Source organism: Pipistrellus hanaki, assembly GCF_964339955.1.
Source record: "Pipistrellus hanaki genome assembly, chromosome: 15".
Taxonomy (NCBI): domain Eukaryota; kingdom Metazoa; phylum Chordata; class Mammalia; order Chiroptera; family Vespertilionidae; genus Pipistrellus; species Pipistrellus hanaki.
Genome location: NC_140517.1, coordinates 27101135 through 27215132, shown reverse-complemented (window position 1 = coordinate 27215132; position 113998 = coordinate 27101135). Strand labels below are relative to the sequence as shown.

Genomic DNA, 113998 nt, shown 5'->3' with positions numbered 1-113998 from the left:
GTACTTGTTCAAATCTCCATTTGAACCATGTTCTTTGAAATACCTGGTCTTTATTTCGATTTCATAAAATTCAGTTGCAAAAGTGGACTCACGAGTCCAAATTGTCCTAAATAGATTTAAGTTTCCAATAACTGGATAGGGCGTTTAAAGTTAATTAGAAGTAAATGCAAGTACAAGTCCAGTGCCCAGCGGCCCTTCTTCCCCAAGAGACCAGACAGTAGCCAAAGACTAATCATGGAATTCAGGCTTTCAGGGATCCCCTAATCTTGTCACCTATGGTCTTGGCTTAAAATGCAAAGTCTGTAGGCAGCTTTCACCTTCAATGAAGGCATTTGGGTCTCAGCCAGGATGGATGTGCAGAGCAGGTCTATGTGTCTGCGGAGACTGCAAGCTCAATGGACAACCGAGGTCCCTTCCACCTGGGGGCGCCCGCGGTTAGGCGGCGGGTCACACGGGAAAGACGGTGCCAGGTTCCTGGAGCCACAGGAAGGGACCCTGGGCGACTTGAAAAAGACTGGGGACCCAGCCCAGTCCGAACAGGAACCCAACAGGCTGTAGGCGCGGGCCTGGCGCAGTCAATCACGAGGTGGCGCAGGTGGGAGGGGCTGGGAGGAGCTTAGAGCCTGGGGCGGGGCCCTGAGGGGCGGGGCCAGCATTGTTCACGCGGCGATTACCGGGGGGCGGGGCGGGGCTGAGCGTCCGGAAGGGCGTGCCGGAGGGAGGGCGTGGCTGGAGGCGGCTCCGGGGAGTTCCGACCCCACAGACAGACGATAGGTTGGCCTTGGCGGCGCAGCCTCCCGGGGTCGCCGGAGTAACTCTGGATCCCTGCAGCCCGAGGGTCCCGCTGGGCCGGCCAGTCTGCAGGCACCTCCTGTCCTGACACCTGTGGTGCTCCGACGCGTTGAGTGCACCCGGAGGTGGCCCCTCCTTTGGAAGATGTCCTCCCTGCTTATAAGAACCCACGAACTGCAAGAACCACCTAAGAACCAATGCACAGGCAGGGCCTGAAACCGAGGGCCATGTCCCAGAGGAAGGCCGGAACCACCCTAGTGTTCGCCAAACCAAGCACTAGGTTCTTTTTTACTTTATTGTGTGATTTCAGAGAGGAATAGAGAGGGAGAAACATCAATGATGAGAGAGCATCATTGATTGGCTGCCTCTTGCACGCCCCCCACTGGAGATGGAGCGGAATTGGTTCATAGGTCCATGCTCAACCACTGAGTCACGCCAGCTGGGCAGCGCTAGGTTCTTAACTACACCTGTAGGGGAGGGGGGCATCTGCCCTTCTGAAGGCAGCCCTCACTGACTATTGCCATGGCCCATGGACTACTCTTGAGACCTGTACGTAACCCTAGTTTAATGACTGTGAAGGCCCTGCCACCAGACACTCAATGTGTCCTGCATCCTACCAGCTCATGGCCTGGCAGAGGGGAGGTCACTTCAGTGGTCAGGAGCCCATCGTACATCTGGCAGTGTTCAGTGGGCTCCTAGCATGTGGCAGAGCCTGGTGTGTCTGAGCACAGGAGAAACAAGGCCAGACTCCAGAACTCTGGAAGTTGAAGGGCCAGCATACTTGTGTGGCTGGGGAAGAACAAGAACGGTCACCAGACCACAGAGAGGTTTGAACTTCCTCTTAAGACGGATGGGGCAGCGAGGAGGGCAGGTGCATGGGAGGAATTCTTTGCGTGCTGGTTGCTAATCGCTGGGGGGGGGGGGTGAGAGTGGCTGTGAAACGCCCCTGTGCTCCGTGAGCCCACAGAGCACCTGGGTGCTGGGTGCACCGAGGGAAGGATGCGGGCGATGACCTCTGCAGATAACACCGCTCAGCTGTGGTCCTGCAGCTTGAGGCTTCTGTTGGTCCTGCACTGGGGAGGCCTGGGTGGTTTTCTTTCGTAAGAGGACCAGGGCACTTTCTCAGTAAACCTCATCTGGACGGGTAGGTCCCACGGCCACAATGCTGACTTTGTAAGGGAGTCTCTCAGCTTGCAGGCACTTGTTACTTCGTTGCATAGATTACCCCAAGTTTCCCCATGGCGCTGCCACAAATAGAGACTAGCTGGGGCTGAGGCCAGAGAGTTAGGTCGGGAGGCTCAGAGGAAACACAGAGGAGCTCCTAGTGAGTGAGTGGTCAGCGGGTGGAAGTGCAGCCCTCGTGTGGGGGTGGGGCCTGCCCCAGCCTCAGACCACCTGCTGTTGGGACTGCTCTGGAAATCACACAGGTGTGTGTTCTTGGTGGGGGACTCTCTTCACCAGAGAGCAGAGCCGCAGGCAATCTCTAGGGCGGCACTGCAGGGGGCTACGGGAGCCAGGCCGGCTGAGAGAGCCAGTGGAAGATGTGTCTGAACGTGAAGTTGATGCCTCAGTTGCACATACCCCCCCCCCCCTTTTGAAGTTCAGTAAGTCACATTTAAGGGCTGTCCAGACGAGAAAGAAGAGTTTATCCACTGGATTCCATGGATCAAAGGTCAGCTTTGCTCCCCTTCTGTATTGTACATGTGTGGGCACAGTCAGGGTCGAGGGTCACAGACTCCGGACAGAAGGTGGGGCAGGAGGGTGCATGGAGGTGCCCCCTCAGGGTAGGGACTTGTGTGACTTTGTCTGTTGCCACATTGAGCGGGTTGCTTGGCGGCTGCTGTCAGTGGTCAGCCCTCCTCAAAGGCATCTGATACAGCCCCTAACCTCCCCCCAATTCTGGACACGTGGGCGGCCCTTCTGTTGCAGGTGCTTTGCTGGCCCTGGAGATGCAGCTCACCTGAGGCAGAGCCCCAGGAAGCCCCGGTCTCATGGCTGCAGGTCACCTCACCCTGACAGGTCAGGGCTGCTGCAGTGAGGTCACCACGTGGGTTCAGAAGGGCTAGTAGAGGAGAGCCTTCTGAGGTGTCCCAGAAGAATGAGGAGGAGTTTACTGGGTGTGTGTGTGTGTGGGGGGGGTGACAGAGTGGGTTCCCTGGGGGATCCCAGCCACCCTGTGTGGTTGGCACAGGTGCAGGAGTGATGAAGCAACATGGCTGGTGGCCTCAGCACTGGAACGGGACGCCAACACCCTGTGGGAAGACCGTGAGGAGAGGAGTGAGGTGGTTAGGTTCCTGGTGCCTGATGCTCAGGGCTTCCTGTCCCCCACCTCTGCCCTAGTTAGAGCCGCTGGGCCAGGAAGTCACTCTTCTACCTGCTCTTTCTCAGCCCGAGAGCAAGCAGGTGACTTCATCAGCAGGACTCCCTCCAGGGACCAGTGGTCACTTGGCCAGTGGTGTTAGAGAACAGCCGTGGAACTAAAGGGCCAGGACAGGCACTGGGAACCTGGGAAGGGCTTGGGCTGGAGGGTGCAAAGTCCTTCTGTTAAAACCTCCATCAGGGCCCAGCCAGTGTGGCTCAATGGTTGAGCATCAACCTGTGAACCAGGAGGTCATGGTTTGATTCCTGGTCAGGGTACATGCCCGGAGTAGAGGGCTCAAGCTCCAGTGGGGGGTGTGCAGGAGCCGCCAATCTCATTATTGATGTTTCTATCTCTCTCTCCTTCTGTGAAAGCAATAAAAATATTTAAAAAAGGAAAAACTCCATCAGGGAGCTTCCTGCACAAGAAGATGATGTACTCTCAAGCTGACCCAGCCAGTCCAATCCCAGGAGGTGGGCAGGGAGAGGACCAGGTCCAGGGGCATTTCTTTCTCAGCTCTGACCAGTTGTCCCCAGTTTGAGGGCGGCTGAGTCGGTCAGCAAGGCCAGAGGAGGCCAGCTAGCACCCAGGGAAGGCTGGAGAATGGGCAGGCTTTGGTAGGCAGCCTTTGAACCCCCAGCCTCAACCCAATGATGCCTGCCTTGTCCTAGGGAAAGCATGGTAGCTGAGGCTGCTCTGCCGAGGGTGGGTTTTCCATGGGGTATTCCATAGGGTGTTGCTAGGAGCAGTGAGATTTCAGAGTCTCCCACCAGGACCAGAATGAAGAAGAGCATCAGAAATTGAGCCAGCCTCCAGTGTAGCAGGATAAAAATTAACACTCAGAAATAGATGTTGCTGAAACCGGTTTGGCTCAATGGTAGAGTGTTGGTCTGTGGACAGAAGGGTCCCAGGTTCAATTCCGGTCAAGGGCATGTACATTGGTTGCGGGCACATCCCTGGTGGGGGGTGTGCAGGAGGCAGCTGATCGATGTTTCTCTCTCATCGACGTTTCTAGCTCTCTATCTCTCTTCCTTCCTCTCTGTAAAAAATCAATAAAATATATTAAAAAAAAGAAATAGATGTCATTTTTATACACCATTGATGAATTCTCAGAAAGAGAAACTACCAGGGGTCCTCAAACTTTTTAAAGTGGGGGCCAGATCACGGTCCCTCAGAGAGCTGGAGGGCCGGACTATATGAACTACTAATTCCTACTGTAACACCTCGGCTGCGCTCACTGCCCAAAAAACCTGGCGGGCTGGATCAGACTCCTCTGTGGGCCGCATGTGGCCCGCGGGCCGTAGTTTGAAGACCCCTGAACTAAACCAATAATCCATTTACTATTACAACAAAAAAATTAAGATACTGAGAAATAAACTGAACTATGGAAGTAAAAGACTTCTACTCAGAAAACTACAGGACATTGAAAAAAAGAGACAGAGAAAGATTTAACTAGTAAGCCAGTAGAGAAATACACCCTGTTCATGGATTGGTAGAATTAACATCATTAAAATGTCCATGCTACCCAAAGAAATCTACAGATGCAATGCAAACCCTATTAAAATACCAACAGCAGCCTAGCCAGCATGGCTCAATGGTTGAGCACTGATTTATGAATTAAGAGATCACAGTTCAATTCCCAGTGAGGGCACTAGGGACATGGCAGGAGGCAGCCAATCGATTATTCTCTCTCATCATTGATATTTCTATATCTTTCCCTTTCCCTTCCTCTCTGAAATAATAATAATAAAATATACCCACAGCATATTTCACAGATCTAGAACAAATACCCCAAAAATTTATATGGAACCAAAATTGCTCCAAATAGCCGAAGCAATCTTGAGAAAGAACAAAGTTGGAGGAATCACAATACTAGATACCAAGCTATGCTACAAAGCCACTGTAATCAAAACAGCCTGGTACTGGCACAAGAATAGGCATATGATTCATAACAGAGAACCCAGAAATTGACCCAAGACATTTCACTCAATTATTTGACAAAGGAGGTAAGAGCATACAATGGAGTAAAGACAATCACTTCAATAAATGGTATTGGGAAAACTGGACAGATATATGCAAAAAATGAAACTAGACCACCAACCTACATCATACACAAAAACAAACTCAAAATGGATAAAATACTTAAAAATATAAGTGATGAAACCATAAAAACCCTATAAGAATCCATAAGCAATAAAATCTCAGACATCTCTTATAGCAATCTGTTTACGGATACATCTCCTAGGGCAAGGGCAACTAAGGATAAGATAAACAAATGGGACTATGTCAAACTAAAAAGCTTCTGCACAGCAAAAACAAAACAAAACAAAACAAAACAAACAACAAAAACAAAACAAACAAAAAAAATCAACAGAAATGAGAGCACACTATATGGGAGAACATATTTGGCAATGATACATCTGATAAAGGGTTAATATTCCAAATATATATATAATATTCAAAATATACAACTTAACAAAAGGAAGACAATCCCATTAAAAAATGGGCAAAGGACCTAAATAGACACTTCTCCAAAGGAGATATATACTGTAGATGACCAAGAGACATATGAAAAAATGCCCAAAGTCACTAATCATCAGAGAGATGAAATTAAAACAATAATGAGGTATCACCTCATACCTGTCAGAATGGCTATCATCAACAAATCAACAAATGACAAGTGTCAGGATTTGGAGAAAAGGGAACCCTTCCTTGCACTGCTGGTGGAAATGCAGACTGGTGCAGCCACTGTGCAAAACAGTATGGAGTTTCCTCAAAAAATTAAATATGGAACTGCCAATTGACCCAGTGATTCCACTTCTAGGAATATATCCTAAGAAACCCAAAACACCTATTAGAAAGAATGTATGCACACCTATGCTCATAGCAGCACAATTTACAATAGCTAAGATCTGGAAACAGCCCCAGTGCCCATCAGTAGATGAGTGGATAAAAAAGCTGTGGTACATTTACATCCTGGCATACTATGTAGCACTAAAAAAAAGAATCTCTTATCCTTTGAGACAGCATAAAGGGACCTGGAGAGTATCATGCTAAGTGAAATAAGCCAGTCAGAGAAAGACAAGTATCATATGATCTCATATGTGAAATCTAATAAACAAAATAAACTGATGAACAAAATAGATCCAGAGACATGGAAGCATGAAATAGACTGTTGAATCAGAAGGAAGGTGAAGGAGGGTGGGTGGGTGGGAAGAGATCAACCAAAGAACTTGTATTCATATACACATAACCCATGGACACAGACAATAGGGTGGTGAAGGTCTGGGGTGGAGGATGGGGTGGGCTAGAAGGAGTCAATGGTAGAAAAGAGGGGATATATGTAATACTTTTAATAATAAAGATTTACCTAATAAGAGTAACATGCTAATTGACCGTACCTTCATGACACCCACCAGCCAATTAGGAGTGAGTATGCAAATTAAACCAAGAAAGATGGTGGGTTAATTTGCATACACAAGTGCGCAACTGGGTTAGGGTGGGATGCAGGCGTTCTGCACCATCCCAGCTGCTCCAGACATCTGGGCAGCATGGGAAGGCAGAAAGGCAGCTCCTGCCATAGTGAAGGCAGTGCCAGTAGCCAGGGGAAGGAAGGCCCATTCTTTTTCTTCTTTTTTTTTAAATATATTTTTATTGATTTTTTTAATCAATCTTTATTGTTCATATTATTACAAAAGTTCCTCATTTTCCCCCCCTCCACCAGGTTCCCACTCCACCCTCTGCCCTTTCCCCACCCCCCATTGTCCTCATCCATAGGTGCACAGTTTATGTTCAGTCTCTTCCCACATCCACCACTCCCCTTTTTCCCTGAGAATTGTCAGTCCACTCACCTCCCATATCTCTGATTCTATTATAATCAACAGTTAATATTGTTCATCAGGTTTTTTAATTTCCTTGGTGTTTTTTTTTTTTAATTAATAAACTTTTATATTTTTAAGAATAAATTTTAAAATCTAATAATTTTAAACCTTGTTTTTTCTGCCCTGGGAACTGAGAAGCAAACTTGTTTACATGTAAATTTGCCCTTGGGCTATCAAATGTAGCCATTCAAATGTAGATGAACACATTGTTTAAAGATAGCTGCTGGCTGGAGTTGGATTACCTGTTCTGGGTGGGAAGGGCATGTCCCCCCCTTTCTCCATTAAAATTAAGGTGTTGCTTTAAAACCTCTTTTTGGCAAGAGACCTTAAACTTTCAGAACTTTAAATTTTTCAGGTAGTAAATCAATTACTTAGCATTTTCTCAAATCAATAATACCTCCACATTCCCAAGGATACTCTTCAAACAAAAGACACATCCAAATAGATCAACCAACCTCATCCAGACCCCACATAAGGCACTCACAGATCAACACCCCAGTGCTACAACAACTCAACACATCCAGATCTAAGCCTTCATCACTTGATTCAGCAGACCCTCAAGTTCCCCCAAAAGTTTCCAGCCATGTCTAAGAAGCAGCCCTGGGGCATGGGCAGGCGAGGAGTGAGCTGTTTTGGGCCCGGCTGCTCCGGGCCTGGCCGCTGCTGCTCCAAGCCCGGATGCTCCGAGCCTGGCCGCTGCTGCTCCAAGCCCGGCCGCTCAGAGCCTGGCCACTCCCAGCTTGGCTGTTCTGGGCCTGGCTGCTCCCAACCCAGCTGCTCCAGTCCTGGCTGCTATGGGCCTGGCTGCTCCCGGCCTGGAAGGCCCATTCTTACACGAATCTTCATGCATCGGGCCTCTAGTTTAAAAATAAAATAAATTGGGCCAGCCTCTCTGCTGTTGAGAAATATTCTTCTTCCCACCTACCTGCTAAGCACGTAGCTCGATATGGTAGAGTCGACCCTGGAAGAAATTAATCCTTTGCACAGCACGGACCTTGCTGTTGTAGGGCCTCGCAGCCTGAGCCCTCTCTCCCACATCCCCGGGATCTGGTAGGTTGGCAGGTTGGCTATAGACTGTCCTTGAGCCAGGCACTTCTCTTCTCCAAACGCAGTTTCTTCATGTGACAAACATCCTTCAGTCTTGTTTGTTTTCTGTAAAACTACTGGTGCACTTTGGCCCTGACCCCCAGACCCTAATGGAAGATGGGGTGATGGCCTATCTCATTCTCAAGTCTTTTCACGTCTGGCCTGGGCCCTGGCCTTGGGGAGGAGCAGAGCCCCGCCCACCCTGAGGAGGGCTGAGCGGGAGGGATTCCCACTCTTGCCAGTCAAGGAATCTTTCCAGGCTTCCACTCAGCGTTAACCTGTTTCCCCTCTTCCTGCATTCCCTGCTTTGTGCAGGTTCTGAGGATGGACATTTTTTCAGCCCTGCCCGCAAACCCCAAAACCGCCAGAATGGTGGACATGATCCCATGGCACGGGAAGCCCAAGGTCTGCTTCAGGCCACTCTCTCAGCCCACCTGGCCTTTGCTCTTTGCTGCTCCATGCCCGCCTCTCATCCTTGCCCCATCCCCAGGGCCGCTGGGGACAGCTGTCCCCCTGAGCCTTCTCAGGCAGAGCCGGGGAGGCCCAGATGCTGGTGTGGGTCAGGTATGGAGGGCTGGGCAGAGCCCGGTCTTAGTGTATGTGTCCCCTCTCTGATGCCCCTCACGGGTGCCAGGCGGCACAGGACACAGTCGGGTTTATCGCTGCAGATCCAGACAGAGTCTGTTGGTCAGATTTGGGTTGTCAGCCTCCACTTGATGTTGGCCTTGTCCCTTCCTTTATCCCATCCAGCTGGACTTCAGTTTTACTGCCAAGATGGGGGTAGGGCCGCCGCTGACATAGTTTTACTGTGGAAGATGCCAGTTATTCACCCGGCCACCTTCCACACGTCCTCAGCGGGAAGGGCTTGATTCCTGGTCTCCATTTGTAAAATGGCATGTTTCTGTGCGGTTGGTCCCACCTTCTAACCCTCCAACTCAAATGGCCCGTGAGGCCAGCAGGTGGGTTCCTGGAGCAGAGCCAGGTCCTCTGAGCAGACAGAGCTGGAGACGGGGCCTTTGAGCAGCAAGGAAGCAGGTCAACAGGCCACCTCCAAGGGGACAGTCACTCAGACCAGCTCTGTGCCCATGTAGGATGTGCCCCGTAGGGAAACCTTGGCCCCTCTGGCAAATGGGAACAGGGTTGTTCGAGTTCTCCACTGGACTCATGCCTGTTCTTTGTTTCTAGGAAAAGGGGCCAAGGTAACTCAAAGGGAATGTACTCGGGGAAACAAAAGCGGCAGTAAGTATGTTCCCATTGTGTAACCACCACCACCATTTCCTGAACCTTCTCATCATCCCAAACAGAAACTCTGTCCCGTGAATTAGTAACTCTCCAATCCCTGCTCCCCCAACCCCTGGTAACCTCTCATTGCCTTTCTGTTCCTATAAAATTTCCTCTTTTAGATATTTTAAAGTGGAATTACATAATACTTGTCTGTTTGTGACTATTGTCTTTTGCTGAGCCTTGTGATTAAAAAAAATTTTTTTTATTGATTTGAGGAGAGAGACGAGAGACAACAGACATTATCTGGCTGCCTTCTGAATAAGCCTTGACCTTAAGGATCAAACCCAATGCCTGGGTATGTGCCCTGACCAGGAATCGAACCCGCAACCTTCTGATGTACGAGACATTCCACCAACTGAGCCACACTGGCCAGGGCTGAGTATCATTATTTTTAAGGTTCATTCATGTTGTCATGTGTATCACCTTCATTTCTTTTTATGGCTGAATAATATTTCATTGAGTGGATGATACTTTTATTGATTTCAGAGAGGAAAAGAGAGAGTTAGAGAGGCAGAAACATCAATGATGAGAGAGAACCATTGATAGGCTGCTTCAGGCTCGCCCCCTACTGAGGATAGAGCCTGCAACCTAGGCATGTGCCCTTAGCCGCAATTGACCTGGGACCCTTAAGCCTGCAGGCTGATGCTCTAGCGGCTGAGCCAAACTGGCTAGGGCTGGACTACATTTTGTTTATCCATTCATCTGTTAATAGGTTGTTTCCACTTAAAATTAAATTTAAGTATAGAGGTATATGTACAAAAATAATAATTTAATTTAAAAAATTAAAAAATAGCCGAAACCGGTTTGGCTCAGTGGTAGAGCGTCGGTCTGCGGACTGAAAGGTCCCAGGTTCGATTCCGGTCAGAGGCATGTACATTGGTTGCAGGCACATCCCCAGTAGGGGGTGTGCAAGAGGCAGCTGGTTGATGTTTCTCTCTCATCGACGTTTCTAGCTCTCTATCTCTCTCCCTTCCTTTCTGTAAAAAATCAATAAACTATATATAAAAAATTAAAAAATAAATTTAAGTATAGACAAGTACTGACTATATTATCCTTGGGGACAAAGTTAAACCTGGGTGATAACGTCCCTGTGATGATACCCTTGCCATGGCCCTTTCTCGCTCTCTCTATGGAACCTGACCACTCTCGCTCTCCAAAACTAAATACCTATTTTAATCAACAGCAACAGTGTGGGGACCCCGGAGCTGTGCGTGGTGGGAGAAAAATGGCTTTGGAGTCAGGAAAGCTACCCTCAAGGTCTGGCTTCTCCTTTATAAAATGATTCCCCCCTCCCCTCTAATCCCCTCTTTTGTGTTCTCTTCTGCAAAGGATTAGAGCACAAGTTACTGCCCGGCCGGCGAGGCTCTGTGGTTGAGCACTGACCTATGAACCAGGAGATCACAGTTCGATTCCTGGTCAGATCGATGCCTGTATTACCGGCTTGATCCCCAGTGTGGGACATGCAGGAAGTAGCCGATCAATGATTCTCTCTCATCACTGATGTTTCTGTCTCTCTCTCTGTCTCCTTGCCTCTCTGGAAAAAAACAAAACACACAAGTTACTGACCCCCACCAGGGCTGCAGGGCAGGCAGTGCTCCCTGCTGCTCCCTGCCTGGCAAGTGGGCAGGTTGGGAAGCTCTTTTCTGAGAATCCATCTCTGCTGTGCTTATTTTATTTATTTTTTTTTCTTTATTGATTTCAGAGAGGAAGGGAGAAGGAGAGAGAGATAGAAACTTCAATAATGAAAGAGAATCATTGATCAGCTGCCTCTTGCACACCCCGCACTGGGGACCAAACCTGGAGTCAAAGAACCAGGCATGTGCCGACCAGGAGTCGAACTGTGACCTCCTGGTTCATGATTGATTTGAGGAGCCACGCCGGCTGGGCTGCTGTGCTCATTTTAAATTTATGTTGTGACTTGGAGATATGTGCACATAGCAAAAAATCAAAATAGCCCCAAAGAGTGTTTCACCCACCGTTATGTGTCCCTCCCACCCAGGGAGCACAGAGCCAGCCCCCGGTCCTGTAAGCCCTCCCAGAGATACAGTGTCCGGCAGGCATGGTGTTACTCTGCTGCTGGTTTCCAGTTGTAACATTGTGTCTTAGAGATGAACACTCCCCGTTGTAATACTGTCTCAGAGATTGTTCCATGTGGATGCACAGAGAATTGCATAGTTCTCTGCAACCCATGGGCACTACTCCATCTCAGGCTACACTATAATTTCTTTATCTTCCCAGTCTTTTACTACTCACAATCCTTGGACACCTACCTGTGTTCTGTTCCTTTGTGGGCACACCTGCAGGGCAAGTTCTGAGGTTCCCCCTTTCTTTGGAGCAGCTATGCTGGAGCCTGAGGGCAGGAAGTTCTGTGAGCCTGGCGCCCAGAACTGCTGCGATAGGTCTGGGGACTCTGGACCTGCCCCTCTGGGCCTGCCTCCCTCCTCCTCCTCCCTGTGTCCTCCTGCTCCCCCACACCCCCTTCCCAGACCGTGCTCTTGGGAAAGGGTCTAAAACCTTACATTCTAGGCTGTAGAAGGACTTAGCTTAACGGAGTGGTTTTTAAACTTGCACTTAACCCTTTTGTGTAAACAAGATTGTCTTATATTCCTTCAAGGCCCTGTGCTGGTGGGCATCAGTGTCCTGAGAGGGAGCCTCCCAGCCGCCCCCATGATCGCCAAGGGCAGGCCAGACAATGGAGGGTTAGAGGTCATCTTAGTCCCGATGCAGTGTCTGTTCTGTCTCTTCCCACTGTTGGCATTCTGCAAGCCTTTTTCTTTATTCCTGACCTCCTCTCCCCATCCCCAGCTTAAGAATGATAATGGGGGGTAACCCAGGGGACTGATGGTGACCCCTTACCAGGAACATGTTGTTTACGCCTACTCTGACATGGTCTCCCCTTAAATCTTCACAACTCCAAAGCCGGGACCACCGCCCTGTTCCTGGGGGACAGAGGGGGCTGGTCTTCTGGTCATCTTTGTTGATGGTGATGTTACTCGGAGACCCTGGCCCCAACCCTGCCCAGGGTAGTCAGCTCCAGACCTTTCCTTGAGGGTGGAACGGGCACATTTGCAGGGTGTGTGTGTGTGTGTGCATGTGTGTGTGTGGGGGTGGTCCTGGACTCTCAAACAGCTGAACCCTTGTCCTCCTTTGTACTCTGACCTTGAAGAGAAACCCCGAGACTACAAGTCTCAGAGCGTTAGGAAAAGTCCAGGGTCAGACATGGCTCCAGCCGGGAACTGAGACAGGAAGAAGCAGAAGAGGTGGAGAAAGCCAGTCAGCATTAAACTCCTGACTTCAAGAAGGTCCTCGTTTTAGGCTCTTTAAGAGTTGGTCCTGTGTTCTGGCTGGCCTGGGTCGGTCAGTGCTGGCTGCGGGCGTTCCCTGTCCCCACCACACCCCCTAGCCTAGTTTCTCCCTCAGGCTGCCAAGTTGGGAGCCTGGGCAGAGTGCAGCCATACCCCCAGAGCTCTGCCTGGACACCGTGGGGCCCTTCCTGCTTCTTCCTTCCCCGCCAGCGTAGGGTGGCAAACGCCAAACAGGGGTGGCCTGGGTGACACGCTCAGCGCACCCTGGCCGCAGACGCTGGCCTGGCCACCCTAGGGGACAACAGGCCTCGGCGGCTGGTCGATCTGTTATCACTGCCGCCTCTTGCTTCGCTGGGGCGGCCTGGAAGTTCACAGCCGGTGCTCCCACCGCCGGTGCCAGTCCTCGGGGCCCGGGCTCCAACCGGCACACGGTCCCCAGGGGGCGCTGCGCGCTCAGGTCGATGGCAGCAAAGGAAAAGTCGCTCCGGCCGCGCGGGGCGCCGTTGCGCGTGGGGTGTTGCCCAGGAAGCCAGGTACCAGGGAGCCTTTCCTTGGCGCTCAGGCCGGGTCTGCGGGAGAGAAGCGCCCCCGACCGCCCCCACGGGCACAGCGCGGCGGCGCCGAGGCTGAGGAGCGAGGGTCTCGGCCGCGGTGGGCAGTCCCAGCCCAGAGGCCGGCGGGTGGTGCGGGCGCGGGGGGCAGGCGGGGAGCCGGGGGCGCCGGGCCGTCGAGGAGGCGGGCGCGCCGCGGAGGGCGGGCGGGAGGCGGGGAGGGAGGGCGGGCGGGCGGGGGCAGAGCTTATAAAGGCCCGCGGGCGGCGAGGGAGGGCGGGAGGCACCGTCCGGCCCTGCTGAGCCGCCGCGGAGAGCCGCGTGGTGCGCTCGCCGCCGGGCAGGGCTGTCCCGGGAGCGGACGCGGGCCCCGGACCGAGGAGGAGTGCGCGGAGGCGCCCGGGTCCCTGCCGCCCAGCCCGGGGTCCCGGCCGCGAGGCGCGGCACGCGAGGCGGCCCCCTTGGGCACCATGGCGCGCCGAGCCCGGACGCCCCGCGCCGCCGCCCCTTAGCGCCGCGGCGCCCAGCGACCCGGGCCCGGCGCGGCCCCGGGCATGGAGCCGCACGTGCTCGGCGCCGCGCTGTACTGGCTGCTGCTGCCCCTGGCGCTCCTGGCCGGTGAGTGGGGCCGCGCGCTGAGCGGGCGGGCGGAGCGCTCTCCGTCCCCAGCCCGGGGCGGCGGGAGGCTGTGCGCGGGGCGGAGAGTCCCCCGGACGCGCGGCCTCGGCGCCCGCATTCCAGAGGCATGAGCGCGCCGGAGGCCGGGCGGCGGGGCCGCCTCGTTGGGGCCGTCGGGGCGCCGGGCTGGCAGGGTGGCAGCGGGTGAGAGGTTGCCACGGGGCAGGCCCGCGAGCGCTGGAGAGTGCGGGTGGTCCCCACGCCCGGGCGTCAGGGAGCTCCCCCCCCCGGGGGGGGGGGCGGGATTGTTGCTCCGGTGGGACTAGCTGGAGAGCTTGTGTGTGTGTGTGGGGGGGGGGGGGGGGCATAAATCTCTATTTCATGTTAAAAAAAAAAAAAAGCCCACGCAAACTTGCATCATGACTTCCTGGCCAATGTGGGAGAAGGCGGGCTTCCTGCCTGGAGCTGTTTAATCTGGAGCCTCCGGAGCAGAACTAACGTCTGTGCCCTGGGTGCGGCCCCCCACTCGGCCCTGCCAGTCCCCGCGCCCCGCTGGCCGCCCGCAGGGGAGGTTAGGCCCGGGCTGTGGAAAAAGTAGCTCGGAACCTCCCTGCCCTGCGTTTCTGGGGGCCCTGGCTCACTCTGCGCTCTCTCTAGTGCGGCCCTGGGATAGGGGGTTTCGGGGCGGGGGGGGGGCGGGGAGAGGAGGAACAGCCCCAGGAGGCTCTGGCCTTGGTATCAGAGCACAGGGTCCCCTACCCTGGCATTAGTGCCCCTCTTCCGGAACGCTCATCCTGTGCTTCTCCGGGCTGTAAGGCCTTGCCTTCTGCCCCCCTGCCCCCCTGTGTCCTGGGCACAGTGCCCAGAGGCTCATTCCATCCTTCACACTGCTTCACACGTGGGCTGTCTCTCTCCTGGGTGTGAGCTGGAGAGCACTCTGATTAAATTAGTTGACGGAACCGTGGGAAGGTCTGCGTTGGGTGCAAACGACTGTCTGTTGGGTGGAAATATGTGAAGCCATGGTGGAGGGGTGTTTCTGTTCTGGAAGCCTTTCCAGAGCCCCCTAACTCCCTCCAGCTAGGCCTCTGCCAACTCGGTTCTAGGTAAGTGCAGGCTCCCGGGGGGCCAGGGGTGTGGGGGATCCACCGCCGCCTGCACTGGGCTCCTAGACAGACCGTGTTTGATCTGCAGCAGAGAAAGGTGGTGAGACGTGGGGAATTTTTCAAGACAGGAACCCATAAATCATGGAGGTGGGAGGGGAGGGTTTGAGTCCTCCCCTGTGTGTCCAGGACGGCACCGGGTGTGCCTGGGAGAGTCGGGGTCAGCGGCTGTGCACTGTGGCTCTCCGGAGGGCACAGACAGGCAGGACAGACGCAGCTCCAGGTCGGCTTAGGAGCTGGTGTCGGGAGGAGTCGGGGGCCAGGTAAGCTTCTCAAAGGTGCAGGCTCACCCCCTGCCCACGCACACCTGTATCCTCCCGGGCCCAGCCCCTGGAGAGGAGAGAATCAGATGCTCAGACCTGCAGGGGTGGGGGGTGCCTCCTGAAGGGCATGTGTCCCCTCGGGGGGAGTCTCCCTGCACAGGGGCGCAGACTGCCCCTGGAGTGGCCAGGTAGTAAATATTTTCACATTGTGAAATCTTCGGATATTTTCCCAACTATTAAAAAATGTAAAAACCACTCTCCTAGCTGCGGGCTGTGCCAAAACAAGTGGTGGAGCCAGGTTCGGCCCAGGGCCCGGAGCTTGTTGACAAGGATCAGGCAGGGGTCCTGGCGGCGGCTCCTGAGGCCGCGCGGAGCGTCCTCTTGTCCCTGCCCTGGCGGTGGCACCGGGCAGCGTTTCCACCTGGGTCACAGTGGCGTCACCTGGGGAGCGGGATGACTAGGTCTTTATGCTTGTTGCTCAGTTTTGCTATAAACCTAACCGCCCCCAAAATAAAGTCTATTCGTTTTTAAAAAGGCCCAGGCCACACCCCACACCGCTTCTGTGCCTGGCTGGGGGGCTTGGGCTTCAGTATTTTTCTTAAGCTCTGAGGGAGGGTGATGTCAAGCCAGCCTGGCGGGTGATACCTGAGACTCTCTGTCCAGGGCGTGGGCAGCTCCCGTCCCTGGGGGCCGGCCGGCTGTCCTGCTGGTATCCAGGCCGGGCTGCCCGGCTGGCGGTGGAATGTGTGCTCGGTTACCTCCCGAGCTGCTCCTCTCTGACAAGCTCTGGCAATGGCTGTTTCTACAGCTTTGGAAGTGAGAGGTGGGTGCTAGGTAAGGCCCTCAGAGGATGTTAGTCAGACTTGTGCTGGCTCAGGCAGTAGTCATGGGGAGAGTTTGAATCATACTGGGGTGCCCCTCGCCTCCATGTGGTGCAGGGTTACTGCCCGAGTCCCCCGTGAAGGGTGGAGGCCTCAGCAGCTCACCTCTTGTCCCCGGAGCCACGGACGTTCAGGACCCAATGCTGGAAGCTTCTGGAGAGATGTCAGGCAGGACATGTGTGATTCCCATAGAACAGGCCACACCTCCTGACTTGACCTTACAGGAGAAACAGAAAGGGAGCAGGAACCTGGTAGCAGAAAGGGAGGCGGTGAGAAGGCAGCCATTGAATCACTGACTACGTGAAAGTGGAAATGCAGTGTATGGCTTCTGCCTGCAGGATGGGGCCTCCCTCGGGCCTCGAAGGCACGCCCACCACACACTGCACCAGATTGATTGTCACTGAGAAGTGTTACCATTTAGAATGGGACACTTCCTCCTTTTCATGGTGTCACCAGCACTGCCCCCACACCCCTGTGAGGAGGGCAGCACATGGTCCTTTCTCTTGGCAATGAGAAAATAGAGGCCTGGGCTTGGATTCTTGTTAGCTGCCTGGCATGGGAATTCATTTGCCCTGTAACCCCCAGGGTGGTTGGCGGGGTGTGTGTGTGTGGAGAGGAAGAAACCGTGCTTGGCTTTCAGAGCAGCTCAGATCCCAGGTCTGTCCCACCCAGAGGCCATGCTCTGCGGTGCCACCGGGAAGGAAAGCACCCGGACTGAGGGCCGTGGAGCTGGGGCAGGGCCTGCTTTCCCCTGGGGGAGAGCCACAGCCTGGTGCTGCCCCAGGAGGACTGAGTTCACAGGGCTGCGGGGTGTGTGTGTGTGTTTGGGGAAGGCGCCAGGGTCTGCCGGGAGCCGAGGATGGGTCACTTGTGGTCATCTGCACCCCTCATGCTGCTGGCAGCCAGGGCATGGCGAGCCAGGCCCCGCCAGGAAGGGTCCCACAGAGGAAGTATTGTCTCTGAGGTGGGAGGGGCGCCCAGGCTCAGGTCTGGCCCCTCAGCTGCTTCCTGGGCGGTGTCTCCTGTGCTGACTGGGCACCGAATTCGCTTTCGGGCTCAGAGATGGAGAAGGAGGACAGGCCTTGACTCCCTCTGCTCTGAGCACAGCCACGGGGTTGCTTTCTGTGGTGGCTGAGGATGGGCCAGCCCTCCCCAGGGCTGGTGTAGCCTCCTCTTACGGGAGGCCATCTTGAACCACGCTGATTCAGAAAAACACTTTTCCTTAGAATTTGACAAAATGTTGGGGGTTTTTGTTACCTGTTTTAGAAATATATACGGTCAGTTTTTAAATGTCCATTTCCCCCTTCTGGTTGCCAATGTAATTTGGTCCTTCCTGGTGCTGAGGACCAAGCATTCTGGAAGCCGCTGGTAAGGCAGCACATGCCTGCCGGGCAGTGAACCTTGTGGGGTGCCTGTCTCACGCTTTCCCTGGAGGGGTGCCGTGTGGCTGGCGGCTCTGCCTCCAGCTTCCTGTCCCCTCACCCTGAGTCCCCTGGAGGGGCAGGCCCACTGCTCTACACTCCTGACCTTTGAACTCCTGTGACTGTAGCCTGTTTTCTGGGTGCGGAACCTGGGTGCTGGGAAGTTATTCCACTCACCAAAGATCGCACAGGTAGGAAGTGAGGAGGCTGGGGGTGACATCTTTTCTTTCCTGGAGCAGGTGAGTCCCATGCCTGTGGGCAGGATATCACCTGTGGGAGGCCCGGGGGTGGAAGGGCCTGGGGGGGACAGAGAGGGGAGGGAATGGAAGGGGCAGCGAAGGAGACTGGGCAAATCGGGGAGGCTCAGCTGACTTTATTGGAGGGGGTTGTGGGCCACAGAAGCCTCTGTCTTGCTCTGAACTTGCCAGGCCCTTATCCCTCTCTCTGTGTCTCAGTTTCCTCACCTGTAAGCAACACAGTAAAAGCTTGAAGGCAAAAAAACAAAACAAACAAACAAAAAAAAACTTGAAGGCCACTGGCAGGCTTCTGGTCTCTTGGTATCGGGGCTCTGGATGTGAGCAGAGGCAGGGCAGCCCCCATGCACGGTCCTGTGGTCAGCAGCTGGGTGGGGCCTCCAGGGAGCAGAATGGAAGGAGTTGCCCACCACTGGGGTCCACGCACACAGGGCTGCCCAGCCGGCAGCGGGCAGGTCCCAGGAAGGGGCGGTGAGCTGTCTTGGCGGGCCCTGGGCGTCCATAGCCCGGCGCTCAGCCAACACGCATTACGCCAACCCGGCGGATTCCTGTGAGCTCGCAGAGGACCTTTCCCTGAGTTTTTCTCAGTTCCATTCATGCGTTCTCATCCAGGTCTCGAGGGACTGAGCTCTGGGCAGGAGCCAGGGTGAGTTCTGGTTCAGGGCCAGTGATGGTGGCCGTGGGAGGGGCGGGGAGGCATCCTTCTCCGTTCCTAACCAGGCTGCAGTTTCCTGGGCTGCGAAGGTCTGGGGTCCCCCAGCTCCTGGGGCTTGGGTTCTGTAAGTGCCTTGCTGGGTTATTCATGCAGTAGCGTGCTGAGCCAGATGGGCAAGAAGCTCAGTGCAACAATAAGCCACACAAGGTGCAGTCCCCCACTAATGCCGCATAAGACAGGGCCCCCACATAGTGCCATACCTAACAAGGTGCAAGCTGGTAGGGGGCTGGCAGGGCAGGGGAGAGGTGAGCACCAGGCAAGGCCAGTCTGCTGGAGGGAGAAAAGCCAGGCGGGATGGCAACCCCAGGGACCCAGCCAGGGCCGCGCCCCCAGGTCAGACGCTCAGTCTCTGGAAGGAGCCAAGTGGGTGGCCTGGTGGAGGGGGTGCTGTGGGGGTGCCTTTTTCTCTAAGCTCAGATCCTCTGGTGGTGGCCAGGTGGAGGTGGGGCAGGGGAAGAGCTGGCTAAGCAGTGGACAGTGAGGGCCAGACTTGATCCCCTCCCCCCAGTTTTGAGTTTTTAAAATTCTGTTTTAATGACATAAGCAATGTATACATACTTTTAATAAAATAGTGAAATTTTAAATCAGATAAAATGAAATTCCTTTTTTAACCCTGTAGGCCTGTTTCTCCCACACCTGCTCTTAGAAGGAGACTGGCCGGTGGACGGGGGGCCCTGCAGGACCCATGGTCCTGGCGTGTCGGCTCTTGGTCACACAAACACTGCCTGTGTGCTGCCGGCAGCCGGGACTCGGCGCCCCTCAGTGCTGCCCAGGCGAGTGCGGTGGTCACTGTGCCCCCATCGTGGCAGCTGAGTTGCCCCCAGGACTTTGGGATCACAGCAGTGCTGCCCCCTGTTGCTCCTGTGTGTTTCTCGGGGGTGGAAATGGGGCCGGGAGCTTCCCGCTTAGGTGAACAGCCACAGGCTGGGACTGGGCAGCCTGGTCCGTCCTGGGGCTGGCTGCCCATCGGGGGGAGGTGAGAGGCAGCTGGGAGCAAAATGGAGCAGCGTCCGGGCCCAGACCAGCGCCTGGGTGACGCCAGGGCACCCTCAGGCCGACGTGCGTGGCCTCCTGCGTGCCTGCAGCTGTCCGGGGGCCTTTGCTCTGTGGGGTGGGTCCACTTTTTGGTGTGTTTTAATAACATAATTATAGGGAGTATTTTTAGGTTCCCTCTAACGGCCAGCTGTTTACCCGGCTTCTCTCTGTGCACTGTTTGCTCCGTAAGTATATATAGCCGAGGCCACTTCTCCTTCCTTGGGTTCAGGCTAAAGAGGGACCGTGGCCACCTCAGCCACTTCTTGTGGTTTCGGTTGCCAGCGAATGGGTGGCTGAGATGGGCCCAAGAGCCAGCCGGCAGGCGAGGGCTCGGGGGCCATGCCTCCCTCCCAGGTCCATGAGCCGCCAGGTGGGGAGGAGCTGGGAGCTGAGGCTGCGGCGGGACGTGCCTCCTCAGGCCCCTTCTAGGCTGCTCCCAGCTCAGCTCAGGTCCAGTACTGTCCCGGTGTGCCTGCTGGACCTGTCCCTCCCCACACTCTCCCTGCCCCACATCCCTGCCTGTGAAGGCCTTCCTGTGGATCTGGGGGAAACAAAAGATTACAACTACCACATAAACAGATTCCTTGTGGCTGAGGAGGAACCAGAGGCTCGTGATTGTGGCCAGGACCAGAGGGCAGAGCGAGAGAGGGCCAGGCGAGGGCTCCCTGGCAGGGGCCTCTGAGGAGGAGTCCCACTGGTCTCAGACCTGGGTCTCAGTCTCACCTTGTGAAACCACCAGCACCTGTGACCTGTGGGCTGGGACTGCCATCACCCCAGCTCCTCCTCGGAGCGGGCCCGGCTCTGCCTGTGTGTGGCTGGCTGCGCTCTCCCTTCTCCTTCCTCACTGGCTTTCTGTTCGTGGTGAAAGCACCATTGGAACAGCACGTCGGTATGACAACCTGAAGCTCGTTTTCCTAAGGGAAATGAAATCATCCATTCACTGCTCCTAACTAAGCTGTTTGCCTCCTTTCCTTCCTGAGCCGGGATAACAAGGCCCCCCGCAACCAACGCTCCTGAGCACCAGGCCCCGTGCCTGTCTCCCGCCTGGCGTGGCCAGTGCTCTTGTGCCGTCTCACAAAGGAGCAGCCTCCCAGACTGCCCGCAGGCGTGAGTGTGCCCTGGCAACTACCGTCTGGCACAGCGTGGACCCGGCGTGCTAGTCCCGCAGCTCCCGGCCCCATGAACTCCCGCCCTCCACCTCCGTCTGCCATGTGACCAGCCCGTGCCTGGCCTCGCTTGGTCTCCTAACCCCGTGGCGTGGTCTGGCCTCTCCTCCAGCAGACTGGCCACTTGGCACAAACCTCTGCACCATTTTTCTAACTTGGCGTGCCCTCCTCCCCCTACCGGCTCTGCAACCTCCATTAACGTCCTCTGCCACTGCACCCCAGGCTGGGGCACACCTGCAGCCCCGGCCCTCCCTGCCCCAGGCTTCCCGCGCTGCATCCAGAACCGTCCCAGATGGCCTTCCCGAGACATCTGAGCAGCAGTTCCTCCACATAAAGCCCTGAGAACTGCCCGCCTTGAAAACCCTGCTCCTCAGCCTGGCACAGGGCCCTCGATCTGTCTTCATTCAGAGTGAGCCCCGACGTTCCTGCCTGCTGCTGGAATCGGCGCTCTGTGGTTAGCGAGCGTCTCCCGTCCTCACAGGCGGGAGGCAGTGGCCTCATCTCGTGGATGAGCCCATGGGGGTGACGTCGGGGAGGTGGGTGGTAGTTGGCACCAGGTCTGCCTGCCCCCAGAGCCAGGTTCTTGCCGTTGACACTCCTGTTGCTCAGGAGCTCTGGGCCTAGTGCCTGTTGGGTGACTCCCAGTTCCTTCCTCCAGCTGTGCCTCACCCCTCACAGACACCCAGCTTCTGTCTTGCCCTCCAACAAAATGCTGGATTTGTGTTTGCCCTGAGGCCCTGCCGGCTGTTCCCTTTGCCATCATCTTCCTGTGGCTGCCCCTCCTCCCTTCCAGACACCTTTTTAAAAAATATATTTTATTGATTTTTTTTTTTTTTTTTTACAGAGAGGAAGGGAGAGGAATAGAGAGTTAGAAACATCGATGAGAGAACCATCGATCAGCTGCCTCCTGCACACATCCCCTCCCTCTAACTCCCCCCCCCCCACCTCCCCTACTGCGGATGTGCCCGCAACCAAGGTACATGCCCTTGACCGGAATTGAACCTGGGACCCTTCAGTCCGAAGGCCGACGCTCTATCCACTGAGCCAAACTGGTTTTGGTTCAGACACCTTTGCACACTGGCAAATGTGTTTGGAGAAGCTGCTTTAAGCTTTGGGGGTCCTGACAGCCCCCAGTGGGAGGCAGCTCTTAGTCCATGCGTATGTTTTTAGCCGAGATAAGTGCCTGTGTTGTGAGGTTTGACGGTTATGTACGCACATGGGCACATCTGCTCCAAGAGCCCTCATGCCCTCTTCCGGTCTCCCCCACGATTCTCTGGCTTCCTGCATCCTCGGTCAGTTTTGCTGTATTTGGGGTCCATGTGCTTCTGTGTCTGGTGCCTGCGCTCGTGCAGAGCTTCTGTGGTTGGTCCAGGATGGCAGTGGTGCCTTTGTTCCTCTGTTGTACCTGCCATTTGCTTACCTGTTCTCCCGTTCTGGGCTGGAGATTGTGAGCGAGGTGGCTAGTCATGTGTCTCTCTCTATGGACACAACCGAATCTCGCTCACTCCTACACGCCTGGGCGTGGGGTTGCGGAGTTCTCCAGGTTACATGGCTTCCGCTCCCGTGCGCGGGAAGGGTTCCAGGGCTCACGCCCTCGCCAGAACCTGGGGGTGTGCCTCTGGTTTTAGCTGCTTGTGGGCGTGAGGTGGTATCTTCAATCTGCATCACCCTGATGTTAATCACCTTTGATATCTTTCGTGACGAGTCTCAAAGTCTTTTACTCACTTTTAAAAATTTGTTGTTTTGCCTTTTAATTTCTGACTCTTGGGAGGTTTTTTTTTTTTAATATTTTTTATTGATTTCAGAGAGGAAGGGAGAGGGAGAAACAGAAACATCAACAACGAGTGAATCATTATTCAGCTGCCTCCCATACGCCCCCTACTGGGGATCAAGTCCGCAACCCAGGCATGTGCCCTTGACCGGAACTGAACCCAGAACCCTTCAGTCCACAGGCCGATGCTCTGTCCACTGAGCCAAACCCGCTAAGGCAGGAGCTCTTATGGGCTCTAGGTTTGAGGCCTTTATCAGCTATATGCACTGGAAATATAGGATGGGGCAAAAGTAGGATTACAGTTGCAAATACACAGAACACAGTTTATTGTATTATTTATTAATTACTGTATTATTTTCTATATAAACCTGTGTTTTCCTCACCTGTGGCTTACCAACTCCAGTCATTTTCTGAATGCCGTCTGTTTAATAGCAGGTGTTTTAATTGGAAGCCCATTAGCTTGTGACATGTTCTGGTTAGATGGCCAGCTTCCCCTGCCAGAGCATCGGAGGGAGCTGTGGCCAGGTGCCGGCACGGGGCCTCGGTTAGTGCTTCCTGGCTGGTGGGCTTGCGCTTATTCTGGGCTGGTCCCCTCCCTAGCTTCCTGCCTTTGCCTGTGCCCTCTCTTTGCTCCCCCCTTCCCCTCACCTCTCAGGTCCTCTCCCAGGGCCCTTGTCCTGCTGCTGTGGGACCACCCTCGCTCACCCACCCTTGTCCCAGGTGTCCAGACGTGGCTGGGACTCTTGTCTGTTGTCTTCAGCATGGCCTCCCCTGGCCACCTGTTGGGTGAAGTGGGTTCCTTTCAGCCTCTGCAAAGTGATGGTCTGGGCCTCCAGGCCCCCATGCCCTGTGGTTCCCAGGGACTCGTGGCCATCTTTGTGTGCTCCCTGCTTTTCCTTCTGACTGTTCCCACTCAGGAAAAAAAAAACTCCAAGCCCTGATTGATTTGGCTCACTGGATAGAGCATTGGCCTGCAGACTGAAGGGTCCCAGGTTCGATTCCGGTCAAGGGCAGGTACCTTGGTTGCGGGCACATCCCCAGTAGGAGGTGTGCAGGAGGCAGCTGATCGATGTTTCTCTCTCATCGATGTTTCTAACTCTCTATCCCTCTCTCTTCCTCTCTGTAAAAAATAAATAAATAAAATAAAATAAAATAAAATAAAGGAAAAACAGATTTAAAAGAAAGAAAGAAAGAAACTCCGAGTCCAAGGGTAGCAGTTCCAGGGCCTGCAGACACTATGCCAGGTGCTTGGTGAGGGCAGCTCCCTCTGGCTCTGTCTGGTTTGATCCTTCAGGGAGCCATGTGCAGCCTGAAAGGCTCCTGCATCTTCGCAGCAGATGAGCTGCCATGTGAGTTCTTGGGGCTGTCCTTGTTCAGGCGCCACCCCCTCCCCGGGGTCAGCACTGCGTCTCCTGCTTCTTTTTCTGCCCTCCCAGGACGCAGGGGCACCCATTTCTTCCCAGAGACCAGGGCCTTGAGGTCCTGCCGGCCCTCCTTGGGCACGCTCGTGTCCTTGCTGATGTTATTACAGCATTGCCAGCCGGTTCTGAGGTCCTGCAGGGGGAAGGGGACATAAGGCAGAGCCTGGGATAGGCTCATTGCTCTCTGGTGTTCAAACCAGCCCCACCGGCTGCTGAGCCCTGCCCGGGACACTTCCTATCTCCCTGAAGGAGCTGTGTCCCAGACCTTATCAGTGAGTGCAGCCCTTCCCAGCCCGGAGAGGGGCCAGGCTGGGCCCTAATCTCCGAAGATCAGGAGCAGGGACTTGTCAGTACAATGAGGGATGTGGGGGACCTGCTGGAGGTGTGGGGGGACCAGGGACAGTGCTTGAGGTCTCCTATGGGCCCAGGGTGGAGCTACGGGGACCCTCGGGCAGCAGCCCCATTTTCTTTTATTGATTTTGTACAGAGAGGAAGGGAGAGTGATAGTCAGAAACATCGATGAGAGAGAAACATCGATCAGCTGCCTCCTGCACACCTCCTACTGGGGATGTGCCCACAACTAAGGTACATGCCCTTGACCGAATTGAACCTGGGACCCTTCAGTCCGCAGGCCAGCGCTCTACCACTGAGCCAAACCGGTTAGGGCAGCAGCCCCATTTTCCCAGGAGCTGTCTGGTTTGTAATCTGGCACCTGAGTTTATTTGTCTGAGAGTTTGGCAACAGCCTCTTCTGCCTCATTTTCCTCATTCTGGCAAATGGGCACATAGGTGACCTCATGAGAATGAGAGTAGCACAGAAGCAAAGTATAGAGGGTTGTCTGGCCTGAAGGTCACTCTGCGTGGGGTCCCGGATCTGGAGGGAGCCTCTGGTGCCCTCTGCCTGAGAAAGCCAAGGGCCACCGGGCTCTCTTCCTCCCGTGGAGGGGGTACCTACCTGTTACCCCCCTGCCCTTAGCGTCTGGGGACCTCCTGGTCGCTTTGTATCCCCTGGGTTGCAGGTGGAGACACTCAGTTGGGGGCAGAGAAGTGGGGCCCTGTCTCAATCCTTCCAGATGGAGGTCAGGCTTTCACAGAATAAACTAATCCTAGGCCTTCGGGAGACCACACACGAGGGAGCCTGTTCCACTCCAGACTGGCCACCGCCTGACCTCTGTCCACTCACCCCTTTTCTCAGAGCAAAGCCCCTCTTCTCCCTCCCTGTCTCCTCCCTTGCCCCCAAACGGGGTGGGTGATCCTTGCGACCGCGGTTCCCTGTTTGGGTGTCCGCTCTTAGCTCTCCACTGGTGGACCAACGTGCTGCCCCACTCTTGTCCCCTCCTCCTCCTCCTCCTCAGGTCCCTGTGCTGGAGAGCAAGGAATGAAAACTGGAAGCCAGGGGGATGGGCCAACCGGGAGGAGACCCTGACCTTGAGGACCGGGGAAGGAGGCAGACGGAGGAGTGATTAACTGCTGAAGCTTCTGGGCTGGACAGGCTGCATCACATTCCAGAGCCTGAGAGGCATTTCGAGGCATCCCCGGGGCCGGGGCCTGTGCATGCGGCTGTCTTCCAGAGGCCGTGTCTTCCTTCGGGAGGCGTTGCCCGCTGTCTGAGGGGGAGGCCCTGTGCGGGAGGGCTGAGGGCTTTGGGGATGAAGGGCCCCTGTGGGGGGACAGTGCTTCTGGAAACATCCGCCCAGGGCAGTCTCGGGAGCTTGGCCTCTGCACAGGGTGACTTTAAGGACGTGGTCCGGAGCTGCCGAAGTCAGCCCTCAGAGGAGGAGGGGGTGGCAGGGCCCTGGAGCCTTTTTGTGGGGAATACCTGGAGCTGTGCTTACCCCTGCTCCCTGGGGCAAGGGGCCTGGGGGTGTGAGCCAGCCTCCAAGGGACTCAGGTCCTAGCATCTGTTTATAGGTTGGTTACTGGTAACTTGAGGCTGGTCTCCTCATTGTACGGTGTTCTTAGCGGCAGCTCCTGCCAGGGGCCGAGTGGTAGAAACCCAGGCAGCTGCCTTAGGCGCTGGGCAATAGGCTGTCCATGGCTTCCTCCTTTGCCACCGTGCAGAGGGCCCAGATTCCTGCTGCTATACCCAGCGCTCAGCACAGGCGAGAGGTTTCAGCCGTGGACACGGAGATGCTGACCTCGGATCCCAGGTTTCTCTCTCAAATCAATAAAAACATATCCTCAGGTGAGGGTTTAAAAAAAATTTTAAGGTCATCTCTAATAATCTATTATAGGCAAGGCCCCTAATTTAAATTCTCCTAAGTAGTTAAGGGGAGGCAGAAGTTTCTTTTGCCTTTTACTCAGAATAATCCATGTACCACAGAGGCACATCTTGGGGCTCATTCTGAACCCCTACAATGGTCACTCCAGAATATGGCCATATTGGGATTTAGGCTTGAGTTTATATGGTCTGTATGCCCAGCAGCTGGCAGTGAGAGTCTCTGAACCACTGGTTTCAGAGGCCTCAGGGGTGGTGAGAGCCCCCGGAGCAGAGGCCGTGGGATGGGAAGCCCCAGCCAAGCTTCTCACCTCTTTTCCCTCCCACCTGACTCAGCTCCGATTCCTCCCTCTCTCTCTCTGTCTCTCTCTGTCTGTCTCTGTCTCTCTGTCTCCTGCTGCTGGGTGCCCTGGGGCAATCACTCAGCCTCCTTGGGCCTTGACCGTTCACCTGTAAAAGTGGAATAGAACCACCTGCCGTACTGTAGGCAGTCCTTTCGGAGCAGAGCCGGGGCACAGCCTGCTCCGCCAGCCGCCAGCACCAACAGCCGCCCATCCATCCGGGTCTTTCTGAGCCACTTGTTCCCGTGTCCGCTTGTAAGACGAGCGCCTGCTCTGCTTGTCCTCGGGCCCGGGGCACAACCTGCCAGTGCACGGGGAGAGGGACCTTGCGAAGTCCACCTGAGTGGGAGGCGGGGCTGGTGCCGTCTCTCCCACACCCTCATGGCCTTTGCTGAAAATTTGATGACTAGCCTCTTAGTCACCCTCCTCGCAGGGCCAGCAAGGCTGCGTCCCACGTCATCACGAAGGCTGGCCAAGATGCAGTTGCACGCCATGCCCGGTTACCAAGGAGCTTTTCACTGCAGCCCCGGGCACGGTGGTGGCCTCACCGGTGAAGAAGCTGATGCGTGGAGTTGTTGAGAGGCTTGGTGACGACCAGCCGCCAAAGCAGAGGCTGGGGTGATGGCTCTCAGCGGCAGGCCCGTGGAGGCTGCTGGTTCTGGCTGAGTCATGGGCTGCTGGGTGCTCCCACAGGACAGTGGGGAAGGCACTGAGGCCGACTTTGTGGGCTGCTGGCAGAGGGTCCTCCCCAGCCCGGCAGGAAGAGAGTGGCTCAGGCAGGCTCCCTCCGGCCTGCAGCCTGGAGCCCTGGCTAGGGGTGGTGGGTGCCTGTGCGATGGCCTCCTCTCCTGGTTCCTTAGTGCTGGCAGCTGGGGAGCATTTGTCCTGCCCTCCCTGAGGAGGGACACCTGGCTCCACACCCTGGGGACCATCACCAGCTTCTACTAGGAAGCTTCAGGGTAGAGGACAAGGCCTCACCAGGCAGCTCCCTGCTCCCAGCACAGGGTTGGGCATTGGCTGACAGAAAGAACAAGTCCCTGGTTGAGTGCCTGAGGGCAAGCCCTCCCTTGGCTTCCCACCCCTCAGCCATGAAGTCCTCCTGTGGCCTCGTGGGAAGCCGCTGAGTCAGCTGTGCTGTAGGGATGAAGGCCTCAGCTTAACGCGGGAAGCAAGTTCCAAGTCCCCAGCTGGAAAGGACCTGAGCCAGAAATCCACTGCGGGGTCCATAGGGCTGGCCGGAGCAGGGCGGGTGTGTGGTTGGGGTGTGTGGTTGGTATCAGGGCACAGGACCAGGGACTCCTCACGGGGAATGAGTGTCAGGCTGTGCCTGTGGGCTGACTGTGCCTGCAGGTTCCCACTCGGGCTCCACGGGGCCCGCTCGGATCGAGACTGTGAGGGTGGAATGGGCCAGTTTGGCCAGGGGGCCGGTGTCAGTGAGCATGCCTTCATGAAGGTGGGGGTGTCCCTGGCCTCAAGAATCTCTCCAAGTGAGAGGGACAACGGGGGAGGCGTTGGGAGCTGGTTCCTGCAGGGCCCCTAGGCGCCTAGTGAATGCAGGCGAAGCCAGGCCTTCCTGGCTCCGGTCTTGGGCTCACCTGGCCCTTTTGTTCTCTGCCCCTCACTGGTCTCCCACCATCGGCGGCAGCAGCTGGAAGAGGTACCCAAGAACCACGGTCCTTGTGTTAGTAGGGATCCTGGGGAACACAGTGCAGCCAGGCCGGGGCAGGGGCCAGCCCGCTGCCGCGTTTCGCCTCTGTCCTCTTGTTGACTGGAGTCTGCCAGTTCCCTAAGGCTTGTCTCTGACCCGCAGGAGCAGGAGGGCCCGGAAGGGTATCTGTGGTGCAGTGGCGAGAAGGTGGGCGGGAGGCCTGACTCCAGGGCTCCTGGGTTTGAGCAGGGGGCTGTTTCTGAGCCTAGCCTTTAGCTGCCAGGATCGGGCACAGGCCCCCCCCAGGTGGGGGACAGAAAGCATCTTCATGCTCATGAGGAAAACGGCACCGATGCTGTGGCAATGAGAATCGGCTCTAATACCATCTGTGTGCCCGGCCTGCAGGGCACCGGAGGGGGACAGGGTAGCTCCCTGTATCACTGGTGAGGAAACGGCTCCGAGAAGTCAGACAGCTCTGAAGTGGGCCATGCCATTAGCCAAGGCCGTTCTGACTCCCAAGTCCTCGTCCTGTGCCACTAGGCCACCAGGTCCAGAGGCAGGCCCTCTGACTTGTGCCATCACGGGCAGCAGCCTGGAGGTGACAGGCTGCTCGGGAGCAGGGTCCAGCTGAGATGGGGGTGTGGGTGAGAGCCGGCCCGATGCTTGATGCTGGGAAGGGACCATCGATCGCTGACCTCCCTGGGGTGGAGCTCTGAGCCCTGAGTGGGATCGGCAGGAGAGGGCAGCTGGCTCTGCCATTCTGGGCCACGGGAGCCCTCCCACCTCTTGGGTCCCCTTCGTCCGGGCCTCCTGGGACCCCGAGGATGCACTGCTGTTGGGAATTAGATTAGTTTTCCATAAAAACAGGATGTGGTGGGTGAGATAGCTGTGCCGGTCTTTTTTCTCACTCCTCTTTTTCCAGGAACTGAACGTATAGCTTTAGCCAGGGCTGCCCTGTCCCCGCCCGCTGCCTCTCCCAGGGTTCAGGGAACGTCGCTCTCTGCTCTTAAGTGGCTGCTTAATCAGCTTCTCCTCTCATCTGGGAGCTTATTCCATCATCAGGAGCCAGCATGCCGATGGTGGTTTTGTCTCCGGGCTGGGCTGGTGTGGAGGAGGGGCGGCAGTGAGATGGTCACTGTGCCGGCGGAGGGACAGGGTGCTGGCCCCGCCTGGAAGTCTGTGATACTGGACTGAACCGTGGGTGGGTGATGGGCTGTGGGAGCGAGCAGGCACCTCAGCCCCTCCCCGCAAAGGATGCCCCCAAGACAACACAGAACTTCAGGGGTTTGTGGGTCTGGCTTTGCAAGCCTCAGCCTGGAGGGCCCATTGACTTAAGGAGGTGATAGAGAGCCAGGCAGGGTAGTGGACGTGCCTGGCCGTGCACACGGGGAGAGCCTTGTGGCCTCTTTAGAAAAGAGTCCAGGTGTTGGGAAGTCTTGGGCATGACTGGGGAGGCTGGTGGGGGGTGGGGAGCTGTGGTAGGGAGTGTGGGTTTTGTCCTGCCAGCGATGGGAGCTGTAGAATCCCCTGGCTCCCTCCTTGCTCTGAGTCCTGTGAAGGGGACTGCCCCGCCGTTAGGGACCCAGCCCAGAGGGAGCTGGTCCAGCCTGGCTCTCTCTCACTGGCTGTGTGGGCTAGGCCTGTGACCTGCGGGACCTTCCCTCCCTAAGCTCAGCCCTCATGAGCAGACAGCAGTGGGGCCTCCCTCCTCCCCGGGCTCCTCCTGCAGGTGTGGGGCCAGCCCCTTGCCTAAGCCGAGAGCTGATGGCACTGTGCTTTCGGGGATATGAGAGAGATGTGGGAGGGGGGCGTGGTTTCCCGAAAAGCCAGCTTCCCCGTCAGCCACTTCTCAACAGGCCCCAGCTTCGTGCCTCTGGAAGTTCCAAACTTGCTTTAAGAGGGTAAAATCCCCAAGGCCTGCTCATGCAGAAGGGCAGAGCCCCCCCCCCCCCCCCCCCCCCCCCCCCCCGCTCTCATCCTGAGCTGCCCAGACCTCTGCCCCGCTCGGCAGGACTTGGTTAGGCAGCCGGCTGGGGCCTCTGCGTTCTGGTCTCCCAGGAATTGGGAGCGGCCAAGACCAGCGAGGTTGGCACCTCCTTGGTGGCACAGGGCCTGGCTCAGGTCACACATACATTTATTGAGGCCCAGGGGGGGCATGCCCCTTGGAAATGACCCCGGATGGAATGGCAGAGCTCAGAAGTGGCTCTGTCCTGGGAGGACATCCCAAAATGCATGAGTGTTTCCTAGAGGAGGGAGAGGAGCTGTAGGGAGATGAGCAAGGGAGCGTCAGCACAACCAGTAAAGTTTCATTTGGTAAAATGCCCATTGGGGGAGAACTGTGGGAGACAGGTGGTACCAGGAGGAATGGGACTGGATGTTTGTTACTTGCTGTGATTTTCTGCATCTAAAAACCATCTTGAAAATGAAGATAAAGGAACGGAAAGTGCATGTTATATGAGCGGGTCAGCGACCTGTCTTGGAAAAGGGGAAACGGAGGCCCATTTCTGTCCTGACAGAGTCCAGGGTTCAAGCCTGGGGAGGCCACCAGCCATCTTGCCAGGCCTTCGCCGGCCGTGTCCTTGGATGCTCAGAGCGGTGTGGGCTGGGTCCCTGTTCCCGGGGCTGGTTTCCTGGGGGTGGGGCCAGGCTGGTTGTTATGAGCGGACTGTGTTGATTTTTCCTTTGGTCTCTTCATGAGCTTGTTGAATTAGCAGGGAATATGTGGGGCCCCAGGCACCCTGTCCACCCCATCCCCGAAGCCACACAGCTGTCCAGAGCAGCCACCTGGGCCTGGACTTCAGAGATAAGGAGGGCCAGCCTGGAGTTCACAATGCAGAACCTCAGAATCTGCTGAATAATCAGGGTTCTCCAGAAAAAAAGAACCAAGAGGACACAGATATGACCTCTTAAACAAGGGACGTACACACACACACACATTTATTTATGTCTGTACATATATATATACACACACGAGGCAGGAGATTTATTTTAAGGAATTGGCTCACACAGCTTCAGGGCCGGCAAGCCTGACATTTGCAGGGCAGCCAGCAGGCTGGAAATTCAGGCAAGAGTTGATGTTGCAATCTTGAGTCCAAATTCTGCAAGGCAGCCTCCTGGAGAATTCCTTTTTCCCCGGGGGGCCCCAGTCTTCGTTTCTAAGGCTTTCATCTGATCGCCTGTGACCTACCCACCTTTGGAGGGTCATCTACTTTACCCAGAGTCGACCGATTTAAACATTAGTCCCAACTAAAACATACCTTCACAGTAAACACAGGCTGCTGTTTGACTAAACTGGGCGCCCGAGTTGACGTATACAATGAGCCACCACACCCAAGCTGCTCCGTTACAAAAGTGCCCAGCCTGCTCCTCTAAGGAAACACAGACTATGAGCTGATTTGCCTGTGATACCTCTGGTCACACCTCCAAGCCTTCTGGCAAGTTCCCTGACCCCACGCCCTCGTCCAGAATGGGGATGGCATATCCGGTTCTCCAAGGACACCCAGGTGTCACCTGTCATCTGGTCCATTCTGGGGAAGCCATGGCACAGGGCGGGCAGGCGGAGTCTCCTGCTCAAATATGCACAGGTGATGATAGCCCCCCCTCCCAGACCCACCCACCCAGCGCCCTCCTCCCTGGGGAGGTCAGGGTTGTAAAGGGGCCTGTGCTCCCTCCTTCCCTTCTTGGCCAGGCTGCTCTCAGGAGCCAGTGACCCCACCCCCATCTGCCAACAAGAAGTGGCCAGGTGGCATTCCTCCCCGGGTATTAGTAAGGGCTTTAGAGAGCAGAGCCTGCCTTACCAGACAGGCCCAAGGACTTGGGGTGCTGGGGGCTTACTGAGCCACAGGGCGGGGCTCTGAGTCAGCACCCTGATCCCGTGTCCTGAGCTGAGGAGGAGACGTGGGCACCAGTTCTGCCTGGGCTGGATCCCTCCTTTGGGGTGGTGGCCACTGGAAGGCTTAAGCAGCCCAGAAGCTCTTCGGAAGCCCCCGCTGCCTCTGGGCCTGGCTGCTGCGGGCATGTCTCCACTTGGGGGAGAGGCAGGGCTTGTAAGGAGGCCGCAGAGGCCAACGGAACAATCTATGTGGCAAACAGATTGTGCTGGAGAATCATGGTGCGTGTTCCTTCTGAGCTGGAAGAATTACACACCCGTGTCCTTCCAGCTCCCGAGGTGGTCTTCCAGAGGGCCGGTTCTCTGTCTGTAGGGCACACCCACGCTCCCTTGGAGGGGTGTTACCACAGTGATGGCAGGGCCACCCCCTCAGGTCCGGTGAGCCTGAGAATCTGCCCTGCCACCAAATCCCCAGATGATGCCAATGGTGTGGGAATCCCACTTTGAGGACCATAGCTGCATGAAATGGGTTGTGCTAAATTTTGTCACGGTAGAGAACTTGGGAAAACGTGGCCTATTGACGGAGGGGAGTTTGGGAGGGGCCAGACTCAGTGATGGAGACCCAGACGTTATGATGGCCTCAGCACGTCGCACCTCATGACCTGTCCCCTGCCTTTCTCCGAGTCTGCGGACAGCTCCCAGCGCATTTCCACGTTAGGGCCTTTGCACTGGATGCTCCGTGGATTTCCCGGCTCAGGCCCCATCTCTGCATTACTGGGTTTAGGACCACACCTGACACATGAAGTGCTGGTCCCCGGGTGTTTGATATTTGGGCAACTGTGTACCCTCACCCTAACTTGAAGCTTGCTTAGCCCTGCCATGTGGGCCAGCTCACTGTCACGGCTGTGGGTGCCACCCTCTCATCCTCTGTCCTCCACGTCGGGGAGTGAGGTGGCTGCCCTTGTCCCAGGCCCATAGTGGCTCTGGGTGGGGTTGTTGTCAAGGGCTGAGGAAGCCCTCTCTGGTGGTCAGTGCTGGGTGGGTTGTCTGGCTGGCTGGCAGGGTCTGGGTGGCTCAGGCCGTGGCCTTGGGAGAGGTGTGCAGCTTGGATGAGAGGCCTGTGTCCTGGTTCAGGGAAGTCCTCCGGGCAGCGCGGCCTCATCATGCCCATCATTTCCTGTGGCGCCGATGGCACCGCCTCTGTAGGAAGCCCCATGCTATGGAATGGGGCCATCTTGGCGGGAACCCCCACACTGTGGGAGGGGGCCTCCTCTGTAGGAACCCTGTCATATCGGTTGACCTGGAATTTGGGAGTAGGGCTGGGTATGGGAGTGGCTCCGGGTCATGGAGCATCTTTGTTTACTCAGAGCCTCGCGCTAATCAGTGTGGTCCAGAGGCCTCTGGACTCGTGGGGTCAGACAGATAGTGTGAGGGGACTGTCCAGACTGCCTCCTCCGTACATTCCAGAAAGCAGGGTGGGGGCTGCACCCTCTTCGGTTTTACAGGGAACTCGCTCTTGAATCCAGCATGCCCCCTCCCCTCATATGTGCTTCTCAAGAGAGCCCCCAACTAGCCCTCCATCAGCACACACATGTCTCTCATCAGATCCTCACAGTCACCTGGGGAGGCAGGGCCGGAAATGCTGATGAGAGAAGGGTTGTGGAGGAGAAGCAGCCACTGGCCTGGGGCCTGCGGCCATCTCTGCCCGAGGCCAGCTCTGTTCGTGGCTGGCTCTGCTCGAGGCTAGCCTTAGGCCTTCCCCGGGCTTGGCCTCTGGCCCAGAGGAGCCATTTTGCCCACCCACCCCACCTAGCCGGGGGCTGGGACCTTATGGACCCCAGGCGGACCTGAATCATAACCGGAGGCCTCACCTGGCCCCACCCCGGACAGCTGTCCTGTCACCACGCCGTTCCTGGGAGGCAGCCTCTGTGACAAGGCCTCCTGGGGACTCTGGCAGATGGTGCAGGAGGCGCCCCCCGCCTGCACAGAGCTAACCTCAGGGTCTGGAGATACAGTTCAGACCCTGAAGATACAGGAGCTCCTTTTCTTAAGGCTGGAGGGGGCCTGCCGGGCCCTGAGGAGTCTTGGTGGCAGACATTTGGGAGGCCAGTGACCTGAGGATCAGGCTCAGGCCCTGAATAGGGCCCGCCCACTTGGAGTGGTGGAGGGCACCAGCTTCTCATCTCCCTCGGGTGGCAGGAGGGCTCCCTGTGCTAGTGACTGGCCTTGGGGACCTCATTATGTAGGCTGACTGTGTCACTGGTCAATGTGACCCTCCTCCCCTCTTCCCCTCCTCCCCTCCTCCGTATAAGCCCCAGCTGTTCCCGTTCCAGTCCACAGCCCAAGCAGGGGCGGGGCACCACACATCAGGGCCCCGTGTCCATAAACTACTCCCTTCCTGGGCACCGGGCCCTCCGCCTGTTTACCTGTGTCCGGGCAGAGATGGCCGGGCAGATAAGAGCCGGTCTCCAGCCCCGGGAGGGAGGCGGGGTCTCTGCTCAGAGATCCCTCCCCGTGGAATGTGGCCCCACCCCTGCCCTGGAATCCATCCGCCTGCGGCCGGGCAGCCAGTGCCCACCCTTCAGGGGAACGGAGCGCACAGCGCATTTCTGCTCCCAGCAATGGGCAGCGGTGGTGGTCATCACGGGGACCGCCACCGGCCGTCAGGAGGGTCCTAGGAGAGGATCTCGGGTCGCACAGGCAGGGAAGGGGGCTCCCGGCGTGCTGGGGAGGGGGTCTGAGCAGCCTTGAGGAGCACAGAGCACCCTCCTTGTTCCCCGGAGTGCCGTCTGCCTGCCATGGGGGAGTGGGAGACGCCTCCACTTGTGGACACTTTGGGGTTGGGAGGCCTGTAAACAACCAGGGAGGCCTGTAAACGGTTAGGGAGGCCTGTAAACAGGGAGGTCTGTAAACAGTTATTCAGGCTTGTAAACAGCGAGGCCGCCTGTGCCCCCGAGGAGCAGCTCCTATCAGCACACGTCACCCCAGCCTGGGCTCCCTCAGGCAGGGCAGCGCTGGTTGAGAACTAGGTAGAGCTCAGGTGTTCAAGTCCCCCTTGCTCCACCTGCTGCAGCTCTGGGAGCCCTCTCCTCACAGCCTCAGCCTGCTCCTCTGTGAAATGGGCACAGTGATATGGGCCCAGGCTCGTGTGGGAGTCTCCAAGGTGATGCCTGCGGAGTTGTTGCTGGTGAGCTGTCAGGACCCCCAAGACTTGGTTTTCCCCCCTCCCCCCTTTTGGGGCCCCTTGGCACCTGTCCTGCGAAGGGTTGGCCTCATGATGTCTACTTGGCCCCTGGGCAGGTGGTCATCCCTCCTATCGCCCATGCTGTCTCTTCGTCCCTGGCACCGCCCCCTGCCTGCAGCTGCCCCGCCCTCACTGACCGCCCGGGCCGCGTGTGGCTGGAAAGGCGTGCTGCAGGTGCTCTCCGTCCCTGCGGGATTGAGCTGAGGACGGTGGTGGGCACCTGTGGCTGCCTCATTCCTCTTTTGGGGTTCCTCTGTGGCCCCCCAGGTCCTGGGCACTCCGCATGGCTTCACAGAGCTGGTGCAGGGAGGGCACCCGGCCACCCTCACCCTGGGTTTTATGCCTGGGTCAGGTGAGCCATAAAACCAAGTGTCCCCGACACCATATGCTCATTAACCCGGACACCGTGCTAGTTAAACCCGAGCCATGGCGCCCAGGCTTCGTGGCCCGGCTCCAAGTAGGTAACACAATGTCCCTTGGGTGCTCAGGGCCCCTCCCCCCCTTTCCTCTGCCCTGTCCCTTCCCCCCCGAAGTCGGCTCCTTCGTCCTTCTCCTCTTTAGACAGACAGACCCCTTTTCTGCCATGAAATTAAAGTCTCTCTGGTGAAACAAAGGGAGTTCTGTGGAGGTCTGAGTTTTTAGAGCTTTGTAAACTGAAGTGCTGAAGGGATGTCTGTGCCACGCTCTGAAGAGGGTGTGCGCTAGACACTTCCCTTGCTCCTCCCGGCTCTCCTGTCCTGCGGAGCTAGGCTGGGCAGGGTGGTGGGATGTCCCCGTGACTGTGCATCCTGCTATGGGAGTGAAGCCCCCAAGGATACCGCTGTGTGGCCAGCGCTGGGGTTACCAAGGGGACAGGGAGAAGGGAGGGCAGGGCCCGCCCCTCACGAATGTGGGCTTGGGCGGGGAAGTGTTGCGAAGTGGGTCACAGAGGGTGATTTGAAGGGCGATGGCTGAAGTGCCAGGTGTTTCAGGGAGACGGGTAGGCTTTGCTCGGGCTGTGGGCAGAGTGGGGAGGGAGGGTCTGTGCTGGCCAGGCCCCCTTAGCTCCCCTTCCCACCCTCCATAGTCTGTGTGCCCAGAGCTCTGAGATGCCAGGCCTCACTGCCCATGCTGGCCCCAACCAGTTCTTCTCCCCAAGGGTAAGGGATGCCTGACTGCCCTGGGGCCCAGGCCAACCTTGCCAGCTTTCCTCTTCCAGAAAGGTGGGGTTGACCTAAGCCCTGGGTCACGGCTTGGTCTAGGTCTGGGTTCAGGTTTTGTACCCTGCCTCGAGGGCATGGCTGGTGTGACCACCTGGTTGCTGTGGCCGCCACTGTGGGAATATAAGGCCCAGTTGCCTGGGCAGCTCCACGGGAGGGCAGCGGACAGTAGGCACTGCCCAATGCCCCCTCTGCCACATCTGTCTACCCTTTCCTCTACCTGCCCCATCTGCCTGCTGGCAGAAGCTAGCAGGGAAGTGCTTATGGGTTTGTCCTTCAAGCCAAATAAGACAGAGGGAGCACTCAGGAGATGCAGCAGGCTGGGGGAGGGGCTGGTACCCGGACCCTGGTCCCTAGCAGCTGCCCTTGCCTGACAGCTGTCACCTGGGGACTCGAGGCCTCCCAGCCTTGGGGCCGTGCTTTGCCTCCGAGGAGCCTCGCCTGGCTGGTGGCCGAAGGCAGGCCTGCAAGGTGGCTGCCTGGTCAGGAAAGCTCGGGTCCAACCCTGCTGCTGCCACGTCCCTCTGCAGACACAGGTGGCTCATGTCCTCCCCAGCCTCGGGCCCCTTCTCTGAAAGGGGAGCCAGGGCTGTGTGACCCAACCCCCTTCTGTGGTATATCTCCTCCAGTCTTCTCCTCTCCCCACCCCCTCCATCCCCTTGGTAATGACTGCACTAACGCATGAGAATGTTCTTGTAAAAATGGAAACCTCACAAGTAGGGCCAAGGGTCCCTCTGCACAGGTGGACACTGACGTCAGCTTGGTGTTGATCTTTCTGGGCCTTTTTATAGGCCCACACACACAAATACGGTCTGTTTTCCTTTCGGTCTCACACGGGAAGCACCGTAGTGTGTGTAGACGGGTGACTGTGGCTTGGGCGTCCAGCAGTGTCTTAGAAACGGGCCCACGTTAGTTCTCCCTGCTACGTACCAGGCACTCCCAGCAACAGCCCGAGGGGCGAGCGCTATGGTCCCTCCCATGTGGCAGCTGAGGGAACTGCTGCACTGAGTCCCATCTCCTGCAGAGCTTGGTGGGCCCGCCGGATCAGACTCTAGCATAGGGGTGTCGAACTCAATCAGAGAAGGGGCCAAAATCTAAAATCCAGCCTAAATCGCGGGCCGAATGGTTTACTGAACAGTCATAAACTGACAATGTCATAAACTGACAGCGGAGTGCAGTGATGACAGCGCGGTGCGGGCCACATTGCAAGGCCTGGCGGGCTGGATTTGGCAGTTCCGCAGATGGGGAAACCGAGGCCCAGAGGAAGGCAGGGATGTTTTCTGGTTCCCGGCCCAAGCTGTGTCCCACTGAGCCACCTCCTCACAGACTTTCCTCCTGACTCCTTAGCCCTTGGCCATCAGCCCTTCTCTCTACTCGACCCAGCAGGCCAGCTCAGGCCCTTGGGCCTCACCTCAGCAGGAGTGCAGTGGGAAAGCAGGAAGTGGCCGTGTGACAGGCAGCAGCCCTGGGACTCCTCCCCCTGCCCTCCTTGACTCCCTGTCCTCCCTGTGCTGAGCCCTGGCTGCCTCTGGGAGGGCCTGGCCCCCCAGCTGAGTGGGAGGGTGGGCAGCTATGCCCTGGTCCAGCTGTGCCCCAGTTTCTTGCATCTGGCCTGCTAGCTGGGTCCCTGCTCACCAGCTGCCCCCTTAGACCTGCCCGTGCTGGACCAACCTCTTTACCTGCATGTGGGCCAGTTTGGCAGCCCCTGCACCCTGGCCTGGGATGACCCTTATCCTGGTGCCTTCTGTACTGGGGCTCCGAGACCCATGCCATTTCCAGGGCAGTGTCAGCCACGCCCTGGGACTCCCTTGGTTTCTTCACCTGCAAAGTGGAGAGAGCAATAGTGCTGCTCAGGTGCACGGGGACAGTGACAGTGATGGCCTCGGTGTGTTTGCACCCCCAGCTGCCCGTCCCGCCTCACCGCCTCTCCACCTTTCCCTGGGACATCGCAGCTCCGGCATCTCTTCCGCAGCACTGGCCGGCCTGTGGGCCAGGCAGCCTTGTGGTCTGTTTCCTGAAGCCGTCTTGCAAGGGTTGCTAAAATGCCCATCTCAGAGCATCTCTGCTAAGACACTGAGCAGCCATTGTGAGGTGCCTGCCCAGCGCCACCGTGGCCCTCCATGCTGCGTGGTTACCCCACTTATAGGTAGGAAACCGAGGTTCGGAGCAGGCAGCCCTCTCACGGGGAAGATCCAGGTGGATTCCAGGGCTGGCGGTCTCTTCTCCCCTGAGGCACAGGCCAGACTCTGGGGGACTGTCCCTGGAGCTGCATTTGACCTGGGGGTCTCGGGTGTCAGACATCCCCTTGTCAGGCCCCTTTCTCCCTTCTGGCCATGGCCATGGTGTCCAGCCCTCCCAAAGAAATGTCCTGGCTGAGAGGTCCCGGATATCTGAGACTTTCACTAGCCCACCCACCTTCCCATCCCGACCTGGCATCAGCTGAGACTAGGGGACCATCAGTCCCCTCTCCAGACCTCCGTTTCCTCACCTACAGGAGAGGATCAGCTGTGCTGGGAGAGGGCTTGGGAGGGGTTAAGCGTGTGCTGGTGCGGGTAAGGGAGTCCTTTCCTGCCAGCATGGCTTTCTCTCTCCTCCCATTTCTATCCTATTGTTCCTGGCTCAGGAAAAGGCATATTTTCCCCATGAGGTCACCATCCTGGCCACTGGCAGCTCCTGAAAGGGAGGTGGGAGCTGTCTGGGCAGGGCAGGCCCTGTCCCCCTTATCTGACGTCGCTGGTCCCCAGGTCCTCCCCAGCCAAGCTCTTCTTTCTCTGTTAGAGTCTGGGGCTGACCAAAACCTCTTCCAGCCTTCCCTTAGTCTTAGCCTGGCTTCAAGGTCGAGAGCAATGCCACCTCCCCCAGGCAGCCTCCTCAGCATGCAGTCACCTGGAGGCCATGTTCATGGCTCTTAGAAGAGCAATCTCAGTGGACAGACACGGTGCGGTCTGCAGGCCCTCGATGTGGAGCAGGATTCGGGACCTGTAACTGGCTGCACCACCCAAGAGAGGCCCTTCCTCTGAGACCTGTTTCCTCATGTGAACAATAGGGCAGTTGGAGAGTTGGCCCAGGTTCTGCGGTTGAGGCCAGTTTGTCTCTGCTCCCATGCTGGCCTGAGGTCACTCTTGCTTTGCTGGCTGGCCTCTCTCCCTGCCCCAGTCCCTTCTGACTGGGGGAGGGTGGCAGGATGGGAACCTAAGTCAGCCCCTACTCTTAGCCGCTGCCCCACCCCCCAGCCTAGTCTGCTGGGGCTGGAGCCAGCCACCCGGCTTCTTCAGCTCTTGTCCGGTAAACCAGTGTCTGGGGCTGTCTGGGCGCCACCCGCCTGCCCTGTGCCGGCTTCCTGGCTAGGCTTATGGCAGAAGATGGAGTCAGGAAGACTAGCCAGGGCCGACCCACCTCACAGCCTGCTTCTGGGGGAGCTGGGCTTGGGCGGGCTGCGCTCCGAGACATCCCAGGGCCTCCAGGAGGGCCGGAGCCCGGTTTTCTCATCTGTGTGGGCGGAGACACGCACCTCAGGCACGCATTGCCTTTCTGTCTGTCTGACTGCCCCGGGGGCTTTGGCAGTGTCTTCCGAGGGGCAGTCAGCTGTGTGGTGAGGGAGTGATGAATGGAAGAATGAATGACTCTGTGGGGGCCATTGTTACCCACTCCAGGGCAGGCCCAATGCTAGGCCTGCGTGGATCCCTCCCGGGGTGGGGGCAGCAGCCCACACACCCTACATGGGGCTGACGTGCAGTCTGTTCCAAAGTGCTTCCTACATACTCTGGCCCCGCTCCCTCTGAGTCTTCGTCTCTCATTTCCCAATTTTGGCAAACAGAGCGCCTCAGAGAGTCTCTTCTTCCTGTTCAGCCTGGGAGTGGGGGACAGGATGGGGAGGCCTGGTCACGGCTCCACTGGCAGCAGCAGACTGGGCTCGGGCCAGCCCCTGCCACTCGGGCTCTGGTTTCTGAAATCCTTCACTGATTTTAGGGGCTATTTGTTTATTTTGGTAAAATACACATAACACAAAACTTATGATCTTAACCATTTTCAAATGTACGATTCAGTGGCATTAAGTACGCTCTCAGGCCCTAGGCGTTTTTGCTTAGCGGATAGTGTCGGCCTGCAGATTGAAGGATCCCAGGTTCAATTCCTGTCATGGGTACATGCCCAGGTCGTGGGCTCAATCCCCATGGGGAGCATGCAGGAGGCAGTCGATCAGTGATTTTCTGTCATCATTGATGTTTCTATCTCTCTCTCTCCCCATCTCCCTTCCTCTCTAAAATCAATTATCCTATCTAATAAAGAGGGAATATGCTAATTGACCATCACTCCATCACAAAGGTGGCTGCACCCACAGCTGAGGCCAAGTTCCCATAAGGAGCCTTAACGAGCAATCAGCAGGGACCTGAGGCTACACCCTCCCCTGCACCTGTGGGGCTTGACCTGTTAAAGCAGAACTTTCTGGCAGGGCTTGACAGGGGACTTCAGGCCATGCCCCTCACCCCGGCACCAGGCCAGGGGTCCTGAGACTGCACCCCCTGCCCAGTAGGACTTGATGGGCCCTCAGGCCACACCCCTTGCCCCAGCACCGGGCCAGGGGACCTGAGGCTGCGCTCCCCCCACCTAGCGGGCCTTGACAGGGGATCTCAGGCTGTGTCCCCCACCTGGTGGGGCTTGATGGAGGACCTCAAGGCATGCCCCCTGCCCTGGTCTGGGCTGGGGGACCTCAGGCCATGTCCCCCTGTCCTGGGGCCAGACCAAGGTACCTAAGGCTATGCCCCCTGTGAGGCAGGGCTTGACAAGGGTGGGACTGGCGGGGTCTGGATCTCGCCCAATGGGGGGTCCTGGCTGGGTTTGGGTCTCATGTGATTTTGAGATGCATATGGATGGGTGGGTACTTGACTCTGGTGAGCCTCAAACTCTGACAGGAGGAAGGTTTTCATATACATTTTACTAATTTTCTTTCATCTCTGATAGTTTTATTATAGAGAAAGGAAAATAGTAATATTAAAATTATTTTCTCTAATTAATCCATACTACTATATATATATATATATATATATATATATATATATATATATATATATACACATACATACATACACACACACTAGTGACCTGGTGCACAAAATTCATGCACATTAAAAGAGGATTAAATAATACAGTATATGCTAGAGGCCCAATGCACGAAATTCATGCAAGGGTCTCGGTCCTCACAGCCCCAGCTTTGTCCGGAAGGTTGTGCAGAAGGTCGTTTGGCCATCTGGTCTAATTAGCATGTTACACTTTTATTATTATAGATACACACACACATTTAAGTGTGCTCTCAGCATTGCACCACCGTGCCCACCACCCACCCACAGGACTTTGTCATCAGCCTGAACTGGAACTCTGCACCGGTTAAACACTAACGGATCCCCCCGCCCAGCCGCGGGCTCTCTTACAGAGCCCGGAGTCTGCAGGATAGTGGCGGTGAGGACCTGCCCCTCCTCCTCAGAGCTGTCTCCTGCCCCCGCCATGGGCTTTTGGTGCCATCCTTGGTGCATGTATACTTGCTCCGTGTCTGGCGTGTCTGGCGGATCAGAACATGAGTGCCCGAGGGCAGGGCCTGCAGACGAGGTTCTCAGAGGAAGTCACTCTGACCGATGGGTGGGTAGGTGGATGAAAGGCGAGGTGAACGGCTGGGTGGGTGGATGTCACCTGGCCGGAGAGGCTCTGCCAGGCAGGTGCAGAGGGCGGCAGAGGGGTGGGTGCCCGCTCGGGGACAGGCCTGGGCCGGCACTGCGGTGGGGACAGAGGCAGCGCTCCGGGGCCTGAGAGTGCAGCTCTGGAAACACACAGGGACTCTAGGCGCCTTTTCCATAAGTGCATTTCCCTTCCGACTCCTGGGCCAGATCAGATCGATTTTTTAAAAATGAAAATATAATTATTGAAAAGCTTTAGATTTAGAGTTCAGCTGATCACTGTAGCTAGTGTGCATAATGGAAGGAGGAGGCGTCTTAACTTTGGGGACAGCTCCCCAGGGCCCGGGAGCAGGCTGCAGCCCAGAGAGGACGGCGGGCCACCCGGAGCTCATGACCACGGCGCTGCCCGGGCGGTTCTGAGTGTCCACGTTGCTGGGGTGACAGAAGGGGCTGAGTCAGGGGGTAGGTAGGAGGGAACTAAAGCCCTGCCTCGGCCCCTCACCTCTGTGACTCAGTTTCACCCTCCTGACGACGCTCCGGGCAGGTAGTTTTAACCCCATGGCATAGCTGCCCTCAGGGGCTGAGAGCTTGGGGTTCTGTGTTCTTCAAGGAGGAGTTCCTCCTTGGTCCCTGCCTCTGCAGTGAGCCCACCGAGGAAGTCCAGCTCCGGCCTGTCCCAGCGGCATGGTCCCCAGGAACCAAACCTCACTAGCACAGGCGGGGGAGCCATCCTCCCCAGCTGGTGACCGGCAGCACATGGTGCCCCCTCTGCAGCAGCTCTGCCCTCGGCCTGGCTCAGGTGCCCTTGTCTCTGGAAGACCCTGGGAAGGTCACGGTGACCAGGGCAGCTGGAGGCTGTGGAGCAGGCGAGGCCAGGGTCATACCCCCAGGGGACCCCCATGCTTGGAAGGTATGGGTGGGGCACAAAGGCCTGTTACCCCGGTCCATTCTGTTCCCGGAGAGACGGCCTGGCCCTGTCATCTCCCCCGGTGGGGAGGAGAGTCAGGTCCCTCTGCTCAGGCACAGACGTCGGGGCCATGGGGCTGTGCTGAGAAGGAGGGCACCGATTCGTGGTGGGTCCCGGCACCTGCCACCTTCTGCGCTGTCCTCGGCGCCTAGGTGAGCAGGGCTGGGCAGTCTCGGCCTGTTCACTGTTGGTGCCATTTGAGGAGTAGAGCAGGCAGAGGGGTCTAGCCCTGGAGGCCTCACCAGAGGTGCCCACGTGCTACTGGCCCCCTTGGGCAGTGTGTGGCGCCTCTCGGGCAACCCTGGGAAGACCAGGTGGGCCCACAATCCCTGTGATGAGACCTGCTTCGAGCGTGCAGCATCTCCCCATTATCTCCTGATCACCCTCAATTCCGGGGGGCGGGAGGTGGCCCCCCACCCTGCTGCACTGTGTGAAGGCTGTGTCAGACGGGGGGAGATGCAGGAAAGCGCCCACAGGGCAGAGAGACAGGATGGGTTAACAAGAGGAGAGGCAGGAACGAGCTAATGACACAGAGGCGGGTGAGAGCCGGACCAAGCGCGCCGCGCTGGGCAGTTCACGCCTGTGGCGTGCCACGTGCCTTGGGAGGCACAGCCACAGAGACTAGTCTAGCGGCTGGGGCGAGTCCCCATGGCTCTGCACAGGGGAAGGCTCAGGGAGCTGGACCCCAACAGCCAAGTGTGCTGTATGCGAATTAAAAGTATAAAACTTTTATACTTTTTAAAGGAGAAAAGGCAAACTAGGAGGCCAGTCACCACCTGTGTCTGCCCACAGGAGGATGGGTAGGGCTTTGTGGGGTGTGCCTGAGACACACGGACATGACGAGAACCACACGTCTCTGCAGGAACAATCCCCAACATGTAACGTTGGCGAGCAGACTGTTAGAAGGGCCGGTGACAGCGTGCATGCACTGGGTGATGGAAAGTGTCACGCGTTGGCTGGGGACACAGGGTGGCAGTGGACGTGCACTGAGTAACAGGCGGCGTGCTGCATGTTGTCTGGACACAGTGTGACAGCACATGAGTGACAGGTGGCAGGTGACATCGTGTTGAACAGGGCGGCCGGTACATGCAGGGCAGGGAGCAGCCTCATAGGAATGACGAGCATGGTTGGGGGGTGGCAATGTTCTGGAAGGCAGTGTTCTGGGGGTGACGTTTGGGGGATGGGGTCCAGGAGGCTTTGTTGGGGGGACAGTGTGAGGGCCTGGGGCTGGCCGTCCCCTGCGTGCAGCCGTGCTAACCATGTGTCTCCCCCTGCAGCCTGCCTGCTCCGCTCCAACGCGCTCTCGCTGGTCTACCTGCTGTTCCTGCTGCTACTGCCCTGGTTCCCGGGCCCCTCCCGGCACTGCCTCCGAGGTAAGGGCCTGGCAGTGGCTCCTGCCTGGAGGGGGAGGCTCAGGGCTCCGAGCTCTTTGTCCATGTGCACCCAGCCCAGGCACCCAGAGGGAGGGAGGTGTTGGGTCCTCAGAAACCCTGGGCAGCGAAGAACTTCCGTGGTGTAACAGCTGTGGGTAATGCCTGCGTGGTCCCAGGTCTCATTCTCATCATAGACCCCTGCTAACTTCAGAATCTCTTTTCTGACCGTGTGTCACAGGGGCTTGCTGAAGGTAATGGAGAATCACTGGGTGGAACCCCCTGACCCTGAGGCTCGGTTCAGGGCTGTGGGCTGGCCAGGATTCCTGCCGTTCATTCTCCCATCCCCTACCCGGTCCCAGCACCATGCATGCTTCCCCTCACCCAGCGAGGTTCCAGCCCTAAAGTCCAGCAAGCACATGGCTCTCCCTGCGCCCAGTCAGTCAGGCTCCATCCGTGTTTACCCAGCACGCTAGGGCCTCCGTGCACCTCTGACCGCCTCATAGTTTGGGTATCACGGCCCAGCTAGTGGGTAGCTCTAGGTCCTGGGCTCTGGAGGGGGCACTGTCTCAGTCTTCTGTGCCCACCACACAGACATAAGTGGGAAAACCCGTAGGGTGCTATGCCCCCTGGAGGGGTTGGACAGTGCGGCCCATAGCAGGAACCCATCCAAGAGGGGCTGGGAGCAGACAGGCTATTGTCCTCCGTGTCAGAGGGGAGGGCTGAGTGTGAGCCTCCTCTCTTCATTCTCTAGGCAGCAGTGGCTGCTCAGGTGTCACTCCATCACCCTGACTCCGACCCTCCTGCCCCTCTGCCAGTGTTAGGACCCTGTGATTGCCCTGGGCCCACCCAGGGACCCACGCTCAGCCTGTTTTATGGTCAGCTGCCTGGCAATCTGATTCCCCTTCACTGTGCTAGGATGTTCCAAGAGGAAGCGTTCTGCCTCCCAGAGGGGACAGGTCCCCCCTCCCGGCCTGTCACACTGGCTCTAACCGCCCCGTCAGGCTGCCTCCTTGCTCAGCTGCTTGCAGAGGGCTCTGGTCGGTCTTAGAACACAGGGTCAGTTCAGGTGCGGAAAGGGGAGCGGCACCAGCACAGCCACAGGCTGGGAGATGCTGGGGACAAAGCCAGACCCCTCCCAGGCTGACTCAGCAGTCCGCCCTAGACTCCCAGTTCAGGCCAGCTGGCCCCCCTCCACTCCCCTCCCCTCCTTTTCCCTCCCCTCCCCTCTCCTTCCATTCTCTCCCCTTTCTTTCCCTCCCCTCCCCTTCCCTCCTCTTCCCTTCCCTTCCCAGGGGAGGGTCTGCCACCCATGCCATTCTCTTTTCTCTGTGGGGCCAGTTCTGTTAGCTCCCAGGCCCTCAGTTAAAAGCTGCTTGTCTGTAAATATTTCAGTAAATATTTCATGCCTTTATGTGACAGGAAACACTCTCCTCGGATCTGCAGCGGAGGGAGCACAGGTTCCCGCCAGGGCCGAGCCGGAGCAGTCGGATTGGGGAGGGTTAGGACACAGAGGCCTTAGAGGCCTTTCAGGGACAGGGAAACTGGGCATTTCTGGGCGGGAAGGAGGGAGGTGGGAGGCCTGCCCATGCCTGCGCCCCGGCCCTGGGTCCATGAGTTGTATGGCCGGGCCTTGGCGCCGGCACCTGGATGAGGCCCGATGCTGCCCTGCCCCATAGGCGCTGATCCCTGGCCCCATCCCCACATGGGCCTGGCCTGACCCAGGGGAGCCAGGGTGGAGCTCCATGCAGGAAAGGGAGGATCCCAGAGGTGTCGCCCGTTTCCTCAGGAAGTTCCAATTCCTTCATTGGTCACTAGGGGCCGCCAGGGAGGGGCAGGGTTGGTGGGCACGGGCCATGAGCCATAGAGGTCCCTGCAGGGCGGAGGTGCAGGGAGACCAAGGGTCAGCTCCCCGTGACCAGATTAGCATTTGGGGACTCACGGAGCCTGTTCCTGCCTTAGGACAAACCCCTCATGCTGCCTGCCCTGGGGCCCGGGCGTTGCCCTGACTCAGGAGCTGTGTGAAGGGCCGAGGGCCTGGCAGGCAGGGCCCTTTCCTGTGCACGTCACAGAGCAGCGCACCTGAGGATCCCTCACGTCTGTCGGATGATGGGCTGAGGGGCCCCGTGTGTAATTCCCACCATCCTGCCGGGTTCTCAGCGCAGATGATGGCCCCCCAGCCTCATTGTTCAGACTTTGGTTTGCACCCTGCCCTGTCCCCGTTCTGCCTCGCCCCCCCCCCCCCCCCCCTTGATGAGATGGGACCTTGGACAACTGGAAGATGCCCCTTCCCTTGGCTTCTCAAAGCATTTCCTGGAACACCCCTGTGCCACCCCGAGGGACCCCCCCCATACCCCACCCACCTTGCTTGGCCCTTGCCCAGAGTGTGTGTGTGTCGGGGGCGGGGGGTGAGGGGGAGGCTCATCATAGCCCAGAGCTTGGCCCTGGGCTGGCACCACATCTGCAAGGACCGGGCTGCCCAGAGGGCAGTTCAGAGGGAACGCGAGGGTGGAAGGCCGGGTCCATGAACTGCGGCTGGGTGGGGCAGTGGGAGTCAGGGCCCTGCTGGGGGCCCTCCGGAGCCTTTGCGGACTGAGCAGCCACCATTGGCCGATCGTGCGGGGCTCCCTGTCCAGGTCAGACGGATGCTCTTTACAAACCCCTCTCTGGGAGGAGCCCTCCCACCGGTCCGAGCCACAGTCCCAGCCCCTCTTCCTGTTTCTCTGGGGTTTCCTGCCTGAGCGCAAAGCCTCTTCAGGATGGGCATTTTTTGTGCCCAACCACCCCCTTGCCAGGCACAAAGGTGGGGGCACCTGTCTTCTCCTTCCATGGTGCTCCAGCCTGTGCGAGCCTTGTGTGACTCCAGGTCCCCAGGGGGAGGCAGGCAGCACCTCCCAGCAGCTGTGGCAGATGAGCCTCCTCCCCACTCCCCAGCCCCCTCCTCCTCCGCCCGCTAATGGCAGCCGTTCCTCTGATACTCAGGGCCGAACCTCGGCATCTACAGGGATCGGTTTTCAACATCTGTAATGGGATGGGCCCCGCTGCACCCCTCTTCCCTCTGAGCAGATGCAGGAATCCCTGGCCTGCCTGACCCCCTGCTTACCCAGAGCCTGAGCTGCCCTGTGGGTTGGCTCATCCCTGCTGCCCACCATCCACATGCAAACTCCCAGGCCCAGGGGACTGGCCGCTCCCAGCTCAGTTGGGCTTGGGCAGGCGGAAGAGCCAGCCCGGCTTTGATAGGCAGTGTGTTGAGTGCTAGGCAGGGGCCAGGCAGGTCCAGACCCTGCAGCCAACTGAGAAGTGACCGGGAAGGGGAGGGCAGGACAGTGGGAAGTGCTGATCTGCTGTGCCTGCCAGGCGGATGTCCAGGGTGCTGGCCAGGAAGATGGTCAGGCACGAGCCAGGTGGGCCTCAGGCCTGTACTGCCCTCCCTGACCTTCAGGCCTTGGCGTGCCGAGGAGCCCGTCAGTCTTGGTAGCACCGCAAGGTCAGCCTCAGTCTTCATGGCTTGGGAGCAGGGTGAGTCCATGGAATGGGACGGGGTGGCCCTGAGCACCCATTGGGACTGCCCAGATATGCAGGAGAAGAGCCATGCAGGTGAGCCAGGCAGAGGGAGGCTGAGGAGTGGCAGGGGGAGCTCTGCCCCTCACCTCTGCCCTGGGCTCCTCTGGGTTCCTGGTGCGGAGGAACCCTGCACACCGCCCCACCGGCCGCTCCGTCCTCCTTCAGGGAGGCCCGTGGCCTTTCCCTCCTCTTGGCCTGGGGCTCTGAGCAGAGGGGCCCAGCCAGGGCCCAGGGCCAGACTCTCCCATTCATTTTCCATTTTTCCTTCCTGCCAGTGGGCGGTTTCTTCCACCAGCTCCACCCTGCTCTCCTTGCTCACCCTGCCTGCTGCAGGTCAGAGGCGGTAATCCAAATGTCAGGTCCCGATGTCAGGGCTGGGAGGGACCTCGAAATGAGTGAGGCAAAGAAGCTGTTGAGATCTTGCCCGGTGCCTCTCTGAGCCCAGCTTTCTTGGTAAAAGCAGGCAAGACAGCGGGTGAATGATGACGGACTCGTCCTTGACCATGGGTGCCCACATGACAGCCCTGGGGGAGGACCGATGGGCCAGTTCTGAGTCTGTTCAGCAAATAGAGGTTGTGCTGAAAGGTAGTGAACAAAAGCGGCACAGGCCCTCGGCTCCCAGCCTCCGGGCAGGAGGAGAAGAGCTGGTTTAACGGTGACTCCGATGCCCCCGTGCAGCCGGAAGAGGGGCCGCAGCTCTACAAACTGTCATTAGCAAACCAGCCTGCCAGCAGGGGTGAGGACCTGGGCTTCTGCCACAAGGCCAGGGGCTGCCCACCACTGGTGTCCTGAACCCAGGTTCAGAGCTCAGAGTGCCACAGTGAGAACCGAGCGGAGGTCTGTGGAGCTGACCTCTGCACAGAATGGGTTGCCCAGCCCGCTTTCTGCAGCCAAGGCCTCCCGCCTGGGGCCTGAGCTCTGGCTGTGTCTGCCCACCTGCAGGTGTGAGGAGGGGAGAGGGGTGAGGCTGCTCCTACCTGTGCTCCTGGGCCCAGCTCTGCCTTGGCTTCCCCCCCCCCCCCCCCGCCCACAAGGTCCATCCGGGTGCCTGCCTGTCTGATTTATGTCTCGCCGAGATGGCCCAAGTAAAGTGCCGCAGTGGTGGCTGACCGTGGGGCTGGGCTGGAGTCCGGCTCTTGGGGCAGTCTGGTCTGCTCAGGTCCTTCCCACAAGGCGGGGGCCCGGGATGATGAAGTAAGGCCTGTGAGGCGCCCGGCCCCACCTGGCCCAGCAGGCACTGGCACCCCGGCAGCCTTCATTCCACACACCATTGGAAGCGTTAGCTCCATGACAGCGCCAGGAGAGTGAGGCTGCCCCCACTTCCCTTGAAGCACCAGGTCCTAGCCCCGTCCCCCTCCACCCATCAATGCTGGTGCATGTGTGTGTCCACACGGGTGTGTGTGTGTGTGTGAAGTAGCGCTCTGCGGCCAAGGCCAAGCAGTGACACACGCGTTTGCTGGACACGTGAACAAACCTGAAGGTGTCTGCCTAAGTGTGGGGGCCTCTCCTTTCTGTGCTGGCTTCTGCCCCCAGCTGTCCCACAGCCCCAGCAGCAGGCGGCTGCTGAGCTGTGATCCTGTTCCCTGCTTTGTGACTGGGCAGGTCACTTCACCTCATTTGTGTTTCTAAATTGGGGTGTGTGATAGTGCCCAACCATGGGGCCCTCGTGGGTGGTCAGTCAGATGGTACAGAGCCCTGCATGAGAGCAGCTGCCGATGGCCCCCCGAGACCCCATGGCACGGTCAGGGTGTGTCCAGGGCTGGCTGACGGGGCTTGGCTCCGGGCTGGCCTCACCCCTCTCGCTCTGCCCACAGGTCACACTGGCCGCATCCTCCGAGCCCTGTTGGTCCTCAGCCTCCTCTTCCTGGCAGCCCACTTGGCCTTCCAGATATGCCTACACACTGTGCCTGGCCTGGACCAGTTCCTGGGGTCAAACTGTGAGTAACTGAGAGGGTGGGGAAGGGGGGCCTGGGGCAGCAGGCCTGGGGCAGAGCTAGTGGCTGGGGCGGAGGGGGAGAGAGAGCCATTGAGGCCTGCAGGAACCTCAAGTCTCCTTGGGAGGTTGGCTGCCCTGCCTCCCCCAGGCTTTGCCTGATAAGGGCCATCCGGGGGGCCTGTCTGATTTATGTCCAGCTGAGATAGCTCAAGCAAAGTGCCCCAGGAATGGCCAACCGTGGGGCTGGGCTGGAGTCCGGCTCTTGGGACAGCCCTGGTCTGCTCAGGTCCTTCCCCTCTGTCAGCATCTTCTTCCCCTGTTGGGGCTTAGAGACTCACTGCCTGTGCCCCTTCACCCACGGGCGGTATCACCAGCTGGCCCCCTGCCCTCCAACTCCATTGGCGTCAGCACCCAGTATTCAGGTGAGGGAGCCCTGGGCTCCCCATCCTCCGCCTGGCTGGGGTCTCCCACCTCCAGGTCCCACGTGGCAGCAGGGCGTCACACCAACTTGCACTCTGTGATGACTGTGCCCCTCCTGTGCTTTAGAAACCAGAGAATGTCAGGTGCCTGGCGGGGATGCTGGTCCTGGTGGTTCTGACACCAGGCCTCCCCATCTCAGCCCCCAAGGAGCAGCTGGCTCTGCTGACGGTCTGAGAGCCTGGCCCAGCCCCCCAGCCACTGCGCCCTGCCAGGCAGAACGGAAGGGCCTTTGCTCCACCTGGCTCTCCTGGCTGGGCCTCAGTTTCCCTATCCGTAAAGACAGTGTTTTGAGCATCCCTGACACCAGCCACAGGTGCCCTGGAGACCAGGCATTCCGTGCCTCTGGGGCTGCAAGGGCCTCCTGGTGACAGGAGGGGGGTGTTCAGAGCCCACCCGCCTGACCCGGTTCCCCTGTGCCTTTCTCCGCAGGCAGCCACTGGGAGAACCTCTCCCGACTTGTCGGGGTCACGAGGTAAGACCCCCCCCTCTGCCTCCATCGGGGGTTTCCAGGCCCTCCCTGCTGGCGCCTGCCCTCCTGGGCTGACCAGTGGACTCTCCTGCCCTCCACAGGCTGGACCCGGAGGACATCCCCAATGCCGTGCGGCTGGTGGCCCCCGACCTGGGCATCCTGCTGGTCTCTGCCGTGTGCCTGGGCGTCTGTAGGCGCTTCACCCGGGAAGCCCGGCGGAGCCAGCCCTCCCAGGAGCCGGTGAGCCGTGGCGGGCGGAATGCTCAGGTGGCGGGTAGGGGCCTTCTAGAGCTGGGATCCGGACAGTTGAGGATTACTTATCTTTTTATTTATTTTCTAACGAATGTGGAATTTTCTTTGTGAGAGCCAATACGTGCTAATTATGAAAAGAAGGGATACCAGAGGGGAGAGAAGATGCGTGCCTCGTGGGAGGGGGCACTAGCAATGTGGCGTGGTCCTGGCGGGGCCCCTCTTGGAGGACCCCTGCGGGGCACCCAGACAGTGCCCGCGCCCTCAGAGACCATCCTGGAGGAGATTTTTGGTCCACAGGAGGGAGGCAGCAGTGCTGGAGGAAGGTCTGCGCCAACCATCAGGGAGACCTAGGGACTGACAGACAGATGGACTGATGGACACAGGGATGGATGCTTGAGAAGCCACAGCCATAGCAGCATCAGTGGGCTCTGGGCAAGGTGGGGGCTGCATAGGCTCAGGCCAGCAGGCCCTAAACCAGACGCTGTCCTTGGAGGGCTTTGCCCTAGGTTAGGGGGTCTTGCCTTGGGCAGGGTATGATGCTGGGGTCCCTACCTGGACCCTCCATCCAGTAGGGCCTGGTCTGAGGGCTGGGTGGGGTCTGTGACTGTGCAGGGGTCCCGGCATAGGGACCTCCTGGGGCCACAGGCTTCTCCCACCCCCTCCCACCATCCCTTTGTTCAGTAGCCAAGGCTCATGGGCATGAGGGCCTCAACCTACAGAAGAGCCCATAGAGGGAGCCCAGCAGGTTTGGGTGAGTCAGCCTGCAGCTCACCCAGCCTATTGTGCCACCCGCTGCTGCCCCATCCATGGGAAAGGCCGGCCCCAACGTGTTAGAGGGACCTGGAGACTGAGTGGCTTTTCCAGGCCTTTGTGGGGGGTTGTGCCAGGGCTGGGACTTCCTTTCTTTCTGCTCTTGGGGCCCCCTCCCAACTGAGTTGGCCCTCACCTTCCCCACAGGAGCACGTGGGCACCAGTGCGTGCATGGGCCAGGGCTGCCTCTGGTTTCCTCATTAGTGGATCCAGGGCTTCCTGGAACAACTTTTCTAGGAAGGGGCTGGACTATTCCAGAAACCTGTGGATGGGCAGGAGGGGTCAGCTCCATTCTGCCCATCGGGGCTGGGCTCTGGTCTGATGGGCAACCAGGAAATGTCACCTTCATCCAAGTGTCCTCATCGGCATAGGGCTGTGCCATCCTGCCAACCCAGGAGCTTTGGGTGTAGGCAGACCAAAGCGAAGCCAGTTTTAAAGCCCAGAGCTAGGACGTATCCTGATTGTCCTACCCGTGTGCATGCATGCTCTGAGGGGGTGAGATGGGCTTGGTGGGAGGTGAGGAGACGAGTGGATTTTCTGCCCTGCTCCCCGGGATGGCCTGTGGGAGCTGAGTCGGGGCAGGAGCCAGGCCTGGCCAGGCTGGACAGCACACGCAGCCCAAACACCCGTCTTTCTCCCAGCTGCTGCCTCTGTTTTTCCACTCCCAGATATGCTCATTTTTCATGGACCTTCTCAGAGCTTTCCCAGGGCCTGGGCCAGGCTGTGGGCGGGTGAGGTCAGGCCTGGCTGTCACACCTTCCAGCAGCCATCTTTCCCTCCCGGCTATCTGGGGCCCCCAGCTTCTGCATTCTGGGGTCTAGAGTAAGGTGACCAGACGTCCCGCTTTTGGCGGGACAGTTCCGATTTTTTTTTTTTTTTTTTTTAACAATTTGTCCCGCGGCGTTTTAAAAAAGTCCAAAAGATTTAAAAGAATCTTTCCAAAAATCGGGACTTTTTTTTTTTTTTTTTAATATTTTATTGATTTTTTACAGAGAGGAAGAGAGATAGATAGAGAGCTAGAAACATCGATGAGAGAAACATCGACCAGCTGCTTCCTGCACACCCCCCACCGGGAATGTGCCCGCAACCAAGGTACATGCCCTTGACCGGAATCGAACCCGGGACCTTCCAGTCCACAGACCGACGCTCTACCACTGAGCCAAACCGGTTTCGGCCCCACCCACATTTGATGGACAGGGAAACACTCAGGTTGGGTGACTTGCCCAAGGCTGCACGTATGAGACCCTGGAGCTGGGATGTGACCAGGTCGCCTGGTGCTAGAGCCTGTGCCCTCAGCCCAGATGCCTAGCGCTGCCTCAGTGGCTGGGAAGAGCACAGGCAGGGCGTGCAGTTTACAGATGAGGACCTGGGGCAGGGCCTGGGCATCTGATGCAGAGCCCATTCTCTTCCTGCCGCGTGCTGGCTCTCCCTGATGTCCAGGAAACAGCTCCGGTTCAGGAAGCCTCGAGCTAGGGCCACGGGAAGCAGGCCCTGTTGGATCTCTGTCCCCACCATGGGCAGGGGAGGCCTGTGCCGTCCTGGGCAGTTGGCTTCCGGAAGAGCTGTTGGGGGCACCAGGAGACCCTTGCCCCTGGCCACACCCCTGGGGTCCATCCTTCGTCCTCTGGAGGCCCCCTGGGCAGTGGAGAGGGGGCGGGATGCAAACAGCTACGTAGTTTGGGGTCTCCTCTGAGCCTCTGCTCCTTTACCTATCAGGAAAGTGCTGGTTCAGTCTCTGGAACCAAGTGCAGCCGTGGCGGGTTCTCTGTAACTGAACAGTGAAGTGCATGTGTGTGCATGTACTGCTTTCCTCTTTCCGAAAACCCTGTTTCCTGTGGCCGAGCTCGAGGCTTCCTGGAACAGCTGTTTCCTGGACATCAGGGAGAGCCAGGACGAGGCAGGAAGAGCATGGGCTCCGTGCAGGCCTCTCAGGAGCCAAACGGAGCAGGGCCAGGGGCTTTGGGATTCATGCAGCATCTGTGGCTACTTAGATGGGAGACAAAGAAGAGGCCCTTGAGGGGTTCTAGAATAGTCCACGGTCAGCCCGCACGGTCAGTGGTTGTGTGTGCCAGGGCTTGGCAGGAGTGTGTTTTGGGGTTGGGCTGGCTGCCTCCAGGAAGCCTGCAGGGCTGTGAACTCGGGTGAGGCAGCGGGAAGGGGATGAGTGGACCTTGGGCAAGAAGGGCAGCACAAGTCCACACTCAGGGTGGCAGTCCCTTGGTGCTGGTGGCTTGAGTGCCAGGCCCCTGACCTCCCTCCCTCTCTGTGACCTTTGCAGGATGACGATGACCGGGAAGTGGACACCAGCTCTCCGGTGGGGCTGCGGGGAGCTCCTGTGCTGGCCCGCAAGCGGAAGTCGAGGCTGGCTGCCCGGTTCCGGATCACAGCTCACTGGTTGCTAGTGGCTGCTGGGCGGACTCTGGCCATAGTGCTGCTCGCGCTGGCAGGTACCCAAAGGGCAGGGAGGGGGGATCCCAGCACCGAACGTCACACCAGGAGGGGTTTTCACACCTGCCGAGCTCCCTGCTGACCAGTGAGACGGAGGTCACCCAGCCCTGGCCAGGCATGACCCTGCCTGCCTCTGTCCGGTTCTGCAGGCATTGCCCACCCCTCAGCCTTCTCCAGCGTCTACTTCCTGTTCTTCTTGGGCATCTGCACCTGGTGGGCCTGCCACTTTCCCATCAGCACCCTGGGCTTCAGCACACTCTGCGTCATGGTGGGCTGCTTTGGCGCCGGCCACCTCATCTGCCTCTACTGCTACCAGATGCCCTTCGCCCAGGACGTGCTCCCACCTGCTGGCATCTGGGCCAGGTGAGGGCTCATCTGAACAGGTTCTGCTCTGTCCCCTCATCCCTGCCCCGCCCAGCTGGCCCCTCCTCCCGGCCAGATGTGAGAGCCGTGCCTTTTCTCCGCAGGGTTTTCGGTCTTAAGGACTTTGTGGCCCACGCGAACTGCTCCAGTTCCAACGCACTGGTCCTCAACACCAGCCACGACTGGCCCGTGTACGTGAGCCCCGGGATCCTGCTGCTCCTGTACTACACTGTGATCTCCCTCCTGAAGGTCCGCACACACCACCGCCCAGGCCAGGTGGGTGCCCAGGGCCAGCGGTCCTCTGCCTCACACCTCGACACCCACCCCCCGTCAGGCCATGGCTCTCCAGCAGGGTGGGGCACTGAGCTCTGCTCTGGTCTCCGCAGAAAAAGGTGGCTGCTGGGGCTGTTGAGGAGCGGGAAGTGGAGCTGACAGAGATGGACCACTGGCCCCAGGGCGAGGCCAGGTCTGCAGCCACCAAGGAGGAGGGTGCTACCCAGGTAAGGAGGCTGGGCTGAGTGACGGGGGTGAGCCCTCCTGCCCATGGGCTTGGCTCACTAGGTCTTGACTTGCCTTTTCAGCACACGATGCCTGATGCTGAGGCTGACAACTGCATTGTGCACGACCTGAGTAGCCACAGCCGGGTCCCGCAGCGCCCCTGTGAGTAGACATGGTGGCAGCCTAGGGATATCGCCCTCTGTGTGCACACTGCTGCCCCCTGGTGGCCACTGTGTTGTCTCGCAAGTTGGCCTCTCCAGCTGTGTTTGTCTGGAGCCATGCTGCTGCCCTGGGGTGGGGGGCGGTGGAGGGGGAGGCGGTGAGGGGGACCTTCCTCCCAGTTCCTGGAGAACTGGACTGCTCTGCCCTGAACTGGCCCAGAGGCCCAGGGTGGCTGTCTGTTATCTGGGCAGATGGGTAGAACTGGGCAATTTTCTGGGTGTTCTTTTTGCCCTAAGCCTTGAGTTCCATTTTGTGACTTGCCCCTGCACAAAGCAGGAGCTGAATCACTGGCCTCAAAGCTGGTGCCTGAGGACTTGCATGCCCACCAAGCTGGAAGGGGTTCGGGGCCATCTTGTCCCTTTCTCTTCGGAGCCTTGGAAACAGCAGCCCGGAGAGGGCCCCGACACCCAGTCACATGACAGTGTCAGATAGGAGCCTCCTCCCACTGGGCTGCTACTCCGCACCCCCGCCACATTGCAGAGCAAAGTCAAGTGTGGGTGAGGGGTCTGGCCTGTTGGTATCAGAGCTTCCCGGGTAACCCTTCCACCACCCTATAGTGTACCCCAGGCTGGCTGAGCCAAGAGAGACATCTCCACTGCATGGCCTGGGCCACCTCATCATGGACCAGAGCTACGTGTGTGCCCTCATCGCCATGATGGTAAGGAGCCTGGTGGGCCCTTCCTGGGGGTTCTTCACACGTATGAGAGGTGGGTGGTGGCCCATGCTTCACAGCCTGATGCTTCCTCACCAGAAACGAAGGCAGTTGTGTCCTGCTGGCCAAGAGTCATCCTGGCTAGCTCACAGCTGCTTATGTGAGCATGTGTGTATGAGCATGTGTCTGTATGAACATGTGTGAGCATGTGTGTATGTGAATACATGTGTATATTAATTGTGAGCATGAATGTATTTGTGCACGTGTGTGTGTGTGTGTGTGTGTGTGTGTGTGAGATCGTGTGTGGTGTGGGGATGGCGTGTGTCCTGTGCCACCATGATCCAGGCAGATAGGCATGTTTGCCTTTCTATCTGAGCACCTCATGGGCCCTGCCCCCTCGGTGTGCGGGGGGAGCAGGTGGGGACCGGCCAGGTGGACTGTGCAGGCCTGCCCACCAGCCCCTGCCCCCAGGTGTGGAGCATCACCTACCACAGCTGGCTGACCTTCGTGCTGCTGCTCTGGGCCTGCCTCATCTGGACTGTGCGCAGCCGCCACCAGATGGCCATGCTCTGCTCGCCCTTCATCCTGCTCTACGGGCTGGCGCTGTGCTGCCTGCGCTATGTGTGGGCCATGGACCTGCAATCGGAGCTGCCCACCACCCTAGGTCCTGTCAGCCTGCGCCAGCTGGGGCTGGAGCACACTCAATACCCCTGCCTGGACCTCGGTGCCATGGTGAGTGCCCCTCACTCCAGGGCACCCGTGAGCATGTGCATGAGGACCGTGACGGTGCCATTCGGTTTACGGGCCAGCTCCCAGTGCAGTGGGAGCTCAGGAGGGCAGGCCTTTGTTGGTCGCCACGGGGTCCCTGTTGGCCAGTCCAGAGTAGTGGCTGGAGTGCATGAGTGATGGCCTTGTGTTTTAGGGGGCACTGTCGGTCTCCCCAGCATAGATTCTATTAGTGTTGCATGCTGCCCCTGGGCCTCAGTGGGTCGTATCTCACTGTGTGAGATGTTTGAGCCCGTGTGCAAGTATGTGTATGCATGCAAACATGAACTTCTACATACATGTGTGTGAACATGCACAGGTGTATGAGCCTAGTGTGCATATGTATTCACTCGTGTAGGGACTTGTGTGCAGGTGTGTATGCACCAGGATGAGCTTGTTCCTACAGGGGGCGGGCTGGCAGCCTCCCTGCTGAGGTCTCCCCTGCCCACATCTTTTTGGGCTGGGCCCTGGCTTTGGGAGGGGTGCCAGGGTGCCCACCCCTCAGTGACACTGCCCCTCCCCATCCCAGTTGCTGTATACCCTGACCTTCTGGCTCCTGCTGCGCCGATTTATCAAGGAAAAGCTGCTGAGGAGGGAGAAGATGCCCTCCGTGCTGATGGAGGTCACTGTGGCGGACACAGGTGAGTGGGCGGGGCAGCTGGGCCAGGCCCTCGTGCCTGACCCCGAAGTCACACCCTGGTCCCCTGGCTCGGCCCCCAGAGCCCACGCGGACTCAGACGCTGCTCCGGAGCCTGGGCGAGCTGGTCACTGGCATCTATGCCAAGTACTGGATCTACGTGTGCGCCGGCATGTTCATCGTGGTCAGCTTCGCGGGCCGCCTCGTCGTCTACAAGATCGTCTACATGTTCCTCTTCCTGCTCTGCCTCACCCTCTTCCAGGTGCCTGGGGCGGGCAGGTGGGTCCCTCCAGCAGCCCAGCCTCCCTGCAGGGCACCTCACTCACACCCCTCTTCCTGCAGGTCTACTACAGCCTGTGGCGGAAGCTGCTCAAGGTGTTCTGGTGGCTGGTGGTGGCCTACACCATGCTGGTGCTCATCGCTGTCTACACCTTCCAGTTCCAGGACTTCCCCATGTACTGGCGCAACCTGACAGGCTTCACTGACGAGCAGTGAGTCGGCAATGGGTGGGCAGGCGGGCGAGGTCCGGACATGGCCCCGCATCTCCTCAGCCCCAAGGCGCTGCGTCGGGGCTGCAGGGCCTGGCGGTGCTGACGGTGCTCCCTCCGCAGGCTGGGGGACCTGGGCCTGGAGCAGTTCAGCGTGTCCGAGCTCTTCTCCAGCATCCTCATCCCTGGCTTCTTCCTGCTCGCCTGCATCCTGCAGCTGCACTACTTCCACCGGCCCTTCATGCAGCTCACCGACCTGGAGCACATCCCCCTGCCTGGCGCCTGCCGCCCCCGCTGGGCTCACAGGTGCACCCGCCCCTGCCTCTGAGGAGGGCGGGCTCTGGTCGTGGCTGGTGGGGGTGGGCCGTGGGGCACAGGGGCTTGCAGAGTGTCTCCACCTTGAACCAGCTCAGAGAAGGGCCTCATTGGGAGGGGAAGGTGGCTGGTGGGATTCCGATGGGGGACCCAGAGCAGTGGGAAGGCCTTGGCCTTGGCCGTCATCTTCAAATCTGAGGGATCTAGGTAGGGATGCTTTCTCTGACTCATTGGGGTCTCCACGGGGAAAGTCAGCTGGGTTGCAGCACAAATAATACAGGTCACGCAGTGGAGGCAGGAGGGGTACAGGCAGGGTCTTCTGCTAGCCCCAGGGGGGCAGGAGCACTGGGAGGAAGTGACACTCTCGGGCCCTGTCCTAGGCAGGACGCAGTGAGCGGGACCCCACTGCTGCAGCAGGAAGAGGAGGAGGAAGCCTCCAGGGACCAGGGGTTGGGCACTGCTGGCCCCCACCAGGCCACGCAGGTCCCAGAAGGTAAGTCAGAAGGGAGTACAGTGTAGGGTGCCAAGGAGCCGGGTCACCGGGTGGGTCCCCTATGAGCCCTGGGGGAGTCTGCCTACACAGGACAGAACAGCCCCCGGTCCAGAGGCTGTTCCCTTCTCACTGCCTGCCCCCCTCCCCACAGTCGCAGCCAACAAGTGGGGCCTGGTGGCCGAGCGGCTGCTGGACTTGTCCGCCAGCTTCTCGAGCGTCCTGACCTGCGTGCAGGTGTTCGTGCGGCGCCTGCTGGAGCTGCACATCTTCAAGCTGGTGGCCCTGTACACCGTCTGGGTGGCCCTGAAGGAGGTGAGAGGGGACGCGCACCTGCCTTGTCTGCAGCGGGCCACGCAGGGCACCTCATGGGCCTCGCTGGGTCCCGGGCCCGCAGGAGGGCGTGCCCCACCCGCCTGGCTCAGCCCCCGCCCCGGCTCTCTCACAGGTGTCAGTGATGAACCTCCTGCTGGTGGTGCTCTGGGCCTTCGCCCTGCCCTATCCCCGCTTCCGGCCCATGGCCTCCTGTCTGTCCACCGTGTGGACCTGCATCATCATCGTGTGCAAGATGCTCTACCAGCTCAAGGTCGTCAGCCCCTACAAGTACTCCAGCAACTGCACTGTGGTATGGCCACGGCACCGTGTCCCTGAGCCTCGCGAGCCTCCCGCTTCTTCAGCTCAGGGTGTGAGGGGCAGCTGCAGGGGCCATCCTCAGGGCCAGGGGCTGCCTAGAGGAGGGTCCTTCCACCAGGTCTATGGAGGACCCACCCTCATGCCAGGGTGTCTGGGCTAGCGAAGTATCCTCACTCGGCCAACTCCTGCTGAAATGCAGGTCATGGAGGGAGGTGGTGCCGGGGCCAGGTGTCTCCTCAAGCGAAGGGGAGCCCCAGCCAGACTGGGGAGGGGACGGCCACTCGGGGTAGCCCCTTCCCAGAGCTTTCTCTTTACTTCTCCCGCGACCCCTGCCCGAAACCTTGCCAACCCTAGTCCCCTTCTCCATTAAGGTGGTTTGGAGGCTGACAGCATCCCGTATCCTGGCTGGGGGCAGCTGTGGTCTGGCCCAGACCTGCCCAGACCAGTTCTGGAGCTGTTGTTGGGACAGGGACTCAAGGCAGGGCGGGTCAGCGTCCAGTTACCAGCTGGCGGCAGGGGCTGACACCGCCCCTGTCTCCCAGCCCCTCCCCAATAGCACCAACCTGCAGAAGGCGGAGATCAACCAGTCCTTGCTGTACCGGGGGCCCGTCGACCCGGCCAACTGGTTTGGGGTGCGGAAGGGCTACCCAAACCTGGGCTACATCCAGGTGAGAGCAGGGCCAAGGCGGCGGGTGGGGTGGCACTGAGGGGACTGGGGCATTTGGGGCTTGGAGGCAAGACTAGAGGAGCCCCACCGTCCCCCTCCCCAGAACCACCTGCAGATCCTGCTGCTGCTGGTGTTCGAGGCCATTGTGTACCGGCGCCAGGAGCACCACCGCCGGCAGCACCAGCTGGGCCCGCTGCCCGCCCAGGCCGTCTGCATCGACGGCACCCGCCAGCAGCTGGACCGGGACCTGCTTAGCTGTGCCAAGTACTTTGTCAACTTCTTTTTCTACAAATTTGGTCTGGAGGTGAGTCTCCCCGCACCTGGTGGGACTCAGACACCAGAGGTCTGTGCTGCCCGCGGGGGAGGGATCTTGGTTGAGCATCTGCCATGTGCAGGCTCGGGGGATGCCCGGGGGCACAGGCGGTGGACCACCAAGGCTGCTGTGTCCTCCCGGGCAAGGTTGGCCTGTGGGGTGAGGACAGGGGGGCCAGGACTCAGGCTGGAGACTGGGTTAGAGTCTCAACTTTGCCACAGAGCCTCCTGGCCTCAGTCTCCCCCCTGCACAGAGGAGACACGTCCAGCCTCTCCATCCCTCCAGGAGGTGGCATGGGCTGCCGTGAGCCTAGGCTACAGGCCCCACCTGCTTCGAGGCACAGGTGTTCTGCTCCCAGGCCGCCCAAGCGCCTGTGACCCTCCGAGACAGCCTGCAGGCCCGAGGCTGCCCGGAGGCAGGTCCAAGAAGGACCCTCCACCAGATCCCTCCACCTCCCATTCTCATCTCCTCTCCCCCTTCTGCCACCCCCAGATCTGCTTCCTGATGGCCGTGAACGTGATCGGGCAGCGCATGAACTTCATGGTCATCCTGCACGGCTGCTGGCTGGTGGCCATCCTCACCCGCCGGCGCCGGAGGGCCATCGCCCGTCTCTGGCCCAACTACTGCCTCTTCCTGACGCTCTTCTTGCTGTACCAGTACCTGCTGTGCCTGGGTATCCCCCCCGCTCTGTGCATCGGTGAGCAGGGTGCAGGCTGTGGGTGGGGGTGGGCGGGGGTCCGGAGGGAGCCGGCGTGGGTGGCCGCGTGGGTGCCCAGGGTGCTCCCGCCGGCCTGTGTTGGTGAGTGGGTCGGTGCTGCTTTTTCCTTGCCGGCAGCGTGGTGTTCTGGATGCACCGTGGTTGGTTTGGCCTTTCACACATGGGAGACGTCTGTGGTTCCCAGGTTGGGGCTGTGAGCGTTGGCATCTAGGTTTTGCGTGGGCATAGTTTTCGTTTCTCTGGCATAAAAGCCCACAGAGGCTGTCCTAGTGTACATCTCCACCGGCACCACGTGGCTCCAGCTCTTCCTCGCCAGCATTTGGTGGTGTCACTATTTTTGTGTTAGCCATTCTGATAGGTGTGTAATGACGTCTCCTGTGGTCCAGTCATCCCATGGGCCAGCCCTCAGGGAGACCGCCCTGCCCACATGCCACCCTCTAGCTGTCACGCAGTTGCTGCTATGGGGGCCTGGGAAACGTGTCGTTAAACATGTGCTGGGAGCTCTGGACCTGGATGCTCTCCGGACTCCAAAGGAGAGAGGTTGTGTTTTTGAGGCTGACTGTGAACGTGTATGTGAGTGAAGAACCGTGGACACTGGACCCCTAGAGGCTGCGGGCCAGCAAATGGGGAAGGGACAGGCTGTCCGGAGCCTTGACACACTCACTCTACCCACAGACTACCCCTGGCGCTGGAGCCAGGCCATCCCCATGAACTCGGTGCTCATCAAGTGGCTGTACCTGCCTGACTTCTTCAGGGCCCCCAACTCCACCAACCTCATCAGTGAGTGCCACCGGCTGGGCCCCTTGTCCACATGCACTGCCTGCCAGCCTCACTGAGGGCCAAGGAGGTTCTGCATGGGCAGCGGGCAGGCGCAGACGCTCCAATCAGCTATTGAGGGGCGTGTTGTCCAGGCCTTGCCAGCTGGCCCAATCCTGTGGTTCCCCCGCAGGACGGGGGTGGGGGGAGCGGGGGGAGGTGAGGGGGGTTCTTTCATGGGTGCGCCTAGTCCTGCAGGATAGGCCCATGGCACTGGGGCCCTCCTCACATGTGCACACCCTGCCATCAGGTGTGTATGCAGGTGTGCACACAGGTGTGGAAGCAGAGATAGTTGTAGGTATGGAAGTGGGGGTGGAAGCAGGTGTGCACAGGCGGGCCGAGAGACGGATGCAGGTGCGCACAGACTGATGCCCAGGGGGTGTGCAGTCAGACACGTTAACTCATGTCCTAATGTGCGTGTGGTGCACAGATACACAGCATGTACACAGGCGTGATCCCCAACATCCACATCCATGTATGGACATTGCCCACCAGTGTTCACACTCGTAGACATGTGTCTGCCCGGCCCCCACATGCACACACCAGGCCTCTCTCTGGTCTGGGGACGAGGTCAGTGCCCCGTGCCCGTCGTGTGCCAGGCCTCCGCAGGCCAGCGGTTCCCGGGTTGTGCGGCAGCGGCCTCCTGTGTACCCGCAGGTGACTTCCTCCTGCTGCTCTGCGCCTCCCAGCAGTGGCAGGTGTTCCTGGCTGAGCGCACCGAGGAGTGGCAGCACATGGCCGGCGTCAACACCGACCACCTGGAGCCTCTGCGGGGGGAGCCCAACCCCGTGCCCAACTTCATTCACTGTAGGTGGGTCCCGGGGTGTCGCCAGCCTGCAGAGCCCAGCGGTGGGGCTGCAGGGCTGGCGGGCACGCCTGGCTCCTGCTAGGACGGAGCCTGGGGCAGGTGCCGCCGGTGGTGTCGGGGACCAGACGAGGGGCGGGCGGACATCGGCCTTGCAGCAGAGGGGCCTCCTGGGGTTCCTCTGGCCCGAGGCTGTGGGGGGAGGGGGTGACCGACCCACAGTGACACCCCGTCTGCAGGTCCTACCTCGACATGCTGAAAGTCGCTGTCTTCCGCTACCTCTTCTGGCTGGTGCTGGTGGTGGTGTTCATCACAGGGGCCACGCGCATCAGCGTCTTCGGGCTGGGCTACCTGCTGGCCTGCTTCTACCTGCTGCTCTTCGGCACCTCCCTGCTGCAGAAGGAGACTCACACCCGCCTCGTGCTGTGGGACTGCCTCATCCTGTACAACGTCACCGTCATCATCTCCAAGAACATGCTCTCGGTGAGCCGGCCGCCGGCCCGCCGGCCCCAGCCCCAGGCCCAGCCCCAGCCAACACAGCCCCGGAGGCTAGCTGACCCTCCTCCCGCCCCCAGCTCCTGTCCTGTGTCTTCGTGGAGCAAATGCAGAGCAGCTTCTGCTGGGTCATCCAGCTGTTCAGCCTCGTGTGCACGGTCAAAGGCTACTACGACCGTGAGTGGGAGAGGGCGGGTGGCTGGGGGTGTCGGGGACAGACCCCTGTCCGTTTCCCACACCCTGCCCCATGGTCTTATCTGCATCCTGATCCTCAGCAAACGTGCCTGACCCCTGCCTCTGACCCAGGTCCCCAACCTCTGCCCCACACCCCTGATCCCACCCACGTTCCCGACCCTGGTCATACGCCTGACCTGTGCTGGCCCCTGTCTCACAGCCAAGGAGATGCTGGGCAGGGACCAAGACTGCCTGCTGCCCGTGGAGGAGGCTGGCATCCTCTGGGACAGCGTCTGTTTCCTGTTCCTGCTGCTGCAGCGCCGGGTCTTCCTCAGCTACTACTTCCTGCACGTCAGGGCCGAGCTCCAGGCCACCGCTCTGCAGGCCTCCAGGTGGGCCCGCCCGGATCCCCGGGCCCACGAGGGCAGGGCACTGCGCCCGGATGTGACACGGCTCCTAGAGCGAACCGAGGACCACGGGCCATTAGCACCTCCTCAGGGGCCTGACTGCACCATGTCCACGTCATGTGGTCTCAGCCCTAGCTTTCTGTGGGCTGGTGTTTCAGTCCTACTAGTGCCCCGCCCAGAGAGCCTGTCCCCGCCCGCCCCCCGTGCCTGGCCAGTGAGCCAGCAAGTCTCCCCTTCCCTGGCCTCTGTAGGTCCCAGGGCCACCTCTTCATCTGCATGTTTTCTACCCCATGAGACCGGAGGTGGCACGGGGTCCCCTCCCTCTCACTGCAGTACAGATGGGGTGTCATGTTGGAGGGAGGGAGCAGGGAGGACCTGGGCGCTGGGCGGATGGGCTGAGCCCAGAGGAGGGAGCTTGTAAGGCCGGTGCTCACTCCGGCTTCACGGACTCCCCACAGGGGCTTCGCCCTGTACAACGCTGCCAACCTCAAAAGCATCGACTTCCACCGCAAGGCCGAGGAGAAGTCCCTGGCCCAGCTGAAAAGACAGTAGGTGCCGTCCGGGGGACCAGGATGGGAGGGGGTGTTTTCCTGTCGGGCCCGGAGCTCAGAGCCGTCTCCCGTCCACAGGATGGAACGTATCCGCGCCAAGCAGGAGAAGCACAGGCAGGGCCCGGCGGGCCTCGGCCACCCCCAGGACACCCTGGAGCCCGGCCAGGAGCCAGGTGAGTGGGTAGAGCCCCCAGGGCCCCCAGCACGGGTGCCTCTGTGCCGCTGGAGCCTGTCCGCGCCTGTGCCACGTGACGTCACCCAGGGCTCCCAGCCCATCTGTCCTGTGCCATGTGGTCACTCTGTCCCTGCAGGCCGCACAGCCTGCCGGTGACTGTCCGTCTGCACTGTGGGCTGTCCTTCACCGCCAGAGCACCGTGAGAGGGTGCTGTGTGTCTGCTGAGGGGACACCCTCACTCTCCGTCACTCTCCCTGCTGGCTCACGCTCGCCACCCCCTCCCCTTCACAGGTCCCGACAGTCCAGGGGGCTCCTCCCCGCCACGGACACGGTGGTGGCGGCCCTGGCTGGACCACGCCACAGGTACCGCCCCAACCTAGCTGCCACGACCACTCTCTCAAGCTGCTGTGTGTTGGGTACCCCCCCACCCCCCACCTCTCAGTTGCTACCGCCTTTGGGGTATGGTGGCACTCCCCTGCCGCCTGGGTGCAGGCCATGCAGTAACAAGGGGCTGGGCCTCGATTTAGCTGCCTGCCACCACCCCTCGCCCCGGCTCTGCATTTTATAACTCAGGGATTCCGAAGTCCGGGTTATCACTGCCCACTCCCAGCCTCTCCCTTCCTGGCCCTGCTCCCTGTGTTCCTCTCGTTCAGTCTGGTCTTGTCCCGCCACTCCGGCCTGTGTCCTGTGCATGCGCCTCCGTCCTCCAGCCTGCTGCTCCCTGCCTCCAGCCACTGAGGCTGTCCCTGGGGGCGGGTGGCATGTGGGCCTTGGCCCCTGGGGTCACAGGGAACCCAAGCTGGGCAGCACAGCCAGGCCTATTACTGCCCCCCCCCCCCAAAAAAAAGAAGCCCATGAACTTGAGAGTCTTGCAGAGCCCAACCCCATGTGGGGGAGGCCAGCTCAACCTCACCCTGCCCACAGTCATCCACTCTGGGGACTACTTCCTGTTCGAGTCCGACAGTGAGGAGGAGGAGGAGGCCCAGCCCGAGGACCCCCGGCCATCGGCACAGAGTGCCTTCCAGGTGAGGTGGCAGGGCCCCTGGCTGCCTTCCCCTGTCCGTGGAGCACCTGGGCCAGGCCAGCACAGGAAGGACAGGTGCCCCCAGAGCCTGGGGACCTGCCCAGCCCCATTCAGACCTCCTGAGTCTACCAGTCAGATGGCCAGCAGTCTGCGGGGACCATAGGTCATGGCAGCTATGTGCCTCTGCCCACCTCCTCCTGCAGCCCCAGCTCTGACCCCCAGGCCTGTGGGGGCCACGGGAGGCCTGGCCTTCAAGAGGGCGCATCGTATTTGCTGGTCGCACATCCGTCTTCTGAGCCAGGAGCCTCTTGTCCACCTGGGGGCCCCTGGTTCTGGCCTGAGGCCTGGGTGCTAAGTGAGAACCGTGACGTGCCGGGTGGGCTGTGCGAACTGCCCTATGGTGCCCACTTCCTGCCCAGCTCAGGCTGAGGGTCCCTAGCGGCGCTGACCCCTGGCTCCTTCTCCTCCTCGGGAGCTCAGAGGTGAGCCCAGTGCGGCTGGGCCTGGGCAGCAGGGTGCTAACCCGGGGCCCTGTCCTGCAGATGGCATACCAGGCATGGGTGACCAACGCCCAGACGGTGCTGAGGCGGCGGCGGCAGGAGCAGGCGCAGGAGCAGGCGCAGGAGCAGGCGCAGCTGCCTGTGGGTGAGTCGGGCCGAGTGCAGGTAGGGGGTGGGGAACGTAGGGCTACAAGGCGCTGACCAACTCCCTTATGCTCAGGAGGCAACCCGGGTCCAGAGGTGGAGTTGGCAGAGGGCGCAGAGGACCAGGTAGCAGGTACGCGGGCCCTGAGGGTTTGGGGTTGGGATTCTTGTGCTGGTTGCCTCTCCAGGACCCTCCCGCCAATCCCCTCCCTGCAGGCCGGAGCCATGTGATGCAGCGGGTGCTGAGCACCATGCAGTTCCTGTGGGTACTGGGACAGGCGCTGGTGGACGGGCTGACGCGCTGGCTGTACACCTTCACACGGCACCACCGCGCCATGAGTAATGTGCTGTGTGCTGAGCGCTACCTGCTCACACAGGAGCTGCTCAGGGTGAGTGCCACCATACCCCGACCCCATCACACCCCCGCCCCTGCCACCATGCCCTACCACACTACTCTACCCCTGTGCCTGCCCCACCCTCACCTCCCCCACCTCCACTGCCCTACCCCCCTCGTGTGCCCTGCAGGGTAGAGAGGTGCACCGGGGCGTCCTGGACCAGCTGTACTCGAGTGAAGCCGAGGCCACGCCACCAGGCCCCTCGGAGGCACGGGACGTGCCTAGCACAGCTTCGAGGTAGGCATGGGCCGCAGGGGCTCCAGTACCCGCTGCATCTGGCCTGCTCTCAGGCCCAGAGCCAGGGACAGCCCAGCAGCTACGCTCGGGCACATAGCCTCCCAGCCCCTGCCCACCTGGGACCTGGAGGCCCTCCTGCCGTCTGTGACCGGCCTCCCCTCCCACAGCGGGCTGGGGGCAGAAGAACCAGTAAGCAGCACGCCCGAGGACCCCGGCAGCCCCCTGAGCACGGGCTACAACACCCGCAGCGGCAGCGAGGAGATGGTCACGGAGCCCAGGGCTTCCCTGCACGGCTCCCGGGAGCTTCCCGCCAGCGCGCGGCCCCTGATGCGCACGGCCAGCGAGCTGCTCCTGGACAGGTGTGCGCGAGGGCCGGCTGGTGGGGCCGGGGCGGCTGGGCCTCGGCCTGGGGCCAGAACCTGCCTGAACGTGGACCCTGCAGGTGCCTGCGCATCCCAGAGCTGGAGGAGGCCGAGCAGTTCGAGGCCAGGCAGGGCCGGGCGCTGCGGCTGCTGCAGGCCGTGTACCAGTGCGTGGCCGCCCACTCCGAGCTGCTCTGCTACTTCATCATCGTTCTCAACCACATGGTCACCGCCTCGGCCACCTCCCTCGTGCTGCCCGTGCTGGTCTTCCTGTGGGCCATGCTGTCCATCCCGCGGCCCAGCAAGCGCTTCTGGATGACGGCCATCGTCTTCACCGAGGTGGGCAGCAGCCTGGGGGGGGGTGGGGGGGCCTGGCCCCGCCTGCCGTGCTGAGCCCCGCTGCCCCGCAGGTCATGGTGGTCACCAAGTACCTGTTCCAGTTTGGCTTCTTCCCCTGGAACAGCCACACGGTGCTGCGGCGCTATGAGAACAAGCCCTACTTCCCGCCTCGCATCCTGGGCCTGGAGAAGAAGGACAGCTACATCAAGTACGACCTGGTGCAGCTCCTGGCCCTCTTCTTCCATCGTTCCCAGCTGCTGGTGAGTGCCAGGCGCCAGGGCGGGTGGGCAGCAGGCAGGCACCTCTGGCCATCTTGTTCCAGGAGGCGAAGCTGGACCCCTTGGGGCCCAGGGTGGGCCTGGCCATGCCTGCCTCCCCAAGGCCCTTCTTCCTTCCTTCCTTCCACAGTGCTATGGCCTCTGGGACCACGATGAGGACCCGCTCCCCAAGGAGCCTAATGGGGGCCGTGGGAAGGAGGAGCCGGAGGAGAAGCCAGGCCTGCTGGGATTCCAGACTGAGGAGGGCATGGGGCCCCGGGAGGAGCTGGGGGTGGCCGGGGCCACCACCGAGGATGACATCCAAGCAGAAGCGAGAGACGGGCCCTCGGAGCCACACGTGGAGCTCAAGCCCCACGACACGAAGCGCGTTGGTCTGCGTTTCAGGAGGAGGAGGAAGGAGAGTGCAGAACCCAGAGGACCGGCAGCCATTGGTACATGTCCCTGTCAACTCGCAACCACCCCAGCCCACCCAGCTCTCACATTGCAGTCACCACCCCAGCCAGGCTCCAACCACACCCTCTGTGTCCAGAGGATGCAGCCCCAGGGCCCACTGCTGGCGACGCTGGGAGGGCCCTGTGCTTAGTCCGCCAGTCGGTGAAATGGGGTGATGGCAGTTCAGCCCCTCCGGATGGTCAGGAGCTGAACTAGGCCTCAGTCCATCAGTGGTGCCTACTCCCACAGAAGCCGAGACTGAGGAGGAGGAGGAGGAGGAGGAGGAGGAGGCAGCAGCAGCTTCTGGGAAACGGAGGAGGCGGAGTCGTGTCCGGGAAAGAGTGAAGGTGGTGGGCATCTGGCTGCAGACCTTCTGCCTGTCCCTGTGAGTGACCAACCTGGGAGTGGCCTAGGGGAGGGGTGGGAGGGAGCAACCAAGGTCCTGGGCTGAGCTCCCTCCCGCCGTCCGCAGGGCCCAGAGTGTGTACCGGCCCCTGCGGGCTTTCTTCCATGACATCCTGCACACCAAGTACCGCGCGGCCACGGACGTCTACGCCCTCATGTTCCTGGCGGATGTGGTCGACTTCATCATCATCATCTTCGGCTTTTGGGCCTTTGGGGTGAGCTGGGCTCGGGGGCCCCCATGAGCGCAGAGCCCAGCAGCCACCCCAGCTCTCCCTGACCCTTCCTTTCCCGGCCACAGAAGCACTCGGCGGCTACGGACATCACATCCTCCCTGTCGGATAACCAGGTTCCTGAGGCCTTCCTGGTCATGCTGCTGATCCAGTTCAGCACGATGGCCATCGACCGGGCCCTCTACCTGCGCAAGACCGTGCTGGGCAAGCTGGCCTTCCAGGTCGTCCTGGTGGTGGCCATCCACGTCTGGATGTTCTTCATCCTGCCCGCTGTCACGGAGAGGTCGGTGCTGGCGGGTCAGAGGCCTGTTTTGTGGTGCCTGGCAGAGCTGCATTTGGATCCAGGGGCCTTGGGGGCTCCAGCTACTGGACTCGGGCGGGGCGCCCTGACCTGAGCTTCCTGTCCCACCTAGGATGTTCAGCCAGAACACTGTAGCCCAGCTGTGGTACTTTGTGAAGTGCATCTACTTTGCCCTGTCTGCCTACCAGATCCGCTGTGGCTACCCCACCCGCATTCTTGGCAACTTCCTCACCAAGAAGTACAACCACCTCAACCTCTTCCTCTTCCAGGGGTGAGTGTGGGCCGGCCCCAAGGGGGGTCAAGGCTCCTCCCTCAGCCCCTCCTGATGGGTACCCCGTCTCCGGTAGGTTCCGGCTGGTGCCGTTCCTGGTGGAGCTGCGGGCCGTGATGGACTGGGTTTGTACAGACACCACGCTGTCCCTGTCCAGCTGGATGTGCGTGGAGGACATCTATGCCAACATCTTCATCATCAAGTGCAGCCGAGAGACAGAAAAGGTGCCTGGGCCCAAGGCGAGGGTAGAGGGAACACTGATCATTCCCCATGGGGGCCAACGGGAACTGCGAGAACCAAACACTGGCGGCCCCTCCTTGGGCTCAGAAACCATGGCAACATGAGGCCAGAGAGCATTTCTAGAACTCTCCCTGGCAGCCAGAGGGGCTTCTCAGGGAGGGGATAGTGAACTCTGCCCTGTTAGGGGCAGGCAGTGGGCAGTGGCCTGAGCAAATTGCGCAGTGGAATATGCCTGCCATAATGTTAGCTGAATTTTTGTTCTTTTTTAGCAGCTTTACAGAGAGAATTCATACCAAGATTTGCCCATTTAAAGTGTACAACTTGGTGGTTCAGTATGTGCATCCATCACCACAATGTCAGAACATGCTCATGATACCCATGAGCAGTCACTGTCCATCCCCTCATTGCCCAGCTCCTGGCAGCCACCACCTACTTTATAGATTTGCTTGTTCTGGACATCTATCTAATAGGATAATATGCAAATTGGCTGGGATGCTGTCATGTAACGACTGAACAGCAGCTACCTGAGGCTGCATGGTGCTGGGACAGGGGACCTCAGGCCATGCTCCCCCACCCCTACCCGGCGGGGCTTGACAGGGGACCTGAGGCTGCACCCCCAGCCCAGAGGGGCTTGACAGGGGTGGGGCTGGCCGGGTCGGGTCTCCTGTGTTTTAGAAGCACATGCAGGTGGTGGGTGGGGACTTGACTCTGGTTCCCATGGTGAGCCCCAGACTCTGACAGGAGGAAGATTTTCATATACATTTTACTAATTTTCTTTCATCTCTGACACTTCTATTGTAGAGAAAGGGGAAATAGCAATATTAAAATATTTCCTCTAATTAATTCCCTTTTAATGTGTACGAATTTTGTGCACCAGGCCATTAGTTTCATATAAATGAAATTGGTGTGGCTTTTTGTGACTGGCTTCTTTCACTCAGCATATTATCACGGTTCATCCGTGTTGTAGCATGTGTCACAATTTCTTTTATGGCTGAATAGTTTAACTTTTTGTTTGTTAGGAGTTATGGGTAGGGCTAGGGTTAGGTTTAGAGGTAGGGATAGACTTAGGACTAGGTAAAAGTGTTAGGGGTAGGGTTAATGTTACTAGTAGTGTTGGGTTAGGGTTAAGTCTAGTGTTAGGGTTAGTGCTAGGTCTGTCTGTGATTATGGTTCATGCCATCTTTTATTCAACAGTTTCAAATGGTGATGGACATTTGGGTTTGTTTTTATTATACAAAATGCTGCTATGGTTATTCACAAATAAGACTCTGAACAACACACAAGTTTCTGTTTCTTCTGGAGAGACACATAGGAGTGGGCATTGCTGGGCCGTGCGGTAACTAGGTTTCACTCTTGTTTTCCATGGTGACTGCTCCATTGCAGTCCCACTGCTCTTCCACGTCCTTGCTAACCCTCCTTGTCTGACATTTTTTACCCATCCCTGTGGTTCTGATTTTGCATTTCCCCGTTGGCTAATGATAAGCATCTTTTCTGTGCTTATTTGCCATGTCTGTCTTCTTTGGAGAGTATTTTTTCAGAACCTTTGCCCACTTTTTCCTTGGGTTAAGCAGCTGTTGGATAGACAAAAGATGGCACATTTGTACTTTTTACTGAGCTGAGAGTTCCATAAATATTCTGGATACTAGACTCTGTCAGATAAGCGATTTGCAAGTATTCCCTCATTCTGTGGTTGACTTTCTCCTTTTTGATGGTGTCCTTGGGAGCACAAAAGTCTATTTTCATAATGTCTAGTCTAAATTTTTTCTTTTGTTGCTTGTGCTTTTGGTATGAGATCTGAGGATATTTTGCCAAAATAAGGTACAAAGATTTTCCCTGAAGAATTTCAGTGATTTAGGTCTTAATTTTTGCATATGGTGTTTGTTAAGGGTCCAGCTTTATTCTTTTGCATGTGGACATCCATTTGTTGAAAAGGCTGTCCTTTCCTTACTGAGTGGTTAGCACCTGTCTCCATGTGTGAGTTTGTTTTGGGGCTCATCATCTCACCACTGATCTCTGTCCTTTCCAGCACCACAGATTTAGCTGCTATAGCTCTGCAGTCAGTTTGGATGTTCAATTAAGGTGTGGCTTTAAGATTCAGAATAGTGTGGAAAAATGGCGGCTGAACAGATGGACCTGTTCTCAGCCTAGTCCCAGAGCAGACAGAAGGAGCACCTGAGAATCGCTCGGGGAGTGTTAGTTGGCAAGCTAAGGGGTAGCAGAACTCTTAAGAGAAGGTGAGGGACTGCTGGACAGGATTTCCTGACCAAGCAGCCTGCACTGCGGCGGAGACCTCTCCCGGAGCTACGGCTCAGAGGGAAAACTACTCCATCTTGCAAAGGAAAGAAGATCTTATCTGAGGCCTGAAAAACCCACAACAGTGGAGACCACCGAACAGCTGTGACGCCCCAATTGGCGCAAACACGTGGATTCAAGGGAGTTCTTCAATCACCCACGGAAAGGAGAGAAAGAACTACATAACCAGACATCCTGGAAAGAGAGACCATGAGGAGACAAAGAAATAGCCCGCACATGAAAGAAAAGCGGGCATCACCAGAAAAGGAAGTAAACGAGTTAGAGGCAAGCAACCTACCAGAGCAAGAATTCTGAGTAATGATCATAAGATGGCTAAAAATATTGGAAGACAAATTTGACAATATGAGTAAGAACCAAGAGGAAATGAAAAATGACATCGCTACTGTAAAGAACTCAATAGAAAGCATCAAAAGTAGACTAGAAGAAGCAGAGGACCGAATCAGTGAGCTAGAAGACAAGATGGAAAAAAATACCCAATTAGAGCAGCTTCTAGAAAAAAAATTTAAAAAGCAGGAGGAGAGCCTACAGGAACTTTGAGACAATACAAAACAAAACAATATTAGAATAATAGGGGTTCCAGAAGGAAAGGAAACTGAGGAAGGCATAGAAAACCTGTTTCAAGAAATAATGACAGAAAACTTTCCTGAGATAGAGAAGAAAAACCCCACACAAATACAAGCTCGCAGAATGCCAGGCAAAATGAATCCCAAAAGACCGACACCAAGGCACATTATAATTAAATTGGCAAACACCAATGACAAAGTAAGAATCTTAAAAGCAGCCAGAAAGAGATAGACAGTTACAAATAAATGGTGTCAAATAAGTACCTATCAATAATAACTTTAAATGTAAATGAATTAAATGCTCCAATTAAAAGACATAGGATAACGGATTGGATAAGAAAACAAGACCCATATATCTGCTGTCTACAAGAAACCCATTTCAAAGAAGCACACAGACTGAGGGTGAAAGGATGGAAAAAGGTTTTCCAGGCAAATGGAAATGAAAAAAAAGCTGGGGTAGCAATACTTATATCTGGCAAATTAGATCTCAAAGTGAAGGACATAAAAAGAGATAATGAAGGCCACTTCATAATACTAAAGGGAGCAACCCAACAAGAAGAAATAACCCTGGTAAACATATATGCACCCAATACAGGAGCACCCAAACACACACACACACAAAAAAAAAAATGCTGGAGGATATTAAGGGAGAGATTAATAGCAAGACAATCATAGTAGGAGATTTTAATACCCCACTATCACCTTTGGACAAATCATCTAAAAAAATTGGCAAAGAAACATCAATCCTAAATAACTCACTAGGCCAGATGGAATTAATTGACATCTTCAGAACATTTCACCCCAAAGCCACAGAATATGCATTCTTCTCAAGTGCACATGGGTCATTTTCAAAGATAGATCACATGTTGGGACATAGGCAAAGTCTCTTCAAATTCAAGAAGATAGAAATCATATCAAGCATCTTCTGAGATCATAGTGGCATAAAATAGGAAATCAACTACAATAAATATAATCCAAAGAAATCAAACTCATAGAGACTAAAAAGTATGCTATTAAACAAGGACTGGGCCGAAAACAGTTTGGCTCAGTGGATAGAGCGTCGGTCTGCGGACTGCAAGGTCCCGGGTTCGATTCCGGAGAAGGACATGTACCTTGGTTGCGGGCACATCCCCAGTAGGTGGTGTGCAAGAGGCAGCTGATCGATGATTCTCTCTCATCAATGTTTCTAACTCTCTATCCCTCTCTCTTCCTCTCTGTAAAATATCAATAAAATATATATTTAAAAAACAAACAAACCAAGGACTGGGTTACCAGAGAAATCAAGGGAGAAATAAAACATCCTGGCAACAAATGACAATGAAAACACAACAATCCAAAATCTATGGGACACAGCAAAAGCAATCTTGAGAGGGAAGTTCATAGCTCTACAAGCATACTGCAAAAAACAAGAAAAAAATGGTAATAAATTATCTAACTCTAATAATAAAAATCAGAGTGGAGATAAACGACATAGAGACCAAAAAAACAATACAAAAGATCAATAAAACCAAGAGATGGTTCTTTGAACGGATAAACAAGATTGATGAACCTCTAGCCAGGCTAACCAAGAAACAGAGAGAGAGGACCCAAATAAACAAAGTCAGAAATGAAAGAGGTGAAATAACAACAGACCCCGATGAAATACAAAGGATTGTTACAAAATACTATGAACAACTCTACTCCAACAAACTGGACAACCTGGAGGAAATGGACATATTTCTAAAAATATATAACCTTCCAAAACTCAATCAAGAAAAATCTAAAAATCTCGATAGGCCAGTAACTTTGGAAGAAATTGAAGCAGTCATCAAAAAGCTTCCAGCAAACAAAAGCCTGGGGCCAGATGGCTTCACAGGAGAGTTTTACCAAACATTAAAGGAAGAACTAAAACTTATCCTCCTCAGACTGTTCCAAAAAATTCAAGAGGAAGGAACACTTCCAAGCTCCTTTTATGAAGCCAGCATCACCCTAAGACCAAAACCAGATAAAGACAATACAATGAAAGAGAATTACAGGCCAATATCCCTCATGAACATAGATGCCAAAATCCTCAACAAAATTTTAGCAAATTGGCTCCAGCAGCACATCAGAAAGATCATACACCATGACCAAGTAGGATTTATTCCAAGAATGCAAGGATGGTACAATATCCGCAAATCAATAAACATGATACATCACATAAACAAACTGAGAAATAAAAATCATATAGTCATATCAGTTGACGCAGAAAAAGCATTTGATAAAATCCAACACCCTTTCCTGATAAAAACTCTCAACAAGGTGGGAATAGAAGGATCATTCCTCAACATAATAAAAGCTATATATAATAAACCCACAGCAAACATCATACTCAATGGGCAAAAACTAAAACCGTTTCCTCTAAGAACAGGAACAAGACAGGGATGCCCACTCTCATCACTCCTGTTTGACACAGTACTGGAAGTACTAGCCTTTGCAATTAGACAACAAGAAGAAATAAAAGGCATCCAAATTGGAAAAGAAGAAGTAAAAGTTGTCCTTATTTGAAGATGACATGATATTGTACATAAAAAAAACAAAAGACTCCATCAAAAAACTAATAGACTTAATAAATGAATTCGGCAATGTAGCAGGATACAAAATTAACACCAAGAAATCTATGGCATTTCTATACATCAATAGTGAACTTACAGAAACAGAGACTAAAAAACCAATCCCATTTACCATCGTACCAAAAAAGCTAAGATACCTAGGAATAAACTTAACTAAGGCGGTAAAAGACCTATACACGGAAAACTACATGACACTGAAAAAAGAGATAGAGGAAGATGTAAACAGATGGAAGAACATACATGTTCATGGATTGGTAGAATCAACATCATCAGAATGTCCATACTTCCCAAAGCAATTTATAGGTTCAATGCACTACTCATTAAAATACCAACGGCATACTTCACAAACCTAGAAAGAACTCTCCAAAAATTCATCTGGAACAAAAAAAGACTCCGAATAGCCACAGCAATCCTGAGAAAGAAGAATAAAGTAGGAGGGATCTCAATACCAGATTTCAAGCTGTATTACAAAGCCACTGTTCTTAAAACAGCCTGGTACTGGCACAGGAACAGACATATGGAATAAAATAGAGAATCCGGATATTGACCCAAACCTCTATATTCAATTAATATTTGATAAAGGAGGTATGAACATACAATGGAGTCAAGACAGTCTCTTCAATAAATGGTGTTGGGAAAATTGGACAGATACGTGCAAAAAAATGAAACTAGATCATCAACTTACACCATACAAAAAAATAAACTCAAAATGGATACAGGACTTAAACATAAGGTGGGAAACCATAAAAATACTAGAGGCATCCACAGGTAGCAAAATCTCTGATATATGCCGAAAGAACTTCTTCACTGATACTGCCCCTAGAGCAATGGAAGCTAAAGAGAAAATAAACAAATGGGACTACATCAATATAAAAAGCTTTTTTACAGCAAAAGAAACCATCAACAAAACAACAAGAAAGCCCACTGTATGGGAGAACATATTTGCAAATGTTATCACTGATAAAGTTTTAATCTCCAAAATCTACAGACAGCTTATACAACTAAATAAAAGGAAGATAAATGATGCAATTAAAAAATGGACAATGGACCTAAATAGAATATTTTCAAAAGAAGACAGAAAGAAGGCCAAAAGGCACATGAAAACATGCTCAAAGTCACTAATTATCTGAGAGATGCAAATCAAAACAACAATGCAGTACCATCTCACACCTGTCAGAATGGCTAACATCAACAAACGACAAGTGTTGGCGAGGTTGCGGAGAAAAAGGAACTCTTGTGCACTGCTGGTGGGAAATGCAGACTGGTGCAACCACTGTGGAGAACAGTATGGAGTTTCCTCAAAAAACTGAAAATGGAACTCCCATTTGACCCAGTAATCCCACTCTTAGGAATATGTCCCTAGAAACACCAATCAGAAAGGATATATGCACCCTATGTTCATAGCAGCTAGGATTTGGAAACAGCCTAGGTGCCCATCAGCAGATGACTGGATCCAAAAACTATGGTACGTCTACACAATGGAATACTATGCTGCCATAAAAAAGAAGGAATTCTCATCATTTGCAGCAACCTGGATGGAATTGGAGAACATCATGCTGAGTGAAATGAGCCAGTCAATGAAAGAGAAACACCACATGACCTCACTCATTTATGGATAATAAAGAACATTATAAACTGATGAACCAAAAGATAGATATAGAGACAGTAAAGCAACAAGCAGACGATCAAATTACAGCGGGAGATCTGGGGAAGATAAGAGATCAACCGAAGGACTTGTATGCATGCATATAAGCAAAACCAATGGATGAAAACTCTGGGAAGGGAGGGCATGTATGGGAGTGGGGAGGGGCAATGATAAGATATGTACACATATACTACCTTAATTTAAAAAATGAAGGAAAAAAAAAAGGCTTGGCTTTATGGGTCCATGGGGTGAGCTCCAGACCATGGCCTTAAGGATGGAATGGTGGGGTGTGGAGGGCAGCTCTGGGAGCAGAGGGAGGGAAGGGTCTGACACAGCACTTGTAGCTAGGGAGCAGGGATGGAGGCCTGCACAAGGCAGGGCACTGGGAAGGTGGATCTAAGCAGCTGACCTGTACCCTGTCCCCCCCAACCAGAAATACCCCCAGCCCAAGGGGAAGAAGAAGAAGAAGATTGTTAAATATGGCATGGGCGGCCTTATAATCCTGTTCCTCGTGGGCATCATCTGGTTCCCGCTGCTCTTCATGTCTCTGGTGCGCTCCGTTGTCGGCGTAGTCAACCAGCCCATCGACGTCACTGTCACCCTCAAGCTGGGGGGCTACGAGGTGAGCAGCAGCTTCTCCAGCCAGAGAAGCAATCCAGGTGCAAGTTCTGCCGCACACCGAGGGCTCTGGCCCGGCAGCCCTGATCCCGTTCCTGCCTTTTACTGTCCTCATGGACTGTGCAGAGCTCGGCCTGCGTGCTGGCAACCTGGGGAGTCAGGGAGGCTCCCCCCGCACCATGTCTCCCTGTTTGCACCCTCAGCCCCTGTTCACCATGAGTGCCCAGCAGCCGTCCATCGTGCCCTTCACACCACAAGCCTATGAGGAGCTGTCCAAGAAGTTTGACCGCCACCCGGTGAGCAGCCCCCACATTGTATCTGCCTGGCAGGGGAAGGGACGGCTCTGAGGGGAGGAGGATGGCTTGGCCTCACCCCACTGAGGTGCTGTCATGTGCTTAGCTGGCCATGCAGTTCATCAGCCAGTACAGCCCTGAGGACATCGTCACAGCGCAGATCGAGGGCAGCTCTGGGGCTCTGTGGCGCATCAGCCCACCAAGCAGAGCCCAGATGAAGCGGGAGCTGTACAATGGCACTGCCGACATCACCGTGCGCTTCACCTGGAACTTCCAGAGGTACGTCCTGGGCCCGGATGGGGCCTGGGTGGGGTACACGCCTCAGTGGGTCACGCTGCACCCCTGCTTGCAGGGACCTGGCCAAGGGAGGCTCTGTAGAGTACACCAATGAGAAGCACACCCTGGACCTGGCCCCCAATAGCACTGAGCGGCGGCAGCTGGCCAGCCTGCTGGAGGGCACCTCGGACCAGTCAGTGTGAGTGGGGACCAAGGGGCTGAGGGCACCAGGAAGGCTGGGCCAGACCTGACCCACTGGATTCCTCCCCACAGGGTCATCCCTAACCTCTTCCCAAAGTACATTCGTGCCCCCAACGGGCCTGAGGCCAACCCCGTGAAGCAGCTGCAGCCCAGTGAGTGTTCGGGGGAGGGTGGTGCTGGGCCATGGCCTCTGCCCTGGGAGAGGGTGGTGGCCTGACGGTCTCACCGCTCTGACCCAGACGAGGAGGAGGACTACCTTGGCGTGCGCATCCAGCTGCGGAGGGAGCGTGTGGGCTCGGGGGATGCTGGCTTCCTCGAGTGGTGGGTCATCAAGCTACAGGACTGCCAGGCTGACTGCAACCTGCTGCCCATGGTCATCTTCAATGACAAGGTCAGCCCACACAGCCTGGGCTTCCTGGCTAGCTACGGGTAAGTGTGCAGTGATGTGGCCTGGGGGTTGGGGTGTGGCTGTGGGCAGCAGCCCCCGGGATTCACCCGCACTTGCCTGGCAGGATCATGGGGCTCTATGTGTCCGTCGTGCTGGTCATCGGCAAGTTTGTGCGCGACTTCTTCAGTGATATCTCACACTCCATCATGTTCGAGGAGCTGCCGTGTGTGGACCGAATCCTCAAGCTCTGCCAGGACATCTTCCTGGTGCGGGAGACGCGGGAGCTGGAACTGGAAGAGGAGCTATACGCCAAGCTCATCTTCCTCTACCGCTCCCCGGAGACCATGATCAAGTGGACCCGCGAGAAGGAGTAGGAGCCAGGCTCTGTGTGCACCGTGAATGAAGGAGCCGGCCTGGCAGGGAGGAGGGCAGTGCTCCTCAGGCCACAGGAGCAGACACTCCAGTCCCAGGCCACCAGCTGTGACAGGTCCTCCTGGCCCACTGAGCCCTGATGCTGCTGTCAGAAGGAAGCTGTGGCCCCTCCATGGCCCAGCGCAGGACTGCTATCCCTTTCCGTTGTCCCTGCAGGGCCCAGTGCCAGACACACTGGGCCAGGGGCCCAGCCCTTTCTCCACATGTACTGTAGAGTTTTTTTAATTAAAACATTTTTATTTATACAAACAGATGATAGCATGCCGCCTGCCCATCCCTGTGTCCTGATCCAGCATCGCAGAGGTCCAGGCCGGGTGGTCCTGGGGGTCCATTCTGAGGCTCAGCTCTCACCAGTCTGTGCCTCATCATCACTGTCAATCAGATACTCCTGCATCTCCTGCAAAACCGAGGCCCTGGGGGAAGCCACACAGTGGGAATCAGCCCAAAAGTGCTCACCTCCAGAAGGACCCCTCCCGGGGCTCCCAGCAAGGCAGGCACCAGTACCTCTGGCTACGGAACTGGGCCTCAGTCAGGATGTAGGGTGGCAGGGGGTCCAAGGAAGGCTGCAACAGAGAGCCGACATGAGTGATGGGCTGCGTGGCACAAAGCTAAGCCAGTGTCAACTGCCCCCTCAGCCCAGGAGTGGGAGGGCCTCCCCTATCACCAACACAAGGCAGGCATCCACGCACCAAGTCCTTCATGTTCACACGGCACCCGTAGCATAGCTGCTCGATGACGTGGGCTCGGGGGTCCTCCCTGTGAGAGCAGAGCTGGACCTGTGTGCCTGGTCTTGGCCCCACAGTGCAGGGCCCGAGGGCTTGGTGTACCACCACCCTCTGTGTAGCTGCAAGGGACCAGCCATGGTGTGGAGTGGGTCAGGTCAGGGAAGATACTCACCTCCTGCAGGGCTCAGCCCCCCGGCAACAGCCTTGGGCCCTGCCCACCCCTGCAGAGCAGCAGGGTGTTGTGGGTGCCTCAGCTGGTGGGGTGGGGGGCTGCATATGGGAGAGATGTGAAGTCTGGGCCCCAAAAGCCGTGGCACTATCTGCAAACAGAGATGAACTGAAGGGACCTCAGGACCGGTAATCCCCAATACCCACTCACCGGTACCCGTTCCACCCAAGAACTGCGAGAACATTCAGCACAGACCAGCAGTGTCGATGTCCAGTGCGCACATGCAGAGCAGGCAGCGGGGGCCTGGGGGGCCACCAGCACTGCCATCTCTTGGGGCCTTGACCAGCTTCTCACTCGTCCTGAAAGTGTGAGGACAGGGCACAGAGGCACCATCGGTTAACCAGAGCCTTGCTCCTGCCTGACCTGAGCCCCAGGGTGGTGAACTCAGTGCCTACCCTCCCACTCCCACTCCATGGCACAAACACACACCTGTACACAGTGCTGACTGTGGAGGGGAACTGGGCCTGCAGCCTGAGCATGAAGGCTTCCATAAGCCGGTGGATGCTGGACTTTTCAGGGGCCTAGGGACAATCAGATGGGGGGCTGGAGTGGCCCTGGTGCAGAGGAGCAGCCCCAGGCCTGGCCAAGGGGCCGTGAGTTTCTCCACACTGTCCACTCCTGAGAGTCTGCCATGTTGGGCCTGGAGTCAATCAGGCACACACTTCTACAGTGTCCCTGTTGCTAAACACAGCCATTATTAAAAATTAAATTATGGCCTGACCTGCGTGGCTCAGTGGTTGAATGCTGACCTATGAACCAGGAGGTCACTGTTCGATTCCTGGTCAGGGCACATGCATGGGTTGTAGGTGATCCCCAGTGTGGGGCATGCAGGAGGCAGCTGATCAATGATTCTCTCTCATCATTGGTGTTTCTCTCTCTCTCCCTCTCCCTTCCTCTCTGAAATCAATGACCCAAGTGTTGCCAGTTCAATTCCTGATCAAAGGGTACATACCTGGGTTGTGAGCCATTCCCCATTCCCACCCCAGCCCAATCTGGGTGCGTGTGGGAGGCAACTAATCAATGTGTCTCTTTCATATCAAAATTTCTCTCTCACCCCCTCCCTTCCACTCTCAATTAAAATTAATGAAAAATATATCCTTGGGTGAAGATTAATAAAGAAACACACACACACACACACACACACACACACAACACAATTATGTCAAAATTTTAAGTATTTCTGACAAAGGTCATTCTGCCCCTCTATCATCCCTTCCCCATGTCCATGACTACCACTTCCCCCAAGCTGGGCACCTCGCCTTCCCAGGGACGGGTACCAGGGTGTGGCAACTCCCTCTCCTAGTGAGCCCCTCCTCCTCAAAGGCATCAACCTGTCCTCCAACTCCAAGGGCTATCCTGTATATGCTCCGAGGATGCTGGGGGACACGGACTCCACTATGGTACCAGGTGGCAGGCACTGAAGCTAGAGGGCTGGTGTGGACACAGCCTCGGCTGCCTCTGCCCTGTCCCGCAAGTTACCTTGGTGTCGACAGCTGGTGTGAAGACAGAGGGCACGGCAAACAGGCGGTTGTAGAAGGCGACCTCCTTCAGCGTGTGCTCACGCATGGGCCGCACTACCACCACATCACCATGCCTCTCATCAGAGAAGCCCTGGGGAGGGGGAGGAGGGTGCGTTCTTCCCTGTACCAGCTGACAGCGTTATAGCTCCCTCCTTCCCTGCCGCTGGGGGCTGACGGGTGTCGGGTCAGGCTCCTCCCTCCTTGAGGAAGACCCCAAGACTGATTCACAAGATACTACTTTCAAGTGAAAGGACCTAAAGGGTGAGGGTGGGAAGGGCCCCTGGGCAGCCTGCCCCTGAGTACCGTGTCCCAGGCCAGGAAGGCCCCTCTCCCCAGCGCCAGGCTAGTCATGAGCTTGATGGCCAGTCGGGTACAGCTGTCCCCCGTCATCACCTTGGAGTAGCCATGAGTCCGGGCCACATGCAGAATCAAGTGGGTTCTGCAGAGCAGAGCAAGGGATCTCAGACACAGGTAGGGCAGGGCAAGGACCTGGGGGGGAGGAGGCTCACCGCAAGGTCTGAAGAAGCTCCTCCTTGGCTGTCAGTGTCTTCACCGAGTCGAAGAGTCTAGATAAAGCCTCGGTCTGAGCAGCTGTGGGTGGCTGAGCCTCGGTCTGGGCAGCTGTGGGTGGCTGAGCCTCGGTCTGGGCAGCTGTAGGTGGCTGAGCCTCGGTCTGAGCAGCTGTGGGTGGCTGAGCCTCAGTCTGAGCAGCTGTGGGTGGCTGAGCCTCAGTCTGGACAGCTGTGGGTAGCCCAGCTGGGCTCTGAGGGTCCTGGGAGCCAGGCTGGCTCAGCTGCTCCTCCCCTTCAGCTGGTGCATGCTGCTGCTGGAGGAAACTGTCCACAGCTGCTTTGTAGGCCCCCTTGGTCCCTGAGGGCTCCTGGGCAAGGTAGCGAAGCACGGATGGCGGCAAGCTGAACACCTTGCAGGCAGGGTAGGGTGGAGAAGCTGTATGAAGCCCATGCCCACCACTGTGCATACTGAGGCACGGCCCAGGCAAGAGGCCCGCAGCCTGGCCCCAACAAGTGGGCATGCACTCCTTGTGGCATCCCAGCGGGCACTTCCCGAGGTCCTTCCCAGGGTGGGCCCACATACCTCTTCTAAGGCAACAATGTGCCAGGGAAAACCAACTGTCTGCAGGATCAGCTTCATCTCAGCTAGGGTTCTGGCTCTGTCCCCCGGGCTCTGTCCACAGGCTGCTCCCTCTGAAAAAGGCAGAAAGAAAGGAGTCATGGCTTTTAGGAGACGAGCCCAGGCAGGACAGGCCAACACATGAGCTCTGCAGAGCAGCAGCTTGTTAGAAACCACAGGATGCAAACCTCCTTGGAGGAGCATTTTCAGAGCAGGCAGCGGGTTCTGTAGTGGCCGAGGGACGAGGTGGGGAAGAGAGGTGGGGCAGGTTAGCATCCAGCCCCTTGGGTAGTGAACTCAAAACCATCTCACTCAGTGCCCTAGATCCACAGAGGAGGCCAGGCCAATACTCCTGCCCAACTCTCTGATGGTCTGACTTATGACAACAGCACTGCCATCTGTTGGTGGACATGTGCCCTGACTCCAGGGCCTGGGTGTGGGCACAGTGCTAGCTGTTTCAGGGGGCCTGCCCACGCGGTTGGGATCTTGGAGAGAAAAAAGGCCACACGTACCATCCACGTAGACAATTCCTGGCACAAAACGCAATCTTTTGGCAGAATCTCGACTCAGGCCCTGGAGAGGGGAAGGGACTGGCCTCAGCCTCACGGCTAGAAGCCACAGGACACTTTCCCTACAGACACCCTTCTCTGTACTGGGCGGGGACCCACCTGTAGTAGAGAGACTGCAGAGGGAAGCCGTGTAGCCTGACTCACTTCAAACTGCCTGGTGTCTGCACTCTCCCTTGTAAAACCCGCCCTCCCCAGTCTGTCCCTGCTCCTGGCAATGCCCCGAGAAGCAGCTGGATCCACATGGCCATCCATGCCCCCTATCCCAGCTCCTCTGGCTGCTCCGTATAGAACAGGACAATAGGATAAAAGCAAGAAACTGCTGCCCACATGGAAGGCAGCACCACGTGCTGAACAAACATCTGGGGAGCAGCCACTTATCTCAGATCCTCCGACCGGGTTTAGGGGACATAAAGTAAGAGCAGACGCACCACGCTCGAGCTCTGGGCACCTCCCAGGACCCCATACAAACCACCCCTGGCTGCAGCCTTGTCCCCAGTCCCTCTAGTCTACACCCCTCATAGGCAGTGCAGGTCATGTGGGTCCCACCCCCTAGCCAAAGCCTCCACGATGCCCAGCACCATCAAGAGAAACTGTAACTGCCCCCACATGTGATCCAGGCAGGCCAGCACAACCTGCACCCTTCCTTCTTCTCCCCTCCCCACCTTGATATAAGCTGTCTTCACCAACATGGCTTCCCCTGGCAGCATCCCTCCCCCTGCCTCTTAAACTTCCCGAGTAAAATCCCTTGCTAGGGCTTGGCAGGATCAAACCACTTTTTGTCTCCCAAGACACCTAATTCTGTTTCAACATCTTGTCCCAGACACACCCCAGGATGAGAGAAGGCCCATGGCTTCAGGGCCATCTTGGGTGATGCCCTATTGTGCCCCCGAACATTCTTTTCCCAGTGATTACTTTGCTGTAGAGCAAGTGGACAGAGTGCTAAACTGGGGCACAGCTGGGTACTCCGGACGCAGCTCCTGGCTTGTGCACCTCTTGTGTACACATGCAGGAACCCTCCAGGGCTGCTCTCTCTAGTTCTAAACAAGAGCCCCTTCGTGCTGGCCCTCCACTTTCAAGCTCAGTTGGGCGGTGGCCTGGGCACAGGAGAACAGTGTGGAGACGCACCTCAAGGACCTGCCAGATCATGGAGCTAGACGAAGGCCCCCCAGACCATGCCAGGAGCACCTGGAAAAGAAGGAACACTGCTGGAGGGCACCACATCTCCAACATGAAAATACCCCTCCACCCCCTCTCCACTATGGATATTCCGACATGGGTCCATTCTCAGAGCCCAGGCACAGGACAGAGGGAAGAGCTGGTAAGATGCAGCTGGGACAGGCTGCCTCAGGAAGGGTGGCAAGGGGCTAAGAGCCAGGACCCGGGTGGCTGAACTGCCCAGTCGGAGACTCCACAGGGGAGTCACCCACACTCTACCTTCTCTCCTGGAAAGATCAGCCGGTTCTTCCCGAGCACAGCTCTGAACTTGTGGACATAGAATGCCTTGAAACAGTCCCTGCAACACAAACCACCACTGGCTGCAGCCATATGGCCCAGGATGCCTGCCCTCCATGCCCAAGAGAGGGAAGCCAATACTGGCCTCTCGGGGTGGCAGGCAGCATGAGGCTAGCTCAGTTACCTTTTCCTTCTCGTACCAACTTCCATCTTTAAAAGAAGCATCTTGACAATGAGGCTCTGCCCTGAAGTCAGCATGGAGGGGTTCTACCAGGTGTGGTTGCCCCAGGATGAGCCTCATACCACATGCAAAGGCCCACCTGCATCACCCCCACAATCCTTACCAGTATGAACCGATGCCTGCGGGCCAGGGGCCTGGTGCCACCTGTACTGGCAGGCGCTCAGAAAGGCCCAGCTGGTGGAACAGATGGACATAGGCAGGCGCAGGACAAGGCCACCCAGCCCTTCCCTAAGCAGAGTTGATGACCCCTTCCCAGACCCCCACTGAGAGAAGCACCACCTCTTGGGGTGGAGGCTGCAGGGCCCAGCGGCCTGCAGCTCACACGGGCCCCCCTCTAGTGCTCTGATCCCGCTGGGACCAGAAATGCCCAGGAAGCTCCTGGAAACGCAGAATCCTGGGCTCTTCCCCAAACCCACAGATCAGAACTTCCAGCAGGTTCCGGGAACCTGCGTTCTTGGTAAAACTTCCAGCTGATTCTTGGGCTCACTAGGTCAGAGGTGGTCAGTCTTGACTGCACATTAGAATCACTAACTACTACATCACAGTATATTGGGATGAGGCCCAGGCATCTGCTTTTTAAAGCTCCCCTGACAGCACCCTGAACAGAGGAGGCAACTCTGTACCTCCAAAATTGCCCCATGCCTGGGGCTATGCACTGTCTGCTTCCTTTTTCTTGCTGAGCTATCCCTGTGTCCACAACAATCCCCCCAACACTGATCAGAAACTCCTTATAATGAGCCAACCAAACACCCCACAGGTCCTTCTGAGGACGGTAACTCAACTCACTGTTTAACTGCAAAATGCTGGAGCTGGAGGGACCCCAAGTGACCAGCCATAGGAAGTGAATCCCAGGAAGGCCGGAAAGTGCCGAGGTTCCCCCAGCAGACACAGTCACTCAACTTCACTGCTCACTGGGGGTGAGGCGGTGGGGGAATCACCCTGTGGCTACCCCACTCCCTGTCCTCCCTGCACCACTAGGCTCCTGAAACCGTACTTTCCTCTGGGTCAGGCCAAGGTTTCTCACTGTGCCGACCCTCACAATCACTGAGGAAACATGTTCGAAACCTGGACTCCCAAAACCTACAACCAGAAAGTCAGCTTCCCATCTTTCCCCAAAACTGAACAAGCACACGCCCTGGGAGGTAGGGGGCTGGGGGGGGGGGGTAGGAGTTGCTCTGGGCTCCAAAATACTGCAGGCCTTGCCTAGAGCTGCTGCAATCTGTCCTCTTATCAGCGAATTCTCCAAGCAGATTGGAGGGATCAGAAAAAAGTGGCTTTTTTTTTTTTTTTGCCTAAAATGTATTTTCTGGTGGCACACACCAAGTCTACTAAGCTCCCAAAATGTTCAGGGACGAGAAAGTTTTTGGAAAACAATTTATTTAGTCCCTTCAGTTTGTTTGTTGTTTGGAACATTTTAGAAAGCAGAGTCCAACACTCTTGGAGACCAATTTAGAGATGTGAGCTGATCACTCATTCAACAAATGTTCACTTGCTATACAAAGCATGCAACATCACCAGGAATTAACAGGGCTAAAATGGGAGCCCAGCCCTGCCCTCGTGGAGCTGTGAATCTAGTGGATCAGACAAAGAAGAGTTATGATTCAAAGGCGATGTGACAGGGGCACAGAAGAGCTTCAGATAAAACAGAACCTGCTGGTGCCCAGGCCCCTCTGAGAATAAGTCTCTGCTCCTGTATAAAGGACCCCCAGAGGCAGGGGAAGGCTGAGCCCACCTTCCACTCCTCTGTTCCTCACGAGTAAAACAGGCATCACGCGGAACACCTGCCCAAGGTCCCAGGATGCTCCAAATGGCCCTTATATGGGTTCTAGCTGCCCAGAAAAGCTTATCCCACCTGCACCTCACTCACTCTTTCCACCAGCTCTCCTCATAAGTGCAATCGTATACCTTTCTGCCTCCTCATCCACAGTTCAATGGTGGGAGACTGGCACCCACACATACATGAAGGCAATCCTAGCTTCTGAGCAAGCCCTTTTGCCAAGGTCTCCTATCCTCCTCCAGGCCTCACCTGCAGAAGGCATCTCCTGCTCGTATCACCACCACCGGCAGGCCTTCCTTGCACTTCACACACTTCAGCTCACGGCTTTGGAGACATGGGGCGGGGGGAGAGAGAACAAGAACACATTGCACACGCCCCTAAGACTTCGAAAAGAGGTCCTGCTTCTCACCCCAACCTGGTGTAGGGAAGAGGTCATGTGGGCAGCTGAACACAGGCAAACCAGCTTGTGTCTTAACCAAACTTCCAATGTGAAAAACGACAGGGGCCCTGGAGGATTCCGGTCTGTTAAGACCAGTTCAGGGGGCACCTAAAGGCCACCTCTCCTCTCTCCAGGGCTGGCCCGACAGGAGAGCAAACTCGCTCCGTGTGGTTCTGGACGGGAGACAGGGAGTCGGTGGATGACAGCGACAGGAAAGCCGACTTCTCTTCCAGGAAAGACAGCGTGGTCAGCGGCAGAGCTGTCCCACCGACTGCAAGAATGTGAGGTGTGAGGGAGCCCCTCCCTGAGGAGTTCACCACCGGCTTGACAGGCTCTCCCAGGTGCTGCGGTCCAGACTTCCTGGGACCCCGGGCTGCCAGGCTGGGCTTTCCGGAGCGCGGCGGCCGGGCCCTCGGGGTAGGACTGGCCGCCGGCTGGGGGCGCCGCGAACCGTAGGGACGGGGGTGGCGCCCAGCTCTTACCCAGCCCGCGGCGGCGGCGGCATCTCGGGCGCGGGCACCCCATAGTCCTCGCCCACCTGACACATGGCCGTTCCGAGCGAGCCGCGGACCGCGGCCCTGACAGCGGCGGACGCGCTATGATGACGTCATCTGCCGCCGTCGCGCAGCGCCTCGCCTCCCTCGGGGGCGGGGCGCGCCCTGAGACGTCAGCGCGACGCCGTCGCGGCGGTGACGCGAGGGCCGGTCCTGGCCGGGCCGGCCGGGACAGCGGCGGCGGCGGGCCTGGCCCCGGGATGGCGATGTTCCGCAGCCTGGTGGCCTCGGCTCAGCAGCGGCAGCCAGCAGGGGGGCCCGCGGGCGGCGACAGCGGCCTGGAGGCGCAGTACAGCTGCCCCATCTGCCTGGAGGTCTACCACCGGCCCGTGGCCATCGGCAGCTGTGGCCACACGTGAGTGCGCCGGCCTCCGGGGGCCGCGGGGCCGGGCTCCGCCGCGGGGAGGGGTCTGCGCCCGGCTGGAGGGTCGGAGACCCACGGCCGCCCGGCACCGCGGGGAGCCCGGCGCTCCGGGAGGACCCAGGGGCGTAGGAGCGAGGCTCCCTACGCCGCGCCGGCCCTGCCCTCCGGCGCGTCCATCCGCTTTAGCCCAGGCTCCGCCAGCCTTGGCTTTCCGCTCACCACACCGGCGGCACACGGGGCAACCCGCAACCCTGCCGGGTCTCGGCATCCCGGGGGCTGCTGACGGCCTCCGGACCTCCCCGGGTGCTCAGAGGGCAGCCGGCACGACCTCTGCGCCAGTCGCTTGGATTCGGTCCCGCGGAGATGGGAGTGGGCGGTTGTAAATATATGCCTGTGGCTTTTGCTGTCAACTCTTTTTGCGGACCGGCTGTCTGTTGTCTAGATTGCTGCGGAGAGAAGTTCCCTAAAGTTAGGAGCGGGGCTTGTTTGGAGTCTGGTGCTGCTTTCTGTTGTTCTGCTGGAGAACTTGGGTCACATCGATCACCCATCAGCCAGGCAGGTTGGCCCACAGGGGACCAGTCGCTAAGCACCTTGCTAGGGTTTCCAGCTGCCTGCACCAGGGCTTACAGAGGGCTCCTGCAGGGTTTGAGGAACTGAAACCTGAGGATGTGGCACTCCTTCAGCTGAGAGCTTCACTCAAGTCTTGGAGCAGTCAGCCTGGTAGGGAGGGAGCTAAGATCAGTGTCCACTCTGAATCTCCCAAGTGATTGAATAATGCAGCTCTTGAGTGAAGTCAGCAAGGTGGGGAGCGGGGCCTAGAGGGCTTGGCTACTGGAAGAGCTGCTGAGGGGGTGGAGCTTTCCCTATAAGGGGTTGGGCTGAGGGGCACCCAGGCTGGTAGAAGGCCCTAGAGCATTTTGCAAACAAGGGCAGCTGACTTGGGAGGCTCTGGATACAAAGTGGTAGCTGGAACTGCTGGGTGAGTGTGACTGCTCCTCACTCAGAGAGGTGGCAGGGGTGGTGTCGGGTCCTTTCCTCCCTTCTCCCCTCCCCATGCCAGGCAGCACAGAGCACTGGCGACTTTTTCATGCTGCTGGTAACATTTTGACAGGGCAGCTCCTGAACAGGACTTTTTTCTTGTAAGCACATACTCGTGGGTGTTTGAAGGTGTGTTCTGCATCTTTAGTCCCATCATTGAGAGAACTGTAAGGCTTCTAATTTTAGAAACCCTTGCCTAGGCTTCAGTTGTGTCCCCTTGGCACTGACACCCAGCCTCTTGGTCTGCATAAAACTGTGTTTCTTCTTTTTTATCCAAGTACATGGTTTCTTAAAATGTGGTTTCCAGATTACAGAAGTACACAGGATTATTGTGAAACATCTCTTATAAAGCCCTTCCCCACCACGCTCTTAGCATAATCTCACCCCTCTCCTATTTCTAGGGCTGGTCCTACAAGGGCCTCTTCTACAGCTTGTACCTTAAAAAGACCTGCTCCCTGGCTCTCCCTGCTGCCTTGTTTTCCTAGCTATTCTGTCTCAACTTCTTAATTTCCTGAAGTTTCTGGCCCGGTGTTTTGAAGGCATGTATACAGATGAGCAAAGAAGATTTAAAGGCTCTGCCTTTCCTTTTACCGTAAAAACCTTGCTGGTGGTTGGTTATTTCCCTCTACAGCTACCTGACTAAGCCGTTTTCTTTCTCAAAATAGGTTTTCTGGTGGTGAGTGTGGCCCCGTGTGGGACAGGTACCCCTGCTCCAGCACCTGGACAGGAGGGGATATAGGCTTTCGAGCAGGAGCCCCTCAGTGGAGCTTGTGGAAGGCTCCCAGGAACTCTCCAGGGGCCCCAGAGGAAGCTGGTTTCTGTCACTCTCGAGGGACATCCTGGGCAGTGAGCCACATCCGGAAACAGAAACTGCGAGGCTGTTTCTAACCCTCTGATGGACCCTCCCCTGAGGGCATGTTGGGGGCAGGGTTTAGCCCAGACTACCTCTGGTCTTTATACCTCTTCTTTCATCCCCTCTAGTTAGTGCTGTCCCATCTGTCCCTGCATCTGAATATCCCCACATTCAGTTTGTTACTGAAAGGAGATCATAGAAAAGTCTTAAAGTTCATTTTTAAGGGGAACTGTAGGGAATGATAATAGATGTTTTCTGAGTGCTCCCTGAATGCCACAGCCCTCTGAAGCAGTACTGCCACTGTTCTTTCTGTACAAGGAAAGTGAGGTAGGCTGAATAAAGGTTCCTATTCTCACAACAAAGACATGGTTTGTGCTCAGGCGGCCAGGCCCACCCTGCCTCTTAGCCACTCTCCTCCCACCTTCACAGCCCCTCTCCACCTTCCACTTTTGCAGCAGTAAGGGCAGACCGTAAGACCACCGAGCCTTTACAGCCTCTGCCAGCTGCACCCAGGCCAATGAGCTGGCTTCTCTGGGTGGGGGTCCCAGAGGCTCCAGGAGTTTTGGTCACTCCCTGCTTGGCTTCCTGAGAACACAGGCCTCAGACAAGGCCTATGGCCCAAAGGCAGCTCAGGGTCTGTATGGGTGAGCCCAGTGAGGTGCGTCAGCACACGAGCCATTGCGTGACCACCCAGGAAATGCTTTGGAAGTCAGCATCCCAACTCAGGACAGTCTCAGGAGCCTGAGGCTCAGCCTGCCTGCCTGCCCGCCCTCTGAACATTGGCCTGTCCTGGTGTACCTGCACATGCAGAAGGCCAGGGTGGCAGTGAGACACCTGAGTGGTGCTGCTGTAGCCTGGAGTCCCTGCACTGGTCATCAGGCTGTTACAGCTGTGCCTGTGGGTTTGACATGAGAACAGGCCCCTTCAGCTGCTTCCTTCAGCTGAGAAGCTGCCCAGAACCAGTCCCTTGGGCAGACACAGGCAGGAACCTCCTGCAGGAGAAGTGAGCACTGTTAGTCTGCTGTAGCCCTCGCCACACCACGTTGAAGATGCTGGAAACTAGGCCATGAGCTGAGCTACTGTATGGACACCTAGTTCTACCTCTAGCTCCTCAGGGACTGTGAAAAGGAGACAAGCAGTGCTGCGGAGCTGGGCGAGTCTGGGGTCAGGCAGGCATCCAGGTTTGCCTTCCGAAGACTCCCAAAGTTCCCCTGCCTCCTACTGGAGGGCAGCAGGGTACCCTTCACCTTGACCTCTGTCTCTCATCGGAAACCTGCTCCTCTGGAGGCCTGCACTCTGGAGGCCCTGCATTCTGCCAGTGTTGTGGTTATAGCTCTTCCCCACATGTGATCTTATATCCTTTCCTTCTGCATGTGTTTTTACAGCTTTGCTGAGAGATAATTCCCTTATTCAAGTATACAATTCAGTGGCCCATACTATATATGCACAGCATTGAGTAACCATTACCACATTCAATATTAGTACATTCTCATCATCCCCATTGGGACTCAGCCTCTATACCCACAACTCCTAACCTGCTTTCTGTCTCTATGGATTTGCCTGTTATGGAAAGTTCACATAAATGAAATCGTACCATGTAGTCCTTTGTGATTGGCTTCTTTCACTGAGCATGATATTATTTTTTATTTCTTGATTTCAGAGAAGGGAGAGGGGGAAAGAGAGAGAGAATCATTGATCGACTGCCTCCTGCACGCCCTTTACTGGGGGGATCAAGCCTGAAATTGGGCATGTGCCTTGGCCCTGGGACCCTTCAGTCCGCAGGCTGATGATGCTCTGTCCACTGAGCCAAACAGGCTAGGGCTGAGCATGATATTTTCAAGGTTCCTCCAGTGGTCACACCTGTCAGTACTCACTCCCTCTTATGGCTAAGTCAGTGCATCACAGAGATAGACTGAGATCCGCATGTCTGATACCTGTCACAGTGGCCACGTGGTTGTTTCTACTTGGCTGCTGTCACTAGTGCTGGATGAGCACTCATGTTTGTTTGTTTGTTTGTTTGTTTGTTTGTTTTTCGGCTTCCCCATTGTGACCATCGAGGCAGCACTTTCCTCCAGAGGCTGGGTGAAGTAAGAGACTACCTGATAAATACCCTAAGACTGGTGAGGAACAGCTCTGGCATCCTCACTGAGCACCAGGGCTGGGTGCATAACATCTTTGCATGCCTGCTGTGATGCCTGGTGAGCCCTCACTGGGAGCAGGAAGTGACCAGGGGGCCCACCTCCTTACTCTGTAGGACAAGGGTCACCAGAAACGCTGCATTCTAGGTGTCAGGCCTACCCAAGCCTCTCATGTGCACGTTAATGTAAGAGGTGAGCAGTCAGGCAATGGCAGTACTAGAGGCCAGCCTTTAGGAGGCGGGCCTTGGGATGGGCACAGGAGGGACTGTGGATCTCCCTTGGCTGCCTTTTTCTGAGAAGGAAGTGAGACTATGATGGCAAAGGGAACTCTGACTGCTTAGCTTAGCTGAGTCCTCTGTATACTCAGAAACATTTCACACCCCTTTGTCTCGTACAGCTCCTGTCCCCACCATGGCCTTCCCTGCCTGACATACACAGGTGGGCGTAGAGCGGTGCCCACCCTGGTTTCTTGTAGTTTGCAGAGTTACCACCTTTCTTGTGTGTCCGGGCTCAGCCCCATGATGGGACTGAGCGCATGTTCTTCTGGGGCTGTGGAGGCTCTATTCCAGTGTCTCCAAGTCCCAAGTCTTTTGTTGCAGCTAAGTGGTCCCCACAGCACTTCCTATGAAGCTGGCCTGAAGTGGTCCTGTAATCAAGCGCCTTCTCCCTCTCACCCCCTCTGACCAGACTTTTCTCTAATGACCGGCACCCTCCTTGGCAGGTGGTTGTAAGTTCCAGTGAGGGGTGCATGGGTAGGAGGGCTCTCTGCACATGCAGCCTACACAGGACAAGCATCTCCATGGACAGTGCCAAGAGCTCAGGGCTGCAAGGAGCCTCAAGTGCCCACATGCATGCCCAGGACCAAGAGTATCATTGCTGGACTGTCAGGAGCCTGAGCACAGTCCTTCCTGTCACTGCTCCTCCATTCAGGCCTATCAGGCGAGCCATTCCTGCACAGAAGGTGGCACTGTCCCAAAGCTGGTAATGCTCACCTGCCAGCCTTGGCCCTTTCCTATCAATGAGTCCTGTGATTTCCTCTCGCACCATTGTTAGTGATTTTACTCCCCAGAGCTTAGTGAGTGGGGGCTCTCCAAGGACCCCTGTACTGTCCCCATGTTTTCTGAGCCCCCTGAGGTATCACCATGTGGCAGTTAGATTGGCAGGCTGAGCTCAGGCCTCCTACTGTAGCCAGAGCTCTTGCTGGGACCAGGGCCATGGGGCAGCACAGGTCCTAGAGCTCTGGGTCCCAAAAGCCCATGGCTGGGAAGGGATCTTTGGTAATCCTTGAGCCAAATGATACCCATCCAGCCAGTGGGACTCGGGCTCTGAAAACTGTCTCCAGGAACACATAGTTGACAACAGTGGTGAGTTGCCCTGTGTGTGCTGGAGCAATCTGGCCTGTGACCTCAAGCCCATGTCCTCTACCCCTGCAGGTTCTGTGGGGAATGCCTCCAACCATGCCTGCAGGTGCCATCCCCCCTGTGCCCGTTGTGCCGCCTGCCTTTCGACCCCAAGAAGGTGGACAAGGCCACCCACGTGGAGAAGCAGCTCTCGTCCTACAAGGCACCCTGCCGGGGCTGCAGCAAGAAGGTACCCACCCCTGGGTGCCCTCGGGGCCAGGAGGGTGCTTAGGGCCTGGTTCCGCCCTGCAGCAGAGGAGCTGGACTCTTCCCTTTCCTGTCGAGGACCCTGCAGCTCTGCTTGGCCCCTCCCTCACGGCACTTCCAGGTGGCTCTGCCTCTGGTCCCACATTGCATCCCCCAGATTCCACTCTCTGGCCTGGGCTCTGGGTCTCTTGTGTGCCTTGTGGCTGATGCCGGGACATAGGCTGAGCTGAAACCCACCCCAGACATAACCTTGACACTCCAGTGATCTGCTGCTCACTGCAGGCATTGATGTAAGGGAGAGGAGGGCAGTTTGGGACCATGGGCTGAATGGAGCACATTGCTCTGTGGCCCTTGTCACCTGCATCGCCTGCCTTAGGCATCCTGCCCTAGAGCCCATCCTGTCACCCTCCTTACACTCACCACACCCCCAGGGCTGGGAGGCCCTGCCTCTTGGTGGATGGAGCTAGAACTGATTTTGAATTTACATTTTCAGACATTGCCATCTCTCTGGTTAACAAGTTCTACCAACTTAGCACAATGGAAAGCAGCCACTGGTTGGTTGCCTTAAAGGTCAAAGGTCTGAACTTCCGGGGCTGACCTGAGAACCTCCAGGGGTGGGGGTTGTTGGGGCTTCCTTCAAGCTCACATAGTCCCTTCCCCACTTCTCCCCTTGATCCTCCTATAGTTTCACATGTGAAGTGGCTCTGCCCTTTACTCCATGCCCCCAACCCTGGGCAGAGCTGGTATCGGAAGGCTATTCTGTTACCCAGACCTGGGTCAGACCTTGGTCCTGGGGATAGTGCCCTGTGCTCAGGGAGGCAGCTGTCCCTCTTGCGCCCTTTCTTGCTGTTTCCTCAGTTCTGTGAACTAGTCTTCTGTTTGTGAAATGCTTACTTTCCAGCCTCGGCATGGGTCACATGGCAGGAAAGTGGTGTCCACTCCCCAGGGAGGATTGACCAAGGTTCCTCAGCGCTGCCCTTCCCCTGGCCATGCTTGAAGCTGGGACCCCTTTTCCCCAACCCCCCACCAGAGTTTGTGACTCAAGCAGCCAAGGAGAAGGTCAAGCTGGGTTTGGTTTGGGTTGATTTGGTACCTTTTGGTAAGGAGTTTTGTCAGCTGTTCGACTGTCTAAAAGAATTTGGCTCATTGGTTCCTGTTACGAGGAGCATCTTTCCTGAATGAACATACTTCCCATTCCCCCGGGGACTCTGCACTTCTGAGTTCCCCAGGGACCCCAGCTTGGGGTGCTCCCATCCAGGGGCTGAGGGCCGTGCCAACCTCCTGCCAAGCTGCAGCTAAAGCAGTGTGCACCTGCTGCTGGGCGTAGCTCAGAGTCATGTCCTGAGGTCTCAAGTCTGTCTCCTTCCCTTCTTTTCTCCAGTGCGGACACTGGGCCCCTAAGAGAGGCCCCAGAATCTGTTTGTTGCACTGCTGGGCTGTGAACACCAGGAGCAGGACCAGCCTGCTTGCTGGTTGTTCTCTGGTCCAATGGAGCCAGAGGCTTTGCTGCCCCGCCCCCACCCCCACCTGCCTGACTCCTGCCCTGCCTCTCTTTCCAGGTGACACTGGCCAAGATGAGGGTGCACATTTCCTCATGCATGAAGGTCCAGGAGCAGATGGCCAACTGTCCCAAGTTTGTCCCTGTGGTGCCCACATCCCAGCCCATTCCCAGGTAGGCCACTCCACTGGGGGCTCTGTGTCCCTGTGGGTGGTGGGAGCAGCTCCTGATCTGCACCACTAGGTGGAGGCAGTGCTGCTCCACCCAGAGTAAGTGGACGGGGCTCTGCATCACCTCCCAGCAGGGATGTGCTGTCCCCAGAAAAGCAAGGTCTGGACAGATGACTCCTCTCAGGGCAGGTGGCCTGTCCCCTCCCCACTTGCCCAGCCACGTTGGGAAGGAGAGGGACCAGGAGTTTATGAGGCAGCAAGCGGTTACAGAGCAGTTGCAACGGGGTGTGCTGAGAGCAGGACAGAGGGCCCCACGGTGGCCGGGGTCCTCGGTACTGGGCTGATCCTCCTTCCTGAGGAGGGGAGGGGAGGGCATACCTGTGCTGGGGCAGGTGGGGCTGGGCTACGAGAAGGTCGGTAGTGCCCAGTCAGGCCACCACTTACCCCTCCCCTCTCCACTCCAGTGCCATCCCTAACAGGTCAACCTTCACCTGCCCTTACTGTGGCGCCCGCAACCTGGACCAGCAGGAGCTGGTGAAGCACTGCGTGGACAACCACCGCAGCGATCCCAACCGTGTGGTGAGCGCCCGCTGCCAGCTGCCCGGGTGCCTGAGCCCCACTGTCCACCCACAGTGCCCTCCTGGGACCCCAGGGCGGGGGCTTGCTTCTCACTCTTGCTCAGCTTCACCCCAGTGTCTCCTGTTCCAGGTGTGCCCCATCTGCTCAGCGATGCCCTGGGGTGACCCTAGCTACAAGAGCGCCAACTTCTTGCAGCACCTGCTCCACCGGCACAAGTTCTCCTATGACACTTTTGTGGTGCGTGTCCTCCCCCTCCCCAACCCTTAACCAGCTTCAGGTCTATAATTCAAAGGGAGCTGAACACACAAAGGTCTCCCAGATTTTTTTAATACATTTTTATTGATTTCAAAGAGGAAGGAAGAGGAGAGAGAGAGAGATAGAAACATCCATGTTGAGAGAGAATCATTGATCAGCTGCCTCCTGAACACCCATGCTGGGAATCGAGCTCAACCTGGGCATGTGCCCTTGACCAGAATCGAACCTGCGACCCTTCAGTCCACGGGCCGATGCTCTGTCCACTGAGCCAAACCCACTAAGGCCCTCCCCAAATTTTTGCGGGAGCACCCACAGATCTGGTGCTGATGGCGGGCAGGTCCATGTGACCACTAGAGGTCCTCGGACTCTGGATCAGCACAGAGTACTTTGAGAGGGCCCCTGGGTTCTTCAGAGCTCTCTTCACACTGGGTGAGGGGAGGCTTCTCTGGGAGAGGTGGCCACAGGTGCAGTGGCTGCTGCAGGGGGACCATCTCCCCAGCCCTTTCAGGACAGAGAACCCGTGGAGGGTGATGGGCTGAAGCCAAAGGGACTTCACCACCTTGAAAATCTCCAACTCGCTTTCCCTCCTATCTGCTCTGGTCAGAACCATGCCTGCCCCAGGCCTGCAGACCTCCTCAGGCTCTTCCTCATGCTTAGCCCCTCCCCACCCAGCCCTGTGGTCCTGTCCCTGCCAGCCTGTGGCCTCCAGGTTCCTGGCTATATGGGATAATTACTCATGCTCCTGTCCACCCCCAGGGTCCTCGTGGTTGGAGGCCTGGAGCTCTCTGGCTTCTCTGCTCATCTCACAACCCTAGTTCTCACATCTGAGGCAGAAGGACAGCTCTTTCTCCAAGTGTCTGCCCCTCCCACAGGCCCGCTGGGCAAGGGGTCTGCTGGACAAGGTGTCCACTGGACAGCTGCAGGGGCCCTCAATGTAGAGAACTTGGGAGATGCCAGACAGTGATCCCACATGTGGCAGCACTTTAACCTCCAACAGAGCTTTCTCTGTATGGCAGCAGTGACCCCATGACTGCAGGGGGCCTCATTCTTGGCCTGAGTCGTGCTGAAGAGAGGTGGGGAGAGTGGAGGTGGTACTGCTGGTCTGTTCGGGTGACTGGACAGAGGAAGTGGTCCTGAGAAGTCACTAGCACAGCTGGGCCCTCATGTCTGGGCCCTTGAGTCCCCCAGCCCATCTCCACTTCCTGTTTTCCAGGACTACAGCATCGATGAGGAAGCTGCCTTCCAGGCCGCCCTGGCCCTGTCTCTCTCTGAGAACTGAAGGCGCAGCCCAGCCACCAGGACTGAACCTCCCACCTCGGGGGACAGGGCCATGCTTGCTTTCTGTGGCCCTGAGCCTGCACCTGAATGCGCCTTGCGGGCCAGGTGGGCCTCCATCATTTCAGAAGAAGAGGCGGCACTCGGATTGCCAGGCCGGGAGAGACCACTGTCCCCTCTCCGTCAGGGGATGGTTGCCTGTGCTCCTGGTCAGGCATGGCTGGTTTCTTCGGTGCTTCGGGCCAAGCAGGCAGCCCTCTCGGGGCCGGCCTGTTGGGACTGAGAGCAGTCAGCTATCTGCCTCTCTCAAAGCCATGGTGTCCTCCCCATGCGGAGGGGGAGCCCAGCGACACCGGCCGGCCGCCGGCGTCTCGCAGCACTTCCCTCTGTGCATCTGGTACTGGCTTTGTGATACCTAGAAATTCTGGCATTTTTCTATATTATCCAGTGTGATAACCTTTTCACATTTTATAGAGCAAAGTCAAAGCAGTTTCTCTTCATATTGCAATATCTGTGTTTGACTAGGAACGATAGTATTTTTATGGAGCATTTACAAAATTATATTTTTTAAAAAAAAAGTAAAAAACTAATGTTGTGGGATCAGGCTGGGGAGGGGAGAGATGGGCAAATGCTGGGGCCAGAATGAACCGTGGAGTTTCACCTGTGCACACGGGTGGAGGTGGCCACGTCCCAGGCCATCTCAGTGTTTTTGAGGGTTCCTGTGGTTGGTTTGTCATTTCCCTTTGATAGTGACCTGGAAGAAATCTCAATTCCTTGGCCACTTGCAGTGGCTACTGGGCTCTTCTGGGGCCTCCTCCTGCCCAGGGTCCTGGCCTCAGCCCCGTTGACCACATCCTGCCTAAGGCAGGGCCACCCCCAGTGGTGGTAGAGCTTGGTGGGAAGGGGCAGGGCTGTGCAGTGGTGGACTGGGCCAGAAAATGCTTGTCAGTACTCTTGTTTGGTTCATGGCATAAGTTATTGCTGTCCTTTAAAAAAAATAATAAAATGTTTCAAAGCATCTATAGCAGCAGGATGGGTTTCATTCTGTAAACAATAAAAGCCCAGGGCTTGTGTGGAGTCACCACAAGCTTCCTTTGCAAGTGTGTTTCTGTCTCCAGGCAGCTCCGACTCAGTGAAGCAGGCTTCAGGGTCACCTGGGAAGAGGATATGGTAGCCAGGGGAGGACTGTGGTCAACCATCCTGCCCGCCACCACTCCCAGGCCCTGCTGCCTCGGCCGCCAGTGGTCACTGGGGGACCAGGTGGTCGCATGAACACCATGCTTCCTTAGTGCGCTGGAGGTTTCTCAACGGTGACCCTCGTTCCCCAGCCTGTTCCTGCCTCTGTCAGAGTTCTTGAATTGCATCTGGTCCCTCGTGGCAAACCCAGGCAAAGTTTGTTGGGCGTTGGTGGCTTTCACCTCCTTGGTCATAAGACAGGGTTTGCTGAGGACGGGGGACTGGCTGGGTATCTCCCCAGGCTCCCTTGTCAGAGCTGGTCTAAATGGGGCCTGTTCTGGCCCATCGGTGGGGGAGTCATCAGGATGTCCTTGAGGTGAAGCCCCACAGTCGTGCAGTCCTCATGTGGCAGCCATTCTGCTGCTGGCTTTTGGCACTCTGCAACCCATCCCCTAGCTGCTTGGTGCCCCCCAAGTGTGACCTTAACTCCCAAGCCTCACTCAGCCACTGAAGGGTCATGAGGAGCCATTTAGACATTGGCACTCCACTTTCCTCCCCTGAAACATCCCCCTAGTGGCGGTGCTCCATGGCCATCATCCATGACACAGCCCCTGCTGTTCTCCAAGTCACCGTGGGCCTTTCAAAGCCGCAAGAATCACCTGCCGGCCAGTATCCTGGCGGCCGGTCATCACCTGAGCCCTGTGCCTGCCTCACTCTGTCGTCATCAGACTGCTTATCGATGGGGCTGTGTTCTGGACCACACCTCTACAGAGACATCGGGGTCCATAGCTAAAAACTGTGGCAGAGCAGGGCACGTGCAAGCTTCCACAGGTGGTCACTAGAGGGCACTAGGACTTGGTCTGAAGTTACCCCTTTAGAAGCAGTTGACCTCAGACACCTTTAGGAGCCACTAGCCCCACTCTCCCTCTGACCAACCTTTGACCCATTGGCCCAGGATGCCAGGTTCCAGGGCATAGCAGAGCCACGTGCCAGCCTTCCAAAAGGAGGCCCTTGATGCAGTGTGCCCAGAGGAGCTGTCTGGATCCAACCTCAGCTTCCCCAGGGCCCCCAGGAAAGGAAAGTGGCGAAGCAGCTGAGGTCCCTCCTGCAGAAGGCCAGAGGCCCCAGTGAAGCCCTCTTGCCCAACCTGTCGACTGGCCCACCAGGCACACAGACCAGGCCACATTCCCCAGCCTCACTGAGCGGGGAGGGACCATGGCCTGTCCACTCACCAGGGGACCTGGAGCCAGCTGGGCTCCAGACACTGAGGCTTCCCTCCCTCCTGCTGCCCATCTCTGCTCCACCCTCTAACCCAGCACCTTCCTCCCCCAGTGAGCCTCCCTGGCACTGATGTCCTAAGCACTGCCCTGCTCCAGGGCCAGCTAAGCCTTCCCTTGTCCCTTCTTCCCCAGAGCTGCCTGGACACACAGCAGCTGTGTCTCTGGGCTAATCATGGGGAGGTGTGTGTGTGTATTTACCACCTGGGCCACCGGCCAGGCCTGTCCACACCTGGGCAGACCTCCCGGGGGTCAGGGCTGTGCTGCTTCCATAGGCCCAGGCCACTTAGTTGTCATGGCTCAGGAGCCCTGGAGGTAGCCTCAGGGCATCTCAGCAGGTCCTGATCTCACCATGTCCTTGCCTGCTGTCCGCCTGTCAGGGAGATGGCTGGGTGATGGGGCCATACAGCCCAGGTTCATGAGACACATGGTACACAGGCCCATGGGACACACGGGACACATGGGCCACACCATTGCTCCAAAACAGTCTCCAGGATAGTCTTCCCAGGGAGGGACATTAATGTGAGCCCCATGTGGTTATGAACACACGTGACCTGGATCAGCAAACTCGCAGTGGGAAGTGGGGGACACCTCAGGTTCAAGCTGTTGCACCAGCAGCCTCCTCCTACTTTGGATAAAATCTGAGGTGGAGCCAAATGTCTGAAATCCTTGCAATGGAGCCTCCCAATGAGAATGGGGGGCTCAGACCACAGCTGGGATGAAAGCCACACTCCCAGGCCAGCCCCTCGTGTCCTTCCTCAAATCTCACCACAAATCCACAGGGCAGCCAGAGCCAGAGCTCCCACACAGCTGCACCCCAGGCTTCCCGCCGCTCAGCGTGTGGGCTCAGTCAGGCTCCCATTGCTTTGTCTCCTCCACCTTGACAATCCCAGCAGCTTTCCTCTTCAGCACAAAGCCGAGCCATCTTTCTGTTCAGGGCCCCATATGCCTATGCCCTGGAGTGTGCCGGGAGGGGGTGTCAGTCCTTGCCTTTCGTGTCAGGCACACCCTGCTGCCTAGAAAGGGCCTCTGGGTTCCCTGCTGTGAGGGGACAGGCAACCAACCACCTAAAGGCAGAGCACCCAGAGCACGGAGGCCCTGGCCCAGGCTGGGCTCCCAGCACTAGCCCGGGGCTCCTGAGATCTGGCCACCAGCTCTGGGCCCTGACGGGCAGTAGGGCACACATGCAGAGCAGCTCCTGTTGGGCTTGGCTCGGACTGGGTTGTGGGCGTCCAGGCCCATCTTTTCAGGAAATACAAATGTATACAGAGGCATCAAAGAACAAAAAAGCAGAACTACCTGCTTCATCTCATCATCGGGACAGGGGGGGAGGGGGCAGCACATCTGCTACACAGAGCCGTACCCTCCCCCAATCCCTTGGGGACCTAGGTTCATGCACCCCAGGGGTGACAGGCTGAAGTCACTGTTCCCGTTTCCTGAATGAAGAGATTCTGTGGATCTGTCACAAGAGGCATGGACTCTTCCTACTGGTGTATCTTGACAAGTCCTGAGACACCTATGCAGGACAGGATGCCCTGCCCCACCCAGGACAGGTGCAGGGAAGGCATTTCATCATGTCACAGCTGCAGTCAGCCGCTCATGGGGCAGGGACCTTAAACTCCAGGGCTGAGGGGGTCCCAGTGCTCTTGCACAATCAGCCTCGGGACCACATCTCTAGCAGCACTCCATGTCAGTCAGAAGCAAGGAGGGGAGGCTGGCCTCTCAGCCAGAGCCTGGGTCTCAGCCAAGGAAAAGGGCAGGCAGCCGGGTGGGAACAAGGTGGGCTGAAACCGGCCCGTTTCCTCTGAGTGCAGCCCTCACAGCCACAGGTTCGGCCAGCTGCTGGGCCCCTCCTGGTGTGGGCTCCTCTCCAGCTGAGGAGCAGAAGAGGCAGGAGCTGGCAGACTGTTCCGTGGACCTGCGCCTCCCGCAGGAGTCTGCTATCAAACCTATGGAAGCACTTAGAAAGGAAGGGTGGATGGGCTCACAAACAGGCCGCTGGGAAGTGCAAACAGCATCAATGTGGTATTTTTCTTTTTCTTTTTTTCTTTTTTTTAAAATATATTTTATTGATTTTTTACAGAGAGGAAGGGAGAGAGATAGAGAGCTAGAAACGATGATGAGAGAGAAACATCGACCAGCTGCCTCTTGCACACCCCCTACCGGGGATATGCCCGCAACCAATGTACATGCCCTTGACCGGAATCGAACCCGGGACCCTTCAGTCCGCAGACCGACGCTCCACCACTGAGCCAAACCTGTTTCGGCCAATGTGGTATTTTTCTAGAAACTCTAAGCACATTTGGTGCATAGGTTTGTGGCACTGTGGTTTGTTCTCCTTGATTGTCTGGGTGAGTGTCCTGAGGCGGCTGTAACAAAAACCACAACTATGGCTTCCACCATGGGAATGGATGCTCCCATTGCTCAGGAGGCCAGAGGCCCAGGTGTCGGCAGGGCTGAGGGGAAGCCTCCGTTCTGTTCCTGTTCTCTGGCTCTCCAACTCCAGCAGCCCCCAGGAGCCTTGGCTCACAGATGTACCACTCAGCTGTCGGCTTCACGTGGCATTCTCCCTGTGCCCTCACATCATCTGTGTCCGAATTTCCCCTTCTATCAGACTGGGGCTGCCCTAATGACCTCATCTTGACTACATAGACCCCATATCCAAATAAGACCACAACCATGGTGCTGGGGTTAGTACTCCAACATATTTTCAGGACAAATGCTTCAACTCCTAGGGTTGTCTCAGTTCATTGTCAGCACACACTGAGTAGGGAAAGGAGGGAAGTACTGGGCGTGAGCTCCAGCGTGGAGCCTGACCCAGCCTGGGGACAGAGCCTCTGGGCTCTGCTGAACGTGGTGGCCAGCATGTCAGATCCTGCAGTCAGTGGCTTCTAGAGAGCCTGCCCTAGGCCTGGCCGAGTGTTGACAGGATTCCCAGGCCCCGGAGGTGCATTCTGGGGTCTTCCACATGCTCTTCTGGCAGGGCTGAGCTCCTCAGCTGGAAGCTACTGCAGAGGTTAGAGCCAGCTGAGATGCCTCTCCAGCAAATCTTGAGGATAGGCCTCGTTGCTCTCTGTGTCCTGGTGGCTGGGTGAGCACGAGAAGCACAGCACACTGACCGAGTGAACTTGAGGCCACGTGTGCCAAGGTTCAGACATTGCACTGAGGGAAGATCAGCAAATAGGATTGTCCTGTCCAGTCCATCACTATGAGATAGAGCCACCCAACACATGGCTATTGAGTCTCTACAATAGCCTGCTGTGGACGAGTGCAGAGAGGATTCAGTAGGGTGAGGAGCTGGGAACAGAGCTGTGGACCCAACTGACCCCTCCATTCAAGGCCAGGGCTCATCTGCTGATGTCCGACCTCTGTATCACATGAGAACAGTTCCTGCAACCTCACACATGTACACATGTATACAAATATTATATGTGCGCATGTACAAGAGACAGGTCTTCATACATGCACATACAAGCATGCACATATACTGACACATGTGCACACAGTGTATTACTGTCCAGTCACCACTCCTGCCCCAGCCCCCAGGAACCCTCTTCATCATCCAACATCACAACCCTAAGGTGTCCAGGCCTCCACTGTCTGCCTTATACGCTGTGTGTGGAGAGACAACAGTCCCTCTTAATAGGATATGTCCACTGAACCTCTATTTAAGAATCAGTATCACCTCTAACAATCATGTCCCAAAGGAATGAGCAGCTGTAAGCAGTAATGAGTTTTCCTTCACTGGGGGTGACCAAGCACACACTGCCACCTATCTGACCGGTTGGTTGTTGGGAGCTGGAGATTTGGGTCCAACTTTCCATGTGCCATCACGTTGGGTAGCTGTGAGGTTGGCTCAAGTCAGGAATTCCCATCCATGCCCACACTCCCTCCATAAAAACTCCACACATTGATACTGGGAGCCACTGTCACAGTGGCTGGTGCCCCCAGTGCAAGGGCATCTGCTTGGGGCCTGGGACAGATGAGCTCCAGCTTCAAGGCCTGGTTCTGAGCACTATTCCAAGAGTCCTGATGCCAGGCTCACTCCTGGGCCTGGGACCTTCACACACGTATCTGCACTGGAGAGCACAAACAGGCTCACGCCTCTAACCCTCATGTCTGGGGCCATGCAATCTGGGGACTTGATGCTTTTCCATCTAGTCCGACAAGCATTGCTGAACCTCCCTCCACTGTGGACCTGAGCTCCCGCCTGGCTCAGGGGGGTGGGGGTCCCACACTGACAGCGATGGGAGGGGCAGCGGCCTGGCTCTTAGAAGCTGTCGTCCCCAGGTGCCCATGGAAGCCTGCTGTGGGTTTTGAAGGAACGGTGCACCTCGGTTCCCTATGAGTCCTGCTCTGGGTGAGAGAGGGGGTGGTGAGAAGTGTATCTCCCACCGCAGGGCGGGGTGAGGCTTCACTGCCAGGCCCAGCAGCCCTTTGAGGACAGAAGGACACAGAGCAGAGCAGATGGGGGCAGCTGCACCCCCACCCTGGGCTGCACAGACCGGGACAGGCAAATGCTGAGGTTTTCCTCTGTTGGTACCACTTGGGTCCCTACAGCCAAAAGTCAGTCTGTGCCACCAAAGGAGGGCTTTCTGAGATGTTCGTAGGGATTGGAGACTTCCCTCCGAGCCCTTCGTTATGGCTGCCCCAGGAAGGAGTCAAAGGTCCTTAACCCAAAGGACCCTGGGGTGCCTGGTGCATTTCCAAGATGAGATCAGCAGATTCTCCACAGGAGTGCCCCAGCTCCCCTAAATAACAGAGCATCTCTCTGGGGATTAAGGAGGTCATCTGGGCCGGCGGCCACACAATGGGTGGCTGGGTGCAGAAGGACAGTATGGGCAAAGGGTTGGCCCAGGTATCTGCAATTGTTGTCTACATCTGGGAGAGGGAGAGGGAAGGAAGAGAGGGTATAAATAGAAACCTTTCGAGGCCCAGGAACAGGTGAATAAGCAGAAGGCAGTCACGTGTCCTCTGAAAGCCACGTGTGGCAGTGTGGTGCCAGGCCATGGCCCACAGGAAAGGCTCACACCTTCTCCTGTCTGAGCAGGTCCTGCCCTTCCACACGCCTTCATGGGGTACACACACCTCCAGTAAGGCTGGAAGGGTGGGCCCTGTTCCCAATTCAACCACTCCCCAGACTTTCAGAGCCTGTTTTCTCATCTGCAAAACTGTGGGAATGTGAGACACTGTGTGTCACAGCCCTCCTCCCACTGTCTCTGCACGGGTTCTCCCACAGACTCCCTGCAGTGCCTACCACGCCCTCCGAGCCCGCGCTGTCCTTTCTCACTTCCTCTAGCTCAGCACCTGGGCCTTAAAAGACTCTGCTGGGAAGGCAGGCCTGCTACACAGCCAACGACACACCCTGTGGCTCTCAGGGGGCCAGCCAGGTGCTGTGTCCACCGCCCAGAGACTGCCCCATCTGACCCCTGAACTCTTGAAATGTCCATATCAAAAGGGACCAGACACCCAGCTCTTTGCTGCACTGAGGATTCCAAAGCACACTAAAGGAGGAACATGGCTGCCCAGAGACACAGACAAGCTGTTGCAAAGTGCACAGCTTTGCCCTCTTTGATTAAACTTCCTGTAACCACATATTAGATCCTCTTGGGATTCCAGAATTCCAGGCGGTGTCCTTTCTCCCACCATTTGAGTTTTCTGGATGCCTGGAGCCAACTCCTAAAGCACTGTCTCCAGGGGAAGGGGCCCACTGGAAAGGATTGCCCAGGCCAGCTCACCCCATTGGTCACCACTATAGCTGATCAGGGCTTGTGCTTATCGATCTTACCGTGGCGGGTCTGAGCAGGAGGCGGGGCGGGTTAACCGGCTGGAGTCGGGGTTCTCCCAGGCTGGGTTCCGCGCAAGGTCCCACTCCCTGCGCACTGGAGCCGCCTGGGCTTCCACCGAGCCCTGACCTCCGCCCTTTAGTCTGCGACCAGTGGGTGCGTCAGGCCCCAGGGGTCGACGTGACTCGCGGCGCGCGCCAGAGAGGTCCCGTGGGCAGGACACGCCGGCCACGCGCTCCGGCCCCCACGCCGCGCACCTGTCCTGGGCGTGGCCCCGTAGCCCGGTCCTGCGGTCCCGCCCCGCCCCGCCCCGCCCCGGCCGCGCCCCGCGCTGATTGGCCGAGGCGGCGCGCTATGCTAATGAGCCTGACCCGGCCCGCACCTGCCGCGGCGCTGAGGACCCGCCTTCTGTGGATTCGCTAGCGGGACCTGCACCCGCGAGGAACCATGCCGCGCTCCTTCCTGGTGAAAACGCACTCCAGCCACAGGGTCCCCAACTACGGGGAGCTGGAGACACAGAGAGGTAGGCGCTGCAGGGCTCCCCAGCCCCTGCCCAGGACTCAGGCTCCCGCGGGGCAGGAGGTGGAGGCCCCTGGGAGTGGGTGACATGTGTCCCAGGTAAGGAGGAGAGGCGGTAGCTCACCTGCAAGGCTGAAGGCAGGTAGGTTGCCGAGTCCAGCGGAGCGAGCAGGGACTCTCTCCCACTTAGATAGGTTTCTAGGTTCCCAATCACTCAGGGCTCCTCCCCTATGGCCTGGCGTGCCCATCCCAGATAGGAGAACCCCATCTTCGTGGGGCAGGAGCTTTGGGAAGGGTCCCAGGAATGGTGGGAAGAGACTCAGAGGGCCGCCGGGGGCTACCATCCAAGGGCTCCGGAGGAACATCCTGGTTTGGGCGGTGGCCGCAGGGTCCGGGAAGAGTGACCATGGGCTCTGTGGTGCCAAGGCCCAGCTCGTCCAGCGTTCCTAGTGCCTCCTCACCCCGCCTGAGGGTCTACCTCCAGCCTCTCCTTACCCCAGTGGAGGTTGCCCAGGGCAAGCTGGGCTAAGGGGCTGCCATCCTCTCCCCGGGAGGCTCTGTGGGGAGGTGGGAGTCCAGGACCCAGAACTGTACCCTCATTCCTGTTCCCTGCTGAGCACGGGAGGTCCCAAGGCAAAGGCCTCTAGAGTTAGAGCTGTTCCCCAGCTCAGCAGCTTGTTGGGGTGAAGACCTCCGGGGGACTGCTTGGTGACTCAGAGGGGAAGCGGGAGAGGGGAAGCAGGGGCACTGTGGAGGCTCTCAGAACCCAGCGTGGGGAGTCTCTGACTAGTACCGAGGCAGAGATGCCACCAGGGGGCGCCTTCCAGGACCAGGAGCCTCCCTTCTGGGTCCTGAAATTAAAGTAGAGTCACCACAGGCATTTTTTTTTTTTTTTTTTTTTTTTTTAAAGAACTTCCTAATTGCAGAGATCAGGCAGATCTTTTACATTCGGTAGTATAATATTTACTGTTATACACACTACGGGACAGGGGTTTTTGGTTTGCTTTTTAAATATGTTTTTATTGATTTCAGAAGGGAGAGGGAGAGAGAAACATCAATGAAGAGAGAGAATCATCGATTGGCTGCCTCATGCACATCCTCTACTGGGGGTCGAGCCTGCAACCCAAGGCATGTGCCCTGACCAGAAATCAAACCGTGACCGCCTGGTTCATCAGCCAATGCTCAAACTGGCTGGGCTTGATTTTTAAAAATAAAACAGAATAGAAACCATCAAAATATGATGCTTCAGATAAAAGAAAGTGTTGCTTCAGGTATATATGATGGAAAATTGAATTTACATGGGCCATAATTTTAAAACTTCAAAAACCACTGTGTAGAGTACAGTCATACAGTGCACCCTCTTCACAATGTGAATGTGCAAATCTGGGCAACTCTGCAAGGCCCAGTGAAGGACTGTCCGAGAACAGCCTGGCAGCCCCTTGGCTCTCTCTGCTCCTCCCCCCACCCCTCCTGTCCCAATCCGGGGCCAGAGATTCATTTCAGCACATAAGGAATAAGTAATGGGTTGCGGGCTATTTGGAGATTTCAGCTTTGGGGAGATACAGAATTTAACTCTCACCTACTAACTAACCTGTTTACTTTGGGGGTCCACCACTCTGGGTCAAGAGTGGGGCATGCTGGCCGCCAAACACAGGAGCAACAGGCTGAGGTCAGAGGACAGCCTCTCTGGACCAGGAGGCTGTGTGCACCCTGTCAGGGTATTGAGGAGTAATCAGGAGGTGACCGGAGGCTGATTATTTTACATGTGGTGGCCTGCAGCCCAGCACTCTGAGTTAATGCTGCGTGGCAGCCTGGGGATGCATTGTGAGCTGGTCCTGAGGTGGAAAGGGACTCAGAGAGAGGACCCATCCTGTCCGGCAGTGAGGGAGCCTTCCTTGGCCCCATGAAGGCTGTTTTGGGATTTTATAAGGTATTTCTTTATTGTTGTTCTTAAAGAGAAACTGAGATTCCTCCTCTAGACTCCTGGGCCGTCATCACTTCCCCAGCTGGCACCTCTATCTTTCAGGCCTTTCCCTTCATGCCAAGCTTCTGATAGCCTAGAACCATGGTCGGCAAACTGCAGCTCGTGAGCCACATGCAGCTCTTTGGCCCCTTGAGTGTGGCTCTTCCACAAAATACCACGGCCTGGGCCAGTCTATTTTGAAGAAAGTGGCATTAAAAGAAGTTTAAGTTTAAAAAATTTGGCTCTCAAAAGAAATTTCAATCATTATACTGTTGATATTTGGCTTCGTTGATGAATGAGTTTGCCAACCACTGGTCTAGAACAAGCATGTCAAACTCATGGCCTGTGGGCCGCATGCCTCATTTATTTGGCCCATGTTAGCTTTTGAGTTTGACATGTGTGGCTTAGAAGGTGAGCTTAAAATTAGACCCAAGATGGAAGAGAACACAACACTTTGGGACTGAGTTTCACCTTTCTATTCTCTCTTTCTGCCCTTCTAGAAATCAATGGCTCCTGTTCTGCCTGTGGGGGGCTGATGGTGCCTCTCCTTCTCCCAGACAGGGAAGCCCCTCCCATTTCTGCTGATCCTGCCCAGCCCTGGGACCACACCTCTGTCGTCACCTGCATCTCCCTGCCCCTCCCAGAAGCTCGGGGGACCTCTGAGCCAGATCCCTTGGAAGTCAGCCTGATGGACCCTTGTGCTGGCCGGGCTCCCAGCATACCCCTCAAAGACAGCCTGAACCACCTCAATCTGCCCCCACTGCTGGTTCTGCCCACACGGTGGCCCCCAATTCTAGGCCTAGGCGGGGACCAGCCTCCAGACAGACTGCTGGGGGCTGAGCAGGCCCCCTGTGCCCCAGGGGGCTTCCAGTGCATCCACTGCCACAAGCTCTACCACACACTAGCTGGGTTGGCCAGGCACCGGCAGCTGCACTGCCACATGCAGGCTCAGCGCTGCTTCACCTGCAAGTATTGTGACAAGGAGTACTCCAGCCTGGGGGCCCTCAAAATGCACATCCGCACGCACACGCTGCCCTGCATTTGCGCCATCTGTGGCAAGGCCTTCTCCAGGCCCTGGCTGCTCCAGGGCCACATCCGGACCCACACAGGTAGGACAGCATCGGGTCCACAAGAGGGATCTGGGTGGGCGCGGGAGTGGGGCCTGGAGGTTAGAAAGAGGAGTGGGTCAGTTTTATGACCAAGAAGACAGACATCCTCACAGCTTTGGCTCTCCTGTGCATTTGTGTCTTGGGGCTGCAGAACAAAGCCCCACAATCTTGGGGGAGGGGCCTCAAAACACCAGAAATGTCCCCTCCCATTGTCTGGAGGCCAGAAGCCCAAAGCCCAGGTGTTCCAGGATTGCCTCCCTCCAAAGGCTCTAGAGGAGAATCCATCCTGCCTCTTCCAGATCCTGGGGGCTCCGGGCATATCTTGGCTTGTGGCCACATCACTCCGACCGCTTCTTCCGACCTCGTGTGACCTCTCCTTGCTGTGTATCTGTGTCCCAATATCCCTCTTGTTATAAGGACACAGTCATATTGAATCAGGGCCCACACACTGCAATATGATCTCACCTTAACCTGGTGACATCTGCAAAGCCCCTATTTCCAAATACTCGTTTAGGACGTGGACGACTCTCTTTTGGAGGACACAATCCAACCCATAACACCCAGCAAAGAGTAGAATGCTTCAGCAGGATCTGATGTCTTTTTATATATATATATATTTTATTGATATTTCACAGAGAGGAGGAAGGAAGAGAGATAGAGAGCCAGAAACGTCGATGAGAGAGAAACATGGACCAGCTGCCTCCTGCACACCCCCCACTGAGGATGCGCCCGCAACCAATGTACATGCCCTTGACCAGAATCGAACCTGGGACCCTTAAGTCCGCAGACTGACGCTCTACCACTGAGCCAAACCGGCTTCGGCAGGATCTGATGTCTTACGTTCCATGGCCTTCTAGAATTCTGGAACAGGAGGAGAAGGGAGCGATAAAGGCTTGGGCTGGGAGTAAGAACCTTAGGCAGGGGTCTTCAAACTACGGCCCGCGGGCCACATGTGGCCTGCAGAGGAGTCTGATCTGGCCCGCCAGGTTTTTTGGGCAGTGAGCGCAGCCGAGGTGTTACAGTAGGAATTAGTAGTTCATATAGTCCGGCCCTCCAGCTCTCTGAGGGACCGTGATCTGGCCCCCACTTTAAAAAGTTTGAGGACCCCTGATTAGGCATCACAGCCTATCTGAAGGGCAGAGATGACAGCTGAGACTTCACGTAGAACTTGGGGACCTGGAGCAAACTGTCCAGGAGTGAGAGGGTGGCCAGGAGCCCATAGGAATGGAAGGAGAGAAGGGCAGTTGTGGAGAAAAGACAAAGGCAGAAGCAGAAAGGAAAGGGACATGGGTAGGGAGCTGAAGGAGACCTAAGAACCTCAGCTTGTCATGCCATAGATTACAACCTACTGCCCAGAAAGAGCGGAAGGGGCCTGCTCTGTACAGGGGCGGCCAGCAATGAGGTGCACCTCAGCCTGCAGCTCCGCCGGGAGCCCGAGACTTTGTCAGGCACACAGGGCAGAGTGGGTGACCGGAACAAAGAAACAGAGCTCCCAGAATAAGCCTTTGGTCCTGATCGCAGACCCCCAGTTGCAACACACACTTTCTGTAACCGGAGCCTCCCTAATCCTAAATCACGGCCAGTAGCTAGAATCTTCTGAGTCACACCTGGGTGGAGGCAGGGAAGGGTGTTATGGGAAAGGAGCCGTTTTTCTTGACCCTTTGTGAGGATGTCACACATCTCAGAGGCTCGGTGCTCTTGTTCTGGGAGCAGGGAGGGTGGGAGTCCCTGCCGGAGGCTGGCTGGCGGGGAGTGAGCCCGGGTGTCGGGCAATGGGAACTGCAGGCTGGTGGCTCTCAGGACTCTGTAGGGCTGCAGGACTGGACGCTGCTCTACACGAGCAGAGAACAGGTGACTCTCACACTTTTCAGAATCATCCTAGGGGCCAAGGTCCCAACAGTAGGACTTCGTCCAAATCCTGGTGGCCTGGAGGATCCAAGGATTTTACCATTCCTAAATGCCTGCCTCCTCCCAGCCCGCCCTCTGCGGCAGCTGAGCTGGTCTCCACCACGGGCTTTTGGTGGGAGGTACAGCTGCAGAAGGTGCCGTGCTTCTCGCGTCCAGATCTGGGTGGCAAAGGCCCCAGGAGAGCTCAGGCAGGAACAGAAAGGCCTAGCAGCTGCAGTAGATGTAGCAAAGAGCATGCTGGACCTTTGCTCTTAGGAAGGGTTAGGCATATCATTCCGCCCAATCCCCAGCGGCCCCAGCGTAGGCGCTTGTGTAGCCTCCTGGCCTTAGTGTCTCCTCCTGGGTCAGGGGCTAAGGCTCCTTTCACTATGTCCTAGAAGCGGGGAGGGGGTTGACAATCAATGACTTGGAATTGAGTAAGCATTGGAGTTATTCACTTATAAACACAGGAACCTTGGGGCTGACTCCCGGGACACCCCAGATAGTCACTCACTCGCCTGCCCCTCTTCCTCCCCCAGGTGAGAAGCCTTACGCCTGCTCTCACTGCAGCAGGGCCTTTGCCGACCGCTCAAATCTCCGGGCCCACCTTCAGACACACTCGGACACCAAGAAATACCAGTGCAAGAGCTGTGCCAAGACCTTCTCCCGCATGTCGCTCTTGGTGAGGCACGAGGAGTCTGGCTGCTGCCCCGGTCCCTGAGAGGCGTGGGTCTGGTGCTGTAGGAGGGACGAGACCTCACCCAGAGACATCACAGCTGGCGACCCTCTTGGAAGCCTCGTGCTGCCTGGTGTGCTCAGAGGAGCTGGGCAGTCCCGGAGGGCAGGAGCCCAGCCTCCCACTCTCAGGTGCATTCCCAGCACACCACAGCCAGAACAGCCCAGCGGGGCGTCAGGGTGTGCCAGGGCCCGTGGAGGGTCTCCTGCCCACTCTGCCCACTCAGAGGGGACGACTTTCGGCAAAACAAGAACCACTGTTTTGTGTTCCACTTGCTCTGGTTTCAGCTTCTGTTTCTCTAAGCATTAGAGTGTTGGGGGACTGTCGCCAGCATGGGCTGTGCCTGCCATTAAGACAAGGAATGGGGCCTTCGGATCTCTCTGCAGCTCCACACGAACAGTCTGACTTGTGTGAGCACACTCACAGTCCAGCCTGCATGGGCAGAGCTACCTCAAGGCTCACCTCCCTCTGCCTTTGGCTTGGGATCTGGGCCCCGCAGCCTCATGTTGCACATGCGCACACGCCCTCCCCATCTCACTAGGCTGTCCCTCAGGTGGAGCAGCACCGGGGGAGCAGGAGCTAGGCCCCCTTCCCCATAATGGCGCAATAAAGAGTCCACGTGCTCAGGCCTGTTATGTCCTCTGAGGTTCTGCGTGTTCCCAGTCCCCTGCGTCTGTGGAGGAGTCTGAGCTCTGAGAAGTTATCCCGAGGCAGCCGGACCCGGCCACCGAGGAGGAGAATGGGGATCAGGGCATCGGGCTGTGATGCTGTTTTGGGACGGGGAGCGAGGCTGCTGGAGGCAGGGTCCAGGTGAGCAGGGGTGTCTTCTTCCGGAAGAAAGAGACGAGTGATGGAACAGTATCAGACTGAGGACTGACTGAGGGGCATGACCTGGGGCTGGGGATGAGCGAGGGCTTGCTAGAGAAGTGTGAGGAAACCAGGCCAGAAGAGAGGGCCGGGGTGGGCTGTGAGCGCTGCATGGCTGGCGTTCATTTCCCGCACGGTCTACGTTAGGAGAGAGAACCACGCTGTATCTGCAGGCCTGTCCGCGGTCACCACGAGGGTATCTTCGCTGGGCCACCTCACCAAGGAGCCGTGTCTCCTCACCTGCCACAGTATGTCAGCTTTGTTTCCTACATCTTCTTCTTCTTTTTTAAAAAAATATATATTATTGATTTTTTACAGAAAGGAAGAGAGAGGGATAGAGAGTTAGAAATATCGATGAGAGAGAAACATAGATCAGCTGCCTCCTGCAAAACCCCTACTGGGGATGTGCCCACAACAAAGATACATGCCTTTGACCGGAATCAAACCTGGGACCTTTCAGTCCTCAGGCCAACGCTCTATCCACTGAGCCAAACAGTTTTGGCTCCACATCTTCTCTTGAGGGGCAGGCATCTGTGACCTGAGTGCGTGGCCCAGACCTTTGACCCCGCCCTGGACACACAAACCTTCCCAAACCAACTCAGATGCTAACACATAAGAACCTCCTCTCCCCGCCCAGTGTCCTGTACCCATTGCCCCAGCATGGCAGCGTCATTGCCTTCTCACAGGTGGACTCCTCTCACCCCCAGACCTCCGGGTGGTCACTTGTTGGGCTGGTCCTGCCTCCTGCCAGTGTTCTTCACCGTCTCCAGCAGGACCCTGGAGGGAAGGCAGCATCCAGGACCGAAGATGGAGGCCTGAGTGTAAGGGAGTCTGAGTCCTTGATGTTGGGAGGCACATGCTGCTCCAGGAAGGACAGCCTGCCGTCCCAGCCAACGGAGAGCGAGGCCCCTGGGTCCTGGGCCTGGAATGGAGCCACTCAGCATGTGCAGAGCCCCACTCCTCCCCACCCCACACTCAGCCCTGAGCCACCAGACTTCTGAGCCTCCTCTGCATGGGAGAACATTCAGGAGCATTTACCAGGACACACTGGGTGCCAAGTATCTTACTCTGCAGCCGCCTCTGCCGCAGTCCCAGCCCTGATGGCCCCCACCATAGGTGCCAGCTGGTGCTCCGTAGGTTTGATGATGCCCATTGGAGGTGTCTTGGGTCATCCCAGAGGAAACTTGACCTTGGTCTTG

The 113998-nt window shown here is 57.2% G+C and overlaps 4 protein-coding genes across 10 annotated transcripts; 3 read left to right on the top strand and 1 right to left on the bottom strand.

Annotated features, from left to right (window-relative positions):
- The first annotated feature begins 13522 nt into the window (after nucleotides 1-13522).
- Nucleotides 13523-79318, top strand: PIEZO1 (piezo type mechanosensitive ion channel component 1 (Er blood group)). The gene is made up of 51 exons (XM_084861373.1): nucleotides 13523-13876; nucleotides 44352-44447; nucleotides 49823-49945; nucleotides 50854-50896; nucleotides 50995-51133; nucleotides 54234-54402; nucleotides 54553-54766; nucleotides 54871-55042; nucleotides 55153-55266; nucleotides 55348-55426; nucleotides 56044-56144; nucleotides 56610-56870; nucleotides 57433-57544; nucleotides 57624-57802; nucleotides 57883-58031; nucleotides 58152-58334; nucleotides 58724-58836; nucleotides 58988-59148; nucleotides 59282-59458; nucleotides 60009-60134; nucleotides 60237-60437; nucleotides 60939-61143; nucleotides 61840-61944; nucleotides 62638-62791; nucleotides 63025-63268; nucleotides 63361-63457; nucleotides 63675-63846; nucleotides 64320-64409; nucleotides 64491-64585; nucleotides 64879-64950; nucleotides 65512-65612; nucleotides 66154-66256; nucleotides 66332-66388; nucleotides 66472-66644; nucleotides 66781-66887; nucleotides 67055-67246; nucleotides 67330-67588; nucleotides 67660-67848; nucleotides 67997-68297; nucleotides 68548-68683; nucleotides 68771-68918; nucleotides 69002-69216; nucleotides 69347-69505; nucleotides 69582-69729; nucleotides 77291-77479; nucleotides 77679-77771; nucleotides 77875-78047; nucleotides 78121-78243; nucleotides 78318-78397; nucleotides 78485-78674; nucleotides 78758-79318. Exons 1-51 carry the CDS (start codon nucleotides 13813-13815, stop codon nucleotides 79005-79007), a joined length of 7596 nt encoding a protein of 2531 aa, XP_084717499.1. The 5' UTR covers nucleotides 13523-13812; the 3' UTR covers nucleotides 79008-79318.
- CTU2 (cytosolic thiouridylase subunit 2) lies at nucleotides 79282-87766 on the bottom strand. 5 transcript variants are annotated; one of them, XM_084861376.1, is made up of 17 exons: nucleotides 87631-87766; nucleotides 86959-87033; nucleotides 84674-84752; nucleotides 84365-84424; nucleotides 83183-83243; nucleotides 82635-82744; nucleotides 82267-82461; nucleotides 82147-82176; nucleotides 82049-82116; nucleotides 81843-81978; nucleotides 81499-81630; nucleotides 80449-80540; nucleotides 80215-80318; nucleotides 79963-80110; nucleotides 79755-79821; nucleotides 79570-79628; nucleotides 79282-79478 (listed from the first exon to the last, which is right to left on the bottom strand). In XM_084861376.1, exons 1-17 carry the CDS (start codon nucleotides 87693-87695, stop codon nucleotides 79406-79408), a joined length of 1554 nt encoding a protein of 517 aa, XP_084717502.1. In that variant the 5' UTR covers nucleotides 87696-87766; the 3' UTR covers nucleotides 79282-79405. The 5 variants fall into 5 exon arrangements, with proteins under 5 accessions (XP_084717502.1, XP_084717501.1, XP_084717500.1 ...); XM_084861375.1 differs by having other exon boundaries at nucleotides 82049-82176; XM_084861374.1 differs by having other exon boundaries at nucleotides 82049-82461.
- Nucleotides 87767-87810: 44 nt separating this feature from the next.
- RNF166 (ring finger protein 166) lies at nucleotides 87811-98566 on the top strand. 3 transcript variants are annotated; one of them, XR_014792942.1, is made up of 7 exons: nucleotides 87811-88057; nucleotides 93529-93685; nucleotides 95262-95374; nucleotides 95835-95949; nucleotides 96079-96186; nucleotides 97418-98207; nucleotides 98241-98566. XR_014792942.1 is itself a non-coding variant. In XM_084861382.1 (6 exons), the coding sequence occupies exons 1-6, from the start codon at nucleotides 87903-87905 to the stop codon at nucleotides 97481-97483; spliced, it is 714 nt and encodes a 237-aa protein (XP_084717508.1). In that variant the 5' UTR covers nucleotides 87811-87902; the 3' UTR covers nucleotides 97484-98566. The 3 variants fall into 3 exon arrangements, 2 of the variants coding, with proteins under 2 accessions (XP_084717508.1, XP_084717509.1); XM_084861382.1 differs by having other exon boundaries at nucleotides 97418-98566; XM_084861383.1 differs by lacking the exon at nucleotides 93529-93685 and having other exon boundaries at nucleotides 87846-88057; nucleotides 97418-98566.
- Nucleotides 98567-106121: 7555 nt separating this feature from the next.
- SNAI3 (snail family transcriptional repressor 3) lies at nucleotides 106122-112560 on the top strand. The gene is made up of 3 exons (XM_084861384.1): nucleotides 106122-106241; nucleotides 108701-109309; nucleotides 111736-112560. Exons 1-3 carry the CDS (start codon nucleotides 106166-106168, stop codon nucleotides 111915-111917), a joined length of 867 nt encoding a protein of 288 aa, XP_084717510.1. The 5' UTR covers nucleotides 106122-106165; the 3' UTR covers nucleotides 111918-112560.
- Nucleotides 112561-113998: the final 1438 nt, after the last annotated feature.

Excerpts from the sequence above, each read along its gene's own strand:
- PIEZO1 (XM_084861373.1), top strand. The coding sequence starts at position 13,813 with ATGGAGCCGCACGTGCTCGGCGCCGCGCTGTACTGGCTGCTGCTGCCC. Across the intron at positions 64,410-64,490 it reads CTGGCCCAGCTGAAAAGACA|GATGGAACGTATCCGCGCCA; the intron begins GTAGGTGCCGTC and ends TCCCGTCCACAG. Across the intron at positions 67,849-67,996 it reads TCCATCGTTCCCAGCTGCTG|TGCTATGGCCTCTGGGACCA; the intron begins GTGAGTGCCAGG and ends TTCCTTCCACAG.
- CTU2 (XM_084861374.1), bottom strand. The coding sequence starts at position 87,695 with ATGTGTCAGGTGGGCGAGGACTATGGGGTGCCCGCGCCCGAGATGCCG. Across the intron at positions 81,631-81,842 it reads CCTTCCTGGCCTGGGACACG|GGCTTCTCTGATGAGAGGCA; the intron begins GTACTCAGGGGC and ends CCCCCTCCCCAG. Across the intron at positions 80,111-80,214 it reads ACTGGACATCGACACTGCTG|ATAGTGCCACGGCTTTTGGG; the intron begins GTCTGTGCTGAA and ends CTCTGTTTGCAG.
- RNF166 (XM_084861382.1), top strand. The coding sequence starts at position 87,903 with ATGGCGATGTTCCGCAGCCTGGTGGCCTCGGCTCAGCAGCGGCAGCCA. Across the intron at positions 93,686-95,261 it reads GCCGGGGCTGCAGCAAGAAG|GTGACACTGGCCAAGATGAG; the intron begins GTACCCACCCCT and ends CTCTCTTTCCAG. Across the intron at positions 96,187-97,417 it reads TCTCCTATGACACTTTTGTG|GACTACAGCATCGATGAGGA; the intron begins GTGCGTGTCCTC and ends CCTGTTTTCCAG.
- SNAI3 (XM_084861384.1), top strand. The coding sequence starts at position 106,166 with ATGCCGCGCTCCTTCCTGGTGAAAACGCACTCCAGCCACAGGGTCCCC. Across the intron at positions 106,242-108,700 it reads GGAGCTGGAGACACAGAGAG|AAATCAATGGCTCCTGTTCT; the intron begins GTAGGCGCTGCA and ends CTGCCCTTCTAG. Across the intron at positions 109,310-111,735 it reads CCACATCCGGACCCACACAG|GTGAGAAGCCTTACGCCTGC; the intron begins GTAGGACAGCAT and ends TTCCTCCCCCAG.